This window comes from Nelumbo lutea, chromosome 4 (assembly GCF_056320005.1).
Source record: "Nelumbo lutea isolate HS-2025 chromosome 4, American lotus-T2T, whole genome shotgun sequence".
NCBI classification, from domain to species: domain Eukaryota; kingdom Viridiplantae; phylum Streptophyta; class Magnoliopsida; order Proteales; family Nelumbonaceae; genus Nelumbo; species Nelumbo lutea.
The window spans coordinates 82,398,194-82,542,372 of record NC_142687.1 but is presented as its reverse complement, the minus strand read 5'-3'; the positions used below and the strand labels follow the sequence as shown (position 1 = coordinate 82,542,372).

General features: G+C 37.5%; 4 protein-coding genes, 1 non-coding gene and 1 pseudogene across 8 annotated transcripts; 1 reads left to right on the top strand and 5 right to left on the bottom strand.

Annotated features, from left to right (window-relative positions):
* Nucleotides 1–13,664: 13,664 nt before the first annotated feature.
* On the bottom strand, nt 13,665–15,671 carry MYB11 (myb domain protein 11). The gene is made up of 3 exons (XM_088941081.1): nt 15,466–15,671; nt 15,192–15,321; nt 13,665–14,826 (listed from the first exon to the last, which is right to left on the bottom strand). The coding sequence occupies exons 1-3, from the start codon at nt 15,596–15,598 to the stop codon at nt 13,839–13,841; spliced, it is 1,251 nt and encodes a 416-aa protein (XP_088797207.1). The 5' UTR covers nt 15,599–15,671; the 3' UTR covers nt 13,665–13,838.
* A 31,869-nt stretch (nt 15,672–47,540) lies between these two features.
* On the bottom strand, nt 47,541–95,840 carry LOC148861353 (AMSH-like ubiquitin thioesterase 3). 3 transcript variants are annotated; one of them, XR_016113299.1, is made up of 15 exons: nt 95,535–95,811; nt 93,376–93,440; nt 93,220–93,295; nt 92,926–93,114; nt 92,580–92,686; nt 90,768–90,873; nt 90,635–90,681; nt 90,107–90,440; nt 89,905–89,994; nt 89,765–89,827; nt 89,002–89,065; nt 68,399–68,473; nt 65,650–65,712; nt 59,384–59,436; nt 47,541–48,080 (listed from the first exon to the last, which is right to left on the bottom strand). XR_016113299.1 is itself a non-coding variant. In XM_088986360.1 (14 exons), the coding sequence occupies exons 1-14, from the start codon at nt 95,646–95,648 to the stop codon at nt 47,906–47,908; spliced, it is 1,557 nt and encodes a 518-aa protein (XP_088842486.1). In that variant the 5' UTR covers nt 95,649–95,840; the 3' UTR covers nt 47,541–47,905. The 3 variants fall into 3 exon arrangements, 2 of the variants coding, with proteins under 2 accessions (XP_088842486.1, XP_088842487.1); XM_088986360.1 differs by lacking the exon at nt 89,002–89,065 and having other exon boundaries at nt 95,535–95,840; XM_088986361.1 differs by lacking the exons at nt 47,541–48,080; nt 89,002–89,065 and adding an exon at nt 50,998–51,796 and having other exon boundaries at nt 95,535–95,840.
* A 9,105-nt stretch (nt 95,841–104,945) lies between these two features.
* On the top strand, nt 104,946–113,560 carry ATERDJ3B (DNAJ heat shock family protein). The gene is made up of 10 exons (XM_088983806.1): nt 104,946–105,453; nt 105,564–105,712; nt 105,817–105,943; nt 107,225–107,336; nt 108,450–108,566; nt 111,772–111,858; nt 112,174–112,233; nt 112,316–112,393; nt 112,936–113,007; nt 113,098–113,560. The coding sequence occupies exons 1-10, from the start codon at nt 105,383–105,385 to the stop codon at nt 113,254–113,256; spliced, it is 1,032 nt and encodes a 343-aa protein (XP_088839932.1). The 5' UTR covers nt 104,946–105,382; the 3' UTR covers nt 113,257–113,560.
* A 2,301-nt stretch (nt 113,561–115,861) lies between these two features.
* Nucleotides 115,862–115,980, bottom strand: LOC148861351 (5S ribosomal RNA; annotated as a pseudogene).
* Nucleotides 115,981–132,475: 16,495 nt separating this feature from the next.
* Nucleotides 132,476–132,547, bottom strand: TRNAP-CGG (transfer RNA proline (anticodon CGG)). Its single transcript has one exon. It is a non-coding gene; the product is annotated as a tRNA-Pro (tRNA).
* Nucleotides 132,548–134,387: 1,840 nt separating this feature from the next.
* Nucleotides 134,388–139,337, bottom strand: LOC148861349 (transcription initiation factor TFIID subunit 13-like). Of its 2 annotated transcripts, none has more exons than XM_088984195.1 (6): nt 139,004–139,337; nt 138,349–138,480; nt 138,192–138,229; nt 135,356–135,415; nt 135,176–135,250; nt 134,388–134,830 (listed from the first exon to the last, which is right to left on the bottom strand). In XM_088984195.1, the coding sequence occupies exons 2-6, from the start codon at nt 138,455–138,457 to the stop codon at nt 134,720–134,722; spliced, it is 393 nt and encodes a 130-aa protein (XP_088840321.1). In that variant the 5' UTR covers nt 138,458–138,480; nt 139,004–139,337; the 3' UTR covers nt 134,388–134,719. The 2 variants fall into 2 exon arrangements, with proteins under 2 accessions (XP_088840321.1, XP_088840322.1); XM_088984196.1 differs by having other exon boundaries at nt 138,349–138,484; nt 139,004–139,228.
* Between the last annotated feature and the right edge of the window lie 4,842 nt (nt 139,338–144,179).

Below are 144,179 nucleotides of genomic sequence, written 5' to 3'. Positions count from 1 at the left end.
CTCTCTCTCTCTCTCTCTCTCTCTCTCTCTCTCTCTCTCTCTCTCTCTCTCTTTTTTATTCAGCCACTTCAGCAATAGTAACCATATGGGCTAAATTTCAGGTTTGGGCCCAAGCCCGGGCTTCGAGCTTTTTATGTGGGTCGGGCTTAGGCCCAAGTTGTAGTCCCGATGATCAGGCCGGGCTCGGGCCTTAAAAAAATCTATTAATACAGAGTGAGCTCGGCCCGAGCCCAGCCCATGAATAGGTAAAAAAAAAGGTCTTTTCTCTATGAATGAGAACCTTTTATAGATGTGGATTGAGGGAGTCTTAGTCTCAACCTTTTTTTGGGGAAAGCTTATCTATTGGGGCATCAACCAGTAACCTTTAACTTTGGGAGTTTAGGGATTCCTTTATTGGGTCCCACTTGAGTCCACTGAATCCAAACTTTGTTTTATAGAGCTAGGCTTGGCCAAGGCCCACTTAATTTGGACTTGTGATTCTTATAAATTTGGGCTTCTGTATTGGATCTCCAAATTTAGCCTATTTGTAATGGTGACACATGGCACAAAAATTTTACCTGCCTACACATCCACTTATACCATTAATTTGTTTTGATTAATCAACCTGATAATTTGCTTGGAGTACCATTAGCCATGAGTTATTCTGCAAAGTGCAAACGAAACAAGCAGATCGAATTAATGAGGTCTAGGTTTGATCCAATTTCACATTTCATATCCTTTCTCTTTTTTTTTTTTAACAACAACTAAAATGGACCCAAAAAGATCATTAAAATTAGAGCTCACAATAAAAACCACATTTTGCCACATGTCCATTAGTGGGTCCATCTATCTAAGAATTAGAGAGGAACCCAGATTTCCTACTCTCTTTGGTGTGGAATGTGGTACACTTCCAATGAAATTCAACCACGTCACACTCCACATGCTCCCCATCATGCTCCCATCTCACATATGTGGATTAAGTTAAGGTTTGGCCATTTGGGGAATTATGCATTCAAATTCAATTTTTAAAACCTAAAAAAAAAAAAAGAAAAAGGTAGAAAAAAGGAAACTTGGGCCATGTTTGGTTTAATTCTCATTCTTTTTCATTCTTATCCAAGATGAAATTCTAAAATGGACAAGAATGGGTAAAAATAGGTAGAATGACAAAATATTGCTATGAACCAAACACTTTTTTCCTAAAAATAAATTATTTTCATATTGACAATTGTCATATGTTGCTCATTTTCATTCTTAAAAAGATGTACCGATATTCATAAACTGCTTGCCTAGGTCTCCAAAATTGTTGGCATAGATGTTTACCAATGGATGGCCGGCGGTCAATGTTTACCAGTTGGCGAAAATGTTTCATAAAAGTACTTTTATAAAAGTGCTTTCGTCCAAGTGTTTTCGTAAAAAGTACTTCCATAAACGTACTTTTATAATAGTACTTTCGTAAAAGTATTATTGTAAAAGTGCTTTTATAAAAGTACTTTCATAAAAGTGATTTAGTAAAAGTACTTTTATAAAAGTGCTTTCGTAAAAGTATTTTTATTAAAGTGCTTTCATAAAAGACTTTAAGTGATTTCATAAAAGTGCTTTAATGTAAAAGTACTTTTATAAAAATATTTTCATAAAAGTATTTTTATAAAAATGTTTTCATAAAAGTACTTTCATAAAAGTGCTTTCATATGAAAGTATTTTTATAAAAGTGCTTTTATAAAAGTTCTTTCATAAAAGTAAAAGTCTATATTATCAATTTTGTAGGTAGAGTTTCCACAAAGAATGAAAATGAGCAAGATGGGGCATGATTATTTTTTATGCTACAGGCTACTAAATTTTTGTGTTATGGGGCTGATTTTTCATTCTAAAATGAATGTGACACGTGAAGTTTTGTAACCAAACACTCTAATGTTATTCATTCTTGCCCATTCTTGCCTAGAGTGAGCAAGAATTAAAAGAATGAGGCTTAGAACAATAAACCAAATGTGTTTTTGATTGTTGATTTACAGGTGGGAGAGGCTAAACAATGAAGAAGAAGAATAAAACCGAAGAGTGAAGAAGAAACATTATTTCGTGCAAAATGATTTCCATCCTTGTTCTTGTTCCAGGGTATAGTTTCTTGTAAAATGATTTCCTACAAATTGGTTGTAATGGTGTATGCTCATCTAGGGTTTGGCAAACAAGCCCTGGATTGAGTTTCCCATTTTTTTGTTTAGCCTCTCCCATCAATCAACTGGACAGTCAAGTTTCCTTTTTACCACATGTTTTCTATTCTTTTTTATGTTTCAAAATTTGGAGACATAACGCCTCAAATCTTTCATTTAACTTAATGCACACATGCGAGATGGGGAAGCATGTACAGTGTGTGTGTTGAATTTCATTGGAAGTGTACCACATACCACAGAGAAGAGAGTCTAGGAAAACCGGATTAATTAGAGAGGTGTTGAGATTGAAGTGTTTATGTTGAGATAGTTAGAGTCATGTAATGTGCTCAAGTTAAGTCAATTAATTGGGTCCACTGTGGGTAGCTATGTAGAGTGTGGGTGCATTGAGGTGGAACACATATCATGGTGGGACCAGATCCGAACTCAAACGCATTGTGGAGTCCGGATTTGGTACCAAAACAAAGGATGTACGGCTGCAGTGGCTGTTGGGATATGATCCGATCTCTGCATTGTGAACCATGCATGTCGGACCAAAAGTGATGGGTGAGTTCGGATTCAGAATCCACCTCACTCTCACTTCACAGAATACTCGTATTGTATGTTGTATCTATTTCCATTGCAGGGTTGTTGGGACCTTCATTGATTGGATGACCCTCATCTTTGTTATGTGGTCCGCACTTGTACTCCAATTCTGTATGTGGTCCTCACATAGGGCGCCCCACACCAATTTCATATGCACATCTATCATTGGGAACATTTTTCGTATTTATAAGTTATTATTTATCGGGGATATTTTCAATGTACAGTGAATGTGCCTGTGATGCGCCCACGTGTGGGGAGCAGATCCTGTTCGGTCTGCCATAGCTTATTCAATAGAGACCAACAAAAAACAGTTGCACGCTCTAAATATTTTGTAGTCCCTTTTCAAAATCTGCAATTTGTTCATAGAAAGATAAGGGATAACTTTGGCTGTTGGGGTCAATAGTCTATGCTGTTGTGAATGTTTTTGACCTCCACACGTTAATCCACTTACAACATGTTTATGTTTTTCGTAAAAAAATATATATATATATAGAGCAATTATTATTTTACCCCATTCTCAAATTCGGATTACCCGAATGCTTTAACTGTTCAAGGGGTTATGAAATCAATGATGAGATTTTACGCCAGTAATAAATTCATGAGCCCCACTGTAAAAATGTGAGCCTATATATTTAAATACTAGCATAGAAACTTATTATTGGTATAATTACTCTTTTACCCCACATCTAGGTAACATGGCAAGCCCAAAAATGTTTCCAACAAACAAAGATTTCTCATTTAAATTTTCTCTTAAAATGAGGCAATGTGCAGAAGTTGTGGGTATAGATTCCGGCTATGATTCTTCCATATGCAGTACATGTATAACTAGCCTTTTTCTAGAGCTGTCAATGAATCGGATCTAATTCTAACATTGTGGGACAATCACAAAGGCTACGTTTGATTGCGGTGGAAAAATTCTCCTTGTAAAAGTCACTCCATCGATTTAAAATTTTAATGGATCATTGAGAGATTTTTTATTTGAGAATCGATGTCTCATTTGCATTGATTTACAATGAAAAAGTGAACTTACATTGAGAGATTCTGGGTGTGAAGTTTTACATCGGTCCACTTTGAAAAAAAAAACAAGCGAATTGACAATAGAGTTTTACATCAATTCGCATTTACACCGCAATCAAACACAGCCAAACCAATTATTAATTGAATCTTGAAGTAGGCATACTTGGTAGGACTCAGATCGTGCCATGTGGCACCGGTCAGATGTAATCTTGGCCACACATCTTTAACTGCCTCTAATCACTCCAAGGCAAAGGGGGTTTTTATCCCAAGGTAAAGACACTTTTCGCTCTCTCTTGCATTTAGAATCTCAAGAAATCTCTCTTTAGCTATTAAGGACTAAGCTCTGAACCCTCGTCTCAAGCCTGATCTGACTCCTCTTTAGTACTTGGCTAACTTGACCATTGGAGTCTCCGCCCTTGAATAACACCCATCGGTCTCGAACACCAGCAAAATTCCCTTGCGGCTCTTGGCCCCAACTTTGGCAGCAACAGATCTATAAGATATCCCAAAACCAAACCAATTATCTTAGACCCAAATATACTCATAGGGATATTTAGGTCTGAATAAATTAGACCCTAATATACTTATATCTATAATTACCTATACTAACAATTTAGAATATTACTTTTGATAATATTAATAAAAAGGACAGTACAACTATCTTATATAATGCCTATGAAATTTATCCTTTTAGGTATAACAAAAATCACAAGAAAAACACCCTCTATATACTGTTAATTATATAATTGGTTTGAAACAAAAAGAACTAGTTCAAACCCAATTATTTAATTGAGAAAGAAACCATAAGCCAATTACCAAAACTGATATAATCAGTTTGATCGATTTGATTGTACCCAATAAGCCTGACAAATTGACAATTCTATCTTTTTCATTACCTTAGAGCAACAAACAACATGGTCAATCATTTATTGGCACGGGATTTAAAAAGCTCTTTACACTGTTGTAGTTTGACTAGGTAACAAATAAAAAGATATAAAAGAGTTGGGAATTAGGCAAGTCAGACTGCTCCCAAAGGCACTACAAGAAAAAGAGTGTCTTGAGATATGCCCTTAAGAGAGAACACTGATACTAATACTAATTCAGCAAGTGAGCAAGAGGTCGCTAGACCAAGCTGATAGCAAGGAGAGAGTTAAGTTATGCATTCCACATTTAGTTATCTATAGAGATGTCGTGCTCATTGAGGAGTTGTAATTCTCTTAGGCTGAGTTTGGAAGGAGTACAAATATAAATACTTAGAGTGCAAAACCTTATATTTTGTATTATTTTATATCTATTTACATTGTACATATTTGCATTTGTACTCTTTCCAAGCTGAGTCTTAGGAGATGGCTGTTGGGCCCTGCCCGAGTTTCTCAGTGTTATCCTTATCAAGATCTAAGCATGCTGGAGGCATCTAGATGAATCTATTGGTCGTGTTAGTTGGCTGGGTTGATTTGAGTCATCGACGAGTTTGTCAGGTATTCCATTTAGGGACACGTGACTGATTTGAGAATGGACCATGCGATGACTCTGGATCTCCTGCCCATGTTTATCCACAATACACCACTCCCCGTGAATTGGGAACATATCCCCCTGCATAATACTCTGCAGAGGATGAGATGTTCTCCATGTGTGGTTAAGATAAATGTGGGCAGGGTTCTCATTGGCAGGAGATCCGGGCTCCCATGCAATTGGGCCACATCAAACCTCATTGGTTCATGTTTGTAGGGATTGTGGAGAGTTGGATCTTCTACCCACAAGATGCTACTACACCTCGCAAATGCTAGAAGAATGAATTACAGGCCTAATCACTATGCTGCCAGAAAGACAGGATACTGAAAGAGATTTGACCAATCAAAACCCCCTGAGTTTGAATAAATATCAACTGATTTCTTACAATTTTTATGATACCAACTGATTGGTTATAAGTTTTTCTAGTATTAGTATCATACTTGAGCCAAAAAGGATAATGATCCAAACCACTGTATTTATGCAAGCATAGTTTAGAAATCGGAACTTGATGGTGGCTTACGCATCTGCCATTGTAAATCTAATGAGAATAAATAAAAAATATGGGTAAATTGTTGAAACCTCCCTCGAAGTTTTTTGTTGTTGATGAAACCTTCTCTAAAGTTTAATAATTGCAATCACTTATCCTGAACTTTGTGACTGAGTTCTAAGTAGGCCCCCTTTGTTAAAATCCTCTAAAAAGAATATGAAAATGTCTAAAATACCCATGCAGTTTCCATCAAAATGTTTATTTTTCAAATTTTTTCTTCATATTAATTATTATCCCAAATCCTCCCAATCTCTTTCCTGAAATTGATTTATTTTCTAAATTTTTCCTTCATATCAATCGGGATGGTGCAACTTTAAATTTTCTTTTTTTTATTCTTCTAGAAACCAATATTAATAATAATTGTATGAATATTTTGGACCTTTTCGTGCCTCTTGTTAATTGAATTTACTAGAAGGGACTTAATTGCAACTGTGTTAAAAAGATTACGGGAGATGATGCGCATTTCGGCAGCTCTCGGCTAGTAGGTGACTCAGATGCCTAGCTGAATAATCCCTACCTAAAATGTGGTATGGATGCCTAGTTGAATGATTCCTACATGGAAGGTGGCTTGGACACCTAATTGAATGGTGACGAGCTGGAAAGGTGGCTATGATGCCTAGCTAAATGATGACGAGCTGGAGAGGTGGCTCTGATGCCTAACTGAATGGTTACGAGTTGGAGAGGTGGCTCTGATGCTTAGCTAAATGGTGACAAGCTGGAGAGGTAGTTTTGATGTCTAGCGGAGTGGTGATGAGCTGGAGAGGTGGCTCTGATGCCTAGCTAAATGATGACGAGATGTAGAGGTGGCTCTGATGCCTAGCTAAATGGTGACAAGCTGGAGAGGTGGCTCTGATGTCTACCTGATTGGTGACGAGCTGGAGAGGTGACTTTGTTGCCTAGCTGAGTGGTGACGAGCTGGAGAAGTGGCTCCGATGCCTAACTGAATGGTGACAAGCTGGAGAGATGGCTCTGATGTCTAGCTGAGTGGTGACGAGCTGGAGAGGTGGCTCTGATGCCTAGCTAAATGGTGACGAGCTGGAGAGGTGGCTCTGATGTCTACCTGAGTGGTGACGAGCTGGAGAAGTGGCTCTGATGTTTAGCTGAATGGTGATGAGCCGAAGAGGTGGCTCTGATGCCTATCTAAATGGTGATGAGTTGGAAAAGGTGGCTTTGATGCCTAGCTAAATGGTGATGAGCTGGAGAGGTGGCTCTGATGTCTACCTAAGTGGTGACGAGTTGGAGAAGTGGCTCTGATGTCTACCTGAGTGGTGACGAGTTGGAAAAGTGGCTCTAATGTTTAGCTGAATGGCGATGAGCCGGAGAGGTGGCTCTGATTCCTATCTAAATGGTGATGAGTTGGAGAGGTGGCTTTGATGCCTAGCTAAATGGTGACGAGCTGGAGAGGTGGCTCTGATGTCTACCTAAGTGGTGACAAGTTGGAAAAGTGACTCTGATGTCTAGCTGAATGGTGACGAGCCAGAGAGGTGGATCTGATGCTTAGCTAAATGGTGACGAGCTTGAGAGGTGGCTCTGATGTCTAACTGAGTGGTGACGAGCTAGAGAGGTGGCTCTGATGCCTAGCTAAATGGTGACGAGCTGGAGAGGCGGCTCTAATGCCTAACTGAATGGTGACAAGCTAGAGAGATGGCTATATTGCCTAGCTGAATGGTGACGAGCTGGAGAGGTGGCTTTGTTGCCTAACTGAGTGGTGACGAGATGGAGGGGTGGCTCTAATGCGACCTGCAAGGAAACAATGTCAGAGTGCCTGTGTTGCTTTACTCGGGGTGGGAACTCTGATGCTTATGTTAGTGAATAAGAGATTTAAAGATAGCCAAATGTGAGAAATCTGGAGAGATGCAAGAACTAAATTGCGCATCTCCCCCATGGAGTTGAAGGTAAGGCCTTTATATAGTCATTGTTTGGCATGAGCATCACACAACACGTCCGGGATCTCCGGGAAGATGTGCCTAACTGCTCCGAAGTCCTCGGTGGTAGTCGTGCACATAGGCCAATCTTTGCGCCTTACTCAGTTTCTCCCAAAACATTAAGTGTGAGAGTTGACTTTCGAGAGACCTGGGAGTGATGGGATGCATGCAAAAATCGACGGCGAACACTTCTCGTCAGTTGCCACCTGGACCACAATCAGGTTGGCAAGCCCTCGAGGGAGGTCGCTCCCCACGTCGAGGTCGCTTCAGCCGATACTGACGAGGTACTAGATGTCGGCCCTGGACGAGGTGCTGCTAGTCACCCTAAGTCGTGGATGAGGTCGCTGGCTAGGTTTCTACCAAGTCGGCGGTGGAGGCATGTCGCCAGGTTGGCAACAGGGGCAGGTTGCTAGGTCAACGCTAGAGGCAAGTTGCCAAATCGACGACAGTGCCAGGTCGCTAGCTGGGACTCCATCATTTTGGCTAAGGCAAGTTGGCGCCTAGGTGGTTCTGGGTGTCACCCAATTGTTCCGAGATGCCATGTGTCATGATGTTAGTGGAGGGCCAAATCTACCCTCATCAGGAAATAATTGCAATTATCAAACTTGATGAATAAGGTTTTAACAATGGTCAAAATTTACCCTATATATATATATATATATATATATATATATATATATATATATATATATATTATGCATAGTTCTTGATAATGCACGATCTGGATGCTCCTAGCTGGAAGATGACCTAGACCCTAGTCGCATGGCGAGTCGGACCAAGTTGCAAGATAAAGGATCAGAGAACCCGGGGTGGCTAACCCGACGAGGTCGCTTCGATGCTTAAGTCAGTGTTGTATTATGGATGCGAGCTGAATACTTAAGTAGTAGTGCTAGTGAGCAAATAACCGTGTGTACCCTGTGTTATTGGGGTTGGTGCCTTTATAGGCATTGTTTGGCATAGGCTTCACACACCGCATCCAAGATTTTCGAGAGGTCGTGCCTTATTGGCCCGAAAGTAACCGCTATGCACGTTGACCATCCTACGGAACATTCGGTACATGGGCCAACTCCCGAGAAACCTGGGAGTGTTGGGGTATGCATGCCGAATTTGTTGGTGAGTACATCTCGTAGGTCACCGCCTAGTCCTTAGTTAGGTCGGCAAGCCCTCGAGAGAGGTCGCGCCTCGCGTCAAAGTCACTTTGGCCGGTGATGAGGTGCTACAGGTCAGCCTTGGACGAGGTGCTGCAAGCCGACCTAAGTTGTGGTCGAGGTCACCAGGTTGGCGGTAAAGGCAAGTTGCCAAGTCGGCCGTAAAGGCAAATCGCCAAATCGGGATGAAAATAAACTACGATCTGGGACTCCAAATCATCGCTTAAGTGACGTCTAAGTATCATCAAGCTGTTTCGAAATGCCATTGTCATGAGGCTTTTGGAGGGTGAAATCCGCCGTCATCCGTTCTCAATTTTCATAGGTTAAGCTCATTAGAAATTTGAAGCGTGTCAAATTTTCATTTTAAGTTTATTCTTCATTTTCATTATTCCTTCAACTCGTCATTGGTAGAGCTGCTGCCATCGCTACACCCGGCAAATCGGGGTAAAAATAAGCTACGATCATAACTCTAAATTGTGGCGTCTAAGTATCATCAAACTGTTTCAAGATGCAGCGTGTCAAATTTTCATAGGTTAAGTTCATTAGAAATTTGCAGCGTGTCAAATTTTCTTTTTAAGTTTATTTTTCTTTTTCATTATTCCTTCAACTCGTCATTGGCAGAGCTGCTGCCGTCGCTACACCCGGCAAAATGTGGGGAAAAGTTCTGACAAATGAAACATTGACTAAGACAGAAAAAGGCCGTTAACCAACGCCTGTCCCGTCTATCAATATCCAGTTACTTTTGTACCACAGGGATACTTTGTGGCATGCCAATATTTTGACACTTGTCAGCTCACTTTCAAATGAAAAGTTTGTATTAACCAACTCATCCTTTAATATAGGGAAATTCTATAAAACTTCTCAGGATTTGACCATTTTTCTTAAATTTACCGTAACTTTTGAAAACGTCGAATAACCCATGTCAGCCATTTTTTTATTTTTTAAATTCACCATCTTTTACACCACCTTAATATTCATTAATAAAAAATATTTTTTTACTAAATTATCCTAAATGGCATGTCAGCCTCATTAAACATATTTTTGTGTCAATTTAACTTTTATTCAATAATACGCCTTTGTTCTAATTTACATCTCATAAACGTTGAATTCTACAAAGCCATATGTTTTCTTTTTGGACACAGATCTTTTCTTGATCTTGATTCTTCTTAAATTTGAAGTTCCCTTTTTTACTTAAATATATAAAATGGGCAAAATATTTTTTAGACTGAAATAGTTGAGATATATTTTTGTTATTTGTTATCAAAGTTTTGCTTTATTTTCCATTTAAAACAGAAAAAAGGGTAAAATAGTAATATACCCAAATCCGTTAGTCCATTTAATATATTGAAGCGAAATTCTTTGACAAGACTCAAGAGGCTTCTCCTTTTCAAATACATAAAAAGTCTCTTCCACATAGGCCTGTAAACGGTATTCGAAAATCCAAATTTGAATTCGAGATTAGACATAATCGAATCGAATTCGAATAATTCGAGTCGGATATTCAGTCGAATTCAAATACCATTTTTTTACCGAGTAAATTATCAGATCAAATTCGGATATGCATTGATCCGATCCAATAAATATCCAAGCTGATTATATATATAGTTAATTCAAATACCATTTTTTCATTTAATTTTGATTTATATAAAATAATTATAGTTAATTTAATATGAACAAATATTTTTTAATAAATTTCATTTTATTAGCCATTTGTAGTATATTTAATAACTATTATTGTTTTCATTATTTTTAAATGAAATTTTTATTAACTTTAAATAAATAAAATAATTTCAAAAACTAACATTTTTATTAATTTCACTAATAATTAACAATTATAAAGGAATGCCATGGGGCGGGTTTGAGGCGGGACACCCCATCCCTATCCTCGCCCTATAGTTAAGACACTATACCACATCCCTAGTGTCAAGTTAGTATCATCCACATGGTAAATTTCTAAAAGTACACTAATTTATCTTTAACTTTAAAAATGTAATTTTATTGAAATTTTGGATAATTAGTACATTTTTGCAATTTTGAAAATTTATTCAAATTTATTTTTAAATTGTTATTAAATAACTTATTTTCTTTTTAAATGGTTTACTTACATAATTACATAATTTATCTTATATTTTCTAATATAAAGTAATCAATATTTATTTCTAAAATATTATAATAATTTAGAATAATTATTTAATGCATTTTAGGTAAACTTTCAAAAAATTCCCAAGAGTAAAATATTATATCTTTTAATTTCCAAAATGTTATTTCACAAAAATGTAGCCTCATAATTTTTTTGAAAAAAAGTATTTCATTTGTTATGGAAATTTATTGAAAATTATTGAAAATTGTTATTAAATGTCTATTTTTATTAAGTAGTTTACTAAAAAAATTACACTAATTTAATTTTTATTTTCCAATATAAATTAACTAATAATTTCATTTTCCAAAATCATAATATTTTATTCCTCCATCCGCAGTCGGTTGTTAACTATAATAACAACAATAACTAAAATTTTATACTTTTTGATAATTGTTAAATATAATTCTCAATTTTATAGAAATTAATTAAAGAGTTTTCAATTTTTATAAAGTGTTGTTAATTAACATGAATATAACAGTATTTACCCAAAATACTTTAAAAATTCGTTATGAGTTAATTAATAACATTTATTAATTTTTTGTAATTTGCAAACTGTACTAATAAGAATATTTAATTTTAGTAATTTACTAACTGTATTTATTAACTTTTGTTAATAACACTATTTAATATTCATTGAATATGGATTGGATTAAATATTAATCGTATTTAATTATTTATTAATTAATATAAATATTTTAAATGAGATAGAGTGGATATAGATTGGGGAGGGGGGGGGATTTTAGGAATTGATTAATGAGTGGGGTAACATGATACCTTCCTAATGGCTTAGATGAAATATCTTAGGAAAGTGATTCTAGGAATATTTTTAGGTGGTTGGGTTGGGAATGGTGGATGACATGGTTTAATGGGAGTGGTGAGAAGGGGAGAGGAGAGAGAATCAAGTAGAATGTAGGGTGGGAGTAGTGGAGCAAGGAGAGGCATGCTAACATGGATGAATGGATTCATGTTGAATCCAGTCCCTACCAAACCGGTCTTGGATTACTAAGGATAAAACCATGCAAAGAAAGGGAGGAATTTGAGACTTCCATTGTGTGTCCCAAGTTTGCTAGTCAGGTAATTGTTTATTTGCCTCTCTGAACTAGTCCGGATTGGTTGGAGACAAAATCATGTGCACTAGGCTGGGCTACCTATCACGAGTGAATACGCCACTCTTGGCTCCATCAATACTGAACACTGGCATATTCACTCGTGATAGATAGCCCAGCCCGGTGTGTATAATTCTGTCTCCAGCTCATCCGGACTGTTTCGAAACACATGCTCAAAGGTGACAATGAGATCATGATAATAATACTTGAGGCCCTTTCTAATATAAAATTATGGATAACTACTTTGTACCTGAGACCCAATTTTAGCAGTTGTGCATCATGAAAACATCTCCGTATTTGTATGTTTTTTATTCATGGCGAGACATTCCCAATGCATATCTGCAAGTGGCTGTAAATGCTGTATGAGCACATTTTTGTGAGAACTGAATATGATTTTTTTTGTACTTTGGGGATGGTGACACGTAAACATCATGGAAACATCTCCACATTTGTATGTTTTTTTATTCATGGGGAGATATTCCCAATGCACAGTGCAAGTGGCTGTAAACACTGTATGAGCACAATTTTGTGAGAACTGAATCTGATTTCTTTGTACTTTGGTTCAGGAGAATAGGGGTCTAGAATCGGAATCAGAATGGGGTATTCCCTATTCCATTTCAACTATTTGGTTGGGCGGAATCTGAATTTCATTTTCATTCCTGTTGGAATGGCATTCCCCCATTTGAAGGAATAGCCATTCCCTGCCGCTTCCTTGAAAATGAAATACTATTTATGCTGATTCCAATTCCGATTCTCATTTCTGTCTGACCAAACAGATTATGCGAATGGACCAATCCAATTCTGACTGCAAACCAAACGACCCATAAGCCCATTCGTTAGCATTCGGTTAGTTAAGAGTAGTGAAAAGATTCACAAGTGATTTCGTGTGCATATTTAAATATTTTAAAGCCGCAAAATGATCTTTGCATAATTTTTTAGACTGTTTAAACCTTGATTTCTTCCTTAGCATTGGCGATTTTCTACAACTGACTCTTTTCGAATGATATAAAAAAACTGAGGGTCTGTTTGGTTCCAGACCCCTACTCCTGCTAACCAAACGAGTTCTTAATTCTCTCCGGCAACGGCCACAGGAAGATACTACTGCTTTTTCTCTGTCGGCAGCAGCCTTCAAGTGCTTCTTCTCTACTGGGAGCAACCTCTTTGCCTTCTCCTTAGGGATTTTAATCTCTTCTAGAGCTTGGAATGCACATATAGTAACATCCCAATAACGTAACCCTACTTAATAATGTCCATTATATCAGTAAATTAAACGAACTTGGATTTCAGTGTTAGAATGTGAAAGTACAGGGTTGCTCATTGTCTCAAGTGAAATTATACTCTTTCCAAAGTGAGTCAAAACCTTTCTGTCAAGCCTTTTAGAAAATGAAGAATAATGAACATGGATGGTACAAATTTTGTTCAGGTATCATAGCAATTGCCCATTAACAAAGTCAAAAACAAGAACATTGTAAAACACCCACCATATTAAAAAAAAAAAAAAAAAAGAATATTCATGAATTGAGTTGCTTTCTACCAAAAAAAAAAAACAAACAAAAGAGTTGCTTTCATAATATTAAACACATGGAACACTGGACAAAAAGTACATAGAGAGAGAGACAAAAGAAAGAAAAAACGAAAAAGAGATGATTCACATCGTTTTGTAACAAACACAAACACAAACTTTTTTTTACTTTTTGGTCCTCTTTACAGGAGGAAATCAAGAAAGGAGCCAAGCAGACAGAGACTCCTGCTTGGAACTCCCTTGGATCATGTCTTCTCCCGCCACCTGATGAAACTCCCCTCCACAATTTTCACCCTCCCACAACCAAGAAAGCGTCTCTTCACCATCCTCCCAGAGCTTATGATGACCTTCGACTACGTCCTTCCAGTCCCAATCAACCCATTCCTCCTCAAAGCACGAAGTGATCGAAGAAGAAGAAGAAGAGTTCCACTCGCCATTCTCTCGATTATATGAGCTAATCACACCACTCTCTCCATCGTCACTTGTTGTCCCCTTGTTGGAGCCCACCATCTCACTTTCTCTCTCCTCACTAAATCCCATGACCACCCCATCTTCTCTCTCCTCACTAACTGCCAAAACATTATCAGGAACCAGTGTGGCACCAGCCATAACGTCGTCGTCCGAGCACAGCATCCACGTATCTAATTCCTCGTAGGGTACCACCACCTCAGCTTCTCTATCCTCGCGAGGTCTCGGCACTACACTCTCTGTTTCTCCCTCTCCGCTGGAGCGAAATCCACCGCCGGAGCTCTCTTCAGTTGGACCCAAGATTTCGCTTCCGCTCTCCTGATAAGACCCTGCAGGCCTAACTGCTGGAGTACTGCCATTCTCTTCTCCATTAATCCCTATGGTTGCGCTCGGCAGGCTCACCTTCTCGAGGGTCGTCGGTGTAAGTAGTGACCCACCTTCACCACAGCCAGCTTTCTCGGGTTTCTTCGTCGAGACGTCGCCCTTGGAGGGATTAATGTTGAACCCGCTATTGATCTTTTTCATGGCTGATCTACTTGTTCGACCACCTTTACGTTTGCGCCCACCACCCATCTTGACCAAGTCCATGACGATGGGTAGAGCGTCGCTGTTGGGCCTTCTGAAGCTGTGAATTCGCCTGCTCAAATGAGAGTTCCAGTAATTCTTGATCTCGTTGTCTGTTCTTCCTGGCAGGTGCCCAGCAATTAAGGACCACCTAAACAATCAAATTAAATCCCAACAAGTGACTAATTTTTTATTAATTAACATAATTAACTATTTTTTGTTTTCTTAAACAAGTAACATTTCTCAGGAGATGCAAAGTCTTTGCTTAAACTAAAGTTTCAAAGTTGCTTACGGAGGTAATTAAAGTGGACGGGAAAAAGTCTCCAAAAAGTTGGAAAATAACCCATATCGATTGCAAAGCAACTAACCCCACTTTCACACTTTTAGACTTCAACAAACAGTCTCACACACAAGCAGACAGACAGAGGAGAGAGAGAGAGAGAGAGTGTGGTGCATCTGTATCATGTGCATCACTTCATTGTAGAAAGAGAAAAGATAAGAGTCAAGTTCAGTCACCTATTTCCCAAAGCACTGTGCAGCTTGATGATTAAATCCTCCTCCTCGGGGGTGATGTTGCCTCTCTTCAAGTCAGATCTCAAGTAATTAATCCATCTCAGCCTGCAACTCTTCCCACATCTTAACAAACCTTCAAGCCACCAAGAAAGAGAAAGAAGATTAATTAATCAACAACGCTAGCTATACTATATACTAATCTCATTTTGAAAACGAAACAATAACTCATATTTAACGACTAAGAACCGATCAAAACACATTTGGGTCGTAAAGGTACCTGCATTCTTGGGTAATGACCGCCACGAACCCTCACCATTTGCCTGAATGTACTTCACTAAGATCTCATCTTCTTCAGCTGTCCATCTCCCTTTCTTCAATCCCACTTTCTCGCAACACGGCGCCCTTCCCATCTCCAGACACAGAGAAAGAGATGTCTGTCGTGACTCGTAATGAGATAAGCCTGCGAGATTATGTATGTGTCTGTGTATATTGAAGTGAGGGGTAAAATAATAATAAAAGCAAAGGGGATGAGAGAGAGAGAGGCGGGGCCACTGATGTAGATTGTATAAGCATTTGCGGTGGCCAGATGCGCCACGAATGTCAAATTTGTTCGCCGTTGTCGTGGCTCGTCCACTGTCGAGAGCCTTGTCACGGGCTCCAATCTCCCACGTTGATGCCTCCGTGTACGACCTTTTGTCCCTCTTTCCCTTTACCATCCTTCATTAATTTCTCACCGCATCCCTCCTTTAATTTTTCCATCTACCTATAGCTACACAAACCTCTGTCTTGAGCATGACTTCTACTGTGAAATCTCAATTACTACGATGATACCTTACGTATTATTATATGACATTTTTAATTAAACAATATAAATTAAAGCAACCCACACTCCACAGGCTGGAGGAAAAAAACCAGCTTAATTATCAACAGGGAAATTAATGAAACATCAAACGTTAAACCCATCAATCTGTTTGTTTCATTCATTATGAACTTGCTCTGTTAGCTTTAAAAAAAATATGCTTTGTGAGAGAGAGAGAGAGAATTCTCTGCACTCAACACTGATAGGTGCCCACCGTGACTGATATGATGGATCCTAAATTCATACCTGCAATTGGATGAACATTTTTCTCCCGTTGCAAGCAATTCTGTCATGACTCATGACTAATTGCTCAGCGCCATTTGCAATAGGATACAAAGCTTATGATTGGGTCGCGCCCGGGGTTGAGTGACCTGTGCATTTGCATGCATGGGTGCAAATGAGTTGAACCAGAGCTCGATTACGCTTTTCTGATTTGTGCTTCCATGCATCTGTATTTGTGCAAAAGAGATTGCACTATTGCAAATAATTGAAGACTAAATGTATAAAAAAAATGGTAATTACTAGGGGTGGCAATGAGCCGAGATTTTTACGAGTTGTTCGAGTTTGGCTTGTGAAAAGCTTGGATCGGCTCGGTTTCAGCCGAGTTCGAGCTCAATTCAGTGACTCGATTTATAAACGAGCCGAGCTCGAGTCTACTAGAGCTCGGCTCGTGAGACTCGCGAGTCGACTCGAATATATATAACAGATATATATAATAAAATTATAGAAAATAATATATATATAATAAAAATATTATAATTATTAATTATTATAATTCTTAATTTTTAAATATAAAATAATTTTTTTATATATAATTTTTATTTTTATAAAATATAAAATGAGCCAAGTCTCGAGCCAAACTCGAACCTAATACTATTGGACTCGGTTCGGTTCGAATCCACCCCTAGAGCTCGGCTCGTGAGACTCGCGAGTCGACTCGAATATATATAACAGATATATATAATAAAATTATAGAAAATAATATATATATATATATAATAAAAATATTATAATTATTAATTATTATAATTCTTAATTTTTAAATATAAAATAATTTTTTTATATATAATTTTTATTTTTATAAAATATAAAATGAGCCAAGTCTCGAGCCAAACTCGAACCTAATACTATTGGACTCGGTTCGGTTTGAATCCACTCCTAGTAATTAGGCAAGAACAAATACAGTCATACGTACAAATACAGACACAAAATTTGGCTTTTTTTTTTTTTTGTCCAAGTAGACGTCGTTGTTCTAACAGTCGAACCCCGTTCTCATACTTGTCGGGTGTATAAAGCATGATGTCAATTCCCCCTTCATTTCTATGACAGTGTAAACGTTGCCCATTAAATTACGGCTCAACCAGAAATTGCCACGTCATTCAGAACTTAATAAATTTTATGTTTCAGCAAATTTCAATGGACAGAAATTGTTGAATGGCGCACATATATAGCTGGCTAACAGAAGTTTCATGTCAACATGCTAAGTCTGATCTGCTACTTTTCAATCCTGTCGCTATCGGCTTGGCCACATTGAACCACCGTAACGCACACTAAACTAGAGGGGCAACTCCCAGCGTCAGCCTGACTTAGCACTGTTCCAATGAAAATTTTGAAATTGCTGTTTTTTCTTTTGATTTGAATTCTCTCTCGGTTGCTTTTTGCTTTTGACTACAAAATAACAATTTCAAAAGTCATCAGCTAACCCAGAACTCTGAACTCATCTCAGTCTATTCAACTCAAATGCTCAATGGAAGATTTTATTGATTCCAGCTGGCTTTTGTGGCTTTAATGATATTAATTTGGCTTTTACCAAAAGAAAAGAGAGTTAATGTCAATGGAATTTTGGGTCGGACGATCAGACAAATATGAATAAAATACGTATTTGGCCATATAGATGAAGTTTTAAGCAAGGCTTTTAAAACTGAACCGGATAATAAATCGATCAGGGATCTGGTTTTTGGGATAAACGGTTCGATCATTCGAACCAAATGGATGGCCTATTCTGATAAAAAATTAAAAAAAAATAAAAAAACAATAAAATGATTGAACAGTTTGAATGATTCAAACGATACAATTCAACCACTCGGGTCAGCGGTTTGCTGACTAAATTAATGGTTTTTAAGAAAATAACAATTTCGAAGTAAAACAAAACAGGTCACCTGACCGGTTTCCAGTTTTTCCAATCCAATCATCCAGTACGGTTCGGTTTTAAAAACCATGAGCTGGTTTTGGAAATTTTGTCAATTATATATTAGAAATGTCTTCCACCATTAAACTCAATTAATGTAAAATCACATGGCTTTACGGCATTATTACTGTTCTCCCTGATCCCAATATTGGATTATAAATGGCCACGTGGCAAGTTGACGCTTTTAATAAAGCATGAAATTACATGCCAAGGGCTTTTCTGGCAATTGGAAAAAGCTACAAAAGCTCACTTTATGTCAAGTATCAGCTATATCAATATTGAAAAAGTTTTTTATGCCATTTTTGGTCGTGACTTGTGGTGGTGAGTCCCTGTGACAGTCGTATGTTCTTTTCCTGTATAAAATTATTTCAAAAGTATTTGTTCATAAATAGCGGAAAATTTTTCCTGTCTCTAGTGTTTTGATTATTATTTTCCTTCATAAATAATCAGTAAATAAATACTATGATAATTAACCATTTTTATGAATGTTGAAAGAGCTAGAAGAACTAGGGTTAGATGATGATCATGATCATGATGGATGATAATGATAAGCAGTTTTGTGAATCAAGGAGTCTTCTAATATTTCAAATTGGTTGTTTATATGGTGTGATATGTATACTTCTAATATCTAATAATATAATATATATGTATGAATATATAATTCTATTAAAATATGCAATTAATCATGTCATAAGATATTAATTAGCTAGGTATCAGCCCTTGAACCTAGATAAGCTCCCAAAATATTATTTGATGTTAAGGATTTCTTCTCAAGAAAATGAAATATCAATAAGCAGGTCTTCTTGTACTTCAGTTTATATTTATTTGATACATTTAGTAAATTAACAGAAAGGATTAAATTTTGTGACTTCGATCTTTTATTTTGCCAATTATTTTTTTATTTATTTTGTTAAGTTTATTCAGTTAAAATTCCTTGTTGGATTGAGAACATGTGTGTCCCACTTTAATTAATTTTTCATCTATGTAGATTTATCTAAGATAAATGATATTTATTCAGCTATATGGTGGAGGCATTTAATATTGAAACTACCTGTTTGTACAATCCTATGATTACAACTTGGAGAAATTAACGTGGTGGGTTCCTTTCTACAAACCACCGACAGCACTTTCTCTATTTCACCGAGCTCTAACAGCGTGGAATCAACCAGCGACAAGTCTAAACCGGAAGTTGGGTTGGGACCTCCACGAGCTCTAACCCAATTGCATCCTTGTTGGAATCAATCTACGTGATGGACAACCCACTCACAACCATACCCAATATAAACTCAAACCTCATGGGGCGTGCTCAAGGGCTCTATGCCATGTCTTCACAGAAAAATGAGTTTAGCCTTCTAATGACTCTCACCTATGCATTTGTTAGCTGACCACCATAGTTCCTTGGGCGTGGGTATTGTTTGGCAAAGACATACTCCATGGCGGGATTTGATATAATAATCGGTCGGATATAATGCGACCTTAATACATTAATTAATGGAGTTCTTATTTTTGTATTCACTTTCATTATCGATGGAGTAAGTAATTTAGATGGGTTCTCTCTCTCTGAATCGGGAAACAACAATATAGTTGCCTTCCCTGTGTAAGTTAAAATTTTGAAGTATATGACCATGTCAACGTTTCCATATTGTATTAAGATGTTCTTGCAACTCTAGCTCAAAGTTCCAACATACAGATTACACTGGGGCAGGAGTGGAAGCCTTGTCAGTTGTGAAGATGCTAGAATCAAATGACCCACATCTTGGTAAGAACAAGGTCTGGTTTATGGATCTTCACATTGTCTTAGATTGACCAAAAGCATGAAATGTTCAGTCTATCTGGAAAAACAAGTATTCCCATCCATCAATAGCTTGTTCTCTCTGTTTTTTATCAAACCTTTTATGGTGTTAAGGAAATACAGTTGAGACAAAAATTGTAAGATTTTCAATGTTAGAACTTGGAACAATTAAGACCCCCAACTCAACTGCCGATTTACACTTGTCACCAGCTGGTTCCATGTTGTCGGAGCATGATGAAACAGAGAAACTGCCACTGGTGGTCTGTAGAAATGAAGAATATCAGATTTGAGATTGAGAGGAGCATGTCTTGGATTTTAATCTCATAAGAGATTAAATCCAAATTGGTCAATTATATGAGAAATTGCACCTACACACTTGGTTGAAAAATCAATTTTTCTCTTACAAAAACTCAGTTTTGAACTTGTCCCACATTGGAAAATTATAAGTTTTGTTTTCAGTTTTTCAATAGGATCTGATTTACATTCCTTAGAATTAGTAGAGGAGAGTATGGGGATTTGATACCGCCCGCACGTGTGTACGGCGCAATCAGGCGCTTTAGAGGAGCACTTTGTACGCACCCGCGTGACTCGCGATGGACGGCGCTGGTTTTGATGCGTTGATCACTGTTGATGAGATCAATGGTCACGATTCGATCCGATGTAATCAAGAGGCACAATTCAAAGTCAACTGTTAACTACTTTTTTAAACAGTCACAATGTTTGAAATTGTGATTGTTCAAGGTGCCTTCTCTAAACCAGCACCCACCTTTTCCTCATACCTCTTCACAAATTATTTAAGGAGCATGAATCAGACTCCAAAACACAATTTTGAAATTTACTCTCTCTCTCTCTCTCTCTCTCAGTCTGATCTGCTGTAGTCTCACAGAAGGTTTCTTTGGAGACTCTTCAACTTTGCTGGTTGTACATTCTCGCCCAACGCTTTGTTGTATCCTGGGAACGAATTTGCCTGTAACCCAACAGCAAACTCGGTAAAACTGAGTGAGGGCAAATAACATTCTAAAGACAGTTTCTTCAAACGCGCCTCAGAACTTCTCCTCCAAAATTACAGTGACCTCATTTTCCCCAACAACATGTTTGGAAGGAAAATGAGGAAAATGGATGCTTACTACCAGTTCATTCTTATCACCAATTGACTCGATGCCATCGGACTCATTGAAATCGCCACCGGTGAGGGTGGCCTCTTGTTCTTGAGCAAGGGCTCAGGTGAAAAAGATACTAGGAAAAGAGCTCAAATAAATGAGGGGAAAAAATAGGGCACGGGTTTTGTTTTTACCTAACTAGTTGAATTGGACCAACAACCTTAACAGACTCATTACATTAATATAGAATATTAAGCCCCGAAAAGGATGACATGCATGTCTCCTATTAGAGGGTTCATGCACCCCGTGAGTCAAAGGGTCCAACGACTCCGAATCTCTTGCCCATACCTATCCACAATACACCATCCCTCATGAATTGGGAATATCTCCCCCTGCATAAACGTAGGCAAGGTTTTTGTGGGCAAAAGATCTAGACTCACTCTCAACAGAAAGCCTTACCCACCAACCGGCTGGCACCTTTGATATCATTATTAATTTTTATTCTTAGCTTTTAAACCCTCTAATTAAGTAAGAAATCATGGCTTCGACCCTATGTTTAATGTTGCCAAAACATGCAACATATATAGTTGAAACAAGCATAGGGGAGCCACGTAATAAGGTGGGGTCCTTGCCCCTAAACTTTTGTTAACTGCCGTTACTTAATGGGGGTACAAGGGTGGCAACCATGGGTGTCCTTACCCCCATTGGGCCCCAATTGTTTTTAATTCTGTACTTTTGTTAGAAATAGATGTATGACAGGCCGTCGACAATTGCTTAATGACTCGTACAAGCTACATACTTGACATGTGCCCTCACCATTAAAATAATGGGTTTTTATTTTTCAATCCACCTCAAAAATTTGAGTCACGTGGGATGCGATTTATAAGAAGACTAGGAGGAAAAGAGGCTGTACTAATAGACTAAGAGGGCAAGTAATTTCAGATTTCTGACGTGAATTGCAGTCTATTTATCCTTAAAATAAATAATGTTAAAAGTATCACTCACTTATCCCAAATGTTGTACTCCGTAATTAAAGAGTAAGGATTCAAAAATGTTCTAATATTTTTTGATGCAGGGCAAATTGTGGCAAAAATCCAAAGTAAAGAATACAGTAGCAACTTGATTGAAACAATGCTTTTAGATCATTTATACACTCTACTAAGATCTTTTGACGAGGTTGAGATAGAACATGCACTATAGTTCATTTTTTTGCTTATTAGTCTTGTATATATAATATTAATATTAGCTACATATGTAATAGATTGACGGTCCTCCCTTCATATAAATATATTTGTCACCACTGCTGACCTTCTATTGGCAAAACAAAAAAGAAAAAAAAAAAAAAAAAAAAACATCTCACTCTCTTAACACCTATGGACTTAAAGTCTCAAAATTAAAAATTATTTGTTTATTTTTCATTTAAAAAAAAAAACTTTTGTAATCAACCGAGACCTCCCTTCCCTCATTCTCTCCCCTTCTATTTTTTTCCCTACCTCCTCTACTCCTTATCTCCTTATTCTTGCCAAAGACACCCCATAGAAAAACAAAACCACCCCTGTAAAGCAAAACCCCCCTCCCCACCCCCTTTTGATTTTGTTTTCTATAACTCAACTCTCCAAGAAAAAATTCTTAGCTCCACTAAATGATAAGATAAAGTTCGAATGATGATGATATTAATGTACTAGTTGACTTGTCAATCAATCTCATTTTCAGAGTTCACATATGTGCCTCACATGGATGCCTTACATGCACATCTCAACATGCACTGGGAATATCTCCTCAAGTTGTCATAGGGAGATGCTCACAATACACAGTTGGAATATTCTGCAAGACGCTGATATGAATTACCATTTTCAAGTCTTCAATCCGACCTTGACTTTTTGTCAATGTTTAAAATTTCGATACGATACGCCCAATACCGGGCATATCGTATCGTATCTTTGAAAAATAGATATAGGATACAGATGAAAATCGAATGTTTCATCTTTTTTCATGAGTATCAAACCCGAAATAATCCTTATTTCACCCCAAATGACTCTAAAACTCTAAACTTCATTCCTATAGTGCTAGATTTGCAAAATTTTGCAAGAAACAAGTGTGAATAGTTAATTTTTTTTAAGATTTTTTTAATTTTGAAAAATATGGCAAAAATATGTAAATTGTTTTCAATTTTTCATAATATCTTGTGATTTTTGTTTTTCTTGAATGTTTAAATTTATGTTGATTTACATTTATTACATTCAAAATCACAATTTTTTTTGTGTTATCAATACATTTATGAAAATTTCATAAAGATATTTGGGAAAAATATAAATTAACAAAAAATTTGAAAATGTAATTTTTCTCTATCTATAAAGACTAAATATGTTTTAGATCTATGGGTTTATCTATCATATCCATAGAACAATTGAAATTTCTTCTTTAATATATATTTTTAGAATTAAAAATAATTAATTATATTTTATCATTTGATCACAGTGGTTGAATATATTATAATTCTATGGATGATCTATCATATCCACAAAGTAATGAAAACTTCTTCTTTAATAACTATTTTTGAATATATTATATGATTTTTATTTATTTTTTATAATTTTTGAAAATGAACAATAAATAATTATTAATTATATTTTCACATAGAAAATGTGCCAATGCATGTTTTATGGTTGGATAGGAGAGTTGGGTTTTTCCCATCCCATAAAACATTAAAACATAAGAATTATAATTTATAAATTATAGTTAACCATAGGATTTTTAATGAAATTATAATTAACTATAATATATTTCTTCATAAAACCATTAAAATATGCTAGTTTAATGTATATACACTTCTTTGAGGTATTATATTTAGTGTTGTTGATGCATTTTTATGATTTATTAAAGCATTTATAGTGTTTCCAAGTGTATTTATGTGTATCTTAATTTTTCTCCGATACGCATGCGTATCCAAGGTGTATCCCAATATGTATGTCTCTTAAAATTGTCTTTTCGATACACCTGGCATTTCCAATACTTTGAACCTTACTTCTTGTAGTCAGGGATGGAATATTGGCCTTGCCTATTTCATTTAACTAGAGATGATAGTGAGACAGTTAACTATTAATTCGTGTATAACAGGGTTTCCAAACAAGTTTTGCACCTGGTTATTCACATGGATTATTGTCCTAGCACCAATGAAAACTTCTTGTTGGCTATCAAGAATTGGAAGCCAGCAACGAAGTGAAGTAAAAGTAGGTATCACTTATTAGGATAAGTGATATCCATCTTCCATGTAGGTAAGTAAATTTTCCACTTTGAAGAATTTGACAACACTTTCATTTATTAAGATGGAAAGTTGTCAAATTGAGAAAATTGGAAAAGTTGAAGACACTTGGATGAGATAAAATTGTCCATTTTAATAATGATTTCTTTATGATTAAAATAATAATGTATTATTTACCCGAATAAATACATTTACCCGGATAAATAACTTTCCAAAAATCGAAGAAAGCTTTAAGATATTTATATTTAGATTTACACTTTAAAAACCTTACGCTGCACGTACAACAAAATCAAAGCTCTTAATTTATTAATATGGCGACATTGAATTAAATAAAATAATCTCTTGGAGTCTTGGTTGGGCCACAGCAATAAATCTAAGTCCTTGGTTTTCGATTTTAGCGCTGCACTACGAACTATATCCCATTTAATCTTAAAAAAAAAAAAAGAAAACAGCATAAATGCTTCAGGGGATGCTCAGGTAAGCAAGGGATTCAACCTTGTCCATGCTACTTCTATTCTATACACCACTCCTTTGTAATTGGTATTTTTTGGTAAGCCCACTGTTTTAGTAATTGTCCATTAAGTAAGTAAACAGCTAATAAATGCATCTGTTAAACATTTTTTTTCCCATCATTTTTAATTGTTGTTTGTTGAATAAAATAGGGCAAATTTTTTAAATTATTCCTAAAGTTTAGTAAATTGACTAATTCTATTCTTATTATTTTAGTATTGTCTTAAACGACAATCACCACCATTAAAATCATAATAGAGATGCATGAAAAGTCATTTTTGCCCTTATATTAAGAAAGGGTACCAACTAATAAATTACTATTTTGACCCTTAACATACATAAGGGTGTTTTTGAATTGTTCTAATGGGGAATGACAAGCTCCTCTCTGATTGTCATTAGAAAGACATTTCTTTGCTTCTTCTTCTCTGTGAAGTTCATACATTTCTTTGCTTTAGAAAAACAAAAGTAGGAGAAATTTTAGATAATTATCAGAGACAATAGGAATATTTAAAATAATACGTTAGAGTTGATCAATTTCTTAAACCTTACGCATAGTTTAATAAATTTGCCCTAAAAGACTCAACTTGGAAGGACTGGAAATACAAAACCTTGCGATTTATATATCTTTTCAAACTAAGTTAAAATAAACCCAACCTTTTTCTGTCAACGGAAAGAGCCTATTTAAAGCATGTTGCAGAATTATTTTACCGAGTTGAAACTTTGTCCATAACGACCTGACTACGTGCAGGTGTTCATTTTGAACCGACCCCAACGCAGAAGTGGCAGAAGATTCCTGCACTCACTGAACACCTGAATGATGGGAAGAGTGACAGGTGTAATGGCAGAAATTTGATATATTGAGTCCAGATTTGTTTTTTATAGAGCTCTTTTCATACACTCTCATACTCACAGCTTGGGAACATCTCCTCTTCCAATTGTGATAGATTTCTCCACTTAGTTACTGTTTTAGGTGGAAAAATCAATAAAAACCCTAAATCCGAGGCAAATATCTATTCTATATAGTACAACTCTGTGATATACAATATAAGATATGCTTATTAACCCAATGTTGTCAGATTTGCTTTGGACCTGTATAAGACGGGAAACTTACTCTCATAATGTTTTTTCTTTTTTATTTTTTTCCAGTTCTTAGAAATATTGGCATGATAAGCTTATCTCACTACATGCTTTAATGTATGTTATATCCTCCAATATTTATTGTTATAAACTTACTTTTTATATACAATATATGGCTTTAAAAGATAACCTAGACTTATGTTCAATTAACATGACCAATTTTGAAAAAAAATATAGAAAATACAAAGGAAAAACGAAATTACATCTACGTTTGCAATGCGAAGGCTATTTTATGCATGGAAATTTACAAAGTTTTTGGCAATTAGGTAATATTCATCAAAATTCACGTGGACTTTAATTGGTCAAAGTTTTTTGATATCATTAGGGATGCTTGAGCTTATTTTTGCAAAGCAATTCGTTCATTTTAGAAGTAATTTTCTTTTTATTGGAACATGTTGACTTTTTTAACATTGACCATAGTCAATTCTTTTCTTTTCTTTTTTTATTCAAATCTTAACAAAAATTTGATCTTTGAAGGCTTGATATATCAAATGACAAATTTATTTAAACAAAAACCTTTGAATTATATAATTCATGTGTTATGTTGTCGAATGCATGAAAGGGCATATAAACAACACCATAGGCGGTGTTTGGTATGGTTTCTGTTTATTTGATAAATGGTGTTATGTTATTTTTATGTGGGCATTTGTCCCATCATGCTATTTTATATATCTATTTATCTTATAAATATTTATTTTGATTTACGTGTAAGTCAATTCTTGGAGAAGTTTCATTTTAACGTTTTCTCCAAAACAAAGGAGTTTATTTACTATTCCGCTTATGTTGCACCTAGTGGCATCTAACTCTCAACAAATACCAAAAAAATGTTTATCAACCACTTTTTCTTGGTCCTGAAGACAAATCAAATATAAATGTTTATTTAATAAACGGAAGCTATACCAAATATATACATGGTGTGTGCGTTTATCGCTCTATTTAATAAATGAAAGTTATACTAAACGTTTATTTAATACAAATGTTTATTTTGACTCAGATGGTTAGATCATTCGGCCTAGGAACCTTCTAGGCAATTGGTTCCATTTTACCCCAAACCTGGTCCTTGGTCAAAAACCGTTGAATCATTCAACGACCTGTTAATTCAGGTGGTTGATCTGTCAACCTATTAAACGGTTTTGGTTGTTTTTATTTTAATTTTTTAATTTTTTTGGCAGAATGAATTGTTCGTTTGAATAAGATGGTCAAATCATCAATCCAAAAACCAATGGTCAGAATAATTCCAATTCTAGGTCATTTTTTAAAACATTGGATAAACGTTTATGCCACTTAGGCATAAACACAACAACAGGCTGTTTGGAAGTGTTGTTTAACCGGTGTTTTGCAGGTAATGCGCATCTACTAGGTTTGATGCTTAACGGTGGGGTTCTAACCCAAGATACTCACCTGACACGTGTATCCTACTTGGAGCAGTGGCAGTGACGAGTAACAGTGGGAGACAATGAGCAGCGGCGAGCACGGATGTCTCAGTGAAGGAACATCAAGCAAAAGAAAAACCTAACTCTTGTACACCAACAAGTGTACAGCATGATCTACTAAATAATTTCAACATTTAAACATGTCAACGGACACATGAGATTCCACATTGGATCCACGCTGATGAGCCGTTGGAGGAGAGTCCACATCACCTGCTGATGAAGGAAGATTTGGCCCGACCTCACAGTTATGTGACACGTGGCAAAAGCAACAGCTCGGCACAAGAGCAAGCCTAAGGCGCGAACACCAAGGGGAGAAATCAGCGGACCAAACTCCCTACTAGGGGCCCAAACTCACCCTTGGCCCCAAAGTACCCGAGGGTGCCGCACCTAACTGACTTGAAATCTGACGCTTGACGGCCACACTCTAAACGGCCACCTGCCACCGCCATCTCCAGTTAGAGAGACGGTTAGGCAGTGACGGTTCTTTCCCAGCAGAAAGGACGATGGCCGAATTGACAGACACAAGGGTAATCATACCCGACCTGACAAGGGCCTCAGAGCGAGTGCGCGAAGTGATTATAAGAGCCCCCTGCCCCCAACAAACAAGGTATGTGAACTTTGCGCTATCTGGTCTACACTTTGCCTTTGAGAGATTACTGACTTGAGCTTCGGAGTTATAACACCGGGTTCCCCCTGGAGTTCTCTTATCTTTCCCGTTTCAGGCCCCCCGACGCTCCAGCTCAGATGCGAGTTCGTTGACAACTAAGACCGGCCGGATTGCGCTCCATCACCTGCCAATGGAGTACATTTCAACGCCCTACCCACATGATTTGACACCGCACATCTCATATACGGCGGGTCTTAATTTTATAGTGGATCCCAGCACATCTCTATTACGTTGCAAGAAATAGGAGTACATTGGCCATCAGAAGGCACTTCAAAAAAAAAAAGAGAGAGAGATTATCTTTACATGCCCGGAGCTGCTTCTTCGCCATCAGAAGGCACTTCAACAACACCCGAAGGCCCTACCTCTCCTTCAGAGTCTGGCTCGCCATCGGCAGCATTGGCCATCTCCTGAGTTATACGCGAAGTGGATATGGCACTAACATCGAGCTCGGGGTACATGTTCTGGATCATCCACCGGATCAGCTAGAACCCCCTTCTGTAAGAATCCACCATCAGATCATCAAAACGTGGAGAGGCAATATAGTCTTCAACGGCCTTCTTCTTGGCGTCCTCAATGCCTTGGGAAAAAAATCTGTGTTTTCTCCCTGATGTCCTCCTGAAGATATTCGACTTGATGCTGCAAGTCTAACTTCAAGTCCGCCATGTGCTTGACGACTACCCCCATGGCCTCGACATCACGCTGAGAGCTCGCCTGCCTGGCCATGGCGACGCGAGCAGCCTCTTCGGTAGCATAAGCGGCCACCTCAGCAGCTCGGGTATTCGCCTCTGCGGCACGGAAAACCTCTTCAGCAGCATGGGCGGCAGCCTCAGCAGCTCGCGCCTGCCGCGAGCTCCTCTCCACTTGGGCTGCTAAGGCGTGAATTGAAGAATTCACCTACCAAAAGAAACAAGTGAGCAATAATAGCAAAAGCGATAGAAAATGAAAAAGGCAGACGAAATCTGACTTACCACCATAGCATGCGTTACGGCGCGGCAGGCGACCTGGTTCAAAGGAAGATCGGTCCACACCGCGATCTCCACGGGGAAAGTAGCCTCCCTACTCTTCTGAAGAGCGTAGTTCAGCGTCAACACGCTCCTGAACTCCACTTGAGCTCCCGAACCCGAGGGCCCAGCCCACGTATGAGCGGACCCAGAGTGAGTAGGAGCAATGGAGTATGTAGGAGCGCCTGTATAAGTGGTCTCAGCGTAAGGCGCCCAGGAAGCTTCATGCATTGGTGGAGTCACCTCGGGCTCCCGGGGCAGATCCTCCGGCGTGTGGCCTGGAACTTGAGGCTCCTCATCCAGGGGCAGCTCGGTACGAGTTCGCTTGGAGACCCGCTTCCTCCTCTTCATGACTTGGAACAGACGCCCCCCACGAGTTCTCTCCACGTCCATCAGACCTGCAGAAACGAGTTTGACATCAGAAAAAATGAAGGAACAAAGCAAGCAGGAAACCGCAGAACTAGAAACCTACCCGAACTCAGGGCGGCTGCAATAAGCTTGGCCTCCGTTAAGTACTGATGGCACTTTAAACCTTGTCGTGCCCACTGTTGGAGGCCCTTCATCGTCTCTTTATCGAGAGTAACACCTGAATCAGGAGCGGCCTCACCCCACCCGGTCTGAAAGGGCCATCCTTGTGCACTTCGCACACCGAAGTAGTCCCGCTTCCACGCCGCGACCTTATTAGGAAGATCGTGCAGAAGCTTAAAGCCCGGGCAAGGAGAAAGGTAATACGCCCGTCTTCCCCCAGGAAGAGAACCCGCTTGTCTCTTGAGCATCAAGATGGAGGAGAATATCTCCAAGTCTAAAGGGAAATTCTGCTCGCAAAAAAGGGAAACTGTCCCCACCAGGTTCCGAATAGAGTTCGGATGAAGCTGGCCAATAGTGACACCAAAGTGGTTTATGACTTCGACAAGAAGGGGGTGGAAAGGAAGTCGCAACCCCGCAGCGAGCTACTCTCGAAAAATCACAATCTCATCAGGACCGTGTTCCCAAGGAAAGCTACCCGAAGGAATGAAATATGTATACCCCCCACGCAGATTGTAAGACATAAGTATAGATTGAAGCCCCTCGGGCGTCATGGTCGAGGGACCAAACCTATCTAGCATCCGACCTCGGCGAGAGGTAGACGCCAAACTGCCCGAAGCAGCTCGGCCTACGGGTTCATAGTCGTCCTCGAGTTCCACCTCAGGATCACTAAGGCAGTCGGGGGATACGGCTCGATTTGTAGAACCTACACCAGTCCTACTTGAAGAGTCGTCTGAGCTATCAAAGCTAGACATTAAGGAAAAGAGGTGGATTCAGGAAGGTACTCACCGAAAGAAAATTTTGAAGGCTCCGGAGATGGGAACAAGTCAAAAAACCTTGGAGGCTATGTAACCAACCTAGACACGAGATGAAAAAACTTGGACGCGAGCTGAAAAGTTGGGCACGAGCTCAATAGGCAAATCGCAGAAATGACAAATCGACTAGGGTCCCCCACTATTTATAGCTACAGTAACCAAGAACCGACCGTGCAGATCAAAGACGATCCGACGGCCCACATTCGTGCTGACCGCACGTCCCCTGAGGTCGAGACGTGATTGGCGCACGTCTTTCCGAAAAGAGCGAAACATCAGCGCACGTCTTTTTGAAACCAGCATCACGCCGACACACGTCTTTCTGAAACTGACTGCGCCGCACGTCTCCCTAACAACAGCCAATGCACGTCCGTTAGTGGCGCGCTTTTTTCAAATTTAAATGGCCCACTGTCACATCCCAGCGGCGCGAAGGCACATGACAAAAGCAACAGCTCGGCACAAGAGCAAGCCTAAGGCGCGAACACCAAGGGGAGAAATCAGCGGACCGAACTCCCTACTAGGGGCCCGAACTCACCCTTGGCCCCAAACCAGAAAGTAATCCGAACTGGCCTGCCTTGCAATAGTTCGGGACGCACCTCGCCGAACTGGCCTGCCTTGTAACAGTTCGGGATATACCTCGCCGAACTGGCCAGCCTTGTAACAGCTCGGGATACCCCTCGCCGAACTGACCTGCCCTATACATACCTCCGAACTCAAGACTTCGCCTCGCTCACCACTCTACATCACCTTCAGGGCACCAAAACCAAACAAACCGTACTATGCCTGACACTGAGGAAGTTCGTACCCGAGGGCGCCACACCTGACTGACTTGGAATCTGACGCTTGACGGCCGCACTCTAAAAGGCCACCTGCCACCGCCACCTGACACCACCATCTCCAATTAGAGAGACGGTTAGGCAGTGACGGTTCTATCCCAGAAGAAAGGACGACGACCAAATTGATTGACGCAAGGGTAATCATACCCGACCTGACAAGGGCCTCGGAGCGAGTGCGCGAAGTGATTATAAGAGCCCCCTGCCCCCAACAAACAAGGTATGTGAACTTTGCGCTATCTGGTCTACACTTTGCCTTTGAGAGATTACTGACTTGAGCTTCGGAGTTATAACACCGGGTTCCCCCGGAGTTCTCTCATCTTTCCCATTTCAGGCCCCCCGACGCTCCAGCTCAGAGGCGAGTTCGTTGACAGCTAAGACCGACCGGATTGCGCTCCATCACCTGCCAATGGAATACATTTCAACGCCCTACCCACATGATTTGACACGCACATCTCATATACGGCGGGTCTTAATTTTATAGTGGATCCCAGTATCATCATGAGATGTGCAGTGTTAGATGAAGTTGTAAGGGGTTGGAATGTTTTGTTAGCAGGAGATCGCAACTCGTTGGAGTATGATTTTTAAAATTGGACTGGATTGGACAATCGGACTAGAAAAATCGGGAACCATCAGGTGATCGGTTCCGTTTTATCTTAAAATCATTTTCCCCAAAAACCGTTGATTTGAGCAATCAAATTGTTTAATGATTTGGCCGGTTTTTATTTTTTAATTTTTTATATTTTTTTGTCAGAACAAGCCATCCATTCGATTCAAATAGTCAAACCGGTCAACTCGGAAATTGAACCCCTAACCGGTTCATTGTCCGATTCGATTTTAAAAACCTTGCGTTGGAGGAAGCTCCAATTTTACCATTTCCCCCCAACAGTAGCATTCATGAAAATCGAGATGTGGACATCTATAGTTATTAATGCTTTTTCATTAAACGCCCCAGCCAAACAACACAAATCATCCTAACAAAGAGCAAAGACTCCAACCTACGTGGCCATCTGTGCTAGAGATTGTGATGGTAATTTTGACGTGAAGCCAAGACAAAGTCTGGGCATTATATAATAAAGGTATATATATATATATATAACACTAATCTTGGATTTTTTATTTTTTTAATTTCACATCAAGTTTGAAATAATCAATGAGATGCACTTTCCCAATAACATAAATAATCTCTTATCTTAAAATTACTCCTAAACTACCTCCCCCACTTTTTCCAAAATTATCTTTAATTCCTATTTTATCTCCAAAATTATCTCTAATTTAGTAGAGAGTTTCTCTCTATAATTATCTCTAATCCCTATTTATCCTCTCCCATACTTTTTATCTATACCTATCTAAAGAATGTTTGGATTAAAAAATTTAAGATTTATTTAAATATTATAACAAAATTATTAAATAACTTCAAAATATTTATTAATAAAACAAAAAGTAATTTTATATTTTTATAAAATATATCACGAAATTATAAACTAACAATTTAAATTATTTTTTCTAGATTATCAATTTAAATTTTTTAAATATTTAATAATATGTAATAGCTTTAAATAAATAAGAATCAAATAACAAAAATTGTAAATATTTTATAGATTATTTAAATATTTAAATAATTAAATAATTAAATAATTAAATATTTATCATAACTATATTTTAAATAGTTAAAATAACGAAATTATGTAATAAATTTAAAAAATTTCTTCAAAGTAGAAAAATAATTATAACATATTATTTAAATTAATAAAAATGTATCATGTTACAAATTTAATAATGAAATTATGTAATCATAGTATAAAATATGATTTTATGGAAAACTAAATTCAATAAATAATTAATATTTTAAAATTTAAATATTTTATATATTATTTAAGTATTTAAATAACTAAATATTTTAAATAAAAAAATATTTAACATAACTAGAATTTAAATAGTTAAAATAAATAAATTATGTAATAAATTTTAAAAAATTCTAAAAAGCGGAAAATAATTATAACGTAATATTGAAATTAATAATAATTTAATGTTTTTACATAATATTGTAAATAATTAATTTCACTTATATCAAGTAATAATTCGAGAAAATAACTTTCAAAAAAATAATATTTATTAATAATAATTTTAAACTCTTAATCTATATTTATTATATAATTATATATACTAAAGTTAATATTTATTGTCTTTTGTGATAAATGTATTTTCAATAAGTATGTATAAATTTATTTTGTTAAGTTATTTAATAGAAAACTTTCAATAATTATTGTACAATTATTGAAATTTTTTAATTTAATTTGTTTTAGTTATTGTATTTATTGTGTTTTTGTTATAACTTATTGATTAATATTTAGTAGAGATTAAACTATTATTTGAGAACATACTATTAATTGACTAAGTTAATATATTTTTAGTACTTATTGTATTTTTGTAATTTCCATAATTATTGCAGTTTTCATTATCAATATATTTTCAATAATTGTGTATTTTTTCTATAAATTTTCAATAATTATGGGAGATTAAACTATTGTTATTAATTAGAGATAAGACTATTAATTTAGATAAAATTATGATTGTTAATGAGTTGGTTCAGTGCGGTCGTAGGCTATTTGGCCAACCAAATTGAAGAGAGTTGGTCAACTGAAACCGACTAACCTTTTGTGAAAATCAACCCACTCAAGTTGTATTGGTTTTAGTCAATTTTTTGGTTTGGTCAGTTTGTTCAAAAGATTTAAACTTAAAATTTTATTTTAATTTTAATAATTATAGTGTGATTATTAAATAATATATTTAAAATTTATATTTATGATAAAAAATTTTAGATAAGAAATATGAGAAAATTCTCACTTTTTCATATTAAAAATCTTATTTAAATATAAAATATTAATATATGTCCATGGTTAGGTCGTTCGATTTTGGTCAGTTTACAAATGACCAAAGGGGAAATGATCCAACTTGGTCGAATTGGAAAATTTTTTAACCAAAGCCAACCTAAAATACTAGAAAACTGACCAACTCGAGTCGAATTAATTGGATTGGTTGGTTTCATCAGTTTGATAAATAAACCTAACTGAAATTAATTATTGTTATTTTTATATTATAATAATTTTATTAAAAATAGTATATAAAATATGAATAATTATTAATTATTTAAAAAGTTAAAAATATAAAACAATTGTATACTCTTATGTGTCTCTATTAGGGTCATTTATTAGAACACACTTTTAGGGATAGCAATTTTCCTCATCCTCGATGGGGACCTAACTTCCCCGACCCAATGAGGCTGAGGATGGTGATTGTTTTGGCAGGGCGGGGGCAAGGATGAGGATTAATAGGAATCCCCAATCGAGATCGGGGTCAGGGATGGGGATTGAGGTCCCCACCCCACCTCGACCCCGATTATATATATATATTAAATGTTATTTATACTAAATATATTATTATATTATTTATATTATTTATATTATTTATATCAAAATATATTTAAAACATTATTTATAATTTTAAATAAATTTGTTTTGAAAAATACTATTATTTGAAAACATTTTGGGGATTTGGGTTCCTATGGAAAACCCATCCCCGTCAGGGATTGGGGATGGGGGTTAATTTCAAAATCAAGGTCGGGGCCTTAGGCCCACGATTTCATTAAGGAGTGTTTGTTTTGCCCTTAGGCCCATGATTTTTTATTCAAAAAATACGCCTAACACTTTTTTTTGTATAAAAAAACAAAATTGAACAAATGTAGCCAATAGAGTGGTTGCCCAAGTCTTATTAAGGGCAAAAATGGTATTTTTATTTTTATATTCTTTTGATTAAATTTATTTAAATAAACATTAAAGTCAACACTGTCATTTTCCACTATCATCTAATGGAAGATTGATTAAATTCATTGCAAATTATAAGTAGTGTTTTAGTAAAATGCTAACTATAAGGTAGATTTTAGTAAATCCATGAAACTATAAGGAGTATTTTAGTGTATGACCCTTTTATTATTTAGCTTTCTCTTAATAAATCCCGTGCATCGCATGGGTCCCCGCTAGTATATATAGCAAGATGGTCCACGTTACCTTATTTATCCTTGCTCCATTACTCCAAACCTACATTCTCCTCAATTCTCTCTCCTCTCCCCCTTCCCACCACTGCCAATTTGCCATCTCAGCACCCTCTCTCTTCATTCCTTTCCCTTCCCTTTGGATTCTCTCTCTCCCCCCACAAATCACACATCTCCTCACTTTCTATAACAACTTAGTGTCTCTCCTTAATTAGCTCAATATATATTTTATTATCTCCTTCACTTCTATCTCTAATTCTCCTCTATTCTCTCCACATTTCTATAAAAATAAGGTCATAATTTATTAAGATTTGGTTTTCCAAATCAAACAATATTTATATCTATAGACGTGATCTCAAACAAAGAAAGGGGAATAAGGGGAATTCAATGTTTCTTATAAATTCATGGCATCTTCCATTATTGTTAACTAATCTTTAGTTAAATAATCCATTGGTTATGAAAATTATTAAAAATTTCTGAAAAATATTCTACCAAAGATTAATAAACAATCCATTATATAATATTTTTTTGTTATTAATAAATTTTCAAAATTTCACCATTTAGCGTAATTTAAATTAATCATTATAATTTAATAAATTTTCATTACATTTTTACAATAATTATTTATTGATAAAAGATATTACTAATGACCATAATTTACAAATTTCTGTTAAATCAATAATTATAGTTAAAATTTATCAACTAATTTAGGGATACTCTTTAACTAATAATCCATAGTTATTTTTTAAATAAGTAATTAAAAATTAAGAAATTAATATATAAAATATATTCTCTAAAACTATTTAAATAATAATCTGTTATTATTATTATTATTATTATTATTATTATTATTATTATTATTATTATTATTATTATTATTATTATTATTCAACTAAATAATTATTAAAAATTTTAGGAAATTAATCTTGTGAAATTTTTTTCATAATATTTAAACAACAATCCATTATTATTATTTCAATAAATAATTATTAATTAATTTAGGAAAAGTATAAAGTCTATCCACAACAATCTAGACCACTTGGTTAACTTCAATCATACTTGGCTTTACATTAATTAACAACAAACGGTTTACTTTTAATTAAAATTAATTAATTTACTATAATTGCATTTACTTTGATTAATAGTAAATAATTTAGGCTTAAAAAGTAAATAATTTACATTGATTTATTATTATTGTAAATGATTAATTTACTCTACATTACTACTAAACAATAGTAATTTTAATAATTTTTTGGAAATTATCATAAAATATTGTAATTTAACGTTAGTTAATTAGTTATAGAAAACTATTAAATTTGTAGGGATGGCAATTGTCCCTATCAAATCTTAAATGGGGATGGGGCAGAGACGGGTGGAGAGAGGGAAAATATTTTTTGCCCCAAATTAGGGATGGAGTTTGTATATAATTCATCGAACTCAATGGTAAATTAATAAAATATCCATAGATTTGATATTGATTTTTAAAATATCTCTAAGTTTTTCTCATATTTTTATAATCCTAAAATCCCATAATTTCATTTATAAAATACCCCCAAATTTTCATTATCCAATTCCTAAAATACCCCCAAATTCCCAAAATCCTATTTGTAAAATATCCATAAATTAGATTTTTTTAGGTGGTTGCCTCACCCCAAACTGGCCCCACCACTAAGGTCGGGCAGGGATAGAGTAGAGTCTCTTCACTTATGAGGGCAAGGGATGGAGCCTTGATTTTGGTGGACTGGATTATGATTTGTCAACATAGGGAATAGGGATGTCAGTTGGACTGGATTTGGTCCAATCCCATGAATACTTCAAACCATTCTGGCTCAGTCCAATTCAATGTCTAGATTGTCCAATTTGTTTGAATCCAAACCTAATCCATTGACACCTATATTTTTATTTTCTATCAATGGATTGGATATCGGTGCAATCTGACCCAATCCAATATAAATATATAATGAATGGACCAATTTCAATCCAATCAAATAAATAATTTGGGCCATTAAGTATGGACTGGTCCAATTCAATATGCCTTATTGGTCCATCCAATCAATCCAAATTGATGCTGATTTTAATTTTGGTTTGGATGAAGTCCAACCCAAAACCAATCCAATGACACCCGTGGTTGGGATTGTGACGCGCTGATTAAGAATTAAAAACAATGAGTTTGGTGGGCTTTCAAAAGGTTTTAATTTGAGAAGAGAGCGACTTGACATGATGTGGGAATACAGCCAACCACCGGCAATCTTTAGATTCAACAGTGGGTCGCTAGTACATTCTTGGAAAGATCTCCCCATGGTGCACTGGAGTGATGTGTGACGTTGTGGGGGGCTGATTTGAACTCTGCCTATGTATTTTAGCTGCATTTGGAAACCATGCGAACAGTGTAAATCCCAGTTCGGGTAAATTTGCATTCTAGTTCATTTTTGCATGTATTTGGCAATATTATATTTATGTATTTATAAATGATAGATTAATGCATATTTACATTGATAATAAGATGTAAAAGTAAATCAACAAAAAAGAAGTAAATTTGCATTCAAGTGGATTTTTGATAAAAAAAAAATAAAAGAAAACATATATTTTTTATGTGGGGTGACCCAGCCCAGCCCATTTGAGGCTGGGAGGTTACTCTGCCCCCCTTCGTGTAAAGCCAACGACGGAGTGCCCACGCATCCCTGGAGGGCTCTCTAACTGCTCTCGTACGGCTCCCATCTCAGGCGCTCATTTCCACCTACCTTCAAGCAGTTCATGTATAAATAGGGGTGCCCCCTTCCAGGTAAGGGGAATCAAATACAATCAGCATCCGGGATTAGAACTGATTTTAAGAGTTACATTCTAACTCCCCTCTTCGTACCCCGTAATAACTTGACCGTCAGAGACTCTGCCTCGAGTTCCCACCCTGAGGCCTTTGATGTGTTCTACCTTGCAGTACCTCAGCCATCTGCCTTCGGTTTATATAGTATTCAAAGCCCTCTCTGTCTCAGTCTGTATACTTCGACTTTGGCAACAAGCTCCCTGAATCCTTCGCCAAACCGATCTCAACTTGGGAATAGGAGGCAATTGATGAGGGATAATTTGGCCCTTATCAATTTTTTTTTTTTCATTTACATTGCCTAATACCGTAATAAATCATTGATTAATTGGGCTCTAACAAATAAATTAGGGAGCTATTATATCAATTTCTTTAATGTTCATATGGCTGCATTTGTTTACGGTATAAAATTGGACTGGTGTTACACTTCGGTCCGGTTTTGTAGACGCTTGAATGAAGTGTAAATAACCATCGAAAATCAATATAAAAGTCCATGCAGAGCAAGTTTTGCATTGATAACCGAGGAAAATTTATATCTCATAAAAAGATGTAAAACTTTATATCAATAATCGCCGGTTCCTACCACTTTTATAAACCAATCAGTGCAGAACTCCACCGGTCCGGTATTTATACCGCTTTTAAAAGCAGCCTATATTTCAAATCTCAATATGTGGTTGATAGAAAGTATATATATGTGGGGAACCTTGCATGCTGTAAGAGATTCTCAAGCTCATCCCCTTTACAAAATTCTGCCCTTTATTATGATGTGGATGATTTGGAAAGAGAGATGTACGTATCATTAGATTTGAAGTAGAGATGCTGGTTGGTAAGGTCTCGTATGTGTCGTAATGGAGACTTGGGATTAAATCCTGTCTGTTGCACCTTCAACTCTTAGTTGAAAAGCTAATAAATGGTTGATAGAATTAAGCTTGGCAGGGACCAACTTGACACATTTTGAAAGTTTAAATGCTTTATTGACACTTTATAAGTTCAAGTGTATCTTAATTGCCTTAAAAGTTTAAATGATTGCCTTAAAAAGGGCCCAAATCATTTATAAGGAAATTAGCTACTAGTGGTAAATATGTATCTTAATTGGTGATTCATTATATATCTGATCCACCCACCATTGATTAAATCAAAAGGCTCTGAGGTTTGATCTATTTCAAGGATAAATAGGTTTAAGACCTATCCCACCTATTTTTGAAAAAAAAAAAAAAAAGAAAAGGGAAATTTTCTAAAATTCATCATGAATTTTCAGCATTTCTCTTAAATATACCACAATTTTTCAAAATGTCTAAAACTCACCATTTCATTAATTTGATGATAAACAAACTAACAGGAATTGAAAATAAATCAAATATTAAACAGATTAATATATTACCATTTTACCTTTTATAAAATATTATAAAATATATACCTATATATTTTAATATTTTAACTACAAAAAACATGAATAGAAAAGGAAAATGTTAAAAAAAATCAAATATAAAATACATAAAAACACAAATTACAAAAAAAAATATAAAAAAAAACTATAGAAATTGAAAAACAAAATCAAAAATTAAAAATTGTAGAAGAACACCTAAAATAATAGAAAAACACAAAAAAAATTGCAATTAAATCAAAAAAAAATACAGAAAATATTATAAATTGTAGAAAATATAAAAATGTAAAAAAAAATTATAGAAAACTATAACAAAACACTAAAAATGAAAAAAAAACAAGAAAATTGAAAACTGAGAAAGACAAAAAAACTCAAAAAATACAAAGATAGGATACAAACAAAATTGCAAATATACATAAAATGATAAAAATTCAAAAATTATGTATTATAGAAAAAAGTAAAAAATTGTAAAAAAACACAAGAAAGTGAAAATTTTCAAAGAGATAATAAAAACCTACACAAAAGTACATAAAATGATAAATTTTAAAAATATCAACTAAAAGGCAAAAATTAAAAAATGATATTTTTAAATTATATATTTTAGAAAAAAATCAAAAATTACAAACAAACTAATAAAATAATATTTTTTCAAAAATAAAAAAATAGACATTGAATCCAAAGATTTTTGCAACAATATTTCAAAAAATATTTCAGGCAATCAGATAAAAATTTACAAAAATATTTTCTTTCATAAATTTGTAGAATCCTCAATGGGGGTTTACATTCCAAATCCGAAAGAATACATTGCAAATGTTTCAAAACATCAAAAATCTTTGAAATTTTTTATCGTCTTCTTTCAAATCTTCAAACCAGTAGATCTGTGCAGCAACAACCTTCAAATGAGAGAGAGAGAGAGAGAGAGAGAGAGAGGATGGTGTAGTGGCTATCTTCAAGATCTGAGCAAGAGAGAAGGTGCTACGATGGCGACAAGATCCAAGATCCGAAGAGGGTGATATGGCAGCGGCAAGATCCGAGCAAGAGAGAGGGTGGTGCGGAGACTACCTTCAAGATCTAAGTGAGAGAGAAGGTGGTGCAGCAACAAGATCTGAAAAGGTTGGTGTGGTGGCAAGATCTGAGCAAGAGAGAGGGTGGTGCAACGGCAAGATTTGAGAAAGAGAGAGGGTGGTGCAACGACTACCTTCAAGATCTAAGCAAGAGAGAAGGTGGTCAGCAACAAGATCTAAAAAGGGTGGTGTGGCGGAAAGATCTGAGAAAGAGAGAGGGTGATGCAGCGACTACCTTCAAGATCTAAGTGAGAGAAGGTGGTGTGGCAGCCAGATCTGAGCGAGAGAGAGAGAATTCCGGTCTAACCCTAACCTAAATGACCCTTTTCCCCTAACTTGCCATTCAAGGGTAATTTGGTCATGAAAATTGTTATTTATTCTGACATGGCCATTTATGTTAAGAAACATTAACAATGCACTAACAAAACAAAACTCACTGACATGGGGTTCACTGGACGTTTTGAAAAGTTGTGATGAGTTTAAGAGAAATTCTGAAAACTCATGGTGAGTTTTAGACAATTCCCTTTGAAATTGGATTTCCCTCGACAACTATAAAAAGAAAAAAAGAATGATTGTGAGGTTCAAAGTATTGATTCACCCTTTACCCATGCAAATTGGACTTCCTGCCCATTACTCTCTACTCGCCTTGAATTGTGTGGCCACAAATGCAACATGAGCTGAAAAAATAGAAGTTTGAAATTTGTTTGTTGCTTGAAGCTTCTAATCAATGTTTCAATAATATCTCTTACTTGATCTGCTGCTATCGTCATTGATTATGTAATCAATTATAAATGAACATGCCAGTGTTTCGTAAATAAGGTGGATCACTTCATTGACTAAAAAGCAACAAAGAAATTTCAATAACCACTCACCATCAGAAACAATTAAAATGCTGATCAATTAGTCACGGTCAATTTTATGTAATCAATTAGAAATGAACATGCCAGTGTTTCCCTTATTTTTAAATAAAACTTATGAGGGCAATTCGGCCCTCTAGTCCCCTGGCACAAGTAGCATTCGCCGTCGCCGTATGACATTTCAGTGCCACGCACATAGTAATGAATCTCGCCGAGTTAAGGAGGTATTACTCCGGAATCAGTCCGAGCACCTCGTATATAGTTTAGGCACTTCGGAAGAGTGAGCGTCGATTTGTTGTACCTCATCAGTACTAGCTCAAAGGACTTCAGCGTGAGAAACAACTTTCCCCGAGGACTTGCCGACCTAATTGAGATCAAGGTGGCGACTTGGATAACGTGTCCACCAACCTCCTCTACGTGCACCTTATCACTCTCGAGTCCTCCAAAAGTTAGCTTCTGCACTGTCTGCTCCGGAGGCAACTGGATAAGGCCTTATCACTTTAGGTGACAAATGGGTGGGTTGGGTTGGGTAAAGATTGAATATCAATCCACCCATATTGACCCACCAACCCACAATAACCCATCGTCAATTCTCGTTAAAGGGTCATAACCCACCCATATAAACCCACTTGACCCATCAATATTGACCCTTAACCACCCTCACCCATACTAACCCACCTACCCTTACTTATAAATACAAAAATGGGTCGAGACGACCCATATACCCAAAATAATAATTTTTAAGAGGAACATCTCTCTAATGGTTGTCATGTGGCATAAATAGGCCGGGTTGACCCGCATACCCAAAAATAACAATTTTTTAGAAGAACATCTCTCAAGACTACCCTGTGGCAGAAATGGGTCGGGGCAACCCGTATACCCGAAAATAACAATTTTTTAGAGAATAATCCCTCTCAAGGTTGTGATGTGAAAAAACCCGGCCAGGTCAACCCGTATACCCAAAAAAACATTTTTTAGAAAATCATCTCTCTTAAGACTGACACATGACAAAAACGGGTTGGGTTAACCCGTACATCCAAAAAAAGCATTTTTGAGAGAATCATCTCTCTCAAGACTGTCACGTAACAAAAACGGATCAGGTCAAACCGTATACCCAAAAATGCAAAAATTATAGATAAATGCAAACAGTAGTAGAAAAATTGTAGAAAATGCAAAAAAAAATACAAAAAAAAATTGCAAAAATTTTGGATAAATATAAAAGATTACAAAAAAATGCAAACTGATGAAGACGGATTTGGCCCTCCAGTCACGTCGTGACACATGGCATCTCAGAATGACTAGATAACACCTATACACCACCTAAGTGATGATTTGGAGTTCCAGATCGCAACTTGTCTTTACCCTGACCTGGCGACCTCCCTTTACCACTGACCTGGCGACTTCGACCACAACTTAGATCGGCTTGCAGCACCTTGTCCAGGGTCAGCCTATAGCACCTCGCCACCGGCCAAAGTGACCTCGGCGCGAGGAGCGACCTCCCTCGAGGGCTTGCCAACCTGACTGGGGACTAGGCGATGACCTGCGAGATGTGCCCGCTGACAAATTCAACATGCATATCCTGATGCTCCCAGGTTTCTCGAAAGTTGGCCCACGTACTAAATGTTCTGGAGGATGGTCAGCATGCATGGCAGTTACCTCCGAGGATCTCGGACTGGTTAGGCACAACTTCCCAAAAATCCTGGGTGCAGTGCGTGAGGCCCACACCAAACAATGTTTATATAAAGGCATCAACCCGAATGACATAGGAGAAGCGAGTAAGCACATTCTAGCTTTCATACCTTGCGATTTTTTAGCTCACGATCTACTACGAGAGTACTAACTTAATCATCAGAGCGACCTCGCCAGGTTAGCCACCCCAGGTCTTTTAACATTGATTCCTTGCAGGTTTCTCTGAAGAGCTACCTAGCTCAACAATCAACCCATCTCGGCACCCAATCTACCCCCAGCTCGGCCTAGCCAACTCGGCATCCAAGTCCTCATCCAGCAAAAATCCTCCACTTCAGCCTCTGAGTCATCAGCCACCCAATCTATTAGGAACAACTATTATTACAATAAGTATAATTGTTTTAAAAAGAATGGAAGTGTAGGATAAATGCAACAAATCCCAACTTGGTAGCTCATATGCCTCACAGTCCAAATCAAGTCAGGATTGCCTATCATAGACTGAATGGAATTGCAGAATATCCCGGCTCATTCTAGGGATTTACATCTGTGCCCCACAAGTCATATCTCAGCATGCATTGGGAACATTTTCCGTAATTGGCATTATGAAATATTATTAATACGCAGTTGGGATGTGTTGTGGGGCGTACATGCAAATTCTCACTCCAGCCTCTACTATTTTACTATAATTACTTGCAAACAGAACAGTCTTCCATTCAAATTAACCGTAAACCCCCTCCAACACCCTGGTGGCAACGAGATTTAATCCCATGTCTCTGCTACAATGAGTCAGAGATCCTGCCGTGAACCACCGTCGATCAGTACTTAGTAAAGGCAATCGTGCAACTATCTGGAAATACCAGACTTTGTCCCGAATCCTTGTAGATCAATCACACACCAGCTACATACATGTGAGTTCCACCTAAGGGTGTTCATTGTTTGGTTCAAACTGCAAAACCGAACCAAATCAAACTAAATTTGTGGTTTGGTTCAGTCTATATAGGAAAGAGGTTTGGTTCAGCTTCATATTTTACTAAATTGCAGTTTGTGGTTTTGATTTGGTTTTTTGAACTTATAAACCAAACCATAAATTGTAAACCGAAACTATATATATTTATATAAAATATAAATTTATAAATATACAATATAATTATATAAATAAATGATGTATATTATATATATAATATGATAAGATATATATAAACCAAATATAAAATAATATAAATATATAATATTTTATTTCATTTTATAATAAAATAATAAAACAAAAGTTTTTAAGTTTTAATTTTAGTGTTCTATTTGGGATTTCTGATTGGGTTAAGCCCAATGAAGTCAAAGAATATATGGTCCAAAGTTCCCCAAGTTGTATTAGAAATTGCACCAAACGGTAATAAAACTGTTTGATTTGATTTAAGAATTTTTCAAACCATAATTTATTAGTTTGGTCTGAGATCTTTAAACCGCACCTTACCAGACTGTGAACACCTCTAGTTCCACCCACATGTGAAGCTTACATGGTTTATAATGATCGACCCAATAACTTTGTAACTCACAAAGGGGATTCAAAGGACTCCTGAATTTACTAGCACAGTACATCATATATGGCATGGATTATTAGCTTTATACATTGAACTGTCAATGGACTCCCAAAACCCGATACCCAATTTAACTTAAATCCGATTATCCTGGATTTGAATGTTAGAAATTGTATTTGATTAATATTGGGATGGGGATGCGGAATTAACCACACCAAATCCCATTAAAATTAGAGTTCAACAAAAAAATTACTATTATATATATATATATATGTAGTATAATTAAGTCTATATATAACTAAATGGAATAATTTATAATTGATAAATTTAATATTTCATATTTATATGCATTTTTATACATTAACAAGTTAAATATGATTGGTTTTTTAAAAGTTTTATGTTTTTTTCACAATTTTAAACACAATAAGTTAGGTTAAATCCAAATTCGATCTAAGTCTTATTAGGGTTGTCTTATTTCTCAATCTCTGGATTATTTTTAATCTAACAGTTAGTGTGATTCCTCTTTAGGTTAAAGAGGGTTTTACATATAAAATATTTCTTTTGTATGTAGGGTTGGGTTTGTGTGTGTGTGTGTGTGTGTGTGTGAGAGAGAGAGAGAGAGAGAGTGAGATGTTTACTCTTTTTCTTGTTGGAGAAGAAAAAAGAGAGGTAGAGAGAAAGAGAGTACTATTGGTGTAAGAGGAGTTTTCTCTTATTTTTGTTTTTCAGGTTGAGAGAGGGAGAAATGGTGTACAAGGGTTAAGGATTGGTTTCGACTGTAAATCCCAAGGTGCCTATACTGTTTCTCATTTTATTTCATAGTGGATAACAGTTTTTCATCTCTCCCATGGATGTAGGTAGTAAAGCTGAACCATGTAAATTCTTTGTGTTCTTGGTGGTGCCTATTTTATTTGTCTTCTTGGATTTCACTATTTTTGGTGCTATTGGATTTTTCTTGATTGCTATTTCAAATGCTTTGTGGTTTTATTCTGTGAGTGATTGTTGTGAGGCCCCAACAAAATGGTATTAGAGTTCCCAAGTTGGTGTTTACAAGGTGATTGCAAAATTGCTTAAGAGATGTTAAATATTTACCAAACGGTAGTGTGGAATGATTGAAAGCCCAATTGGTTTCTAAGGGTTACTCTCAGTTATATGGGGTGGATTATATAGTAACATTCTCCCTTGTAGTTAAGATTGGTTCAATTCGTGTCTTCATTTTCTCAACAGTTATGTATGATTGGCCTTTGTTTCTTCCTCCATAGAGATCTTTTAGAGAAAGTCTATATGGAGCAACCACTAGGGTTTGTTGCTCAGGAGGAGGATGGTAAGGTATGTAAGCTCAAGAAGACAACTTATGAACTGAAACAGTCACATCGTGCTTGGTTTGGGAAATTTAGTTATGTGGTAAAATATTTTAGAATGAAACAATGTCAAGTCGACCACTCAGTGTTCAATTATGTTTCTGAAAGCAGAAAGATTTTATTAGTGGTTTATGTGGATGATATAGTCATAACTAGTAGTAATAGACTAGGGATTAACAAGCTAAAGGCCTTTCTGCATAACCATTTCCAAACAAAAGATCTTGGAAAATTGAAGTATTTCTTAGGTATAGAAATTGCCAAGTCGAAACAATGTATAAATTTATGCCAAAGAAAATATGCTCTTGATCTATTAAAAAAAACATGACTATTAGGTGTTAAACCAACTAAAACACCTGTGGAACCAAATGCTAAGTTGAATAGTGATGTAGGTGAAATGTTTGATGATCCTAAAATATATAAATGGTTAGTGGGGAAATTGAACTACATAACCAGATATCTCCTTTATCGTCAGTGTGGTGAGCCAATTTATGCAAAACCCATGAATACCTTGCTATGATGTAGTTCTTAGAATTGTGCAATAATTGAAATGAGCTCCAGGTCACATGTCATTGTACAAGTTAGGAGGAAGTCTTGAGATAGTTGGGTTTACAGATGTAGATTGAACAAACTCGATGTCTAACATGATATCCACTATAGGTTATTACACATTTCTTTGAGAAAATCTAATGGCATGGAAGAATAAGAAGCAAACTATTGTGGCAAGAAGTAATATTGAAGTTGAATACAAGGCCATGGCACACGGCCACACATCACATGTGAATTAATGTGGTTAAAAAATCTTTAATAGTAAGTTAGATTCTCAATGAACAAACCTATGAGATTGTACTGACAATTAAGCAACAACCCACATTTCATTTAATCTAGTTTTTCATAAGAGAAAAAAACATAGAGGTTAATTACTATTTTGCAAGGGAAAAAGTCCTTACTAGAAAGATGAGCACAAAGCACGTGAGTTCAAATGATCAATGGGCAGACTCGTTTACAAAAAGTTTAAGTTCAAGGAGAATGAACTATATATGTAACAAACTAGGATTATATGACATATTCTCTAGCTTGAGGGGAAGTGTTAGAATCGATTGAGTACAGATTACTTAGTCTTTTCATTATACTTTAAGTAGTGACTTGTCAATTTTGTTTTAAGTTATTTGTCCCATACTTAAGTAGGGGCATATTAGACTTTGTATCCTTAATTGATATAATAAATTGTTATGGTCGATTGGGAGAGGATTATACTCTCTGGCTCGACAGAATTTTCTTCTTCTTCCTCTCTCTCTGAACAGACTTTATCTGAGCCATCAAAACATCCACTAACAACCATACTGCACAAAACTATCAGAACAGATAAAATACAAGGGTATCCAAAGTATAAGGTTCCGACTTCCCTCCAGCAATTATACCAATTGCCACAGAGAACGCTCATATTGTATAAAGAAAATTTGTTAAGGATCACCAAGGGTAATTGAACAGTTAGAACACATCATTACATATATGATATTTATATTTACCAAAGTAAATACATATATGACATTAAAAAAAGGTTGCTGGTATACATTTCTACAGTCTACAAACGGGGAGGGAATCACAAGACCATAAAATTTTCGCAAAAGCACAATATAGAAAACCTTCGGCTCTTCTAAAATAGATGATTCCAGGACTTGGAAACTGTCATTCTTTTCAATCAGGTTCCAACTTTGGGAACCCGGTTGAATTTCACATCCGTGAGGAGCTCAACAGGTATCCACCATAGATATTTACCATTCCTCCTTTACAATATGTATAATTGTATATACACACAAAACCAGCACAAACTGAATGAATAGTAGCTCACCGAAGATCAACAACATCAAACTTCAAATTGGGGTTCATATAGACATGGGAACAGTGTTCATAGATTGGGCTGCCATCCTCAGGTTCTTCATGAGGATGAAACCCTCGCTGTTGACAATTACGGATCACGGATACACCACTTGGGTCAGATAGATGAAATATGCCATATTGCCTGCAGTATCATAGCAAATATCATACTACTAAAATATAGTGTTCATACATGAATGTATCTGGATAAGATTCATATGGCCAACAACTCATGGTTTTTAATTCTTGGGTGGGTTTAAACAAAGGAAATTTCTACTATATACTTCTCTATAACAACGTTTTCTACAACCAAGATATTAAAAATAAAAAATGTCCTATCCAGATTACCCACTCAACAGAAGATCCCCTAGAGGCCTAGATTGGCCACGTATCTAAAGCTGTAGTATGTGAATTTATTACAGGCTCCTATCTACAGAATGTATTCTGATCAACAGCCCGTGTATTAAAATTTCTTTTTAATAAAAGCGTATTAAAGAACACAGATATTGATCTGAAATTTGAGACGTAATACTGGGCCAGTTACACCAGATCAATTTTGACTCTATGGGTCCTGCATCATACATCATATAGGGACAATCTGAAGAATCAAGTGTGTGGCAATAACAGTCCTTGGGTGCCAACTGTTGTCAGTTGTCATCATCCTCACAAGGGACTTAAATGAAGTGGTGGGTACTGATTGCCACACTTGATTCTTCAGATTGTCCCCAGATGATCCAGGCTCCAAAGAGTCATAATTGCCACACACTTGATTCTTCAGATTGTCCCCAGATGATTCAGGATCCAAAGAGTCATAATTGGAATTTTTTTATTTTTTATATATTTTATATCTTAAATAGTAGATAAAAAATAACTCAATTTGACCTTTTTCCAGTACTTTGGTTTGACAATTCATAACAAGAGAGAGATCAAGGAGGATATCATCCATAGATAGAGCAATAGGTCAGGCCTATCTGACGGAACCAAACCAACCGAACCGATTATATCAGTTCCTATTGTGTATGTCTCCCTGTTAATAATTGAGTTGGGACTGGTTCTTGCTGTTTTGAACCGATTATGCAGTTAATAGTATATAAAGTTTCCTGGTTTACTTGCAATTTTTGTTATATTTTATCAGAAAAAGGCTAAATTTCATAGACAGTATACAAGATAATTTTGGCTAAAAACACTTGTTTCATCACCATATAAACAGTTTGTTATTTTACTGTCATTTTTATTAAGGTTATATTATCAAAAATGGAGTTCTAACTTCTAAGTTATTATCATATAGGTAATTTTAGATTTCAAGTATAATCGAATCTAATCGGGGCAGACCAATTATACTGATTAAAATTTGGTTTGGTTCTGGGTCTATCTTATGAAACCAATTAATAATCAGTTTTGGGACTGAGCACTCTGTCCCAAACCAGACCCATTGACAGATCTACATATAGAATTAGAGCTGGATGGAGCGCCAGCACTCAAGCCGACATGTCCAAAAAATGAGTTTAGCAGAAATGGATATGCTAACATGGATGAGTGAAAAAACTAGAAAGAATAGGGTTAGAAATAAAGTCATTTAAAGGAACCTAGGAGTAACTCCAATAGGTAATAAAATGAGAGAAAGTAGACTAAGATGGTTTGATCACATGCATAGAAGACCACGGACAGCACCCTTAAGAAGAATTGATCTATTGCAACTTGCAAGTTGAAGGAGCTAGAAGGGCTAGGGATAGACCAAAAAAAGACATGGGTCAAGTAGTAAGAAATGATTCAAGTGATTCTCAAAGCCCTAGAGTGATTCCTAGTATTAATTTGACAACAAATATGGCATTAAACAAAACAGAATGGTGAAACAGGAGGTTGATGACCCCAAACAATCTATTTTCTTGAGTGATTCCCAAATCCCTAGAGTGATTCCTAGGTTTTTCTTGTCTTTTCTTCTATGCTTTCTTAGTTCGTCCACGAACAGCCATCAAGACCTGAGAAAAAGCAATAAAAATCCTTCATTTAGCATCAAACTAAACTGATCCTGGATAAGCTTCTCTCAATTTCCTAAATTTTCAACATTGGAACACCCCTAAAGAAACTTCCCTCTGAAGAATCCTTACCAAACCTAAGTGAAAATCAAGTAGCTACCCTCCATATTTCAAGTTTCTTTTCATCTCATTGGAACAGTTTCAAAAAAAAATCTCACTAAAATCCCTAGCTTTCTAAGGTTTCTAATTTTAGGAACCATCCAAACCTTTTCAGAACCCCTCCAAATTCAATCCCCTTCTTTAGTTTACCATCCTAAACACTCATCTAAAATAGTTGGAAGAAATTACATTCCAATCAAAAGATATTAAATTGCTTTTGTTCTCTCTAGAAATTTGAGCATATTAGAGACCCAAAAAAAATCTTCATACTATTCCAAATTAGTTTCTTTAATCAAATCAAAGAGTGTTCAAAAAAGATCTCACTAAAATCCCTAGCTTTCTAAGGTTTCTAATTTTAGGAGCCATCCAAACCTTTTCAGAACCCCTCCAAATTCAATCCCCTTCTTTAGTTTACCATCCTAAACACTCATCTAAAATAGTTGGAAGAAATTAAATTCAAATCAAAAGATATTAAATTGCTTTTGTTCTCTCTAGAAATTTTAGCATATTACAGACCCAAAAAAAAATCTTCATACTATTCCAAATTAGTTTCTTTAATCAAATCAAAGAGTGTTATAGCCTTTAGTAAACCTCCATCCACTTTTTCTAGACCTCCCCCTCACCCTACAAACCCAAACATTAACCTTAGGCTCAAACTCTAGAAAGCATCATTTCTTATTCACTTATTCACTTCTTCAATAAATTTGTTACTAGTCCAGCCTTGGATCATATCGGTCCTACATTACTATGTCAAAGCAACCCTTGCATTGGTTACAAAAAAGATGTGCATTGCATAGAGAAGCAAACCTATAGTACAGAGGAAAGGATTTTATTCTTGAATATTCACAATGTCCCACATGATAAATGAGAATCCATGTAATATTGATTACTGTCCAAGTTTTTTAAGGCTATTTTTCTGGCTATAGCTTTTTTTTATCAATAACTGAATTTCATTAGATTTATAAAAAATAATTACAGGATTGGGAGAGGTAAAGTGTTTTACCTCTCCACAACAATTATGCAATTACAATTCTTCCCACCCCTTGTTTAGCTAAAACATCAGCAAAAGCATTTGCAGTCCTTTTAATCCAACTGAAATGCACTTCCATATCTTTAGTGAGCCATTTAAATCTCTTTTTCTCATTATTGGTGAGCCATTTAAATCTTTTTTCTCATTGTTGAAAATCCAGAAACCCTCGTCTTCCTTTTGCATCCATTCCACTACTGACTTAGAGTCACCTTCGGTGATCAACTTCCAAACATCCAGTTCCTTTGCCTATTACACTCCTTCCATGACAGCCATGACCTCAGCCCTTAGAGAGTCACCTACTCCAATTGGGCCCGAATATAATCCAATAACTCTGCCTTCACCATCTCTAAAAACCCCTCCAATACCAGAAGGACCTGGGTTTCCAGCACTACTATCAAAGTTCAGTTTGATGTAATTAAACATTGGAGACCAAACAGGACTTATATTGGGTCTATGAGACTGACAATCAGAAGTGGCCACTTCCATGAGTTCAAGATATCACCTGTTGAGAAGTTGGCAAACATATCCATAGATTTAACCAATGAACCAGTCTCACCATAATGGTTTCTATGATAGCTTCTCTACTTTCCTTGTCTGAAAACAATCTTGCATTTTTCTGGATATAGCTTTAAATACATCAAATTAAGATAATCCTGGATAGGGCAGAATAGAGCACTAGGACTCCTGTAGTCAACCCTGCATAACAGCACGAGTCCATGATGATGATGAGAGACAAGGAACAAAAGTTTTGCGGGACAATAATCGATAATTGCATGTGATTTCCAGTTATAATTGGGCAGGGTTAGGTAGTGAAAGCTAGCCTAACGTGGCATCCATGTGTTAGGTAAAAGCTAAAACATGAGTGACGGTACAAATGGAGTTAGATTTCAGTACAACCTCTGCCAACAAGTCTGTGACACCTTGTCATTTCCTTAACAAGAGAATCTACTAGATTATTCACCTCCAATATCCAAGAGAAGGAGATATACATGAAGTCTCAATTTCATTAGCAGTGGGACAAGGACTACCCTTTGGTACAAGAGTTGAAAAATGGCCAACCTGTATAATTTCTACAGTTTGTTTTATCCTATCCCCTACATGCCATTTATAAGAATTGGGAAGAAGGATTCCTGAGATAGCAGGGTAATCTGAACAATAAAAATTTAGCCTGCTAGTGCTAGGCAATCCAAGCAGAAACATATCTGAATTTTCCTTTAAAAAACATTGTTCACTATTTATTAGCATTCACATTAATATCCAGTCGATCCAAAATCAATATTCTTCCATCATGGGATTTTGGGACATAGACAACCTAAGAAGGGTTTAGGTATCTAGATTTTTTTATCAAAAGAAAGTTGAAGAACCCAGGAAATCTGGACTCCTAAACTCCAAAGGGTGAAGTTGACTTTTGACAGGATCACAGGAGCTTTTTAAACAAATTGGTTAGCAAGAGAGATAGGTGTCTCTTGCAATTGAGTTCAAAGGTCAGCTAATGGGCTAGCTGATATGTTGGCAAAGGGAGAACTTGTTTTGGGCTAAGACTGTTTTTGGGGTCAACAGCCTTGTGTTTGGGTGGTTGGCAGTTGTACAATTTTTGTTAAATTAATTTCAATGAAAATCACCGTTTCCTATCAAAAAAATAATAATAAGTTGAAAGAATACAACTTGCAGAACCTAAACATCAAGTAGATGTGCAACTTTGCAGAAGGTGAATGATTTGGATTGTAGAGAACACTGATGTGGGCCCCACTGTGTTCGTAGGGTAGAGGATGTTCTAGTCTGCCTAGGGTTAGCTATTGGTCATTTAGTTGTTTTAGTTATTATTTATTTCAGTCTTATTTTTTGCTCTATTTGTTATGTAAAGACTAAGGGCAGATCTGTCCTTTCCATGTAATGAGCATAACCTATAAATATTAATTAAAGTGGTGGCGGCAGAACATTATGCTTCTGCTCCTCCTTTCAACCCTTGTGCTCTACTACTCCTCCTCCCTCTTCCTCTTCTTTCTTCTTACCTTTCTTCTTATCTTCGATCCTGAAATCCATTAGGGTTCAAGACTGATAACAGTCCTGAACTTCTACTTGGTATCAGAGCTAGGGCTTCTCATGTGAGTCTAGTCCAGCCAACCACATGAGAATCATCTAAGGCTGGAAGCTGAGAAAGCAGAGTTCGTTGACTGGTTCTTGGAGATCTCCAGAGGATTAGCAGCTGTTTGAAGAAGTGCCACAATTGCAGCGAGTTGGTGATCAGGAAGAATCAGAGGAGGCTAGGGTTCGGGTAACCTTGGTAGGCAGCGAACTGCATCCTATTGTAAGTCTTTAATTTTCTGAGAGAAGTAACATTAGAGAAGATAGGTTGGACCTATCCAGAAAGGGTGGCCGAACCACTCTAGGGTTTTATCTCTCTATTCTCTAGGGTTTTGTCTTAGCCTTGCAGCAAACCCTAGTATTGGACTGAACCTTGTGATCTTATCCCTGCGGCAAATCCTAATAGTTCAGTTTTAGGGTTTCAGCATATCAGATTGATCAGTTTAAGGTTTCATATTAACCCTAATACAAACCTTATCCGTACGGTACTTTCTGGAGTGTACAGTTTTTAGGACTGATTAAAACCTCAAATTGGCTTCAGCATATCAGATTGTTCTTCAAACTGATTTTCAGTCTTCTTTTGGGGTTTCGAACACTTCTAAAGGGGTGAAAACAGTTCGGACTGTTGCTGTTGTGTGTGGTTGTTGATTTCAGATCAGTTTTATACATATTTCATGCACATCTACTGTGAGTACAGATTGGTTCTATACTGATTTTGTGATTGTGGTTGGTAGTCCTAGTGCTGGTTTTGACTATAGTAACCCAAATTTTGAGACTTCTGGTTCTTGACGGAAATGGAGTTTAAGAATTAGGCAGAAGGCAGTTTTGGGAACAGCAGTTATGGTGGTGGTTCTGAGACAGGTTTTCAGATTACAACCGTAAAGTTTGATGGATCAAACTATTTGGAATGGGCCCAATCAGCCATGATGGCTATTGGGGGAAGGGGCAAAGTAGGGTATCTCTTGGGAGATGTGGCAGAACCTTCCAAGGGAGACCCTACGTATACCAAGTGGGTCCAAGAAAACTACTTGGTTATGACATGGCTCTGTAATTCTATGCAGCCCCATATCAGCCAAAATTACTTATGGGCAAAGACAGCCAAGGAGATATGGAATGTGATGAAAGAGACTTACTCCCAACCCCTTAATGTTGCCAAAGCATGAGTTGAAATGTGAGGTGAATTCCCTTAAACAAGGAGAGAAACCGGTGTCGGTCTACTTCTCTACCTTGAAGTCCCTGTGGCATGAGATTGATCACTTAGAGACTCTTGAGTGGGAGAGTCCCAAAGATGCTCAGATACATAGAAATCACACCGAGACAAACAGAGTGTTTGAGTTCCTGGTAGGACTGAATTCAGAATATGATATTGTGAGACAACTGATTTTGACCAGAGATAGTGTGACCCTCTCTCAGGCATACTCCTTAGTGCACAGTGAAGAGACCAAGAGGAAAGTCATGATGCAACCTCAGCCGCTTAAACCTGCCTTGGTAGCTGTCAAACCCAAAACAGAGGGTGATTCAGAGAGGGACAGAAAGAAGGAAAAGGGATGTGGTGTGTGAGCATTGCAAGAAACCTAAACACACAAAAGAAACATGTTGGAAGCTGCATCCACATTTGGTCCCGGCTAAGTTGAGAAATAAAAGGGGTGATGCTCATGTGGCTATGACTACTGATTCAGCATCCTCATCGGGCACGAGAGGCACACCATTAGAGACCTTAGCTGCAGTTCGGGCTGCTCTAATACAATTGGAGAAGGAAGTTGGCAGTTCAGCTCAGTTACCGCAGTCATCATCAGCTCCGACCACATCGGCCTTCGCACACTCAGGTACTCGAGCCTCAGCCTACCATGCATCCGCTCCAAGTACTACTGAACTGTGTTGGGTAATAGATTCAGGTGCATCCGACCATATGACTAGCTTGCCCTATTTGTTTACTACTTATTACTTATCTTCTGGTAGGGATAAAGTATCTATAGTTGATGGCTCTCTTGTCCCTATTTCTGGCAAGGGTGACATCAAACTGTCGAATACTATATCCTTGTCCTCTGTCTTGCATGTTCCTAAACTGGATACTAACCTCCTTTCCGTTAGTAGTATTACCAAACATTTGAACTGCTCAGTAACTTTCTTTCCTGACTGCTGTGTTTTTCAAGACCTGGAGACGAAGAAGGTGATTGGGACTGGTTGTGAGATGAATGGGATCTATCTGCTCGGGGAGAGTTCTCGTCGGGAAGAGTCAGCGGATAAGAAGTTACTTGTTTCTCAGGTTGTGAGTCCGGTTATGCTTTGGCATGACCGATTGGGTCATTTATCTTTTCGGTCCTTGAAGAGTCTGTTTCCTACTTTGTTTGAGTCTGTTGAGTCATCTCAGTTGAAATGTGAAAGTTGTGAGTTTGCTAAACATTGTAGAAACTCTTATTCATTGAGTAATAAAAGGAGTAATAGTTCTTTTGATATTGTGCATACTGATGTTTGGGGGCCATATCACATTCCTTCTATGGGTGGGTACAGGTATTTTTTTGTTATTTGTTGATGACCACACCCGGTTTTCTTGGGTTTATCTTATGCGATCACGAGATGAGGTGCCTGCCCTGACCCAAAACTTCCACCAAATGATCCTAACCCAGTTTGATGCCAGGATCAAAGTGCTTAGATCTAATAATGCAAAGGAATACTTTGCTAAGCCATTGGCATCGTACCTCCTTAATCATGGGGTTATCCACCAGAGCACTTGCCCTCATACACCTCAGCAGAATGGGATTGCAGAGAGGAAGAATAGGCACATCTTGGAGGTGGCTAGAAGTATTATGTTTACCTCCAATGTCCCTATTCGCTTCTGGGGTGATGCTATCCTTATGGCGGTATATCTTATTAATCAGATTCCTTCTCGGGTTCTTGATATGAAACCTCCTTTTTCCCTTCTATACCCCAATGAGGAGTTGTTCACTATTCCCCTCAAGACATTTGGTTGTACCTGTTTTGTTCAGCTTCTCGGTCCCCATCACTCCAAGTTTGAACCCAAGGCCTCCAAATGCATCTTTCTTGGTTATGCACAAACTCAAAAGGGTTATTGTTGTTATGATCCTGTCTTAGGGAAGAAGTTTGTATCCATGGATGTCACTTTCTTTGAGGAGACACCCTACTATTCTCGGGTCTCTCCTCAGGGGGAGAGTAGTGAGGGTGGAGATTTGGGTCCTTTTCTTCAGGGGGAGTGCAGTGAGGACAGGGTTAATACCTTTGGGGCTGTTCCCTTACCTATCCCAGTTGGTGATGAGAGCTGTAGTAGCGAGGGTGGTCAGAGGGATCGGGAGTTGAGAGTCTATCACAGGCGATGCAGGCAGGTTGATCCCGATCATCAGCAGTCCCAGCCAGCTCCAATCTCTTCTATGGCTCCAAGTCCAGATATTACAGTCCTAGGGCCCACAGAGACTCCTTCCATTGTTGCTACCTCAGCCTCTGCAGATGACCTTGACCTTCCCATTGCCCTCCGCAAAGGAAAAACGGCATTGCACCACATCTACAGCCCACTGCATCTCCCAGTTTTTGTCCTATGATCGCCTATCTCCCTCCTACAGGTCCTATCTCACCTCCGTTGCTGATGTCCCTATTCCGAGAACAGTGCAAGAAGCCCTATCAGTCCCGGAGTGGAGAGGTGCAATGCAAGTTGAAATGGATGCCCTGTTGAAAAATAATACCTGGGAACTAGTTGACTTGCCCAAAGGAAAGAAACCAGTTGGATGCAGGTGGGTATTTTCTGTGAAGCACAATGCGGATGGTTCCATTGAGAGGTACAAAGCTCGGCTAGTTGCAAAAGGGTTCACTCAGACTTATGGTATAGATTACTTGGAGACATTTGCCCCAGTAGCCAAGATGACCACCATTCGGGTTCTATTATCTCTTGCAGCAAACTACACTTGGCCTTTGTACCAAATGGATGTTAAGAATGCCTTCCTGAATGGGGACTTGCAGGAAGAGGTTTACATGCAGTTGCCTCCTGGATTCTATGATACAGAGGCAGGTAAGAAGGTCTGCCGGCTCAATAAGGCATTGTATGGTTTGAAGCAGTCACCTAGAGCTTGGTTCAACAGATTCAGACTAGCCCTTGGGAAGTTCGGTTATGTACAAGCCCAGTCAGATCATACACTGTTCATCAAGAGGGTGGAGTCGTCACTGACACTACTTGCAGTATATGTTGATGATATTGTGGTGACAGGAAATGACAACCATGAGATTGAGTCCCTCAAACAGCTCCTTCATCAAGAGTTTGAGGTGAAAGATCTGGGTACATTACGGTATTTTTTGGGTATTGAGGTTGCTAGATCTAAACAGGGGATCTTTGTCTCTCAGAGGAAATATGTTTTAGATCTCTTGGTTGAAACTGGAAAGATAGGTGTCAAACCTGCAGATACACCCATTGAACAGAACCACAAGATTAGTGCAGAGAGTGGGGAGCTGCTTGAAGACAAAGTTATGTTCCAGCAGTTAGTGGGAAAGCTCCTATATCTATGCCTCACCCGACCAGATATCAGTTATGCCGTTAGTGTTGTCAGTCAGTACATGCATTCTCCTAGAACCATGCACCTTCTAGCAGCAGAAAGAATACTAGCATACTTGAAGAGATGCCCGGGTAGAGGTATATTGTTCAAGAACAATGACCACATGAAAGTGGAAGTCTATACGGATGCCGATTGGGCTGGGAATGTTGATGACAGAAGGTCTACCTCTGGATATTGTGCTCTTGTGGAAGGTAACCTGGTTTCTTGGAGGAGTAAGAAACAGAGTGTTGTCTCCCGATCCAGTGCTGAAGCTGAGTACAGGTCAATGGCTAATGGAGTGGCAGAAAGTCTTTGGCTGAGATCACTACTTGAGTTGGTATTGAGTATGAGAAGCCCCTGATGCTGTATTGTGATAATCAAGCGGCTATTAATATAGCAAACAACCCAATGCAGCATGACAGGACTAAACATATTGAAGTTGATCGACACTTTGTACGAGAGAAGGTCTCATCACAAGAAGTGTGTCTCCCATACATCACCTCCAATATGCAACTGGCAGATATCCTCACCAAAGCTGTACCACGAAAGAAGCTAGAGGCAGATCTATCCAAGTTGGGAATGATAAACATTTATTCCCAACTTGAGGGGGAGTATAGAGAACACTGATGTGGGCCCCATAGCTACGGCCCCACTGTGTTCGTAGGGTAGAAGATGTTCTAGTCTGCCTAGGATTAGCTATTGGTCATTTAGTTGTTTCAGTTGTTATTTATTTCAGTCTTATTTTTTGCTCTATTTGTTATGTAAAGACTAAGGGCAGATCTGTCCTTTCCATGTAATGAGCATAACCTATAAATATTAATTAAAGTGGTGGCGGCAGAACATTATGCTTCTGCTCCTCCTTTCAACCCTTGTGTTCTACTGTTTCTCCTCCCTCTTCCTCTTCTTTCTTCTTATCTTCGATCCTGAAATCCATTAGGGTTCAAGACTGATAACAGTCCTGAACTTCTACTTGGATGAATATAGTTTACTTGTTACTTGGGAACATAACCAATGGTTAACAAATTTTGATTGCTCACTCAAAGTGGGAGCAGGTGACCAAATTAAATTCAAGGAAGACAATTGGAGTTCAGTTTACAGGCTTTACTTGTACTTGAATGTTTATGAGGTGGGGGATCAGGTGAAATGGAACCCTTGTTTTCAAAGACCCCTGATGGACTGAGAACTTGAGGAGTGTTCAAGGTTTCTGTTCTGATATTCAACAAGGAACTCATTGAACTAGATATACAAGACTAAAGAAGCCATTTTGTGGAGGATTACTCCATTTGTCACACCACAGGGTGTCTGGAAGGAAGGGGAAAAAAGGATAATGCTTGAGAACGAGCCAAGACAACTTTACGGAATCTGCAAGGATATTAGCTCTTTTGTTATAGAATGAGCTCTTGGTACGGAAAGGCTTCAAAGAAATGAGCAGAATTGATTTTGAAGAAAATGGGAGGCTCTAATATGACATTAATGAGAATGTCTGTATTTTTCTGTTTTCTTTAGCAACTTTTCTCATTTAAAAGATCCCAATATCATCTTTTTGCATACTTACATAAAACAAAGTCCAGGTTTATCAAAAAGTTATTTCAGATGCAACTATTTTTTGAGTCATATACCTGCAAATATGATTTGACACAAAAGCATTTAAAGAGATAAGTACCTGGATGTATCTGTTGGGGCCATAACAATTGCAATTGCTTCTGGTAGCATTATCTGATAAACAAACCACACAAAAACCCCTCAATAAAGGACTACAATAGAAACAGAAACCAAATAGAATTCAATAAATCTATGTCATTCAAAGATGTAAGGTTATAACTTAATGAAGAAAAATATTATCATTGACTGGAAAATTATAATGATTATTGGAGGAAAATAGTTAATAAGACAAAAAGGTCCTCTATCATCAATTTGTTTATGATACCAGATAGGAGGAAAAGCAGTGCTCTTAAAACTAGGCAGATGGTTTTGGGCATTTTGGCCTTTATCATGCCCCAAATTTAGCATTATTACTACCTTATTCTGTGAAGCACAAATTCCCTGAATGGAAAACAGTAAGAATTGACCACTAAAAGCCAAATATTCTTGTAAGAGGAAGCAGGGTCAACTGAGCCTGCCACCAACTTGAAGAAAAAGATTTGATAGAGAATTAACCATTAGAAGATGGCCACCAAATTCTCTTGTCAGGGACTAGGGTAGTAGGAAAGACAAAGGAGAGAGCTCTATGAAAACTGAAAGTAAAAGAAAGACCATGATCTCCTCTAGAAACAACCAAGGAGATGGTGGCCTCCTTATTCAAGGTAAGCCTAAAAAGCAGGGGATGAGAGGAACAAAGAGATTGTTGTCCAAGCCAGAGATCAATCCAGAATTTAATTCGGTTGCCATTACCTAGACCATAGAGCAAGAAGGGGGAGAAGAATTCAAAATAAGAAAACAAGACCTTTCCAAGAACTGAAGGAAGAAGCTCCAGAAGGAGACAAGTTTCTATCACACCCATTCCTATTTCTTCCACATTTGCTCCAAACAACTAAGGCCCAAAAACAGTTTTGCTCCAAGAGGAATCTCAACAACCACTTATCCAAGAAAGCAATGTTTCTCTTCAAAAGACGACCCAACCCTAGACCCCTCCTCTGGTTTAGGTTTACACACCACCTTCCAGTTAACCAAATGATCTCTCCTTTCACCTCCACCATCCCACAGAAAATCTCTCTGCATTCTTTCAATTTGATTTCTCACCCAAGTTGGAATCTTAAAAACTGATAAGTAAGGCATTTAAGTTGGAGTGAGTTGCCTTAATGAGAGTGAGCCTGCCTCATTTAGAAAGATCATTTCTCTTCCAAGTATCAAGTCTTCTTTTGTAGCATTCAATGACTGGATTCCAAAAATTGGTTGTTCCAGGGTTACCTCCTAGAGGCAATCCCAAGTAATTTAAAGGCCAGTTCCCAACTTTGCAGTCAAACCCCCCCCCTCCTTAACTCCTCTAAGCATTTCAAAATCCTTCTCAAACTTTCAAGGTAACCATTGTTGGACTCAAGGAAGATGATTGTGTCATCTGCATATTGTAAATGGGATACATGGATTTCCTCTCTTCCAAATTTAACGCCCTGAATAAGGTGATTGTTAATCGCTTTCTCCATGAAAGCATCCAAAATGTCTGCTACCATAGTGAAAAGCAAAGAGAGGGGGCACCCTTGTCTAATTCCTGCAAATGCCTTCAAAAAACCATGGAAAACCCCATTGTTGAGGACAAAAACCAAGCCGATTGAATGCAACCTTGAATCCAAGGTTCAAATTCCGAAACAGCACAGGGCTGTATCGATACTTCAACCTTGTGGCCACCTATGTTTTTTAGTTTTTTTTTTTTCAAAAATTAGATCAGGGGAGTAGGTCTTGGGCCTGTCTAGCCCCTGAAATAGGTCAAAACCCCAACACATAAGTATATTGTGTATCAGTGACCCAACAATACGACATGCATCAGCCAATACGACCTGATACATGACTAAATTTTGAACCTTGCATCATTTTATAATACTACTATTTATTGAATTTGCCATAAATATTGTTGTTATGTTATTATTTTATTAGTGTTTGTATTTGTATTAGCATTAGCATTTGCATTTGCATATCTGTATCTGTGTTTGTATTTCATAATTTCTCCTCATTATTTTATTACTTTATTAATATTATTATTTTATTATTTTCTTACTAGTATCTTATTATTATTACTACTTTGATACTATTTTATTATTATTGTATTATAAAATGTTAATAAAGTATAATAAGAGTGTTGCTAATAATAAAGCATGAACAAAGTTTTCCCACCTTTGCATGGTGAAATGTCCATTGATATCAAAATTGCTAACCATGACTAGGATCCCAATCTTGGTTGTGAGGAGAATAGAGAAAATAATGAGAGATCTTCCTTGGAGAACCTAGGGAGTCCAAAAATATTCATGTTATCAATTGGGGCATGGTGTATGATAGCGAAGAAGGGTGGATTAGTGATTGGTAGGTTGATGCAAACATATCGTGTCTGCTAGGTAAATAGCTTTGGAGATTCCAATTTGATTACGACAATCTAATAGCACAAAGTAATTGGCAGTATTGTTGAGCTTCTAATAGGATGCTACGGTAGCTACTAGATCAACTCATGCCTCTCCTTGGAAAGCCAGTTCATCTTTGCTTATTTTCATTAAATATATTTGATATGGTGTTTGTTTTGGTAAGAAAATCAAATTTTGGTAAGAACTTTGGTGGAGAGACAGACCTCTGAATGATCAATACCCCTTCATTTACTCCACTTCGTTGTATAAGAACAAACCTATCTCCCAGTTGGTTTCTTTTTTGACACATGTCTATTGTAGGATCTAGAGTTAAGGAGAGGCCTAAGGAATTTTGAATAAACACACTTTTTAGACCTCGTTAATCTTTTAGAATGGAGTTTTCCTTGATACCTCAAAGATAGATTCTTGTATTTGGACTCTTTCCATTTTGGGTTCATTCTCTTGTGCCTCCTCTTTGAAGTCCTTGAACATTCATTTTAGTCTTTAATGGCTTTTCTGATTAGATCTATTTGGTCTAATCACAGTAACTATTCTCTCCTAAAACAAGTCTAATCAACATTATGCTACCCTCTGTTCTCTCAAGATATAGAATTTCATTCTTTTATTTCTCTATCTACTAATATCCCTGCCCCGGTTATATCAATGGTTTCTCTTGAGAGGCGTCATTTACACCCATCAACTGCCTTTTCTTGTTCTGCCATTTCATCTAATCCCTAATAAGCACTATTCTGTTGACTGTCATTCTTCATTAATTTTTTTACCAATAACAATGAACTTCTATTAATAAGGAATTAGATAATCAGAGTTACAAAGGAGGGAGATAAATAGTCTTAACTCCCAACTACCCAAGGTACACTCTGACCATGAAGCAATTACAATTACAATTACAAAACAGCCCAGAACATAGTATTCCTGTTTACCCCTTGTTTAGCTAAACCACCTGCCAATGCATTTGCAATTCTCTTTGTCCATGTACAATGTATTTCCATGTCCTTGGTGAGCCACTTGAATTTCCTCTTTTCATTGCTGTATCTCCAGAGCATAGAACTGTCCTCTGTTAGCCAATTCACCACAATTTCAGAATCACCTTCTATAATCAGCTTTTTAATATTCAGTTCTTTGGCCCTTTGTATCCCTTCAATAGCTCCTAGAATCTCAGCCCTCAAAGAGTCTCCTACCCCAATCGGACCAGAGTACATAGCCATCAAATTTCCTGCTTCATCCCTTATTACTCCCCCTATTCCAGAAGGCCCTGGATTGCCTATGCTTCTACCATCGAAATTCAGTTTGGTGAACCCATGAGGTGGAGGTGTCCAGCAAAAGTTAATGTTCTTCCTGCTTGAGCCTGTTTCTGCAATCTCCTTCCAGCTCTTTATCATCCCATCAACTGAGAACACTTTAAACAATTCCAATGTTCTCAGCCAAAGTATCATCCTGAGATGGATTGTCTCAAGGATTTCATCCATACTTCTCTCCTTATCAGAGAATATCCTTGAGTTTCTCTCCTCCCAAACAGTCCAACATATCGCAGCCCTACCACATCTCCACATGATCTTGGCCCTTTTGGTTGGCCAGTTGGGCATGGAAGTAAATAAGCTTTGCACATACAAAGGAGGAGTCCACCTGCACCCAAACAAAGAAGTAAACCATTCCCAAAAAACCTTAACAAACTGACAAGAAATTAGTAAATGGTATCTAGACTCACCATCAGATTTACAGAAAACACACCAGTGAGGAGACAAACAACTGTTGAGTCTTTTTCTTTGGAGTAGATCCCCTGTATTAACTCTTTCCAAAAAGGCTTCCCAATAGAAGCTCCCAACCTTTGGAGGTATAGGTCGACATCCTACATTTTTTATAGGAAAAGACAATCCAACCAGAGGAGAGGGTAACAGTGCTCTAAAGAAGGAGGCACAAGTGTAAGAACCCGAGGGAGTGACTGTCCATATTCTGCTATCTAGCTTTACTGGCTCAATGAAAACCCCTTCAAGAATGGAAAGTAAGGCTAAAGTACAGGCTAACTCTGTGTCCCTGACATCTCTTCTCAAACTCAAATTCCATCCAAACCCAGAAGGTGAATTAGAAAGAACAAGAAAAGAGGAAACTGGTTCATTTTTAAAGGTAGAGATAGCATAAAGGCTTGGAAATTGATCTTTCAATGAGGAGTTCTCAACCCAAACATGTTCCGAAAATTTAATGAGGCTACCTGAGTGCAAATCATTCCTGATCCATGGAGAAAACAAGGGAAAAATGGCTTGAATAGCTTTCCAAGGAGAAGCTGTTGTGGCCCTAGCTAGAATCCCAAAATCCCATCCATTGTCTGCCAGCCCATGTATACTTCCCACTATCTTAACCCACAATTTTTCTTTCTCCACCGAGAACATCCACAACCATTTCCCTAGTAATGTTAAGTTCCTAGTTCTAATGTTCCCAATCCCCAAACTTCCCTCCTTTTTGTCCCTACATACTATCTCCCACCTAACCCTATGATCCTTCTTCTCCTCCCCCGGCTCCCAAAGAAAGTCTCTCATTAGTTTTTCCAGTCTACTAGCCACCTTAGCCAAAATCTTAAAAACTGACAAAAAATAAACAGGGAGGTTAGCTAGAGTAGACCTTATAAAAGTGATTCTCCCTCCAAGAGACAAATAGTTTTTCTTCCAGTTAGTGAGTCTCTTTTCAAATCTCTCCACAACAGGAGCCCAAAAATCATCCTTCTGAGGATTATCCCCCAAAGGTAGACCAAGGTAATTTAATGGCCAATTAGAGACTACACATCCCAGCATGTCTACATACCAATCTCCCCTTCCCCCAGATTGACTCCAACTATATAATTTTTCTCAAAGTTCACCCTCAGGTTTGACACCTACTCAAAAAGTTGTATAGTGAGCTTCAAGTTCCTAATCCAATTGATATCCCCTCCTTCACAAAACAAAATTGTGTCATCTGCAAATTATAGGTGTGTAAGCGGTATACCATCTCTTCCAACTCTCCACCCTCTTATTATGTCACCACTAACTTCATACTCTTATCTCTCATCATTCCAGGTCTCTGGACAAATCCTTGCCTCTTGTGCTAATTTAAGAAAGAAAAAAAAAAGTCTCTTGGACTAATATCTCATTTCTCTACCCATGCTAATCCAAAAGGATGCTATGGCTCCAATGAATATGGAATTCTATGGAACTGGATGGGCTGGAGACAATCATGCACGCTGAGTTGGACGACCTATCGCGAGTGAATATGCCAGTATTCCATACACATGGGGCCCACACCTTATGCGTAGGAACACTGGTGTGTCCAACTCATGATAGGTTTCCCATCCCGCTTTGCATGATTTTGTCTCCAGCCAATCCAGACTCAAATTATATTGCCTTCACTCTTTTATCACATATTTAAATGAAATTTAAGCCAAAAAAATTATATGGAAGATCATATAGTAAGGATTTGTATGTGCGCTTTCTTGTACCCAAATCTAAAGCACAAACACAGGTCAATAAAAGAAGTAAAAAACATGTACTTTAATGTTAATTGTTCCTATCAAATCACATTTAAGCATAGAATAGATTTGCTAAGATCTTATAAAAAACTGGGTATGTCCTCATTGAAAAGACAGAAGGCACCCCTGTTTATAACCTAGAAGTCAATCTTTTGTTTAATGTGTACATCTTGACCAATAATTAGGAGCACTTCAATCACTCCCCCCTTCCTGAAAAAGAAAAAGAAACCTCCAGAACTTATTAAAAAACAGGCAGACAACTCGTTTGATCAGAGAAAAACTGGAGTGGTTAATACAGACAAGCAAAATAGATAGACTAGAAGTTAACAGTTAACTACATGCAGGAGTTCTTAGAGTTTTACTTTTTACCTGATATGAGTAATGTGTGTGAAGATCAATTGATGACATGAAGCAAGTTTGTGATGGATGTGTCTGAAAATCAAAGGCAGAATCTAATCAGGAATGGAGTCCAAGGATATCTTAGCTGCCTTGAGTAAAATACCACAAAAATGTAAGACATCATAAAAAGTAGCATGGTTTCCATCAAATTTGCAGATCCAAACTGAACTTGCAGTTCAGGTATGAACCTTAAAGAACAAAAGCCTCATTTCTGAGCTAATTTTCCCTGTAGTATTCTTTGTTAAGAAGGTTACTACAAATCCAACAATTAAAGGGCCTCAGTATACTTTACAAGCTTTATAGGTACACCTAATTTAAAATTTTAAAGCATGTAGTATAAATGCTGCTAACGCCTGACTAAACATTGTAGGATTATCATCTAAAGGAAACTAGAATGTGAGATTAACCACATACTTCTTTAGCTTAAAATGCTTGTATGTCATTTGTTCATTTGATGATGAAAAATATGGCAAACTCAATTGTTGTGAAATATCCCCTAAAGTGGAACGTAAGAGTCTTTTAGGACAAATCCAAATTATGCAAAGCCCTGTGAAGAAGCTATTAAATCATATATAGAAGTTTGATGTATTGTCTCTAAGAGAATTTCTGATGAAGACAGGGATTTATTGGAGCTAAAATTAGAGAAAGCAGGCATCATAAACAGTATAAAGTTGAAAATGGCACATTGAGTAAAAACATTAGACGCTTTTAAAGCCTTCTAAAATAGATGATATCATGACATCATGGGAAGCAGTGACAAAGTCCACAATTGTGAAAGACATAGTTGTGTTGAAGTGGAAACCCATCTCACAAGATGAAACTAAATTTTGATGGAAGCTCTTTAGGAAATCCTGGACCCTCAGGAACTGGGGGAGTATTTAGAAATGAAGGTGTGGTGGTAGCAATATATTCAGGACTGATGGGGACCCTTTGAAAGCTGAGGTTCTTTCTCTCTTACAAGAGCTGAAATTAGCTAAACAGCTTGGGATGAAGCAGGTGGAGGTTGAGGGGTACTCAAAACTAGTTATCTCTCAGATGATCTGCAACAATCCGGGTGCTTGGATATTCAGACACTTTTAGGGAGATGAGAAGGTTGGCTATAGAGGTGGAAGCATCTTTCAGATGGGTGAAAAGAATGGCAAATGGATTAACTGATGTCCTAGAAAAGCAAGGGATTTATAGGGAACAGTTTTTGGGGCAGAATTGTAAAGGGTTGGATATAAATTAATATGTTTCTGAATTAATGTCCAAGCATCATATGTAATGATTTAAATTCACATTTAATGAAAATTTCTGTTGCTGATCAAAAAAAAATTGAGGAAGCATAGGTGCTATAGGCTCTCGAAGAATTGAAGGGAGACAAGGCTCCAGGTCCGGACAGATTTCCCTTGGCCCTCTACAATAAAGTGTTGGCACTTCCTTAAGAATGATTTCATGATGATGCCACAGGAGTTCCATGACCAGTCCGAGATAGCTGTGGAAGAAAAGTCCATTTTCATTTCTCTAATCATGAAGCTTCAAGGGGCTGTGGCACTAAAGGATTACAGGCTAATAGGTTCAATTGAAAGCTCTTACAAGCTATTAGCCAAGCTATCAGCTAACAGGCTAAAGAGAGGTGCTAGGAAAGATAATTTCTCTGTTGCAATGAGCATTCATTACTGCACATCAGATTTTGGATGGCTCCTTGCTAGAAAATGAGCTTATTGATTCTAGAAGGAAACAAGGTGAGCCAGGAGTAATTTGTAAGTTGGACATGGAAAAAGATTATGACCATGCCAATGGAGCTTCTATGACCATGTGTTGCAAAAGAATGGGTTCTGGCATTAGGTGGAGATGGATTCAAGCACGTATCTCAGCAGCTAGATTTTCAGTGTTAGTGAATGACAACTCTAGAGGGTTCTTTGAAGGAGGGAGGGAGCTTCAGCGAGGTGACCCCCTCTCACCTTGCAAGGAGCTTTTCGTGCTTGAGGCACAAGGTGCAAGGAAAGGTGTTCATTTTTGAAACAAGGCACAAAATTTTGTTAATTTTTCAAAAATGCAAAAAAAAACAAAAAAAAATAAAAAGAATATTAATTAAAAACGCTCAATTAAATTTTGAACTAAATGTTCTTAGCTCAAATTAAAATCTATAAACATAACATATAAATCATACTTTAGCACTCAACAATTCAAGCATGTGAAGCTTTTGATTTTTTTTATTTATTTCTCAATCGCATTACTTCAAATAGCTAATGTGATGTTAGACATCTTGCATTCCTAATTCTATGAGCCACCTTTGTACCGAACCCCTTGCAAGTTGCGACAAACCTAAACAAGCCCATGCTAGGGTCTTAAGTACTTAATCCGTGCAAAAAAGATTGGTTTTGCAATCTTAATATAGTCCCTTATCTTTTAAAAAAATGCCTTGCATTAAGAAGGATAGCGAATAACATAGAAGAAAGGGGATCATACTCCACTCTGGCTTGCTCACTTTGCTTGCTCAGCAGTGCTCCAACAACCCCTTTTTTAAACACATTTTTAAAAGGACATTTTTTGGTAAGTATCATTTAGAATCCTAATACAAGCTGCATCAGGTATTAAAAGAGAGGAATCTGATTCACCAAGTATAAGATCACAGTATTCATCAAAAAAAAAGTATAAGATCACAGTATCTAAGTATAAAAATAAAACAAAATAATTGAATAGGTGGTAATAGTAATCAAAAGGAACTTGAACTTACATGAATCCACCCAAGAGGGAAAAGGGAGAGTTTGTCTTGAATATCAAAAATTTCTTCTTCATTCACTGTCTGGCACTGAACAATAGCAATGTGCTAAAAGCAGTAAGTGCCTAATAGTATAAGCATACTGCTAACAGAGTAGCAATACATGTAAATGTTGATCAAGTGAAATCATAAGATTACAGTCAAACCAAAAAACCAAATGCTGGTCATTCCCATTTATGAAGTAAGATATATAAAGTGGAAACTGTATTTCAGTTCAAACTGGGATTTTTTACTAGTAACAGAAACATTAATATTTTATGAAAAAAATGGTTGCACAGGATGTTCCATGCACCCCTCTTAATAATTTAAGCTAGCAACTTTTACATAACCCTTGCACAAGCATTCCTTCTTACACAACTCTCCAGGAGAATGACCTCCTAGTTCCCCTCTAGTAACCCGCTATCTAGCTAGAGCATCCACTAAATCATTAGCTGATCTTCTACCCAAAAAAGTTGCTCTCAACTCCTCTAATTAATTGCCAAATTTCTCTAACTTTATGCCTGTAAACCCATGAGCCCCTGTTTTTGTTTGAACCAGCTCATCATTCTCCTGAATCCCCTTTCTTTTTACATGGTTGGAAAACCAGGATATTGAAGGATGTGGGACAAGTAGGCCGATCTATGAAGAACATAGGATGTATGACAATACTGATCCAGAAACCATATTCTGCATGGCTAGAAAGGTCAATGCACCACTTGGTGACTAACTTTAATATAATACAACCCCACATATAGACTTTTCAAATGCTGAATTCACAGACTTAAAAGACGGAAGTTGCATGATGGAAGACGAGAGGTTCGCGGAGGCAGCAAAGTGGAAGTGAGCATTGAAGGTGGAAGCAAAAGAATTCCTGTTTGAAGAAATCCGAATCAGAAGGCCGATGATTTTGAAGATTAGAGAAGCAAAGAAGGCTGCGGTACTGATTGAAGTACTTAAAGCTGTTGAATGGGTTAGAGACTTTGTGTTTAAAGCGAGCTCAAAAGGCAAGCAATCCAACTGGAAAGAGCTCAGTACGGAAGGAGGGAGAAATCATGGTTTCAAATGTCGCTAATGTCACCCAACATATGTTGATGTCGAGGCTCACTGACATAAAAGTGGATGGTAATATAAAAATTACATTATTTCGGAAATGTCGACCAAATCGGTCCAAATAACCAAAATAATACAGTTTTTCATGTCAACTAATGTACATTAAAAATATAATATATTAGTATATTATATTAATACAATACAGTATATTAATATAGATTATTCCATTAGTAATTTCTATTTAGTATTTCAAATAAAATACTTATAAAAAGAATTAATAAAATATAAAAACAAAAGAATAAATTAATTACTTTATAATATAATACATAAAATATTTTTCAAGTAATAAAATATTAACTAGTTAGTATTTTTTAAAATATTTATTAAAATCAGAAAATGTTTATTAAATTTTATAATAAACCATATTCTACATTTAATATTAAAAAATCAGAATAAATTTAATAAATTTTATACTGAATCATAATTTATTATAAATTTAGTATTAAAAATCATAATAAATTCATTAAGTTTTAATAAGAAATCAGAATTTATCATAATCTTAATACTACAAAAAGAAGAATCAGTTTATTAAATTTATAATAAAACATAATGTATTATAACTTTAATATTTAAAAATCAGAATAAATGTATTTCTATTTACTAGTGTGAAATAAATATATTAGAATTTATAATAAATCAGAATTAAAAATAAGAAAAGAAAATATCAAATAACCTTGTAAAAACATCAAAATGCATATAAATCAGTAAATCGTCATTTACTAATTTGTTATTGATCTTGGTTTCTGTAGAGAAGATGGGCCGAATGGCCCATAGGTTGTTTATTCTTTCTTGTTATTTATGTTTCTTTTCTGTAATGGGCCTTATTCTGGGCCCATCCTGTCAATATTAAGTTCTTTGTAAACTCTTGCCCAACTAAGGGCCTCCTTGTAATTATTCAAATCTATCTAATAAAACAGTGTTAGGGTGCTGAGAGAGAGTATGTTCGAAACCCTCTTCTCAGACCCCCGTTGCCAAACTCTCAGCTCTCTTCTCTTCAGTTTTCTTCATGGCATCAGAGCATACCTGAACTTCAATATCCTAGGGCTAGAAGCTTAACTCGTGTTGCCTAATTCTTGGAGGTCATTGGAAATGCCCAAGACTCTAATCTCTTGGAGAAGTGGTTCGGTGGCCAGGAAGAATCAGAGAAAAGAAAAAGGGGAAGAGGAACAGCTTGGTTTTGTTTAAAGCTCGAAACTGTAAGTTGTGCTCAGATTTCTGGGTTCAGTTTTCTTCTGGTTGTTCTGTATTGCTTTCGAATGTGTTTGGACTGTTGAAGTGTCCGAAAAACTTTGGTTGTTCTATACTACCTTCGGCTGCCATTGAATCTAGTTTAACCCAGAAATTTCTGTGCTGTTTTTCACTCCTTATTGGATTGTCAAACTGCCGAAACATCCTTGTAACAAGGCTGTGGATTGTTACTTATACTTGGCTGTTTTTGGGGGGCTATACAAACTGTTCTTGAGGCCTTTTTTTTCTTTTTGACAGTGGGGTTGTCTCCATTGCCCACACTGTGTTTGTAAAAAGGGCTATTTCAGCAATACCAAGTGGCATTTACTTTGAAGTCCAGATTTGAAAAGGGTACTTCGGCTGAGTGCCTAGAAGTTTCTATTTACTTCTTGAAGGCTGAACTCAGTGTATTGCCCTCTTGTGGTCGGCTGAACTCTATTATTGCTTGCCCTTATTCAATATACTTGTAGAAATCATCTGAAATCATATTTGGAGTGTTTACATGTACTCCTCAAACTTTGAAAACAAAAGTGGTGCTGAATATGGACTGGTTCAAGGGACTCCAATTGATTCCTTGTAGACTGTGACCACACTTAAACTAGATGAAACTAATTATCTGGCATGGTCACAATCAGTAAAGATTCATGTATGTAGTAGAGGAAAGTGGGGGTTCATTTCCGGGAGTAAGAAATCTCCCCCAGAAGATGATCCATCCTACGAGAAGTGGATGCAAGAAAATTACACCGTCATTGGGTAGCTTGTGAACTCAATGCAGCCACAAATCAGTCAACACTACCTATAGATGAATTCAGCAAAAGAAATTTGGGAGAGTGTTGCAGAAACCTATTCCCAAAAACTCAATGTGGCCCGGGCATATAAATTGAGAAGTGATGTAAAGAATTTAAGGCAAGGAGAAAAACCTCTTGTTGTATATTTCTCAACCCTGAAGTCCCTATGGCAAGAGATTGACCTAATAGAAGTTGTAACGTGGGACACCACCAATGATGCAGAGACCTACAAAAAATTGGTTGAAAGGAACAGGGTTTTTGAGTTCTTAACTGGACTAAACCCAGAATATGATATCACAAAACAGAATATTCTTTCCAAGGAGTGTGTCTCTTTGTCACAAGCTTATTCATTGGTGAGTAGTGAAGAGAGCAGAAGGGCTGTCCAGGTTCAAGGGGTTGATATTAATGATCACTTTGCCAATAATGGGGATTAAACCTAAAGGGAATGCTAAAACTTCTAGTGGGACAGGAAAGAAATAAGTTATATGTGAGTACTGCAAGAAGCCGAAGCACATCAAAGACAAGTGCTGGAAATTACATCCTAATCTTGTTCTCATTCGGTTTCAAAAAAAACATGATAGTAAAAGATTAGAAAGTGCAAATGTAGTTGTTGGGCCAGATAGTGAAGAGATGTCTACTTTTGCACAGTTGGCAGCCATATGAGCAGAATATGAAAAGTTTGGGAAGATGATCAGTCAACTGAGTGATGTGACCTCTCCTTCCAACCCTTCAAGAAATTCTACTGCTTCAGCGTTTGCTCATTCAGGTATAAGGGCTTCTGCCAATCATGCTACCACTTCAAGTAATCTCAAGATCCCTTGGATTATTGACTCAGATGTTTTTGACCATATAACCAATCTTTCTACCTTGTTTGTTTCATATGACTTACTTCCTAGACGTGATAAAATCACTTTAGCTGATGGTTCACTTGCCCCTATCTCTGGTAAGGGAACCATCAAGGCTACGGATTCCTTGTTCTTACCTTCTGCCCTCCATGTACCTAAACTAAATACAAATCTGTTGTCTGTGAGTAATTTAACCAAGTCACTAAACTGTTGTCTAACCTTTTTTCCTTCCTATTGTGTTTTTCAGGATCTGGAGTCTCAGAAGGCGATTGGGAGTGGCCATGAGGCGAACGGAATATACCTGCTTGATACTCCGGGACAATGCACTGATCATCTTGGGAATGTTGCTCTCGGATCTGTCTCTTCAGAGTCTGTTAGTCGGATTATGTTGTGTCGTTGTCGTTTTGGTCATCTGTCTTTTTCTGCCTTGAGTCATCTTTTCCCTGAACTATTTAAGGGAATTAGTTTGTCCAGTCTTCATTGTGAGTCTTGTGAATTGTCAAAGCATTGTAGAAACAATTATCCTTTGAGCAATAAAAGATCTTCGGTTCCTTTTAATATTGTGCATTCTTATGTGTAGGGACCTTACCACTTACCCTCCATGGGTGGCTACAAATATTTTATCCTGTTTATTGATGACTTTTCTCGGTTCACTTGGATATTCCTGATGAAATCCCGTGATGAAGTTCCAAGACTTGTAAAACAATTCCATGAATTTGTTCTAACCCAATTTGATACCAGGATTAAAATCTTTAGATCGGACAATGCAAAAGAATACTTTGAGAAAAACCTATCCTGCTATCTTTCTGACATGGGGGTTATTCATCAAAGCTCATGTGCTAGGACCCCAGAACAGAATGGGGGTTGCTGAGAGGAAAAACAGGCATATTGTTGAAATTGCAAGAAGTATCTTATTTGCCTCACATGTTCCTACCAGGTTTTGGGGTGACGCTGTTCTTACTGCTTCCTACCTAATAAACCGCATGCCATCCAGGGTTTTGGGGTTTAAGTCTCCCTTCACTCTTCTTCATCCGGACAAGGACCTTTTTCCTGTTCCTATTCGTGTCTTTGGATGCACCTGTTACGTACATGTTCCAAGTGTCCAAAGGCATAAATTTGAACCCAAAGTTCAAAAGTGTATCTTCCTTGGTTATTCCCCCACACAAAAGGGTTATTGTTGTTTTGATCCAAAGTCTGGCAATCAATATGTCTCAATGGATGTCACCTTTGATGAGCTTTCCCCCTTTTATGGTTCCTCTCCAGAAGGACATTGTCCACAGGGGGAGGATTTGTCACAGGTATTTGCTCTTCCTCTTCCTGTCCCTGTTGAGTCTCTTGATGTGTCTGCCTCTCCTTCAAATGTATCAAGGGTGGACCAGTCGTTCCATTCTCCTTGTCCCAGTACTCTACCTCCTCGTCCTATCCTCAATCCCAAGGTGTATCAAAGGCAAAGATCCAGAAATGTGCAGGTTGTTTCTCCTACAACACATGAGCCTCATACACTTCCAATCACAGAAGAGACAACAGGTACTGTTTCAGCACTTTTGGATTCATCCTTCCCTGACCTTAATATTCCCATTGTTGTTAGAAAATGAAAACGGAAGTGCAGTGCACACTGCATTTCCAAGCACCTTTCTTACAGTTTGGTTTCACCTTCATACTTTGCCTATCTCTCTTCTATTGCTTCTCATCCTATTCCCAGGTCTGTGTCAGAAGCTCTTAAGATTCCAGAATGGAGGGATGCTATGAGATCTGAAATCGATGCCCTACACAAGAATGACACATGGGAAGTGGTGGATTTGCCTTAAGGGAAGGATCCTGTTGGTTGCAAGTGGGTCTTTACTATCAAATACCGAGTTGATGGCACCATTGAAAGGTACAAGGCCAGGCTAGTTGCAAAAGGCTATACACAGACATATGGGATTGATTATTAGAGACTTTTGCACCTGTTGCCAAGATGACATCTGTGAGGGTTCTTCTATCTTTAGCTGCTCACTTTGACTGGCCCCTTTATCAATTGGATGTGAAGAATGCATTTCTGAATGGTGAATTGCATGAGGAGGTTTACATGTCTCTTCCTCCAGGGATGTATGGAACTGATATGAAAGGGAAGGTATGCAGGCTAAAGAAATCTCTTTATGGACTAAAACAGTCCCCTAGAGCATGGTTTGAGAGATTTAGAACAGCACTTGTTAATTTTGGTTATGTGCAGACAAAGTCCGATCATACTCTTTTTGTGAAGAGGAGTGGACCTCTAGTAGTATACCTCATTGTATATGTAGATGATATTGTAGTGACTGGTAATGATGCTTCGGGAATTCATGATCTAAAATCTTTTCTCCATACAGAGTTTGAGATTAAAGATTTTGGGGAATTGAGATACTTTCTTGGCATAGAAGTGGCTCGATCCAAGGGTGGGATTCTTATCCCCCAAAGGAAGTATGTTCTTGACTTGCTCTCTGAAACTGGAAAGATGGGTGCTAGACCAGTTGCTACTCCTATTGATATGAGTCATAAACTCTCGGCCTCAGAAGGGACATTGTTAGAAGACAAAGGAATCTTTCAGAGACTTCTTGGGAAACTTTTGTACCTATGCATGACTCGGCCAGATATTGCATATGCAGTCAGTTGCATTAGCTAATTCATGCATGCTCCCCGAGACACTCATATGGCAGTTGTAGAGAGAATCCTATGTTATTTGAAGGGTTCCCCAGGAAAGGGTATTCTGTTTGCCAAGCATGGTCATATGAAACTTGAAGCCTACACCGATGCTGACTGGGCCGGGAACATTGATGATAGAAGATCTACCTCTGGGTATTGCAGCTTGGTAGCTGGTAATGTTGTTTCTTGGAGAAGCAAGAAACAATCAGTTGTTGCTCGGTCTTCTGCTGAAGCAGAATACAGGGCCATGGCACATGGGGTTTCTGAATTATTATGGCTAAAATCTTTGATGGAAGAACTTGGAGTTGAATATAACAAGCCAATGATGTTGTATTGTGATAATCAGGCTGCCATCAACATTGCTCACAACCTAGTGCAACATGATAGAACCAAGCATATTGAAGTCGATCGACACTTCAATAGGGAAAGGGTCTCTTCGGGTGAAGTGTGTCTTCCTTTCATCACATCTGAAGGACAGTTGGCAGATTTTCTCACCAAAGGCATTCCCAAGGCAAAACTTCAGCATGATACCAACAAGCTTGGCATGATTGACATCTATGCTCAGCTTGAGGGGGAGTGTAGAGAAGATGGGCCGAATGGCCCATAGGTTGTTTATTCTTTCTTGTTATTTATGTCTATTTTCTGTAATGGGCCTTATTCTGGGCCCATCCTGTCAATATTAAGTTCTTTGTAAACTCTTGCCCAACTAAGGGCCTCCTTGTAATTATTCAAATATATCTAATAAAACAGTGTTAGGGTGCTGAGAGACAGTATGTTCGAAACCCTCTTCTCAGACCCTCATTGCCGAACTCTCAGCTCTCTTCTCTTCAGTTTTCTTCAGTTTCTTAGCTTTATATAATGGTTGGGAATAAGATAATAGTCTAGAAATATGTATTAATGCTTCTTTTATCATTTTACAAAATATCTTGGAATATTTCCACAATGTCTCTAATTTTTACAATATTTTCCCTCAACATTTCCGACATATGTCCTATATTTTGGTAAGCGACATTTCCATTGACATCGACATTTTAAACCTTGGGAGAAAGTGCATGATAGAATGTACAAAGAATACGAAAGGATCCTTTATCACACTTTATGAACACTTTGGGCAAGGAAAGAAGCAGCTGGTGTGCTTCCCGCAAGGTAGGAAGGGCAAAGGATGGCAAGAGGTTGCAAGACTACTTGGTGAATTTTTGGCTCAAGTAAAAGAAGTCCAGACTGAGAACCTAGCAGAGCTGAAAGGTTGCATTGAGAGGGAGTCTATTGAACAGGAGTTTCTAATAGATGCAAAGGCATCTGAAAAGAGCACGCTGATAACCTCTGGTGGCAGAGAGGACTGGGGGAGAAAGCATATGGTCAAGACCTCTTCTCCACCAACTAACTGGAGAAAAGTTGCAGAAATAATTCTACAGAAACTGAATTTGAAGGACCAGGTCATTATCATTCCTTTAGAAAAACAGAAGGTATTATTGGAGATGAATGTAAACGAAGACGTTGTGAACGCTTTGAACTTTTAGTTAAATGAAGTTGTTGTTACAGTTTTGAAGTGGTGTCCGCTATCAAACTCAATTAATCTTGAAGTCAAGGATAATGTTGTCATTAGATGTTTGGTTCTTCCCCTTCATCTATGGAAGGAAACCCTGTTTCAGTCAATCACCTCCATCTGTAACGCCTGGTTAGATGAGTTCTTTGGGTTCGATCTCCATTCAGTAGCATTGAAGCTTAGTGGGGTAAAACCTGACGAGATTCCAAGAAAGGTGGAGGTAGTAATCGAAGGTTACTCCTATCCAGTATGGTTGCAACATCCATCGAAGTGCAGTTATGGAAGCAGGGGAGAAGGGAGGAAGACAAAGAGACAGAAATAGCATCTTTACGTGGGGTGCAAGAGAAGGAAGTTTACACATTTTCGGCTATGCAATGGCCTCAGACTCAAAAGGCAATAGAGTCAAATGGCCAATAAGGTTTCAGAGACTTCCATTCATCTGCCATTGTTAACAAGGGCCTTAACTCTACCTTTCTCTGTCTCATCCCTAAGAAAGGGGAAGTTTTAGAAAGTTAAAGACTTTAGACCTATAAGTTTGGTTGGGAGCATTTACAAAAATTGGCGAAGGTTCTAGCCTACAGACTTAAAGAAGTCCTTGAAGATCTAATTTCCCCAAATCAGTTTGCTTTTGTAAAAGGAAGACAAATTGTAGACAGCATTCTTATTGCAAATGAGTGTGTGGAAGACAGAAAATCCTCTGGGATCCCAGGGGTCCTTGTGAAACTTGATCTTGAAAAGGTGTATGACAAAGTGGATTGGGACTGCATTCTTGACTGCTTAAGGCTAAGAGGTTTTGGGAGAAACTGGATCAGGTGGATTAAAGGTTGTATTGGCTCTCCTTGGTTTTTAATATTGATAAATTGTGATGCGAAAAGTTATTTCAAGGCTAGCAGGGGCCTAAGACAAGGTTGCCCTCTTTCCCCATTACTTCTCACTTTGGTGATGGATATATTTAATTATCTCTTTGACAAGTCAATTCTTCTCAACTTGGTGAAAGGTTTTGAAGTGGGTAGGGATAAACTTCACATCTCTCGCTTACAGTTCGCCGATGACATAATCCTATTCTTGGATGCCTCCATAACCAACATCACAAACACTAAAATGGTAATCAAATGTTTCGAGATTCTCACTAGTCTGAAAGTTAATTTCTGCAAAAGTAGTATTGTGGCTATCAACTCAGTGGAAGTGGAACTTCTAGAAAATTGCAAATCTTTATTGGGGTGCAAAGTGGAGAATCCCCCCATTACCTACGTTGGGATGCCTCTGGGAGGGAATCCAAAATCCCTCAACTTTTGGAGTCCTATGATGGAGAAATGCGAGAAGAAATTATCGACTTGGAAAAAGTGTTATCTGTCGATCTACTTTCTCTCTGTCTTCCAGATTCCGACCAAAGTCAGAAATCAGATTGAGAAGCTTCAAAGGAATTTTCTTTGGGAAGGAGATGGAGTTAAGAGAAACCATTTAGTCAGCTATAAACAAGTATGCAAACCAAAAGAAGAAGGCGGGTTGGGTATTGGACAACTTAAAGAGAAAATTTGTTCTCTCCTAGGCAAATGGCTCTAGAGATTTCCGAAAGAACCTAATGCTCTTTGGACTGCTGTCATCTCAAGTAAATATGGACGAAATACAAACAGGTGGGATTGCAATCTCCATTTGAACAGGATAAAGGCCACCAACCCTTGGAAAGGTATATGTTCCATTCATACTTCTTTCTTTCCTTTCATAAGGTATAAAGTGGGAAATGGGTTTAGAATTAAATTCTGGAAAGATCTTTGGTGGGGGGAAATCCACCTTGGAAGCCTCTATCCCTAGGCTGTTTAACCCCACCCTTGACCAAGAAGCCTTTATTTCTTCTTGCCTCCCAAACCAGTCCACCGAGAATTCTTTAAACCTCCACCTCAGAAAACCCCTAAGGGACTCGGAGATTTCTGATTTAATAGCCTTAATCCAAACCCTCAAAGATGCCTACATATCCCCCTCTCATTCAGACAACCAAATATGGACCCTCCACCCAAATGGCGAATTCTCTTCTATGTTCAGGGCTTTGACTGCTGAAGATCAGCATCCCTCTTTTCCTTACAAGAAATTGGTGCAGCCACATCCCCTCAAGAATTTGCTTCTTTGTATGGGAAGCCTGTCTCCAGAAATTTAATACTTGTGATCTCCTACAGAAAAAACTTTTGGGAAGATGCTCCATTTCTCCTCATGTTTGTATTTTATGTCTCAGTGTGGGTGAATCAGCAGATCATATTCTCCTTCATTGCAGCTTCACTCAAAGGATATGGTCCCACTTCTTGAATATGGCAGGGTACAGCTGGGTTTTTCCAAATCACATTATGGACAACTTGAATCAATGGCAAGGAATAGGGCTTAGCAAAAGGGGTAAAGTCTTTTGGCAATTAGTGCCTCATGCAGTAATGTGGGGCGCTTGGGAAGAAAGAAACATCCATATCTTTGACAATAAAAGCAGAACCTTGGAGGAGTTAATCACAGATATTACCTATCGTTGCATCCTTTGGGTGGTGAATTCAGCTCTGTTTAAAGGACTTTCAGTCAATGATATTACCAAAGATATTCACCCCTTTCTGTTTCTGCCTCATCCCCAGCAAACTCCCTTGAGGCATCCCGTTTCAGTGATGGTGTGATAACCCTTAATTTTGACGGTTGTGCCTTAAGCAATCCAGGCTTTGCAGGTTGGTGGTACAGTAAGGGATGAAAGGGACAATCTCTGCCGGACTTTTAGTGATCCAATCAGTTGGGCTGACTCCACAAAGGCTGAAGTGATGGCTGCTCTCACCGGAATCAGGATAATAAAGAATTTGGGAATTCAAAATTTGATCATTGCTGGTGATTCAGCAAATACGATAAAATGGTTGAGACAAAAAAGGGGGCCATTGGAGACAAAAAAGGGGGCCCTTGCTGGTGATTCAGCAAATACTGTCATCCAGTTTGCAAATGGATGAGGAGAGCTTCCATACGGAGCTCCTGTTTGTGGAAAGATTTTACATACACCAAAGAAGGTCCAGTCGAAGCCAGTACTACAGAGAGGGTGACAGTATCTATTGTTGAAGTAGGAAAGCCTGCTTCTCCCAATGCTAAGCTGAAATCCAACAAGGTCAGGGACCCAGTAAAGAGGCTTCAACTTCATACTCTGGAAGGAACTTGTTGGGTTACTGCCCAAATCAGGAGCTTCTTCGAGGGAATCCCTACCTCCTCAGAAAAGAAAGAAGAAGACGAATTAGGGTAACTTGACTTGATATTTCTCAGGGTCATATGAACTGAATATATACATGCACTCCTCATGTAAACATCACTATCATAGCATAACTGAAGAAAAGCAAATAGCACAACCGAATCAGCTCTAAGCTATAGTTGCCTTAGCTGACCTACATCTGATGTGGCCTGCGAGTGAATACTTGCTGGGCTGGGCGAGATGGATCTTCTGGGCCTGCCGATGTGGGTTGGGCTCTATCAGTCCCCCCCCCCTTCTCAAGATGGACCTTGTCCACAAGGTCAACATGATGAAACTGATTTTGAAGGGTTTAGTATGGCTCCCAAGTGGCATCTTTTGTAGGCAGGTTAGTCCATATGACTTTGGCTTCTTGTATGATTTTGTGTCCAGCTCTGACCCAATGAAAGTCAATGATTTTTAGGGGCTCTACCAGGAGGTGCCCATCAGTGAATCTTGGCAAGGAAGGACAGATCACATCACCATCTCCCAGACACTTCTTGAGCAGGAAAACATGAAAAACAGGGTGGAGTCTAGCAGTAGGAGGAAGTTCTAATTTGTAAGCAACAGAGCCAATCTTCTCCAGCATAGTGCAGGGTTCAAAATACCTCGGAGACAGCTTCTGCCAGGCTCATTTGGTGAGGGATGTCTAGCAATAAGGGTGTAGCTTAAGGTAGACCTTATCTCCAACATTAAAGGTGACAAGTGGTGCTTCTTATCATAGTATTTCTTCATCTGGTCTTGTGCCTTCTACAAGTTGAACCTCAAAGTTTGGATGACTTCATCACGTGAAAGGAGGTGGTCTTCAACAGCAGCCACAGCCGAAGCTCCCTTCTCATAAGGAAGGAGAGGTGGGGGTCCCTCCCGTAGAGTGCCTTTAATGGGGTCATTCCCGTGGATGAGTGAAAAGTAATGGTGTACCAATATTCCACCCATGGCAACCATTTAGTCCATTGTTTGGGCCGATCCCCTGAAAAACATCACATATATGTCTCTAGACCCTGATTAACCACCTCCGTCTGTCCATCAGTCTGGGGGTGATAACTAGTAGAAGTGTGCAGTTGTGTGCCCTGTAAGCGAAAGCATTCCCACCAAAAAATTGCTCATGAAGGTAAGATCCCGGTCTGACACAATTAATTTGGGAGTTCCATGTAATTTGGCAACATCCTGGATGAAGACTTCTGCTCCCAGTGCTGCTGTATAGGGATGGAAAAGGGCAGAGAAATGCCCATATTTGGATAGCCGATCAATTACCATTATAACCGACTTGCCATTGAAACTGGGTAAACCTGTAATAAAGTCCATGCTAATTTCTTCCCATACCTGGATGAAGACTTGCCATTGAAGCAGGGGCCATTGCTTAAGGGGCCAGCCTCTAATTCTTGACACAACTCAGCCAACTCTGGGTCTGATTGGGCTTCTATCTTGAACCAGTCGACCAGAAGGTAGGTGGGTTAGGCTGTGCTCATGGAGGAAAATTCAACAGCCCTAGATAGGGCGTCAGCTGCCTTGTTTATGGGCCCAGGCTTGTACAGAATTTCATAATCAAAGCCCAGAAGTTTAGCCAACCACTTTTTCTGTTCTAGGTTGAGGTTGGTCTGATCCAGGAGATGCTTTAAGCTCTGGTGGTCAGTTCGGATTGTGAACCGGCGACCCAGAAGGTATGGCCTCCACTTTTGGACCGCAAGAACAATTGCCATCAGATCCTTCTCATACATGGAATTGGACTGGGCCGAGCAGACAAAGCCTTGCTAAAGTAGGCTATTGGGTGGTTATCTTGCATAAGGACAGCACCGGTCCACCCCCGATGATGCATCACATTGAAGTCAGGCAGGGTCAAGGCAGGAGAAGTGACAGCCCGTTTCAGATCTTCAAATGCTTGTTGGTCTTGGAGGTCCATTCAAAGGTATCTTTATTCAATAATTTGGTGAGAGGGGAAGCTACAGAACCATAACCCCATACGAACCACCTATAGTAGCCTGTCAGTCCAAGAAAACCCATAAGACCCTTGACAGAATGGGCCTAGGAATCTCACTATAATTTCTACCTTCTCTAGGTCAACCCGTACCTGCCCACTCCCCACAATATGGCCAAGGTAATGGACCTGGGTTTGGCCGAAAATGCATTTGCTGCCCTTAGCATAGAGCTGGTGTCGACGAAGGAGTTCTAGGGTGGTGGCGAGGTGCTCTAGATGTTGGGCCCAATCTGGGCTGTATATTAGGATATCATCAAAGAAGACAAGTAGGAACTTCCTCACATAAACATCACTATCATAGCATAACTGAAGAAAAGCAAAAAGCAAAACCGAGTCGGTTCTAGGCTCTAGCTGCCTTAGCTGGCCTACATCTGACGTGCCAGCGAGTGAATACTTGCTGGGTTGGGCAAGCTAGGTCTTCTGGGCCTGCCAAGGTGGGTTGGACTCTATCAGAACTCGAATTCACCAAACATAGAAGAGCATGGAGAAGGTCCATCCTCTCACAGTCTGCTTCCTGGTTCTACCATCCAACAAAAGGCTCTAATTCCAGAAACCCTTGCCGTGCATAGTCTTGCTCCAGAAATCCACCTTGATCCTCCCAACTTAGGTATTTGTGTCAATTCTGTTTTGGTACTGATAGTTTCCCTGAGCTTGGTATAGATACAGCGGCTCCTTCACTATTTCCCAACCAGACGCTGAAAGCTTGAAGAGGACTCTTGAGGCGGGCTTGGAGGAAGAGGGGATTAGAAAGAAGAACGATGGAAAAGGAGACTGAAAGAATCTGGAAACTGATTTGGGGTGAATTCGAGACTTTAAAGAACAAGGAAATGGAAAAAGAAGAAAGGGGTAAGTCGAATCTATTTGGATAGAGGGGAAAAAAAAGGAAATATGGGTCCAAGGTGGTGAAGACTTAGAGCCAGGGATCATCCAGGAAGAAGATGGGCTGGATAAGGTAAGGGTCTATTATAGGAAAAATGAAGAGAAAAGAAAAAGAGAAGGAAGAAGAAGTCAGAAGTGGAAAGATTGAGGTCGGGATGTTGAAGGTGATATTGAGTTCAATGGAAGGGGTGAAAGGAGGAGAAAACCAAACTAGGGGAAAAAAAAGTTAACGGGATTGATTTTTGAGCAAAATTTTATGAAGATAATTAGTTGGAATGTAAGAGGGCTTGGGAGTGCGAGGAAAAGGAGAGCTATCAAAGATTTACTTAGAAGGGAAAAGCCGGACACTGTGATGATTCAAGAAACAAACTGATTGGGATGGATGGGAAATGGATAAGAAGCATTTGGGGTTCAAGGGGTGTTGGATGGTCTTTCAATCCTTCTTGCGAGGCCTCAGGGGGAATGTTGACAATGTGGAAGGACAATGTGGTTGAGTCAATGAAGGAATTGATAGGGAGACTCTCGATATCAATGAAAAAACATCAAGGGTGGTTTTATATGGGTACTCACCAAGGTTTATGGTCTAAATAGATATTGGGAAAGAAATGAAATGTGGGATGAATTCTATGCTATTAGGGGTTTATGGAATGGGTCGTGGTGTGTGGCAGAGGATTTTAATGTTGTGAGATTCTCAAATGAAACAAACAACCCCAACCAACGGGTCACCACTAGCAAAAGGAGATTCAATGATTTTATAGAGACTTGTGAGCTGAAAGAAATCCCCCTATTGCAAGCCCGACTTACTTGGTCGAATTTTTAGGAAGTACCCCAATGCTCAAAATTAGACAGATTCCTCTTTAATGAACTTTGGGAATCCCATGTAGGAAATCTGGTGTTGAGAGCTTTACCTAGAGTCACCTCGGATCACTGCCCTATTAAGTTAGGCTCAGAAACCTTTGCAAATGGCCCTACCCCATTTAGGTTTAAAAACATGTGGCTTACACATCCAGACATTGTGAGAAATGTGGAGGCTTGGTGGAAGGAGGAGTTCAGAGGAGTGGAATGGAAAGGGGTGTGATTTCACAAAAAATAATAATAAATAAATAAAGATATTGAGAGAGAGGGAGAATTAAGAAATGGAATAGAGAGCTCTTCAGAAGAGTAGATGAAACAAAAGATCACTCTCTTGTCTAAATTAGAGGAGCTAGATGAGAAAGAAGCCCAAGGGATTCTAGTTGCAAAGGAAAGAGCTTTAAGATGTAGGGTTAAGAAACAGATGGAAGAAGTGTTTTTAAGGGAAAAGATTTGTTGGAGACAAAAATCCAGATGCAAGTGGATTAAAGAAGGGGATGGTAATACAAAATTCTTTCATGCCCTAACGAATGGGAAGAGGGAAAATTATGTGGCCATCTTAGAGATAGAAGGGTAGGAGATAACCAATCAGGAGGAAATTGCTAAGATTTTTTGTGGACCATTTCAAATCAATCTTTATGAGGCCTTTGAATGAGAGAAAGAGTGTGGAGGGAATTGAATGGCCTTGTGTGGAGACTAGGTCAGCAAATTGGTTGGAAAGGGATTTTGAAGACGAGGAAATTCGGAAGGCAATCTTCTTAATGGACAAATCTAAAGCCCCCGGACTAGATGGGTTTACAATGACTTTTTACCAAGATTGTTGGGATATTGTGAAAGATGACATAGTCAAGGTCTTCAATGAATTTGCAAAAAAGCATAGAATTAGCCCAGGGGTGAATGCAGCCTTTCTAGCTCTTATACCAAAGAGAACCGATGCTAGTCATCCAAAGGACTTAAAACCAATCAGCCTAGTAACCAACATTTACAAGATCTTAGCCAAGGTTCTCTTGTTGAGATTAAAATTAGTTCTCCTAGTTGTAATCACTCAAAATCAAGGGGCTTTCATTCAAGGGAGGCAGATAGTTTATCAGATTCTAGTTGCTAGTAAATGTGTCGAGGATCTGAAAAGATCAAAAAGAAAAGGTTTTGTGTGCAAGCTAGACCTAGAGAAAGCTTATGATTTGGTAGACTGGACTTTCCTTATTGAGGTGATAAAAAACTATGGGTTCGGGGAGATGGTGCAAATGGATTTTAGGTTGTGTTAAATCTTGCCACTATTCCATTTTGGTTAATGGGATTGTTAGAGACTTCTTTCCATCTTGTCGGGGTTTGAAGCAAGGTGATCCTCTCTCACCCTTTCTTTTCACCTAGTAGTGGATGTATTTAGTAGAATGATCTTAAAGGCCAATAGGGAGACTATAATAAAAGTTTAGAAAATTGGAAGAGAGAGGGTCCCGATCACCCATCTATAGTTTGTTGATGATATTATAAATTTATAATTTTCTATGAGGGCGGAGAGCAAAATTTTGTAAGGAATTTGAAGGATCTAGTTACGAGAAGTTTGAGCTTACCTCTAATCTAAAAATCAAACTTGATAAGAGTTGCATAGCAAGAATCAATATGGAGGAAGAGGAGCTAAACTTTGTTGCAAATATTTTAGAGTGTCCCATTGCTAGTTGGCCTCTAACCTACCTAGGACTTCCTCTAGGAGCAAACCCTAAGGAGTGCAGATTATGGAACCCCACAGGGGAGAGATGTGCAAAGAAACTAGCAGCTTGGAAGAGGAATTACATATCTTTGGGAGGAAGGATTACTTTGATTAAATCCACGCTTGTCAATCTTCCAATCTATTTCCTATCAGTTTTTAGAATCCACCAAAAAGAAATAAAGAAAATTGAGGAGATTATGAGGGATTTTTTGTGGGAGCCGGGAGATGGAAGGATCATCTGGTTAAGTAGGAGGTTGTATGTAGGAATCTTCAACAAGGAGGATTAGGTATTGGTAGTGTGGATAAAAAGAATAGGGCTTTGCTAGGGAAATGGCTTTAGAGGTGGCCGATGGAAAGGGATAGATTGTGGCATGAAGTAATAGCTAGCATACATGGAAGGTTGGGAAATGGTTGGGAAGCAAGTTTATCTACCAGAGCTACTCTAGAATCGGCTTGGAAAGCAGGTCATAGAATTCTACCTCACTTTCTTTGTTTCGCCAGGTATGATGTTTGCTCTGGGACTTCTGTTAAATTCTAGGAGGATACTTGGGTTGGATCTTGTCCATTAGTGGAGCTCTTCCCCTCATACTCAGTTTGTTTGTACAAAAATGAGTGTGTCAAGATTTGTTCCTCCCCCATTACATCCCGTGGGCCTTAACTGGGACTTTGGTTTCTGTAGAGAGCTTAGGGATAACGAACTTTCTGCTTGTACGGTGACTCCTCAGCTTCTTCCTTTCCCTTTAAAGAGTTGTGGGATAGATGTTTGCTCTGGGACTTCTATTAAATTCTAGGAGGATACTTGGATTGGTTCTTGTCCATTAGTGGAGCTCTTCTCCTCATACTCAGTTTGTTTGTACAAATATGAGTGTGTCAAGATTTGTTGCTCCCCCATTACATCCCATGGGCCTTAACTGGGACTTTGGTTTCTGTAGAGGGCTTAGGGATAACGAACTTTCTGCTTGTACGGTGACTCCTCAGCTTCTCCCTTTCCCTTTAAAGAGTTGCGGGGTAGACCCATCCCACCCAGAGTAAGAGCCTTTTGTTGGGATCAGTAATTCACGGGAAGATAAATACTATCGACTTGCTACAAAAGAGGAGACCTAAGTCATGTCTTTTCCCTAATTGGTGTGACTTATGCAAATCCAATGATGAGAGTTGTCTTCATTTACTGATTTCTTGCCCCTTTGTTGCAGATATTTGGCTTTGGTTTTTTTCTTTGTTCGGATGCAGGTGAACTTTACCAACAGAGGTTAATATGTTATTTGATCCCTCCTTGTTTACTCAGCCAAAGAAGAGAGGGAGGATAATGTGGACATGTGTCAAAGCAGCCTTGATTTGGACCATCTGGGAAGAGAGGAACGCAAGAATATTCTCGAAGGAGAGAAGCAAGTAAGAAATCAGGACTTGTATGATGGTTAGGGTGATCCATTGGATCAAGACTCTAAAGGTGTTTTCCCAGTTTTCTTTTGATGATATTTGGAGGAATTAGGAAGCAGTTACTAAAGCTCCAAGATAAAGGGCAGAGTGGAGATTGTCTGGGTACCACCATTTGAAAGTTTTGTTAAACTGAACTTTGATGGGATCAGTCGAGGTAATCCAGGCCCTTCTAGAATAGGAGGGGTTTGGAGAGATGGAGAAGGTAAAATTACAGCACTTTTTTCTGGCCCGGCAGGTATGGGTGACTCCCTCAAAGTGGAACTGCTTGCTGCAATTCAAGGGGTACAGATCGTGAGCTAAACTTAACAAATGTAGTGATTGAAGGGGATTCGAAAGTGGTGGTAGAATGGGTAAAGAATCCAGAGTCTATAATCTGGTGCTACTGGAATGAAATGAAAAATTCAAATGACTAGCTAGGAATATGAATTCGAGGATTCAATGGGCGAGGAGATCAGCAAATGGGATGGTGAATGCTTTGGCTAAGCAAGGGGCGAATAGGTCTATTTTATTCAGGGTACACTTGTAATGTTTTTCTTTTTGTATGAGAGCTAGCAGCTCGTGCCTCTCTATGGGATGCTTGTAAAGATATGACATAAAGTTTATTAATAAAATTCAAGTTATTTATCAAATATATATATATATATATATATATATATATATATTATTGAATCAAATCACTTAACCTTTAAATGTGACTCAGCTGAGCCAACCAGCAATTCAAGGCAAGTCTAGATTAAAAAAAAAACTAAGAAACAATTTGCATAAAGGTTTAATGAATAATTATCAAGATAATATGTGAAATCTCAAGACCTGATAATGATTTCTATCAATACTTGAAAAAGAAGTTTTAGCATTCTGCATGAACTCAAACCTAGTAACAACTAAAGTGTAACATTATCTAACTTATAATAAGATACAATACTATAAAGCAATTTAATATCAAACTCAGGAATGCTGCTAAACTCAGTAACTAAAAAAGTAGAAGTTGGCCTCTAGATATAAGGCTATGATCAGTGATTTAAAAGGTGCGCCTAGACGCACAGGCGAGGCGCATTTTGGGGTATGCGCCTCGCCCAGGTCCTAGGTGCACCTCTTTCAAAAGGTGCGCGCCTGGTGCACCTAGGCATGCGCCTTTTTAAAATTTTGCACTTTTTGCTTTTTTCCCCGAACCCCCGACCACACCCCTCGAGGCAAGCCCGAACAAGTCTATGTTAGGGTCTGAAATTCTTGTTTCTCACATAAAAAATAATGATTTTACAACTTTCATTGCCTTTTAAGAAGATATTTTATTGCAATGAATGAATGAACAACATAAGCAAATAGGGGGTTCTCGAAGCTTCGGTGAGTGAACGAAGCGAGCGGACCGGAGCGAAGAGAACCCCCTATTTGCTTATGGTGTCCATTCATTCATTGCAATAAAATATCTTCTTAAAAGGCAATGAAAGTTGTAAAATCATTATTTTTTATGTGAGAAATAAGAATTTCAGACCCTAACATAGACTTGTTCGGGCTTGCCTCGAGGGGCGTGCTACAAAGGCAACTCATTGAATCAAGAATGCAATATGTTTTACATCACATTAACTATTTGAAGCAATGCAATTAAGGAAAAAAAGAGATTGTGGGTTTTACATGCTTGAAAATGCTTTATATGTTTGCTTTTATTTTTAAATTTTCATTCGAATACACTTTACATGTTATGCTTATGTATTTTAATTTTAGATAATAGGTTTTTTAAATCATTTATTTTAAAATTTAAATTTATATTTTATTAACATTATGTTTAATATTTTTTAAATTTTTGGCATTTTTTTGGAATTTTCTGACTTTTTTTATTTTTTAGCTTTTTTTTTGTAATTTTGAGCCTTTCTTAAAAGGATGCACGCCTCGCCTTGTGCTTCAGGCGCAAATTGGCCCTTGCGCTTTTTTGCGCCTTGCGCTTTTAAAACACTAGCTATGATGCAATTAAATGTCAACTCTCACGGCTTGTAAGTTGCAACTTTTGTGAGCACGACAAGGAACTAAAATTTCTACATTCCATTGTCTTATTTTATAATTATTACATTTTGGACCAAAACAATTGTTGTCCATTAACTCCCAACTTGGCCAACATATCCACCATACCATTTGCTCACCTTTTAATCCACTGGTAATATAGACTTCCCTTCCCTCATCAACCATCCATTGTCTTTTGTTTTCTCTATCTGCTTTAAAGTTTGTGGGACAGTGAAAAGCACAAACGCAGAAAAAGGATTTGAAGAGATATTTGCATTGATTAGGTAAAGAGAAACAATCAAACAACAACAAAAAGCTTTTCTGTCTCACCTAAGTTTGACTTAACTCTACCAGACTTCCAGTTGACAACACCCATAAGATGAGACAGGAAACACTGCATCAGGTAACAATAGATGGTTGATGGTGACATTAACGGAGAACAAAGAAGGAGCAACAATTCATAAACATTTGAACCAGTGACAAAGTTTTACTAAATGACCTCTATGCCCTTCTCTAACATGGTGAACTTTACCGACTTATTTATGAATTGACAATTCAAAGAAAATTTGTTATGATTTAGTCTTAGTCATGTTTTTTATGCTGGATGGGTTTTCACTCTTGGCCAGATTATGCATACAACTTTGAATCAACCCAGGGATTTGCTCAGTCAAAACTTGTTTTTCAACATTGTTTTTTTCTGCCAGTAAAGCAAGAAAGAATGGGTCACCAAAACCTGGTATCAGAGGAAGCCATTTCCTTTTAGCAGCATCGTAAAGCCACCAAGTTACTTTCCAAGAAGACAGAAGGCACCAACATATGCACGGCCTCAGTTCACTAAGGCATCCATTTAGCACTACCAAAAATGCTTGCAGATAATGTCTCCAACCTCTTTCTCAATTTGGATTCAGTCTGATTTAAACATCTTCAGTTTTATTAATTTAAAACTGGTTTTGCATGAATTCAGCAAACTTGAGAGGATAGGAAATTCAAAATAAATTTCAGACAGAGCCAAACTGAACTTAGTTCTGAAACAGGAGACAGACAACTCTGAATGGGTTAGTTTTACCTCTAAAGAAATGGAACAAGCTCTTACCGAATCTGAAGTTGACTCTTGCTTTGGAATTATTAGTGTTGTAATGTGGAAAACCCTGTTTTTCTGCAATTAGTTGAAATTAGGCATAAGAATCCAAATGCATAAAATTTCAGATCCTTTCAAAACAAAATAGAACTTACTAGAGAACCCGCAAGAATTCCACATGTCTCTAGATTTTTTGTTGTATTTGTCTGTGCCAATCTCAAGAAGTCCTCCATCATTTTTACTGGCTGAATGTAATTCCACGCAGAATAAAAGACCTCAACAGTAATTTACAGAAACTGGGAAAATTTTTTGCATGATCTAAATAAAGGAAGAGCAGTAAGAGGGAGGAATGCTTACAATATGTAAATGCTGGTAAGAATTAGAGTTGGACATCTCATCCTGTAAAGGTTTTGCTGGCCCAGGTCTTGGATCAGCAACCATTGAAGGAGGGATTGGAAGAAAACCCTGCTGCACATGAGCAAGAACAAGAGGAGGAGAGGGTTGCTGCCTGATATTATTTAACTGGTAATGATCTTTCATCATGTCATCATTCAATGAAGAACAAGGCTCCTCAGGGAGCTGTGACCATCTACCATCATCCAAAGAGAGTACTTCTTCCATTGTAGATCTAGGGCCTCCTGAATCACTATCTGTTGCTACCACAATATCATATTGTCCTGACTGATTCAGGCTATTACCATAGCACAAGATACAAAATGTTAGAAATGGCCACATTGCAGGAGAAAGATTCAGACAAATGCGAATTGATGCAGTCCTTTAGAACGCCAGAGAGAAAATATAGACTAAACATGAAAGCAGACAAGGTTATAGAAGCTTAACAACTAGGGATTCAACAAGCACCAGTAAGTTTAGTTAAAACCTGACCCTGAATTTTCAGCTGGAGTCAAGTCAGCATTGCTTGGATATTGAACCTGTGCAACATAAGTATTTAACAGATAAATAAGTGATAAATGGTAGCAGAAGCTTAGCACAATGAGAAATTTCAACAATATTTTACCTTTATCCCTTTGCTAGGTCCAAGCCACTGACCCCTGAGACCGTTTGGACCTAAAATTGAATGTCTGGACAATGTTTCCTCCTTTGGAAGAGGCAGGCTCAGAGATCTACATATTTATTGGCCACATAAAAAGTAACAATGTTACAATAAATACTCAACAAAATAAAAATAAAATAAAATAAACATATAATATTGAGTATTAACAATTATTAACACATTCAATTGAATATTCTAAAATAATAGAGTGAGCATATCAGAACTAGTAGCAACCTTTTTTTTCAGATTAGCAAAACCATATAAGCTTTTCAAAAAAAATGCTGTGCTGAAGATGAATTAAGAATAACAACCAAGTAAATTGGAACAAGGAGTTAAATGGAAAATGAAGGGGATAAACAAATAGAGAATCTGTCACAACTGGCAGCAGATACATTGAATTTTACTCTCCAAGTTGTTCATACCCAACTTAACTCCACCAAATAAAAGAGCAATGATAAAAAAACAAAATAAAACAAAGCTCAAGTATGTAATTCTTGATAAGTCCTCTATAAACTGGGGATTGCATACATCCATAAAACCCAGATATTTTCTTTTTTTCCCAGATATATCATGGCTGCTGGCTGCTGCTGATTGCATCACCTCACCAGGAACATCCGTGTCCAGTTGCATCTCCCTCTTTTGCAAGTGATGGGCACATGAATCCTGTATATATGGAGTCAGCTACATGAATCATGTTTCTCCATTCCATTCTATTTAATGTCATATCCTGTTTATCCATTCCATTCTATTTAATGCCATATCCATTGTTAAATTATGGGCACTTAGGTCATTTCTTACTACTTTGACCCAAGTCTTTTTTTGGTCTAATCCTAGCCCTTCTAGCCCCTTCAACTTGCAACAGATCATTTCTTCTTACAGGTGCTGTTGATGGTTTTCTATGCACATGAGAAACCATCTTAATCTACTTTTTCTCATTTTTTACACCTATTGGAGCTACTCCTAGGTTTTTTCCAATAACTCCACTTCTGACCCTATCCTTTTTAGTTTTTCCACTCATCCAGCTTAGCATTTGCATTTCTTCCCCACTCATTTTTTGGATATGCTGCTTCTTGACTGCCCCACATTCTGCTCCATACAACATAGCTGGCCTTGTAACAGTTTTATAAGCTGAGATTGGTCCAGTGAATTTTTTTGGATAGTCATGGTGATCAGAGAGAAAGGTAAATTTTTCATTTAGCTCCCTCTTTGTCTCCTGGTTTCATGGATGTTGGAGGTGACACACTAACACCTAGATAAAATTCCATTTATACTTGGGAAAATTTTGAGCATTCTGTTCTTGAATTCTATACTGTTCCCTATATGTATAAAGTTACAAAAAGTTGCTAAACCTAGCTTTCATGAAAGTTTCATGCAACAGCAACCACCAAGACTCAGTATTGACCACAGCAGACAGATCTGGGGACAACTTCATTTCCACAAATAATTGTTACTTGTTATTTCACTGAAGACAGCCTGACTACCTTCCATATAAATGCAAACTTTCTTTTTCTCATTGAAGTGGACTGATCCAGCATGCTGACAGGAGGCCATCTCAATCAAGAGTAAGAACTTTTCATCAGAAAAATATCTCAAGGAAAAGCATGATGTTGTATAATTGTTCTCTTACTCCAATTCATGTTTCTACAGTCAGAAATCTCTTAACATTCTAAATTTTCAATAAGCATAATAATCCAGACTCCATCCAGAATTTGGGCATACTTAGGTATAACAAAATAATACATATATCTCTAAAATATGATTGAAAAATATACTTACAGCTTCTGAAACTGCTTGTCAATTTGCAAGGGTTTCAATGGTGCAATTTGAGTGAGCTCACTGTTATGTTTCTGTGAAGACTGAGGTGAATTTCTGCCTGTTTGCAGCTAAATCAAAAGGAATTAAAGAAATTCTGAAATTAGAAGGTCATAAAAAAATTGAATCCAGACTACAATACGACAAGTTTGTCAATACAGTACAATCAATGGAAGTGTCCCTTTTCCTTTTTTCAGGAAAAAAAATAATAACAATGACAAGTTCTGGTCGAACAATAAGAAACTTATTATTTTATACATAAGCACATGTGATAAAGGAACGCAGTCACTTGGTGAAAAACAAACCTAACCTGTTTAGTATTAAAATTCAAGGGTACTGGCTTCTTAGTGGAGGACCATTCTGCAGAAGCAGTTAAGCTACATGAGTTACATTCTGAGTCATCAAGTTGAGCTACAGTATGAACTTTATTCAATTCATCCAGTTGGCGCTTGACCTCAGGTTTCAGAGATTCCAACTCTTCCAAAATACCCAGGAGTTTCTAGAGTGACATAGATTATCAAAGTAATAGCATTTCAGGATATTAAACAATAAAACAAATACACACAAACAATGCTAATAGTAAATATGATCACATTTCACTCACCTTCCTGTAAATGTTTCTTTCTTTTGGAAGCAAGAGCTGGTAATCTCGATGGAATGGTATAGTTTCAGATACCAAGCTGGGAAATGAAAAATGGTTGATAATTCAGAATATTCCATTTAAGATAAAGAAAGGCCATCCCTATTATGCATTCCTTACCTTGAAAATCTGACAAGTATAATGTACAAATCTATTATATTCTTTTCCTCCCGATAGATACTGGCCTGAAAATAGAAAGCAGGCATTTTAATATTCATAACAAATAACAGATAAGTCATAAAATCATGTATAGATAGATAAAATACAAGGACACAGGAAAGTTATAAAAAGAGTTCGTCCTGATCAAGATACTTTTGGAATTATATTTCCGGGTCTGTTAAATAAACACCATGTAAAATGTAATGTGAACAGAAAAGGCACCCAAATTTGTTTTCATATAGTTGCTATGTTTTGATTTAAGAATGAGTTCCACTTCCATTGATTGTACAAGCAAGAAAGTTCTTGTTTCTGCTACCTTAGTAAGAACATAAGTTTAACAGCAACTGTGGTGTTTTAAATTATGAAATTTATTTTTATTAGAATTTCATATCCTATAGAAAGCTGGAAACAGATGAAGAATGTTTAATATTGAAACTCTTCTACCTCTTATAACATTTGCTTGAATAAGTGAAAACTCTGCTAAGAAAAAAAAATCAAAAGATACCATAAAACCCTTACAATGCTAGCATATAACATCAGTCTAGGTCCACAAATTTATCTGTTAAAAGCAAAAGGATGAAAGATGTATAGGACACTGGCCTGACATAGAAGGAATAGGGAATTTCTGACCCTCCACAAGATCATAGAAACTAGATATGGTTTCACATTTCAGTGAGTAATAAAATGGTAAACTGTTTCTAGGTTCCCTTCCAAGCCTTCCCTCACTGTGTCATCGAGAGTTTGGCAGAAGAAGGATCACATTTCTACATCCTTGTAGCAGTCTACATCCCTACCTCCCAGACTTATTCTAGTTAGGAGAATTCATTACATGGGATAGCACCACTGCACCAGTGATGCAGCCCAGGGGACTCATAGTGAGACCAAAGACACCAAAGGCATTGCAAGACCAGGAAGAAGGCACCCTGAAGCTGCAAAGTTAGAAGGAACCCATGGCATACCTCAACAGGATCAGACTCACAAATGACCAAGGAATTGCCATATGCTGTAAACATGGCACCAACCACCTCTGGGCACAATCTTCCAATAGCATATATCACGTTGATCGCATGTGCCTGGAACAGACAGCTGACACTGACGGGCTGCCCTGCCGAACTGCCATTTTTGACAGTTTCTTCTTTTAGTTAAATTGTTCCTGTTTTTGTTCACCTAGCACTTTTGCATTCTACATTTGTACAATGTTTTAGGTGCCAAAGAGCGTGAACCTTTTCATTTTGCCAGAGTATAAATACTGGCCTTTGCTCTTTGTAAGGAGACTTTTTTGGAACTCAAGTTTGAACAAACATAGTCCATTATTGAATGGAAATCTTTACCAACAAAAGTCCAAAAACAACAAATCTACGTGCAAAAGCTTCCTAGCAACACTATAAGGACTGTCAAAGGTGGATAAATCTGGATACTTGGGCTTTAAAACACATAGTTGCACATCTTCACCATGTGGGTGAATCTGCCAGTCCTTCAATTGGATTTTATGTGGTAATTTACCAGGCACACGGAGAACATTGTCCAAATTTTCTGAACTAAGAAAACTATGCTCTTTTAGACAGCAGTGTCTTTGTACGGTTAACATATTCCCCTAGAGATAACTTCTTCTCTTACCAAAATTGTTGTGACTATGCTTAACACCCATTGTCGCTCATTAAAGAACAGAATATATCAATCCTCAATTGTCCTACACGTGCCGCGCATATATGATATGGTTATAAGTCAATGCATCCAAGGTTCAGTCCTCGGACAAAACAATTGAGACATAAAAGCTACACTGCATGAAAACGAAAGCACGAACTATAATTACGAATTTTTGGGGAATAAAATTTGAGCAATTTACCCAGAAGTAGCTGGTCAAGACACCGCACTTTCTGTTTATTAAACAAATTCAACAACTATGTGAACATTCTCAGCCCAATTGCCCTAATTTTGATTCTTCTAAAGCTACGATTTAACAATGAATTACTGCAAATGGTGCATTGAAACTAAATTACTTTCGATCAATTCCTTGCAAGGTTATAGAAACCAAGTGAAAGCAGTATAAGTAAATGAGTAAACCGTCATATCGATTAAAAAAGGAGAAGTTCTCGTCTACAAACTACAGATAAACGGACCTGCTTGAGAAGATTGTCTGCGATCCGATAGTAATAGGCAAGGGAAAGCCGTTGATCGACGTCAACCTTCCGAGTCATAGCATTGATATTGATGGGCCTCCCGAGAGACCTCATCGTTTCCGGCGAGAATTACCGGTTCCCAGCAACTTCAGATCAGTTAGAAAGGAAAAAGTGTAAAATAGTTTCACGATGTCGCTTCCATCGGTCGGAAAGCCGCAATGCCGGGGGCTTAATAAAAGGCTAGGTGAGTAGTGCTGAATTTTTGCCGCGTAAACACGCGTGCATTGGGGTTGGGGGTAACCGGGTAAGGACCACCGTTTTTTCTCTCTCTCTTTAATGGGCTACACAACCAACCAGGGGATTAGACCGTTAGGCGAGTAGCCCGTCCCACTGATTTAAGACTTGGACCGGGCACAAAACCAGAAAGTTTTTCTGGTCACGAACCAAATGGTTCGGTCGATGGGTCAAATGGTTTGATCGTGAATCGAAAAAAAAAAACATCAAATATAATTTTTTTTTTCCTTTTATTGAATTTTTTACTTTTTTTAATCCACGTTTTTATGAATTTAACCAATTAAATTCTTACACTTGAACCATTTTTTGCCACATCAAATGGCTTTCAAAGAGCCATGTTTTGTCACAATTCTATGAAGGTTTATCATGTCTGATACCTCTCCTAGATCATGTCCAATTGAAACACAACCAACCAATCTAAAACTTTCTTCTTCTTCTTCTACTATTTTTCAAGTCAGTTTTTTTTTTAATTCTTTTTCTTTCATTTTGTTCTCACAATCAACACCTATATCTCTTTTTTTTCCTTTTTGTTTTGTTTTTTTTTCACGCCATACCTTTCACAGTGGTGGAAGTAATTTTGTTTTTGAGAGAGAAAAACTAGGGCAAAATAACACTAAAGAGGTAAATCGCTTCACCATCTCCTTTCTTCCTTCTCTATTCCAAACCCATTTAAGTTTCAAAGAAGTGAAGACAATCCCAATGCATATTTTTGATTTCCACTATAGAGCTATAAACATTCAAAACGTCAAAAACCCCCACTCTACACACCAATGCCTACCCGTGAATTGGCATCAATTCCTAGCTGGCACCCACCCCAACTGTACTTTGGACCTAAAAATTATGACCCTGGGTTGAACCATCATTCTCCCTTTAAGTTTTGTTGTTTTTTTCTCACGAAAAACAAGGGTGAGAAGTAGGAGTGGATTCGAGCCAAGCCGAGCCGAATAGTACAAGGCTCGAGTCAAAAACTTGTAAGCCTGAGCTCGATTTAAGAAAAAGTTTTATAAAAATAAAAAATTATATATATAAAATATTTTTTTATTTGATATTTAAAAAATTAGAACTATAATAATTAGTTATTATTATATTTATAAATAAAAATATTATATATATAATATTAAGAATTATATTATTTTTATTATATATATTATTTTCTATTATATATTTATTTATTTATTCGAGCTCGGCTCGCGAGCCTCACAAGCCAAGCTCGGCTCGAAGCTTGGTTAAAACCGAACTGAGTTGAGCTTTTCACGAAGCCGAGCTAACTTGTGGCCACCCCTAGTGAGAAGACAATACACTATTTTCGATGAAAACTACTCTGCTTTTTTGACAAAAGAACAAGGGCAGAACTACTCTGGTTTTGCCAAAAAAACATTGATTTGGTCAGCAAAATGCTAACTCGAACTGTTGAACCACTCGAAGTGTTCAACGGTTTTGACCTTTTTTCATTTTTTAATTTTTTGTTAGAACAGGCATTTGTTCGATTCAAACGACTGGATCATTCGACTTGGGAACCAAACCCTTGATCAGTTCGTTGTTCGATTCGGTTTTAAAAACTGTCGTGAAAACACTATATGGTTGATTAATAAGATAAAACATTAAGAAGAAAACTAAGAGGGGGACGTTGTAAAATAACCCGTTTTCTATAATCGTGTGAAGATGACAATCTAAAACGGGTCATTGCCAACCCATTTTTGATAAATTGTGTAACGGGTCAACGACAACTCATTTTTCTATCCAGATTGGCCATGTATGACACGGTCAATCTGGATAGAAAAATCGTGTATGACACGGTCATTTACCATGTCATACACGATTGTTAGATTGACCGTGTATGACACGGTTACATAATAATATATTTTTTAACTATTTTATTATTTGTTTAATAATAATAATTTAATTATTATAATAACGATAATATTAATTACATTAATAATGATTAACATTATCTTATTAATATTAACATTAGTAATTTAATGTCATTAAATTATATAAACTAAATTATTAACTATTATAACGATAATGGTTAATACTAATAATTACTAATATAAATGATTAATATAGGGCGTAAGTTAATAATTACTAATATTAACTTATCATAAACTGTCATAAATAAAAATTTACCAATATATATCTATCTAAAGAAATGTTAAATTAAAAAAAAAGAATTATTTAAATATTCTCACAAAATTATACAATAACTTGAAAATATTTATTAAAACACACAAAAAAATTCTAATAGACTTAATAATATTCACATTAATAATATTTTTATACAAATTATGACTTTCCAGATTATTCAATTTAAATGTTATTCAAATAATAAAAATTTAACATTCAAAAAATAAAATATTATTTAAATATTTTAATAACTAAATATCATAAATAACAAAATACCACAAATGGCTAAATACTTATATACCAAAATATTTAATATTATCTAATAGTTTAAAAATAAATAAAATTCAAATAACAAAAGCGTTAAATATTTTACATACTATTTAAATATTTAAATAACTAAATCTTTTAACTAATGAAATATTTAACATAACTATATTTTAAATAGTAAAAATAACAAAATTATGTAATAAATTTAAACAATTTCTTAAAAGTAGAAAAATAATTATAACATAATACTGAAATTATGTAATAATAGTATAAATTATAATTTTATGAATTATCAAATTCAATAAATAATTAATATTTTAAAATTTAAATAATGGTATTATTTAAATAATTAAGTAATAATGTAAACAACTAATTTCACTTATATCAATTACAAATTTGAGAAAATAACTTTCAAATAAAAATAATTTTTATCAATAATAATTTTAAACTCTTAATCTATATTTATTATATAATTATATATAGTAAATTTTTTTTAGATTTTCAATAATTATTTACTATTTTTTGCAATAAATATATTTTCAATAATTATGCATCTTCGCTATAAATTTTCAATAATTATTGGAGACTAAACTATTGTTATTTATTGGAGATTAAACTATTAATTTAGCTAAAATTATGAGTGCTCACTTCGCAGGTTGGTTCGGTTCGGCTGGAGGTTGTTTGGCCAACCAAATCGACTTTGTCAGGTTGGGGAGTTGGTCACCCAAAACCGACTGATCATTTCTGAAAACTGATCCACTCGGGTTGTATCAGTTTGGGTCAATTTTTTGTTTGGTTAAACGGTTCAAAAGATTTAAACTTAAAAAGTTATAGTATCATTATTAAAAAATAAATTTATGATATAACATATTTTAGACTTTGAAATATGGGAATTTTCTCAATTTTCTATATTAAAAATGATTCAAAATATAAAATATTAATATATATCTATAGTTAAGTCATTTGATTTTGGTTGGTTTACAAATAGCCAAAGCAAAACTAATCTAACTTGGTCGACTTGGGAAATTATTGAACCAAAGTTGTTCGGAAATGCTAGAAAATTGACCAACCCAGGTCGAGTTGATTGGTTTCATCAGTTTGATGAACAACCCTAGATGAAATTAATTATTGTTATTTTGTATTATAAAAAATATTTAAAGTAGAATATAAAATATAAATAATTATTAATTAGAAATATAGAACAATTATATACTTTATATGTTTCTAGTATATTTTTAAATTTATACCTTAAATGTTAATAGTATGAGGTTGTTTTTAGCATAAATGATATAGGTTCAAATCTCTTTAGTTGTATTTATTAAAAAATATACATATTTAATCAATATAAATACATAAATAAGCACAAAATGAATGATAATTTGATGTTAACACATATAACTATAAGATCTCATGTTTAAGTCTTTCCATTTGCATTTAAAAGCATATGTGCATTCAGCGACTTGGATCATTTTGTTGAAATTGGTTGGGTCATTAAAACCTGCTCAGTTTTCAACGATTCCATCGGGTTTTGGCTGATTGTTCCAATTTTTTCAAAAAACAAAAAACAATCAAATTCCCTTTCAGTTATTGGGTTGAACCGTTGAACAATCTATCCCTCCAAGGCCCCAATTCCCATCTATACCTATTCATGGGTTGGGTTCGGGTTTGGCTTTTGCCAAAATTTGAATGAACGTGGCCCAAAAGCTCAAGCCCGACATAATGTAAAGTCAGAACCGAAGCCCAACCCATAAATAGGTCTATTCCCATCTCTCATACCCATAACCATAATTAGGTGCATGTTGGGGAGGGCTGAACTGAACATTCAACTTAGCCAATTTGGCTCTTTGAATTCTTCACTAAATATACCTGAAGGATGTTTTGTGTAGGGTCCCATTTTGGAAAGCCATAAGTTGCTATGCTTATGACTATATTTGTTTTGAAGAAAAAGATAGGGGAAGGAAGGGAAAAGTAGGGAAATCATTACAAAACCTTTCCCTTCCTTTGTTTATATATTTTCTTTAAACCAAACACAACCTAAAAGGAAGAAACACCTCTTAAAAGCAAAAACCCTATACATGTCAAAGAGAGCATGGCATCCAACCATATGTAGGGAACATCTCCCACCTATATGCGGTTGGATGTCGTGCACTTAGGGTGTGTGTATGATTTTTGTTTTCAAGAGATTTGTGTTTACAGTAACACTGTATTTGATTTAAAGGAAAAAAAAAAGGAAAATATTTAAAAATTTGTATAAATTTACTTACCTTTTTCTTCAAACCAAACATAGCGTAAAGATGACCGCTTTCAACCTGACTAGAAAATTTGGTTTTGGGCCAAAGTTTTGTATTCAAGCTCAGGCCAAGCAACACTTGTGTGTGTTTAATATGTTATGTTTTTGTTATATATATATAACATTATAGCATGGCATTTTATAACATAGGCCCACATTTATTTATAATATTTTACATTGTATAATGTATAAAATAAAATTTATACACATATTATCTGATACACAATATAAAGTGTTATGTATTTAATATTGTATACATAAAAGTCACGAACTATGGAGCCTGGCTTGGCCCATCTAGGGCTTGGGTTATAGCCCACGTCACATGTGTTAAGCCCAGTTTTATTTTGTTTTATTTTTTAAGTAGTTGAAGGGTGCAATTATTTTGAGTGGAAGGGTATTGCTATGCATGTATGCTAGTAAGAAAAGGCAAAAAATGAAAAATGCATTTAATTATTTACTCGTTTAAATGCTTTAGTTCATTGTTTGGATTTAAATTAAAAGGATTTGATCATGAATCTATGATACGTGAAATACGTGATATTAGAGAAGACTTATAATCAATCGACTATTTATCATAAAAACGGTAAGTTTTAAAGACCCATCTTTACTATAGGGTCAATGATAAATATCCCCTGAACTTTTATTTGCAACAAAGACTCTTTCTAAACTTTTACTTTATGACAAATACCCCCTCCATTAGATTTCCGTCAGTTAACATCGAAAAATAGTCATTCAGCTTTTTTTTTTTTTTTTAATCCCCAAACTACCATTTTTTTAATTTATTTTAATGATTTATGATTCAATTAGTTATTTAAATATAACATCGAAATCCTCTTGGTTGCTCCAATAGATCCTTACAGATTTTTGGTTGGATTCAATATTCAAATGAAATGTTAGACATTTCTTTCTAATAGATATAGATTTATTGTTACATTTGTTTTTTCTTGAATTATTGGAGGAAGGAGTGAAAAATTTTTACATTTCAAGATTAAGAGAGGCTTTCATGTGAGTGAAATGAATTGTGAATTTAAAAAAGAAAATAAAGCTTTATTTTCTATGTCAATGAAACGATTTTTGTTATTTTGGATGGTTTCATTTGAAGAAAATGAAGGTATTTTTTTGTCAATTAAGGTTTAAGAGAAAAGAGCAAGAAAAATAAATAAGGAAAGTTTAGGTGAATATTTTGGTAATTTAATGTATTTTGTTGCAATGTAAAAGTTTAAGGGGCCTTTGTTGCAAATAAAAAGTTTAAGGAGTATTTGTCACTAACCTCGTAGTACAAGGGGGTCTTTGTAATTTATGTACCCTGAAAAATGATAAGCAATTAGATACAATTCATCAAAATTCACAATGAGGTTTGATTGGTCAATGACCTTATAGTATCAAACTACCTCACACACTCTTCATAATAAAATATTTAGATGGCATCAGTTGCAAATACTAACAATAGGGAAGAACTTTGACCAATCAAAGCCGGCCTATGAGTTTTGATAAATACCATTTGATTGGTTAACACATTTATGATATCAGTTGAATGGTCATAAGATTTTCAGATATGATGTTATGAGTATTTGGTTTATTTGATTAAAAACCAAACTAAATTTTGGAAGCCAAACTTGTAATTGAAAAACCGAACCAAAACCGGTTTAAGCTAAAGCTGAAATAGTTGAACTGAAAATCTGAGTTCAGTTTTTGGTTAAGACATAATTTTTTTAGTTAAATGAAGTTTTAAATCTGAAAACGGAGGCTTAGAGAAATAGAAAAAAAAAACATAAATAATTTAACCAATTTAATCAAAACCAAACAACTAAAATTACATAAATAGAGGGAGTATTATAGGCATATGTAAGCTTGAATATTGACTGAACTTGGGGCATGAAACTCCCTGTTTATATAGTTATAGAAACACTTATCTTCTTTTCTTGATACAAATATATAGACACATTTATCTTCGACTTCCGTTTTCATCTACAACCAAATACAAGTCTAGACCACCTGCAAACAAAATACATTCCAACACCCTACCAACAACATCTGACACTGCATATCTCATACATGGTAGGTTCTACTTTTATAGTGGGCCCCAATTTTATAGCCAAATGTGTGAAATCAAATCAAGTTGGCAGGGTGTTGGAATTTGTTTTGTTGGTAGGTGATCCCAACTCATCAAATACAAGAAAAACAACATTTTAGTGGGAACTTGGCAAAATGGGATGATATAGTGAAATAACATGGCTAGCTTGTATAAAATTAAGAGTAAATTGTAGATTAGTATCATGTATTGTGGGCCTAGGCTTACTTTGGTACCCAATTTTCAAAACATGACAATCCGATACTTGAAATCCCAACAAGTCCTAGTTTACTCCAAAATTGTTAACTATCGTTAAGTGGCATGTGAAAGGATGCAAAAACCCATAGGGTGTCATTTTTTTTTACCGACCATCCAAATGCCCAAATCTCTTAAAAGTGGATAGAGAAAAGGCAATTTGTTCACCATTGCTTTGGTTCAATTTTGATTTTTGAGGAAAAAGATGATGAACAATGTCTTATTTTGAAAAATAATTTTGATATTTCAAAAGTTTTATGTTGCATATGTCATCATGTGATAGAGATAACTAACGGCCTGGTAACATTAGGTATTAAATTGGTAGTTTTTGGAAGTTCAGGTATACATTGGCACATTTTGAAATTCGGGTACTAAAGTGAGACTAGGCTCAATGTATATAGGGTACTAATATTCAATTTACCCTAAAATCAAATGTTTTTCTTACAAACTTGAAAGGCATAAGTAATCAAGTGTCAACATAGCCATAAAAAAGTGTTGAAATGGCATAACAAAGAAGATAATGGCAAGGATATTGATGAAGTGTGTGTTTAAATAGAGAATAAACTAATAAACTACTAGATAGGAATAGAGGTGTAAATCGAATTGTGCCGCCCGCGGCCTGGCACGACAGTTTGCGGGCCGTGCTGGGCTTGGGGATTTAGGTTCACGCATGGCCTGCAGCACGGGCCATATATATTATTTATGTATATTTCATATATTTATATATTATATATATTTATATAATATTATATAAATTGCAATTATATAATAACATATAGTATACAATATATTAATAAAACTAATATATATTTTTTAATTTTATTATACTAATTTATTTAATTATTGTATATATAAGCAATTGTATACATCAAAATTGATGTAAAATTAAAATTTTTAACTTTTTTTGTCAATTTTTTTTAAATAAATAGCTTTGGCCCGATGCACAGCCCGACTTGGCCCAAGGCTTGACCCATGGGCCAGCCTAATCCGCGGAATGGCATAGCACGGGTCGGGGCCGTGGGCCGTGTCAGGCTGACCCCCCAAGTTATTCAAAGGGAGGGCAGCACGACTTTTTTTACACCTCTAGGTAGGAATATGATAAATTACTAGACCATCGATGAAGTTTATATTTTCATGTTTAACAAGATGTATTTACCATCATAGTCAATCTATCATGTCTTTTATTGCATGGTGTGGTGCAACGGATGCACCATAGATTTTGCCTATAAAAATTAATAATTTCATGAAATAACCATATTGCGACATATATTCAAACATACAGTTTTGGACCTGAATGGTTTGATTATTGCAAGTGTACATGTCTGAATTAATAATAGAGTTCAGATCTGCTATCAACAAAATGCTTCCAACAGGTCCCTTCAGCCGTACATCTGGAATATCTTCATTGTCATTCATGGGAAGATGTTCTCAATGCACACTTGCAGTAGCCTAGTGGGACAGCATCTGAAGCATGTTGTTGTGTCTAATGAGTTATGTATAGCTAAAATTGGGTAAGGCAAAGCTAACCACAAGCAGGGAGTGCCAACCTTTTTGTTAGGGTTGCAAATGATATTCAATTATTTGAATTTTATTCTAATAAGGGTGATCTGAATTAGATCAAATATGGATCTACCCCCATTTGATATAGCTTGATTCAATTCCATTTAAATATATATGCTCATATATATTTAGAATTTATATCATACCTATCATTCAAGTTGGTCCGAATGTCACACATTCATTCAGGTTTTATGCAAGTTTGTTCATAAAATTTAATATCAAATTCATTATTTTTAATTCATTTTGTTCATAATATATAATATCATGATAGTTTTCTCTAATTTATTTATACCATTTAATATCTGATTATAATCCGAATTCTATTCGAATCCGATGAATTATCCAATTCGAATTCGAATCAAATTTTGATCCGCCTATATCCGGTTCGATCCGATCCATTTGCAGCTCGAAGGCCATACCCAGGCCTGGCAAGTGGCAAATAGCCCAATCCCAATAGATATCAAAAGGCCCAAAGCGACCTAATGCCCACAAGCCCAACTGCCCAACCTCAGCGTAAAGCATAAAATCAAGTCAAGGAATAAATATAAGTGGCAAAGGCGGGAGGGGGAATAAAGTGTCGATTGTTGTTGTCCAGGTGTCGTTCGGTAATTGGTACAAATAACTGTTGTTTTTCTCTTATTGGCCAGTTTTGAAAGATACACGTTGCAACGAGAAGTCAGTCAGTCCCCGCGACGACTTGTGTGTAGAATTAAAACCGATCCGTGCCGGTTTTCAGGAGTGTCGTTAAGCTTACGGAGAAATGAGAAAGGGACCAGGGGGGAGAAACCTGGAACTGCTCGGGCTCAGGTTATAGATCCTATCTCAGGAAAGGCAACAGCAACACCCTCAAAACTCCACAGATTAGTTCACAAAACTATTAGCAGTAGATCTGACAGCAAACCCTAGATTTCATTTTTTCCCTTTTTTACTCGCGTAGGAGAAATCAAATAAATTTCTTCAGATCTCTGTCGCCGACTCCGAGTTTCCATGGCCTGTAAAGGAACGGGATTGATCTTCTTAGTGTTCGCTCTCTCGTATGCGTTATCCACCTTCGCAGGGTAAGAGTTGAATCTTATAGTTTTCTTCATTGCTTGCATTGATCTGGCATTTGTTGTTTTTATCATTTAATTCGTGTTTGTGATTAAGTGATCGAAATGTTTATTTATAGGAAGAGCTATTACGATATTTTGCAAGTTCAAAAAGGCGCTTCGGATGAGCAGATCAAACGAGCTTACCGGAAGCTCGCACTGAAGTACCATCCAGATAAAAACCAGGGAAATGAAGAGGCCAATAAGAAATTTGCGGAAATTAACAACGGTATAATGATATCCCCTTCTTTTTTTTTTTTACTTCTTAAATCGTTTGATTTTAATATTCAGCGTTAGCGTTCACTAAATTTGTTTGGATTGACCGGTTGTCAGCTTACGAAGTCTTATCGGATCGTGAGAAGAGGAATATTTACGATAGGTATGGTGAAGAGGGTCTGAAGCAGCATGCGGCCAGTGGCGGCAGAGGCGGAGGAATGAACATCCAGGACATATTTAGCACGTAAGTTCACATTCTTGAGCTTTAATTAGAAATATGTAGTGGAGCAATGAGATACTAGTCAGTTTTTGTGTAAACAACTCACTTGTATCTTCTTGTCCATTCTGCTCAAATGCTCTTTCCTTATTGTTCTTTTATTCTTCTTTTTGGCCTCTTTCTTTTCTTTTTTCTAAGTTCTGTATTTTTGCAATTAAGACGAAGCACCATTTTTTACAATTCAGCTAGAAAAGCGAATGGGCGGTGAAGCGACTTTAATAGTGAGCAAAATACGACCCATATAGGAACGAATGTTAAAATGTACAAGTATTCTTATATAGTACAGAACCATATCTATATTCTCCTTGAATGGTAACCACGTATATCTGTGCAACCTTGCAACTTCAAACAACGGCCAGTAGCCATTGAGAAACCTTGTTTTTAATGTCGGTGCGTTTGCTCAACTTCAGATATAAAGGATGACATTTGGATTGACGAGATTAAAAGCTCTTTTCATATTTAGATGATACAGTATCTCGGCACATATGGTGGTTTAGTTAAACTATGTAGATTGTGGAAAATGTTTAACCAAGATTAGCATCATCCAGCGATGGAGCCAGCAGAACTGATGGGAACATGGCTCCTCAGTCCTTCGGCATATATGGGGAATGATAATTAATGGTTCCCCAAGTGATGAATCCTGGCTCTGTCTCTGGCATCATTCACTGGCTTCTACTTTTCCTTGGACAAATTTACATTTACACTGTTGGATTGCAAAGAAAATGGGGAAAAAGAAAAGATAATAGAAAGATTTTTTTTTGGGAGAGAGCATGACTAGTCTTGCTTCCTCTCACTCCATTGTTTTCCTCAGTTTTCTCTACCTTTTAGGAGGGAAAATGAAATTGATAAAAAAGAAATTTGCGTTCGTATTTTTAACATTCTTTTATATTGTAGTTTCCTTTGTGGACTAAACCGATGATAGTTATTTTGTTTCCCTTTCTCCTTTTTTCTTCACAACCAAAGACAACACTAATTTTGTGGAGGTATTGGTAGACATGTTTTCTCCTTTTGTAATTCAATTTACCGAGTTAGATGGTCATCAATTACATCTTTAACTAACAACAATGTTTAATGCATCTATTTATTTATATCAAAATTGTTATGTATCTGCATTTTTATGTTAGTATATGTGTTATTCTTATCAATTTGTGAAGCATAGGCCAACATTTTTTGTCATTGCAAACATTTTTTTTTAAAAGAAAAGAAGGAAAGTTTTCTCAATGTTGACAAGGTGATGTTTCATTTTAGCTTCTTTGGTGGAGGTCCAGCTGAGGAGGAAGAGAAGATTGTGAAAGGTGACGATGTAATTGTTGATTTGGATGCTACATTGGAAGATTTGTACATGGGAGGTACATTGAAGGTAGGTTGTAATATTATTGCTGGACCTATCACCCATTCTCTTTCATCTTGATTATAAGGATTGATCAAAAAAAAAAAAAAAAGGATTACAGTAATTCTATGTTACATGGCACTTCAAAATGGATGCTGTATCCATATAAGATGTGTGAACACTGACACCAACACACTTGAGGGGACTCTTCTCTTTGTCTCACCTGTCGTATATGACTTAAAATTAAAGTATAGCAGCCAAGTCACCATAATCAAACTAGAAAGAATCAAAGAAACCCAATGAAACGAGTAGCGGATACTACATTCTTTCACTGCTTTCTGTACCTAGGACAGAGATCATCTTGCAATATCTTTGTAACTTCCTCTATTGGACAGAGTAGAATGGTGGAACAGGATTCATGTAGCTGACCCCATATGGTTGGGACAAGGCTTAGTTTAGTTTAGTTGAGCAGGATTATAGTCGGATTGATATAATTGTACACTGATAGAGGGCAAAAAAAAAAAAAAGATTGAACAGACTGCTATACTATTTAAACCCTCCATAAAATCCTTAAAGGTGCAATCATGGGGATCTGAGATCACAAATCTCCAGCCTTTGTAAACCTGCAACTAATATTGACTTATTAGACATATAATTTTTTTTTTTAATATGGTACAAATCTTTTTGATCAATAACTGAAAATTCCAATATGGTACAAATACTTCAAGTACTCAAGAATCTAGAATGGTTCTTAAACCCTGAAATCCTATACCCCAAATAAATTATGGTGAATGAGGTATGTATGCTGGGAAATAGGGTTATTTTAAACCTTGAAGGATATTTAAGAAACTGTAATGCAATCCCCTCAGTTGAATTCATGCTGCTAGCCCGCTAAATTCTTTATGTATTGTTGATTAACTCCATTATGTGCTTCTTCTTTTGCTCCAGTTGAATTTATGCTAGTGAATCCATCTACCATTTAGATTTTGCATTTGGTTGCTATCAAAGAAATCTTTATTTATTTTTGATAATTGTGGTTGCTATCAAAGATTAAAACCCTTCTGATCAGTTAAATAATATTTATTTTTATGGTAATCTGACAATATTTTAGTTCAATCATATGATATTCTGTAATATCTTTAGGTTTGGAGAGAGAAGAACATTTTAAAGCCAGCTCCTGGTAAGAGGCGCTGCAACTGTCGAAATGAGGTCTATCACAAGCAGATTGGTCCAGGAATGTTTCAGCAGATGACTGAGCAGGTGAACCCAAGATTTGTAGCCTTTTTTTTTGAATTTTTATATGTTGTTATAAACTTATAATAATATTGCTTTTGGTATATAAACTAAAATTTCACCAATTTCAAGTAAAGAGACAAACTTTACTGATTATAGTATGTAGGAACTTGTATGAAATACATATTTTCCCTTCTGAAGATACCTGCTTTATAAATTATAAATATAGAATTGGTATCAAGGTTCAAAATAGTAAAAATATTTAATGGATCCCAAGTAAAAAGAGGCTCATATGTATGTCTTCCTCACTGAATAAACTTTTATGTGGGTTACTTCTAGCATATTCATCAAAAATAAATATTATTATCAAGTGGATTCTAATCTTTTTTAACACCTTGCACTTTTATATAAAAATTATAAACTATAATGTTCTTCATGGTTTAACTACTAGTATAACAGTACACTTTGTGTATACTTGAATTTAGTGTGAAGCACTTCCTACATACAAAAAGATCCTTATCTTATTGAGAAATGGGGGTTTAACCTTTCAAGGAGCATTACAGCTTTTGTTTGCTGCAATTGCTTCATGAATCAGATCCACAGGAAAAACATAAGATGATAAGGATGATTCTGACAATCTCTAATTCACAGATCAAGCCAGGTTACCAACAAGTATCCATGTAGCTCGGATCTGCTACCCACAAACATGTAGCTGCACAGTGGGAATGTCTCCTGTACTTGTATGTTACCATTCATGTGGAGATGTTCCCAATGTGTGGTGGTGGTGTCCTGTGGGTAAATGTAGGTAGCGTGATAGCGTCTTTGTAGGTATCAGATCCGGACTGGAATCCATCAAAGTTTAGCTGAACAATGTAAAATATTCTTTTCCTAACAAGTGATTGAATTTCGTGGTACACTAATATCACATAGCCATTTTTTCCTCTCAAATCCATGGTTTCTTTTCATATTTATTGATATAATCTGAAAACAATACATACTTTTTTATAGTTCAAGTACTAGTAGAAAACCTTAAGCAAATAAAGTTTGAAAATCCATGCGAATGTTATAAAGTAGAATCTTTTTATTTTAATGACAGTAAAAGAAAATTTTTGTTAAAAAGAAAAGGGGATTACAAGAACTGGTGAGAAGAAATCATTAAAGAAGAAAAACAGTGTACCACCTAGTAAGGGCAAGATATTTCCCTTAATAACTAATACATTAAAATGATAAAAATAAATAAAACATTCAACCCACATCACCCACAACCCCCCACTTTTTTTTTCTTTTTGTTTTGATAAATCCCACAATCCCCCACTTCCACAAGGAGCACTTTGCACTCTAATCCTAACCATTTGACTAGCACCTAACAAAGAAACTGTTATTTTTTTTTTTACTTTTTTTTTCCGAAGGGCAAAAAGGAAATTTCATTAAAACTGAAAAATGTAATACATCTCAGAAAGATGGTTGTCTAGTTGACAAGCCACTACTTATCATAAATTACACTGTAAACGACTCAAAATTACAAGGATTTAGATACAACTCTAACAACTACCCCCTATTACCATCTTAATGGCCCCCTTCCTGCATATTTCTTTAGATATTTCTCTTTTTTCTAATTCCAAAATTATTTTTCTTGCCTGCTTTTCACCTCCTAGAAAGAACAGTCAAACTTTTCCCCACTTGAACTTCTCCTTCAACTACCTTCACAATCTCTATTTTTATCTACATGCACAACTTTATTTGATGAGCATAACTAGTCATGTCATGATTTTTAAGTCTGGCTCTATCTCCCCTTTTGACTCCAAATTGTTCTATAGGTTCATAAGCAATTCTCCACAATAAGCATTGATTATAAAGTTCTTGATCTGCATTTTGTCACCCTTGGTCATATTCTTACAGTTTTTTCTCAATATAAGAAGAATATCTTTACCTTTCAGACATAAAATTTTCTTTTTCTTGATTGTTGTGCTCCACATTCACTACCACTCTTCTAAAATCTTAAATGGTAAAAGTTGCAAAAAGCAACAAATTGCACATTCTAAACGAGAAGGGTGAAATCTTATACACACTAGGCTTGATTCTTTTGTTTCAATGATCTGACATGAGGCAGCTGAGTTGGCGGCCTAAGGGATACATCTGTCCCAAACCATGGCCTCCCTTGCCATGTGGCAAATGATTATACTTTTTTGCTTTTTTTTTGTTAAAAAAAGAAGAATACTGTTGGCTATCATTGGAAGGGGAAGTGCATTATGTGGGGCCATATGGCTGATGCAGATATTAACCAGAGGATCAGGATCAGCCATACGGTAATGTTCTGGATCTGATGTCATCCCTCCACGTGGAGAAGACTTCTGCTACTACATTCTTCAGAGATTGCACCAACATAAAAACTAACCTTTTCAGGATTTAAGCTTAAAAAGAGATTTCTTTTGCTACTAAAAACCTAAACAATAACCAAACTATATAGTATTAAAAAATTATTAAAATTTTGTTTTATTTTATTTTTACAACATTACTATCATTTTTTGTCTTATCCCATCTGCGTTCCATTCTATGTAGGGCTATTGTTTTCTTGCTGAAGGATGAACTAACAAATACTTTCTCACTACCCAGACCCATGGGGTTTTTGCCTTTCCCTTTGTCTAAAACCTTCAATATCCATCATCTGCTACAAAATATCAAAAACTGCTTTTCCCCCTTTTGTAAATGATATTGCCAATAAACAGGAATTGCTAAACTTTTCCTTGTCATGGTTTTTAATGGACTGAAATTTGTGGCTTTGGTCTCCCTGGTGAAATCTGTAAAATTTATTTATTTCAAAAGAAATTCAATGAACAGGCTATATTGGCCAAAGTCCCAAAACATTAAAATCTTCAATTTTTTTTTTGGCGAAGTCCCAAAGAAATAAATTTAAGTGAAACATCTTTGATTTGCAGTCATGACAAAAAGCATCCTGGAATGTCATGAAATTTAGACAAACTTAAAATTTGTGGTCCCATAACTATGATTGCACGATAGTACTTTTATTTGAAAAATTTTTTGATTGCAAATTCAGAACTTTTCTTGTACAGTTGGCATATTGGAGATAAAATATTGACCAGCCATGTTTACATATAAATATATTTATAAGTATGTAATAATATGTAAATTCTAGCCTATAGTTTCATTTTATTTTTCTGTTCCTTGCAGTTCTGCTGCTATCTTGCTAACATTTTTCGTTCTGCCCTGTAAGGTCTGTGAACAATGCCCAAATGTAAAATACGAAAGAGAGGGTTATTTCGTAACTGTTGATATCGAGAAAGGGATGCAAGATGGACAAGTAAGCTTTATTACAATGTGATACTACAATGTTATATACATGCCTGCCACTTATTTCTCTATCTTGGTTTAAAAGATGGATAAAAGGCCATTACCCAATGTTGGTCATAGCTATCTGGGTCTTGGGAGTGATATGGACCTAACCTTTGGCTTTTTTTTTTTTTTGCATGTTTCCCCTTCACCCCCTTCGTGTGTGTGTGTGTGTGTGGGGGGGGGGGGGGAGGGTGGGTTCTACTCTGTTAGACTATCCAATGTGAAATCTAGCTATTGTCTGGTAACAGATCTTTCTCTTGACCTAAATTTCCCCACCTTACAGGAAGTGGTGTTCTACGAGGATGGTGAACCTATAATAGATGGAGAATCTGGAGATCTAAAGGTTTAAATCTTCCCTTTTGTTTGTGTTCATATCATATGGAAATAGACTATGTACTTACAGTATGGTTACTGTCTACTGACAGTTCCGCATCCGTACTGCACCACATGAGCGATTCAGAAGGGAAGGCAATGATCTGCACACAACTGTTACAATAACACTGGTAAACAATTTTGCTTTTTATTTTTATTTATTTTTTTTTTAATTTTTTCGTTGACTTCATTCTGAATCCATTCCGTATGGGTATTACTGGTTAAGATATTTGCAGGGAGATTAACATGATTATCATTTCCCTTTTTCAATTTTGTAGATTTTTTACATTTTACTTGTAATGATGCTTTGTTGAGTGAGACTCTTTGCTGGTAGGCAGCATCATCTTAATGCCTATGGTTGTCCTGCTGACATGACTCATCAGATAGACATTCTCTATCTATGTTTTTCTTTTCATGTTTTTCCTTTCTCATGTCATCATAGTTTTAAAAACTGACCCAGAAATGGAACTGTTTTGGCCACCGGTTCTTGGGTCAAATGGTCTGACCATCCAGTCTGAAGCCCGGTTGAAAAGTTTTGCAACCCAAAATGGACCCGGATCCATGACTGATTCCCAGGTCAAGCAGTCCAACCGTCTGATCCAGTCTGGTTTTCAAAATAATGTATGTCATAATAATTCTCTGTTGCTGAGTTTATACCTATGCTTCACTTCAGGTACAAGCTCTTGTTGGGTTTGAAAAGACTATCAAACACCTCGATGAGCATCAAGTGGACATTGGCTCCAAGGTGATCATAGATTTACTCTGCTTTGTTTCTTATATGTGCTTCAAATATTATTTTAAGGAGGTGAACTGAATTGGTAATTTTGACCTTCAGGGAATTACTAAACCCAAGGAAGTGAGGAAATTCAAAGGGGAAGGAATGCCTTTGCATCTTAGCACAAAGAAAGGAGATCTATATGTGACCTTCCAGGTTCTGTTCCCTAGTTCCTTGACAGAAGACCAGAAAACGAAGATCAAGGCGGCCCTTGGTTAAGTTTGGGAATCCTTTCTTTTTTGTTCCAATACGTCCTGATTGTACCATGATGAGATCAAATGAAGGTGCAGGCTGATGTAGGGGATAAAAGTGCCCATTATATAATTCCTTGAAGTTGTTCCTGATACCAATAGAGCAGTTTTCCCTCATTGTTTTCCTTCACAAGAAATATAATTCATTTTTGCTCTAGTTTAATATTCTAACATGGAAATACATTATTGAAAGTAAACTTTAGATTTTCTAGGATAGGACTGTACCTTCTACTTGTGCTTCGCATTGAGAATGAACATGATTTCACTGTAAAGTTGCTCTAAATGTCTCCTACTAATGACTCAAAACGAATATTAAGTAGGACTAATGTTGAAATAATCAGTTCCTCTACCCTCCCTTAGGAATGCAACGGATCGGATATTTAGGATTCGAGATGATCTGATAGGATTCGGTTTGGATTTGAATCTGATTTTTGGATTTGATTGAATTTGATTTGTTTTTTTAAAAGATAATAAAGTATTAAAAAATAAAATATACTGTTTAAGTAAAGTAAAATTAAAAATACAAGAGTTGGGCCACCATCATTGTGGACTGCAGAAGCTATTTATCTCGTCTGGATTCAGTCTCAATCATTCATATCAATCGTCAAGAAAACCGTCCTAGGCACTGTCTTGTGAAACATGCTCTTGACCAGCTTCGTTTTCAAAAAAACCCTCCCTCCTTTGAACATACCGTTAACCGTAATTCTATGTCTGATTCTGATTCACATTCTTAATGCAATGTTTTTTCATTTTCAAAAAAAAGTGAGTCTAATGACGTGTGGTTTCAAAATTGATGAACCAATAAGGCAATAATTTCATATATTCAAGATTCAACTTTCATAGGTTGGATAAATGAACAGGGAATTTTTAATTTGAAGAATTGAAGGAAGTCATAGAACATTAAATTTGACAAAAACGGAAATACCCTTTAGGGTCAGTTCTTTTTTTGGATTTTGAGAGGGGAAAGTTGGTAAATGGGATTTTGGTTTCTATTGATCAAGATACCTATGTTTTATTTTTTCAGATTTATGTGGGGTTCATGAAATATTTATTTTTCCTCGGCATCACTTACCCGTTTCCTAAGTGGGTGATGTAGGGGTATCCAGCCTACCTACGGATCTTGATACGTGGCATTGGCCGGATGCATCCTGACCATCCATCATCAACCACTTCCAACTGTTGCCACCTACTCTCAACTACCCCTCTTCTAAGGCAACTCTGGCTATAAAAGGGGCTCCCACATTGGGGTAAGGACACAAACTTAAGCTCCAAGTTTCCTCTTTTGTTTGGTCCAACCCCTCACAGCCCTTGACTAACTTGATCGTCAGAGTCTTTGCCCCTGGGATAACTCCTAGGGCCTCTAATGTCCTCTTTCTCTCAACAAGACTGGACCCGTTGGCATCAGACACTAGAAATTATATTGTTGCCTTTGGCTCCATATTTAGTAGCAACAATTGGCGTCGTTTATGGGATGCCTTCAAAACTTTCCGCTAAGAAAAACAAATTTGAACTAATCAACTACTGTCTCCTAAATGCATGACGAGCAAGATCCCATTCCTAACATTCAGAACTTAGTTACGATCGACCAATTCTATCTGATGTTGAACAGACTGGACAACCTAGCCCACCGATTGGACAATATAGGATGTTCGGTAGGAGGCCACCCATAAGGTGGCTGCCTCGTCGGAATTCACTGACAACACAGCGGGCGATCCACCCATACCTCGCTAAGGCAATGCTTGGGGGGCCTAAAAGGGGCCGACCCCTCGGAGTCCGATAGCAGTAGCCGATGGGCTAGAAAGCCCCGTTTCAAGAACCACAACCATTGACACCATTTCGCTCCAACCAACCGGGATGACAACGGGTGCACCTCTCCCCTCTAGTTTCTAACCTCCACGACCTCCTCAATGATCATCGTGCTCATAAGGCTCAGGACATGCAACATCTAAGCACTCTGAGAATAGGGCCGGCTTGTCCCACATGAGAGAGAATCAGGACCAGATCGAAGCGAAAATGCTTTACATCGACCAATGCCTAGGAGATATTCAGGCGCAAATTGACAACATTCAGGATCAACTATGACAAGTAAAGGAGGGTCAATGTGACACCTCTAGCAGTTGCCATGCCTCATTCACCTAGATGGAGGCCTTTGTGGATTCCATCATCTTTGAGCCCCTTCCACTGAATTTGAAGGCCCCAACACTAGAGACCTATGATGGGAATATAGACCCTGAGGACCACCTAGAAAACTTCCGGGCCCTCATGCTTCTAAACAGATACTTTGACGCTCTCATGTGCCGAGCCTTTCAAGCCATATTCAAGGGAGTAGCACGCTGATGGTTCTCGACATTGCCTCCACACTCCATTGGCTCTTGGGAACAGTTTGTGGAGCTCTTCCTAGGTCACTTTGTGGGTAGTCGATGGTGTTAGAAAACCATCATCTCTTTAATGCATGTCAAGCGCGGGGAGAGCCTTCGTGCATATATGAAGAGGTTCAACAAAGAAGAGATCAAGGACCTCAACCCCTCGGTCTCTATGCATGTCGACATCCGTAATAAAAGGCTAATAAAATTGGGGTGCAACATGAGAACTTCCCAAGAGGTCACCCATCCTAGTACTACTCTCGCCCAAGCATGCTTAACTTTAGAGTTTTAATGGGATCCAATGCATTAGTGCTAATATGATCGCACCCATTTTCTTCTTGCTCATTTAAATCTTTATACACTATCTTGCTCCCCCCCATTAATTCTTTTAAACTTGAAAAAATGGTGTATGCAGCCTTCCGACCTAGACCCCTCAACTGGTCCATTTCCATGATTTCGCCCAAGACTAAAGCCAAATTCTTGAAGAAAGTTCAGAAATACATCACTGTCGAGGAGGCCGAAGCCCACAAATGCCTCCAAGATTCAAAAGCAATGCCTAATGACAAGAAAAGAAGGAAAGGGATGGTTGCAATGACGACACCACTAACAAGTGCAGTGAGAAGCCGTCGACCCGTTCCTTCAGCAAGTATACGTCACTCAATTCCTCCTGAACACACATAACTGATGCAAATAGGGAATGAGGAATTCATGAAGTGGCCGGCCAAGTTGAAGAGAAACCCGAGAAGGGGCAACCCCAAGAAGTACTAGAAGTACCACTGGGACACCGACCATGACACCGAGGACTGTTATGAGCTCAAGAACGAGATTAAGTCCCTCATCCATCATGGGCACCTAAAAGATTATGTTGAAGGAAACGCCCCATCGCCGTCCTTGCAATAGCCATAGGTTGAGCCCCACACCATCACCCCTTGGCCGGAGTCATTGAAGTCATAGTTGGGGGCTCAATCTCAGGGGGAGCATCCACCTTGTCTCGGAAGGCATATACCAGACAATGTAACATTTAGAGCGCAACACCAAAGAGGCCGAGGTCGGAGGACCTAATCTCCTTCGTGGATGACAACTTATAGGGGGTTTTTCTTCCCCACGACACATTGATGGTGTCAAAGATCATCACCAACTACATGGTGAAAAGGATTCTCATAGACAATGGCTCATCGACCGACATTCTGTTGTATGAGACATTCAAGAAGATGTGACTGACACTAGACCAACTACAACCCATTGACATGCCACTCATTGGGTTTTCCAGAATAACTGTTAGACGACTTGAGGGAAAGATAACCCTCCTGGTCACTGTAGGGATCGAACCTCGACACATCTCTCAGATGACTGAGCTCTTAGTTGTGAAGATAGGCTCATCTTATAATGCCATCATAGGGAGACTAACCCTTCACGCACTCAAGGTGGTCATCTTATCTTACCACCTTGCTATGAAGTTTTCCATAGAGCGTGGTGTAGGAGTAGTTAGGGTAAACCAGTAGGCTGCCAAATAGTGTTACGTTGCGACGCTAAAAGACAAGAACAAGGAAGCTCTGCCACTAGAGGGGCTCGACCTCAGGAGTGAACCATCAGGCCGAGGGCAGCCGGCTGAGGACCTCATCTTGGTTCCCCTAAACGAGGCCGAGCCTGAGAAAATGGTACGAGTAAGGTCTCGCTTCCCTTAGGACACACTTTCCGAATTGGTAAACTTCCTCAAAGCTGATACCAACGTGTTTGCTTGGTCCACTACTGATATGACAAGAATTGATCCTCTAATCATTACTCATAGGCTAAGTGTGGATTGGAGTTGTAGGTTAGTTCGGCAAAAGAAGAGGAACTTTGCACTAGAGCGCTGGAAAGCCATCGGAGAGGAGGTGGACAAGTTACTCAGCACTAGCTTCATAAGAGAGGTACACTAGCCTAAATGGATATCTAATGTGATCATGGTTAAGAAAACTAATGGGAAATAACGCATATGCATTGGCTTTACAAATCTCAACAAGGCCTGCCCCAAAGACAACTTTCCTTTGCCAAGGATTAATCACCTTGCCGATACCACCATGGGGTATGAACTATTAAGCTTCATGGATGCCTTCTCTGGCTACAACCAAATAAAAATGCACCCGACCAACGAGAAGACCTCATTCATCACCGAGCACAACACTTACTACTACAAGGTGATGCCTTTTGGACTGAAGAACGTTGGGCCACTTACCAAAGACTAGTGAACAAGATTTTCAAAGAGTAGATGGGGAGGAATATTGAGGCCTACATTGATGACATGGTTGTGAAGAGACTTAGGGCTAGCCAACACTTCTCAGACCTCGATGGGGCATTTGGGGTACTAAGAAAATACAACATGAATCTAAACCCCACCAAATGCACCTTCAGGGTCACCTTGGAAAAATTCCTGGGTTTTGTGGTCACCCAATGAGGCATAGAGTCCAACCTTGAGAAGATACAAGCCATACTGGACATGGAGCCCTCTTGGTGAATTAAAGAAACCTAGAGGCTCACCGGTCGAGTCACAACCCTCAATCGATTCATGTCCAAGTCGGCTGACTGGTGCATACCCTTCTTTCGGGACATCAAGAAGTTGAAGGATTTCCAATAGACAAAAGATTGCCAGTAATTCATCGAAGAGTTAAATTCCTACCTCGCGTTGCCACCATTACTTGCACGGCCCATCCTAGGAGAAATCTTATTCTTGTATCTCTCAGTTGGGGATTAGGTAGTCAGTTCGGTGCTGGTTCGAGAAGGCAAGGGAATTAAAAGTCTGATCTATTATGTTAGCAAGGTCCTCTGTGAGGCTGAGCCCAGATATTAAGAAGTGGAGAAAATAGCCTTTGCATTGGTGGTCTCGATCAGGAAGCTGAGGCCTTACTTTCAAGTCCACAACATCTCGGTGTTAACCAACTAGCCCCTCAAGTCGATGTTCGCGAAGCCTGATACCTCGGGTTGACTAACCAAGTGGGCTATCGAGCTGCTCGTTCGACTTACACTATCATCTGAGACCTACAATAAATGCGCAAGCATTGGAAGACTTCTTGGTTGAATGCACCTTAAGCCACAACCAATCACTCGAGAATAAGGAGCTTCAGTTGACCTGAATCTTGTTCATAGATAGATTCTCTAATGCCAAAGGAAGTGGAATTGGCCTCATACTTTTCACCCCGAATGATAAGGAGTTGGAGTATGCATTGTAGTTTGATTTCCCTACCTCCAACAACAAATCTGAGTATGAGGCCTTGCTCGCTGGCCTCTAACTTGCAAAAGACCTCATAGCCCAACACATTGAGGTCTTCAGCGACTCGCAATTGGTGGTGAACCAAGTGAATGGAGAGTATGAGGCAAGGAGCCAAATATAGCCAAATACTTGGGTAAAGTTTGAAAGTTAACTAGTCACGTCCATCACTTCGCTTTGCACCAGGTCCTACGGGTTGAGAATGCGCGAGCCGATGCCCTGCCAAAACTTGCAAGTTATTCGAGATCAGCCCTCAGTGGCACTATGCACATTGAGAAGTTAACACACCCCAACATTAAATAAAGGAAAATGTATCCCATCTAGGTTGAACCTTGTTGGATGGATCCCATTCTAGCATACTTGAAACATGAACAACTGCCATCCGATAAGAATGAGGTAAGGAGAGTCCGACGACAATCAACACGATACACTATACTTGAAGGTAATTTTTACAGAAGATCATTCACTCTACTTTATCTCAGATGCCTCAATTGAGAGGAGAGCAAGTATGAGCTAAGAGAAATTCACGAAGACATATGCTATAATCATCTAGGGGCAGGGCCTTGGCATAGAGGGTACTCAGACAAGGATATTTCTGGCCGACCATCCACAAGGATGCTATTTAGTTGGTACAGAAGTGCGACCGATGCCAAAGGTACTCCAACATCCTTCATCAGCCTACGATTAGCCTCTCAGCGCTCAAAAGCCCTTGGCCCTTTGCAAAATGGGGAATGAACCTCCTTGGGCCTTTTCCTTCAGCCATGGGGAACAAGAGACACTTCGTCGTGATGGTAGACTACTTTACCAAGTGGGTCAAAGCCAAGGTCTTGGTAACCATTACAACTAAAATGATTCAGAACTTCTTCCAGAAAAACATAATTTGTCAGTTTGACATCCCATACATGCTTGTCACCAACAACAACCAATACTTCAATGATGCCAAGTTTAGAGAATGGTGTGGAAGCCTAGGAATAAGGCAACAATACACCTCAGTCGGATACCCTCAAACTAATGGACTAGTCAAGGTTACTAATAGAATGATGTTAGATATACTAAAGGTAAGATTAGACAAGACCAAAGGGCTTTGGGCGAACGAGCTGTACAACATTCTATAGGCATACTGAATGATACCTTGGATTGCTATAGATGAAATTCCCTTCAACTTGACATACGGGACAAAGGCTATCATCCCAACAGAGATCGACCAATTGACACTTCAAACCGAGGCATACTGGGAAGCTGAGAGCAATGAAGAGTTAAGGAACAATTTTGACCTACTGGAGGGTGTCCAGGAGCAAGCCCAAATTAGGGTCGTGGTCTACTAGCAAAGAGTTGCAAGATATTATAACACCCGAGACAGAGAGTGTTATTTCAAGGAAGGTGACATCATCCTCAAAAAGGTCATGGTTCTTGAGCCCGACGTCTGAAAATTTGGCCCAAACTGGGGGCCCTACAGGATATCAAGCAAGTAGTAGGACTTAACACATTTTGGCTAAAATACATGAGAGGAAGACCAGTGCCTCATACATGGAACTCTAAAAATATCTAAATGTACTATCAAAGAAGTGTAAATATCTTAGTGGAAAATTGTAAATAAAAAGTGCAAGTTTCTCTTACTTTGGATTTTTTTTTTGTGTAAACATTCTCATTCCCCCATCTATAGGATCCCTCAACTGATTGGCCAAAGCATACAACCTTTCATAAGGTTATATGGTCGAACTAGGCATCGACCCAAGGCATACGACACTTTGTGAGTCATACGCCTAGTTGTCTTTTGACCTTCTTTGACCAGGGAAAAAGCTTTTAGGACCTTAGCAACTGTTGATAAGTGGCCTACGACCCCAACCTCGGCCTCAAAGACCCTTAAAGAAGCAAGTCTTTGTGAGGGCCAAAGAGCCAATGTTGGTCAATTACTTAATAAAAACACGACGAACGACACACTAAATAAACAACACTTCTCCACTAAGGCAAACACTCGTCACCTCAGCCTTGGCCATAATACCCCTACAGAATGATGTACTAAGAAAAGGGGATTTTTCACTAAGGCAAAATTTCCGAGTGACTTGTGACATCGACCTCGGCCTAAAAGACTTTAATACAGAACGTCATCACGAAAGGCTAAGTGAAAGACACTTTAGCAAAAAAAGAGTTGCTTTATTAAGAATGACAATTTTTTTTACAAAAATGCCTCTTCGTGAGGAGGCATCAACCCTTACACAAAATTAGAAAACGAAGAAAGAGAAGAGCATTTTTTGACAAGAAACTCAAGTGCCCTTACAAAAAAAGAAGATAAAAGAAATATATATACATGTGTCGACACAAATTTTGTGCTAAATTTAGAGCACAAAAAGAATGAAGACAAAATCAAAAGAGATTTTGTTAAGGAACACCCTCTGATTCTCTTGTCTTGGACAAAATCCGAAGTCGCTACAATAACTCGTGATTATGAGAAGCAAGTAACAACTGGAAAATTTTTTTCTCACGACCAATCACCTATTAGAACGAGAATGGAATACCTTTACTTGTAATAGACTTTTTTTCTTTTGGATGTGGCAACTTGATGGGAGTTTTCTTGTCTGTAAGAATTTGACAAAAGGTTTTGATTTTTGTAGTAAATTGACAGATGACTTTTGTTTGTGAGAATTTGAAGATCGAAGTCCAGTCCCCAATTGATGTAGCACGGAGTTGTAATAGCTTTGAGTCCTCAGTGGTTGAAGAGATAAAGTTTTGGTTCTTCCTTCTTTGATCTAGATCCAAAGAACTTACTCTCCTTTTCCAAGGGGATCCGTTCCTCTCATTCCTTCCCCCTTTTATAATGAGTTGGGTTCATTTGAAGAGTCTGCCCAACTCCATTCAAATGCATTTAAAGTCATATATGAAAGGAAAACCAATTCTTGATAGTGGTGACCTCCTTTCATTTGCATTTAATTTAGAAGGGGGACCCACAAGATTTAACTTGAGATGCCCAATCCAATTCTATTAACATGATCATCTCCACCAAATTTGGGTCAATCTAATCAACATTGATTGGTGGGCCTTGATAAAGAGGTCACTTGGCAAGGGGTTGATCCCACATATATAATGACTTTCACTAATCAGATTAGGCTAGTCCTTCCTACATCCATTAGCCAACTATGTTTTCTTTTTCTATAGACTATCACTTAATGTGTGAATGCCATTCAATTGTGATCCATTTGAGTAAATCCCTTTAATTGATTTGCACGAACCCTCAAATTTGGCATGATTTGAGAGAAAATCTTTTTCATTGCCAACTTTACATATTTTGGTATTTTCTTCTTATTATGGGTGAGATAATTGGGTGTTTTCATTTCTACCTTTTTTTTTTCTCATTTCATATCGGGTTTCAATTTCCTGGACACCCCTATATTGTATACCACAAAAAAAAATTTTCATTTTAATGGACCACTTTTTTATTATTATTCTTTTTCTTAATGGTCCAAACAACTTTCTTAATAGGCCCAATAGGTCCTTTTTGTTCAATTTCATATTGGGCATTATTGAATTCATTTCCTAGGCCAATATCTCTAATAAGTTGAAATTTACATACCAACAAATGCCCCCTAAGTTGGTGGTTGTTATTGTAATTGGCAATGCAACCACCGACTTGCAAAGTTTTACTCTTGCAAGCATGAACAAGAATTTCTTGAATCATTGGCCAATTCATACTTATGTAGATAGGATTTTTTTTGCCATTCATAATTTATAATCGTGTGGGCAAGGAGTAATACATAAATGCTTTTTTTATTTGATTTAGTCATTCATAATTTATACTCGTGCGGCTAGGAGTAATAATTTATTTTGTGACTACACCTTTTTAGGTTGCCTACATACCCTTAAAGGGATCAAGTCATGATGTAGTTAATGAAGTGATTTATACTTGTGATTTGGAGCTTTGTAGATAGTTTAGGCTCTTATCTAGGAGTGCTTAATGGATAGTTTAGGCTTGTGTCTGAGTGCATATTTTGAGTTATTTTGGAAATTGAATAGTTTATACTCATACTTGAGGAGTCTTGTAAATAGCTCGTATTTGGGAGCAAACATTGAGTTGTTTAAGAAGTTGAGTAGTTTATACTCATATTCAGAAGTCTCGTATATAGTTTGTGCTCGTATCCAATAGCAAACTCTGTGTAAAGCAGTTTATATTCATGCCCTAGAGTCTTGTAGATAGTTTAAGCTCGTATTTAGGAGCATAGATAGTTTAGGCTCATATCTAGGAGCGAATTGAGAGTTTTTTTTTGTTTTCTAATAGATAGTTTAAGCTCGTATTTGGGAGCATAGATAGTTTATGCTCATATCTAGGAGCATAAATAGTTTAGGCTCATATCCAGGAGTGAATTTTGATTAATTTGACTCATTTTCTTTTCGCATAACATGTGATTGTATATACAACTACACATCCTCTAGAAAAGAATTCCTTTTGTATGTACTCTTGTAGAGTAATTGGGAGTCGGGGGACTTGTTTCAAAATTTCATTAGTTTCCCCTCGTAGTGTTTAGGTAGCAGTGTACTTGCCTTGTCTCTTATTGTTTTCAAGAGGTTTTTGTGACCGAAACCTCCTTTTAATTGCTCACAAATTAGAGGGGACTGGCGTGTCACATGACATTCTCGTCATGTAATGATGGTCCAATCACCTTTTTAGAGTGATGTGGTGGACTAGGGTAAAGGAATTTCCTTGGGACTTAAGGCTTGTTCTTGTGTTCAATTTAGTATTGCCCTTAGTGTATGGAAACAAGTAGAAGGGTCATTGGGGATTTGTGTTTGATATAGTGATGGCCCCGGTGTAAGTTCATAGATGATAGAACTGTGAGGGCATTGGAGAGCTTTAGGTTCAAGGGATCCAAATGTAACAATTGTCATGTTGGTGGCCGCTATATCCTCACTTGGATCTAGTTCGATCACTCTTGACTCAGCCAATTGCATTATCTTATCTTAACAAGACATTTTTTGATTGGGTGGCTAATTACCCGATAGTAACGACAATACTTTGGATGATCAATTTTCCCTTTTTCTGTGCATTTAATATTAGGAAGCTCTATAAGCTTTTCGGTTAGAAGGGCATCCAACATTTATGGGACATATGAGTCAGGGAATGGATACACCTTCGCTTCCAATTCCTTAAAAGTGAGCTTTGGATTTTTTTTCTCTTGCTGAATATTTGATTTCATTTATTTCTTGCTTTTTTTTCTTTCCAATAACCTTGAGAAGGACTATTGATGTTGTTAGAACTTGCATCAGCCTAGACAATTTTCTCATTTTCACCATCTTTCTTTTCCTTTTGGAAATCATCCAGGTGATGTTCTTCAAAGATAGCCAAGCTAAGTTCCATATCATGGGTGTGGTTGGCCAATTCCTCAAATGTTCAAGGTTTTATTCCCTTGAGGATGTAATGCAAACCCCAACATATGCCTTGAATTTAAGTATCAATGGCTGAAAACTTTGAGAGCTTGTCTCAACATTTAAGATAGAGATTTTTCCACCTATCGATATAGTCAACAATTGATTCATTTTTTCTTTGTTTTGTGGTAGTGTGTTTGCACATGCTTATAGTGCATCGAGTACTGTTGAAGCAATCCAAGAACTCTTTTTCTAATTGATTCCAACTATCGATTGATCCAGAAGGGAGGTTGGTGTACTAGTCAAAAGCATTTCCTCATAGAGATCATATGAATTGCTTTACCATCAAATCAACGAAAGTTCTGGCATTGTTGCATCTCTCTATGAAGTGTGTAATATGTTGCCTAAGGTTACCTTTCCTATCAAATTGTTGAAGCTTCAGGGGTTGGTGCCCTAATGGCATAAGCATATGATCAATGTGCTAAGTATATGGCTTAGTATACACCGAGGATGATTGTGAGACACCTCTATACTGAGCACGTATCATGTCAGTTATCATGTTTTGGAGTTGTTGTATTGAGAGGGAGGCAACCGAAGCATGTTGGGCGTCCTGTATGTTAGTACATTCTGACAACTCCTTTCGGGGAGGGTCTACTTGCGGGGTGAACCCTGGTTGGTGTGAAGGCCCTTAGCTAGATGCCATTGTTTGCATTTGTTCCATTTGGTTAATGAGAGAAGCAATTTGAAGGTCCTCTTCCACCGTCTTTGTTAACTTAGCGATGGCCGCAGCCATCTCAACAATTTGTTCTTCCACTGTAATAGCTACTGCCATCAAGATAGGTGCTACTAAAGTGTAGGAGCGAGTTTGCATGTAATCATACCCTCCGGTCTTATGAGAGTTGGGATAGGAGTTGGACCTTGAGCCGGTGCTCAATTTCGCATCCGACATGGGCATTCCTCCACTTGGATGTTCAAGTGGATTTGTTATGACGATCGTTGGGGCTACCCCTTTCGTATTAGCGTCCTTTGCTGAAGGTCCCCTTTTAGCATTTCAGACTTTTGAAGGGACCCTATGAGTTCCATAGAAAGCGAGAGGTGCAACCAGTTGTGAATCCCCATACCTTGTCATAAGGCAGGTTGTTGGCCTTTTGTAGTTGGAGGCTAAAAATGCACTTGAGCTGGATGAGCTTGAGCTATATGTGGCATTTTTCTTGTTCCCGGTGATGCTTGAAATGGTTTTCTTTGTAGTTATGTGTCCAAATCGTTAGCAAAAAATTGAAGTGCTGATTTGAGAGATGAGAGGTCTCACTAGGTGTGCCATAAATTTGTTGACACAAATTTCGTGCTAAATTTGGAGCACAAAAAGAATGAAGACAAAATTAAAGAGATTTAATTCATTTTTTTTAAATGTAAGTGGGATTACAACTTTTTTTTTCTTCTTTTGTTGACAAACACCCTCTGATTCTTTTGTCTTGGACAAAATCCAAACTCACCACAATAAATTGTGATTATGAGAAACAAGTAACAACCAACAAAATTTTTCTCACGATCAATTAGCTATTAGAATGAGAACGGAATACCTTTACATGTAACATTTTTTTTTTTCTTTTGGATGTGGCAACTTGATGGGAGATTCCTTGGTTGCAAGAATTTGACAAAAGATTTTGATTTTTGTGGTAAATTGACAAACGATTTTTGTCTGATAATTTGAAGATCGAAATCCAGTCCCCAATTGGTGTAGCAAGGAGTTGTAGTAGCTTTTAGTCTTCGATGGATGAAAAGATGAAGTTCTAGTTCTTCCTTCCTTCATCTGGATGCAGCCATCCCTTCCCTTTTCTTGTCAAAAGAAACAGAGCTAATGGAGTAGAATTGAGGAGCCGAAGGGGGGAAGCCGAAGAGAGAACTGGAGATGGAGATAATGATCTCAGTTTAGCATGCCTCTTGACATGCACGTGGCTAACAACATTTAACTTGAAACTTTAACAACAATGCGAGAGCTAGACTTCTTTCAAATCCTTCTATCTTCTCCTTTCCTTTTCTTATTTTTTATCTTTTTTTTTCTTGTAAAAGAACTTGCTCTCTTCTTCCAAGGGGATCTGTTCCTCTCATCCCATCCCCCCTTTTATAATGAGTTGGGTTCACTTGAAGAGTCCACATCAACCTCCTATGGGTTCTCGCTGAAGGGATGCAACTGATTAACATTGAAGGTTGGGAAGAACTTTGACACATGAACTCTACAATCCTCATACCCCTCCAATAGACTCTGGAGGCGAACTTCACTAAGTCCTTGTGCTCCACCGAGGCCTTATACTCCTCCACAGTCTGAGAAGACACCTCTTGAAGCTTTGGCTCCATGGACTCCAACATGGACTTTATAGACCTTAACTGATCCCTCTTCACCGTCACCTTGGCCTCAAGTTTCTTTCAACACTTATACTCCTCATGAGCCTTCCCATTGGTAGCCTCTTGGGCAGCCTGCACCTTGTCCAGCTGATGCCTTAGATGCTTGGTTTCCTTTTGCGATTGGCACAACTATTATACCAAGACCTCCACTTTGTCGCAGAGGCCCATTCCGCAAGAAGACACCTGCAAAAGAAGAATTACTTCGCATTAGGTGGAAAGTTTTAACTAAGGGAGAAAGTAGCATTACCAAGGAAACAAAATCTCTTCCTACCTTGGCTATCTTGTCCAATAGTGTGTCCTGTATGGCTTGGGTGGAATGTTGGGTCTTGGATTGGCGATCCCAAATGGAATCATGCCGACCACCAGATGATGGTTGACTTCTACATTGCTTAGGTTGTCCCCCTCCCTGACGTTCCAGATCGGGCATAACATCCGATGCTGTAATAACGACTCATCCTCTAAGGGGCTCGAAGAATGAGTAACCATCGTCTGTGATCCTCTAGAAATGCCATTGGCCCGACGATCCTTTATAGAGACATTCTTTGAAGCCCATTGATCGTAGACACCTTCGGCTGACTACTTTCATCCTTCTGGCCTCAGCACCAACCCGCGACCGATTGCTTTCATCCTTCAGGCATCGGTGTCACCCCTCGATCGAGGTGGGTTCTCCTTGTTCTACCTCTGCAGCGTCCCTTCGATCAATTCCTTTCAGGACTTTGTGGCCGTCTTTGCTAGCAACATAGCTTTCATGTTGTTCTCCATTTCTACCAACAAGAGAAACAAACAAGTTAGAAAAACAACAATGAGATTCAAGTAATGTCACAATTGGTAAACAATGGGAGTGTCCATATCGAGGGGGGTAGGACTAAGGCTGGTCATCACCAAGGCCTCCTCTTTCACCAATGGTCCGACATGAATCATCCCGCCCAGATGAAGCCAATTCATCATGACCTTCTCCTCATCACTATTGCATGGCATAATCCTTTTGGTCAGTGTATCTAGGCTCCTCCAATCAAACCGAAAGGACCAGCCTTGGGGGCAACTAACAAAGAAGAATTTCTTCTTCCAATTGTGAATAGATGACGGGTTGTCCACCACATTCCCTCGTCAACCTTGGAAATACCACAAGCCTTCCCTATTGGAATGCTTCCTCAATGTGAACAAACTCCGAAATATGTTTAGAGTGACAGATACATTTTGGAGATGGGCCATCACCAACATTGCCACTATAATCCTAATGGCATTGGGAGCGAGCTAGTTGAAGGTGAGCTTATAGTGGTTTAAGATCTCAAAAGTTAGGGGGTGTATGGGAAACCTCAATCCAAAGTGAAGGTAATGCTTGTGGATACACACCTCCCCTTTAGGGGCGTGCCACAACTTGTCACCAATGTAGGGGACTCTAATCCTATATGTGAGCTTTGGGAACCTCATGGCCGGTTCAAAGAGTTGGAGTCACTACCCATTTAGTGACTCCGTTTTCCATGGGAAAGGCATACGACCAAGAGATTTTAGCTTCTAAGGATTGCGAGAGGGAAGGTATTAGGCACCCCTCTCTCCAATCTATTGTAGTAGCCTAATACAGGAGTTGTCCAGGTTTAATTTCTTTTGGGGAAAAGCAGAAATGGTTGCAAGAATTTCTCAAATCCGGAGGAACATGCTTTCAATTTCTCCTAAGACCGATTTTGAGGTGATGTTATTGGGACTTAGGTATTGATTTCCCTACGACCTTTGCCTCTTTGCCTCTATTCTCAGTTAAGAAGAATATGTAAGCAATAGTTCTCCAACATTTCAGAACCTCAAGCAACACAGAAAAACTAAAAAAGACTTACCTTTCATGTGCACATTGTCAAAAGTTTTCCAGTAGTTTGGAGGACTTCAAATGGAACTTGAGTAAGGCAGGAGCCAGGCTGAATGTTTATGGTATTAAGTTTGGAAGATAGGGGATGGGACTTAAGCTTGGCTTCTAGGATTTCAGGACTTAAGCCAGACTGAATGTTTATAGAAGTTGGAAATTTGTCCCCCTTCAGTCTCTTTCTTTCTCTAGGGACACCTCTCAGCTTTCATTCCTTCTGTCCCCCTCCCTTGAGCTCAAATTAGATGAGTATTTATAGAGAATGGGAGGGGGTCAAGTCTGAATTCACTTAGCTATAGTGGTTAGGATTCCATAGAGATTTTTCCCATAAATAGGCAAAGAAATAGGTGCCCAGTCAAGTTTTCTTGTTTGGTGAGGCATTTTCTTTGATTTGGGGGTGGTTTTCATAAGTTTTGTGTGACCAATGAGAGCTTGGGACGTGCAAGACATTGTAGCCCCGTATTTGGGGCTGATAGTAGAAAAAATGTAAATTTGATGAATTTTTAAAAGTTATTTTGTCTTTTCTTGGTCTTGAGTAAGGGTATGTTTGGCATTTCGTGCTTTTTGGGTCTATTAGGCTCTGTTTGATTCGTACAAGTGTTTCAATGGGGTTAAGTAAGGAGCTGATGTCACTCCCTACCCTCTTAAGGTTCTAGGTTGGACAGCTGATGTGGTGGTTCAATCAAGTGCATCAAAATGGTATATCTCTAGTTTAATGGTCAAACAGATGAATCTGGTCATGAAATTTGGTGTGTTGGGGTTTTTCAGGTCCTTGAACACGACGGTGAAGTCTGATTGAGATCTATGGTTGACAAGTTTGGGTCAATGAGATTTGCTGAAATAGAACCATTGTTTGATGAAGGTTCAATCGGGGGAATTTTGGGATGAACTTTGGTGGGTTGACATTTTTAAACGTCCTAAATCTAATGGAAGTGATGAATATTTGATTAGAGGTGTAGATTGATTGTTTTAGTGCAGCTCATGGTCTTAGCTTCCGATTTTCCAATTAATGAAAGGGTTCGAAATGGAATCTTACTTTTTCAATGGTCAAATGGAGGTGTTTGGTTGTGAAATTTGTCGTGCTGGGTTTTTTGGGTCTCCGAACACAGTGGTAAGGTCTGATTAGTCTTACAAATTTGGAATGGCGGATGGTAAGCTCTAATTAATAGGATTTGTTGAAATAGGATCTAGGCTTGATGATGGGTCAAATGGGGAATTTTGAGCTACAATTTAATAGATAGGCATGGATTAGGGTGATGAGTCAAGTGGATGGTTCTGATCTAAGAGAGATATGGTTAATCTTGGTAATCATTCAGGGCCATCAAAATGTGATCTTAATGTTTTTGTGGTTGGATATCATAGATTTGTGTTGGGATTTACTAGTTGATTGTTTCCTAATGATCTTGAGGTGATGAGTGTGTTGGATTTGATTTTGGGGAGTTGGAATTTGAATATCACATAGATCGGGGTCGTTAGAAAGGATGTTAGCATGATAAATGATGTATCTTTGCAATTTAGTAATGAAAATTGATGTATAACTAACTTGTAGTTTTCAAAGTCTAGCGATGATGTCTGATCGGATGTTGATATTGATCTCAAGGTTCTTATTTGTCTTATGGATTGTGTGATAGGAGGGTTTTCCGGGTTTTGGGAAGTCTCTAGTTGATCTGGTTGTGTTTCTGAGCTTTTGGGGTCTAAGAGGAGGGTATAAAGAGGTAGGGTGAAGGGACCGAGCAAAAATTGGGTGCTAATACTATAGTCCCCTGGAATGTAGTACTTTTCGGCCAAAGCCCTAACTTACTCCTTGTCGAGAATGTTGTTTATGTCAGAGTGGGGATAACTCCCCAGCGTCATGCCTCGTCACTTAGCCTTGACCTGCTCCTCGACCTCTTCCGCATCCACCACTTCAGGAAGCGCAAGAACACTTCCTATGGTGTTGGCCCTTGGCCGCGTGGAACTGGTACTCTTATTAGCAGAGTTTGCACTCTGCTAGTCGTGCTTGGCCTCGCGACACTCGACCCTCTCTGTAAATACCTAGACGTTGGACGTTTTAGAGGAGCTCTTAGAGTCACTGCTGTCGCTCTGATCGCTATTAGGAGTGTTGTTGGGAGTACTCCAATCATGAAGGTTGTAGGCTTCATAGCCAGAGTCCAATGTCGACATGTTGAAGAGAAAGGTTCTTTACCTAAAGATGTTAACGAAAGGAAGTCTAAGGAGTTGGTTGTGGAAAGCTGAGATGTCCTCAGTAGCTCCAAGACTCAAGGTTTCAAGCAAATGGTGAAGTCTCGCTCAGCCAGCCTCCCTATTTAATGGAAAACATACAACCTAGATTCAATTGATCCAATGGCCACAGATTGATTGACCTTACATCTTGAACCGACGGGTTCCATGTGGCATTGACCTCGGGAGACGGGGCCGGTTCGCCGGTCAACTTCAACTCAAGGATGCGCCAAATTGGACCCCCGTGTCGTCTTGTGCACGACCTCAATCAATCGACCCTGGTGCCCGTCTTATGTACGAACCTATGATGGATGGCGTCAGCATTCATGCGGGGCACAAGTGATGCATGTGGGTAGCCTATACCCGTATGGGCCACTGTCACACACCCTCGACTTGAAGTGATCCTTCATAGGTGTGAAGGATGAACGGAGGAGCAGGTGCTGCAGAGTTGTTGAGAAGAGTTCCGCATTGAGGCAGATGCCTCCACATGAATCTACTATACTATTTGGCTAAAGCCGAGGCCTTGACACAACCCGTCAACTGACCTCGAGAGTGGGGGGCAAGTGATGTAAGGGTATTTGACTGACCTGCGATCTTGACACATGGTGTCGGTAGGATGCATCTTAGCCATCTGTGGATCCTGACACATGGCGTCGGCCGGATGCATCCTAACCATCTATCATCAACCACTACCAACCGCTGCCACCCGCTCCCAACTACCCTTATTTTAAGGGAGCTCCGGTTATAAAAGGGGCTCCTACGTTGAGGTAAAGACATATAGACTTGAGCTCTAAGTTTCCTATCTTACTTGGTCTGAACCCTCACAACCCTCGGCTAATTTGACCATCAGAGTCTTTGCCCAGAAATTACATTGTTGTCCATAACTCCGTATTTAGTAGCAACAATGGAAAATAAAAGAACATGGATAAGTGCATTTACTCGGGTAGTAAGTGTTTCCAAAGAAAAAAAAAACTTACCCACCCGAATAAGTAACTTCCTGAAAAGTGAATGAAGCCTTAAAGGAATGTAAATTATAGTAGCAAGCAACGATGTACATTCAATTAATCTCTAGAAAATTAGGGGTGATTTGATTCCAGCATAGATGCTGATTTGATTCCCTCAACAACCAACTCAGTGGCCTCTACGAGAGATTCAGGCTTATCATTAAGAAGAAGAAGAATTCCCTATTGGGGATTCGGACTTGTTACAAATGCAACTCAACAAGTTCACGTAGAACATTTCTTAAAATTTGAATACGCCTAATCTGAAAACCTGAACATCGTGCTTGAATATTTTTAAGTCAGGCATCCAATTTGCACAGACCACCGTGGAAGGTTTGTTTCAAAATTGCAAGAGTCTAAATTCTTATAAATAACGATAAAACAGTATGGCTGTCAAAGGTCCGGGTTAGGATTGAGGCCTTGGGCAACTTGACCCAAAGGCAAACCCGTATATGGCATTCATGAATGTATATTAGTATATCTATTCATATGTGTCAATTTATCTCAATCACTTAATCTCTAAAGTCTCAGGGTGGTAGTGGGTCACACTTCAATGGTTCTTCATGATTTTGTGAAGTAGTTATTTTAAGATGGGTGTGTAATGACTGAGCTGGGTTCATTCAACTCTACTCCTTTAAATATTACTAAAAAAAGAACTCAACTCCTTAAAAATAAATTGATATCTAACTTTCGGGTTTAATGGAGTATTTTTTTATTATTCAAAAGAAAAAAGTCTAAGAAATTTATTTGGGGTGTTGCGAGAATCGAACTCGCGACCTCTCGCACCCGAAGCGAGAATCATACCACTAGACCAAACACCCATCGCCGTTTGCATTTAATCAGTTTTCCATTAAATCGATTAATATGTAAACTTTCTAATCACTGATTTATAACACTTCACAATTAGCCATAAAATACACGAGTTTTACAACCATCCAACCTCTCAGTGAAATTCACATCTGTGCCCTACAAGCGCCTGACAGCACATCCCAACCATGTATTGGGAACATCTCCCGATAATAAGGACAGAAAATGTTCCCAATGCATGTTGAGATGTGCATATAGGGCACAAATGTGAATTCTTCTATGTATGGGCCCTATGTATTTTATCAATAGTGTGGAGCATTGGCATTGATCCCACGAATTCGGATTAGCTGAATGTTATGGCTGTTCAGCAGGTCGTGGAACCAATGATGGTGATTCTACGTCAATAATAAATTCATGGGCCGCACTGTAAAAAGTGAAGGCCTCATGCATTTAAATTCTGACATAAAACCTTATCATTGGTTCCACAGCCTGCTGAACAGCCACGGCATCTAGCCAAACCTTTCTCTGATCCCACATCCTGCTGGTACACAGGTAAAGGATTCAGCTAATCCAAATTCGTTTTATCAGTAATTCCGTCTTCATGCAGGTAGAGTATATAACTACAAACCAGGAAGCTGAAGTGAAGAAGTAGTCCCAAATCCCAATCATGGAAGATGGAACCCATCTTAACTTCGTTAAAACAATATGAAAAAGCAGTATTCGTTCTGTTTATAAACAGCAGTGGATGAATAGACAGCTAAAGCACCAAATAAGAACAAAGCAAAGTGTAAGACAGGTCGTGTGATTGAAAAAGAGAAGCTATTCTGTACACACAAATAGTTGTTGTAATTGCTTCTACTGCAACCTCCTCCAGTGCTGCCATCAGATGTGATCTAACAGGTGAGACAAAATTGGGCAAGTATTTCATATAAATTAATTCTTGGGAATATCCCATGTCTTAATTCGGGTCATTCAATAGTTGACATTAGCAATTGGCTCACAAAAGTGCGCCAGAACTTGCACTCCTATACTCGCTGCGCCAATGCAAATGAAATTGCACTGCAGTTCTGCAATCATATCTGTCGAGTAAAATGAAACTGGTTGTCTGAACGGTCCTGGATTGTACAGTCCGACCATTCGGGTCAACGGCAGTTCAAAAACACTGATTTGGACTATAAAACCCCGCACAAATAAGATCATATCCATGACCATGAGGTGAAACCTTGACGCTTCTCGATTGAAAGTGAAACTGAGAAGCCATTCGTTTGCACAGACCCACAAACTATGAACTATGTCAAGAATTTTTCTGTTACTTCAGTGGTGTGACAACGGTGTTTATTTAGGGATGGGCCCTGGGGTATATGCAAACATATCGGCCGGGCATCAGCAAGAAAGAATATTATTGGTACATCAATTTTGATTATACCAAGGTTTTAAAAACCGATCCAGAACTGGAACTATTCTAGCCACTGTTTTCTGGGTCAACAGTTCAAGCATACATAACCCATTCCAATGAAAAAAAAACATAAAAAATAATTAAAATAAAAACAGTCAACAACCATTGAACGAGTCAACAATTTGACATGTCACTGACCAACTTAACAGTTTTTGGCCAGGAACCAGATTTGAGATAAAACAGAACCGGTTGCCTGGATAGTTCCCAGACCGAACAACCCAACCAATGTTCAAAGTATCGATACAGGGCATATCGACCTGTATTGATACTTTTTTTTAAGTTTTATTTATTTATTTTTTTCAAAACCAGTTCAGAGGGGTCGGTTTAAAGCCCAATTACCCTCTGAACTATAGTCTGACCCGATACAACCCCTGGAGGGGTGGCATATCAGAAAACCATTGGCACAACATGCATAAGCTGGTATGTATTGAGTCCGACCATCCAGGTCAACGGAGGTTCGAAAACATTGATTTATACAAGTAATGCCCTCAAGCTTCTACGAAATGTCACGTTTATGGCTTATAGCACTGAAGAGATGACTTGAAGTGAATCACCCATTCTATTAGAACACAACTTTCTACCCAAAAAAAAAAAAAAAAGAAAACGTTACTTTAATGTCAAATGAATGGATCGATTTTATAAATGTATTTATAGTGATGCAGTCGCACGTTTAAACCCACATTCTAAGAGTCATATCCTGTTCCTTGTCATTCCAATCTGTTCTCCCGTTTCAATCTACTGTTGCCAACTTCTCTTCATCTACTTCAAAAGCCTTCCTTGCTTGTTTCAGTTCCTCATTCATAGACAATAATTCTGTACAACGGTGAAGTTTTGGAAAATCCTGTGCGGTTGTACAGTTAGATGATGTTAGTTTGCTGTATTACAGAACTCACAAAAAAAGCCGACTTGAACACCGGACCTGAATCAGCCTAAACCCCAACTTGTTTTCAAAGGAATTAAAGTTTTCTAAGGGTACCTGGTACTTCATGCAGTCAAATTGTGTAAAAAAAGGAATTGGATGAGGTCTTATTTTCATATACTCGAGAGGTGGTTATGAGGATCCATAATATTGAACTTGGATGAGACATAATATCCACCATTTACCATACAAGATCTATCCACATATAGTCTCAATTGCACAGGCTACAGAATGGTGTAATGTGAAAGCAGTGTCTGCAGAAGATACCTTGCGAATTAGAAATAGGAAATCCTCTGTCAGAAGCTTCCCCCTCTTAGATGCAATATCTTGGGCTTTATGAACCTACAAAAGTACAGCAGAAGATAATAAGTCATGGATGTTGATCAATCTAATTGTGAGAAGTTCAAAAAAGGCCTGTAAGAAAGAGGAAAGTAGGATAGTGCTTACCAACTCTGTGACATACTCAACAACAATGTCCTCCAGAAGTGTAACAGTTTCAGGAAGTGGCTGTAAAAGTGGCAAAAGCATTTGGTTGCAGAGATGTAACCCAAATAATGTTATTGTCTGAACTGAGCAATGTTACACCCAAAATACAACATAATTATAATGTAACATTTCAAATAGCATGGTTGCATGCAAGTCATGCAGGTTATATTCATGTAGTAGGTTGGAATCTGGTTGATTCCCAACTAAGGATTTTGATTATATTATCATTCTACAATTGAAATAAAAATACAGAGGAAAGCTTGCTCAGAATCTATTATGCATCAGACTAGTTTCCATGCTAGCCAATATTTCCTGTTCTCACATCAATGTTCTGATAAATGAACTCTTTTTCTTTAGATGGTTCATATAAACTTAATAAAGAAAAAGAAATTCATTTATGCTATTCCTTGATTAATCAGCTTATATTATGTCATTGTTTCACAGCTATGAATATTTACGTAATTTTTTTCTTAACATTCTTATGACCAATTTACAAGGTGATTTGAACTTATCCCAACAGAACATACTAGAACAAAGAAAGAAGATCAATGAAGTCCAATGTTTGTAAAGGTGTTTGAGGCATACTCTTGGAGGCATATGTCCAGGCAAGGGACATTCAAAACACCCTGAGCCTTGAGGCATGGATGCCTCTGAGGCATACACATGCACCTCATGCATGAAGGAAGAAAGAAGAAAACAAAAAGAAAAGAAAAGGAGAAGTTCTCTTCCTCCCTCTTATTCCTCCTCTTAAGGAGATTTACGCCTCTTGCGTTCTGAACTATGCCCCATGCCTCTGGGTGGTGGAATGCCTATTGTCATGCCTCCGCATTTTAAAACATTGGTGAAGTCACAGCATTGACTGCACAATGCCTACGGTATCACCTAAATATTTTTGTAATCGCATTGCATATGCAATGCCTGGGCAGGTGATGCACTTAGGGCATCGCATGGGAACAATAAGGTAACATACGGAATGAAGGCCATAGCCCATAATCAGTCTAGGTGATTATAACATGCTTTCTTTTATGTTTACCTTTTATTTTTGTCAACTTGTTATTACACCTTTGAGATACTTATTTACCACATTAAGGTAATTTTATTGAATTGTTCTATACACACACACACACACACACACACACCGAGGGGGAAACAAAAGTTGGGAGTCAAAGCTGAGAAAGAAAGAGAAAAAAAAGGAAAAGAGAAACAAATAGAGTCAAGGGACTAAAGGCTTTTCTATGAAGGAAGAAATAGAGCAGAAGGAAAGAGAACCAGGAGCGACCCCCCCGCCCCCCCGACAAACTGGGACCAAGAACCATGTAAATTACATAATATAGTAAAGTGCTTCGGGACTCCTTTTATGTACTTCATTTGATGCACTAGTAATTAGTACTCCGTTTTTGCATAAACATGAGATTCTAGTTCATTGCCCAAATTCATCCAGTTATTAGGTTTTCTTATCTTTTATGCCAAGTCTTACCTAACCTAGGAAGTCCAAAATGCATATAAATTGCCCACTTTCCTTGGCCACACTGGAAAAATTATAAAGGGGACATTTTGGAAGCCAAAGAAAATATTGAAAGAAGAAAACCTTTCTCTGCAAGGAAATTGGGGCATAAGAGTAATTCGATTCAGAAAGGCCTGATTGTACAGAAACAGAATGGGCTCTTTTGGGTGTTAGTATGGCAAACTCAAACAACAATGAAAAAAAAACTACAACAAAGTGATGAAATTAGCAGTTACCAAACTCCAACTAAAACAAAGCCTCTTGCACTTTTTTTGTTAGCTTAGTGGTTCCTATAAAGTTCTTTGAATGACCCTGAAAATTTTCCCACTTGGGCAAAATATATTCATCGAGTAGTTTTACATAACATGCCTAATTCCTAAATTAAATACGAAGGAAAAGCGAACAAAAATTGGGAAGAAGATAGTGTCCACTTTGAGGGAGATGTCCTAATTTGCCTCTTGGAGGGGCAAAATCCTCTCTCAGAAAGCTGCACACAAATCAAACTTCATTCCTTAATATATTGATCACTTAAAAGATGAATATATAGACCAGTTATGATGCTAACTCAAATGACTGCTTATCTAGACAACTTAGAAGTAATAATCAACTAACCACAAGCTTCATCATCATCATCTAAGATTTGTCCCAACTATATGAGTTGGCTTAAAAGATCCTGTTTCACCATTCTGTTCTGTTCAGTGCCCTATCCATTTTAAGTTATGGGTGCTCAATCATTTCTTATTACTTACACCCAAGTCCTTTTTGGTCTTCCCCTGGCACATCTAGTCCCTTCAACTTGTAACTAACCACAAACCATTAAAGAAATTTGAAATAGAAAAGTAACTACTAGACAGGTGACATTCAACTTTTAGTTCATTGAAAATTTCTTAACTTTGTTGCATTGGAACAAGCTCCAGTTCTCTGCAGAATCTAAAATAGGCTTCAAGTGACAGGCCCAACTCTTGAGATGCCTATGCAAGGCCACAACAAACAGATCTAAGTGAGCCACCTATTAGATCTTCTATTGAACAACACCCATAACAGGGGAGAATTTGGATATGAGGTCACTCAATTGAATGCCATGAAACATCCAGAAGCCATTTGACAAAATGTAAAGATTAAATTGATGAATAAGAGCTTTCTCGAAGACAATTACGGTAAAATGTCCAATAATGTGTAACTTCTAAGCTATTGTAAAACCAATGCCCAAACACCACTACTTAGTACTTGCCATCAGATCAGCAAAGGCTAACTGCAACTAATAAAAAATTTGCAACATAGTAAGGTACGTACATTGGGGTCGTCTCCAAAACCATACATCATGTGTTGCACTGTAACAAAGTCATCAACAGAAAAGGCAGGCATATACCAGTCATAGTCGGTACTTAAAATAACAGCTATTTTACATCTTAAACAAGCATTCGTGCGTATATCAAAAGCAATTGCTTACGATCTTTCTGAAAGACGCCTCGCTTGCGCTTGAACGATGTCTCAGATGGTTGGGAATGGGAGGATCCAACTTTGGTCTTGGAAGCGGGTCCGGCAGAAGAATTATGCATCTCCGATTCGTGACCTTATCAACCTATCTTTTCAAGAATTATAAAACCCATTAACCAAAAAATCGAAGCATGATAGATTCCCACAGGCTATTATCGTAAAAACAACTAGTCGAATGAAATCAAATGAAAGTATAAGGGTTGTTTTATTGCTAAAAGAACAACTTAAGAGTAATTCTTCTCATCTTCCTGCTAAGCATAGAAAAATCTGTTTTTTTTTTTTCGATTACTTTCAATTAAAAAAAAAATTGCTCCTCTAGTCCAATTTAAAACCAAGCCTCTCTACTCGAGAATCCTAAATAGGGAAAAAAGAATGCGAGCAGCCTACATCCACTCTCAGTTTCGAGTCAACTACCGCCAGAGTGAGAGCTGCCAGGAATGAGAGTTGCCGGAGATATAGGCTGCGGACATGTCACGGTTTATGCGGCTTCAGGGCGTAGTGGACTCCCTCCTCAAGAGGATAAGTATAAAAGAAGAGGGAGTGATTGATTCCCCATTCAAAATAGGAAATAAAGGAGGGGGGAGAATAAAGGTATGAAAAATAAACACCTGGAGCTACCGTCGATGTCACCGTCGCTGCCGACTTTGTTGTGATCGCCGGAAACTGCACGCTCCTCCTCCTTTATTCCTACTCCGTTTCTTCTTCTTCTTCAGCGTATTCTTCTCCTTTTCCTTTTCTGATATCTGGAATCCTCCTAAACAATAAGTTTGGGTTTGGGTTTGGGGTCTTAGCGGACAGTGTGCTGCTCAACACCGTCGTTATTGTGTAGACTCAGAAGTACCAATCATCGGTCGTAGTTAAAAAACATTGGGCACGTCATCAGATAGAAAAAAAAAATGTCGGTTTAAATTTCGACAGACATCTGTAAAGTTTTCCCTGCATGACTCGTTAAACTACGTTTGGTTTGTGGGATAAGGATGGAAAAAAGGGGAATATTCTATGATGAGATGGAAAAAGGGTTGGACGCGATCCTAAAATAAGAACGTGGGGTCGCACCTAGCGGTGAGCATTATTTGGTTAAAAGAAAAAAATCAAATAAAAAATTTCGATTTTGATTTATTCAGTTCGATTTTTTTGATTTTTCGTTAAATCAGTTTGGCTAATTCGATTTTTGGCTAATCCGGTTTTCGATTTTAGTTTTTAAAATTAAAAATTCAATTAACCGAATTAACAAAATTTTATAAGATATAGTATATAATATGTAACAAATAATATATTATGTATTATATGTTTATATATTAATATATAATATAATAAAATTTGATTTCATAATATATATTATATGTTATAATATATATATATATATATATATATATATATATATATATATATATATATAAAATAAAGTATATATTATTAAAATTCGATTTTAATCAAAATAATTGAAAACCATTCGATTCAGTTATTTTGATTTTGGTTTCGATTTCGGTTTTTAAAATTTTGATTTATTCGACTCAGTTTTTTACGGAATAAACCGAATGCACACCCCTCCAGAACCAAATCAATGCGACTCCATTGACAAAGGAAAAATCGAAAACGTATTTGAGAAAAATTATTCAGAGAGGAAACTCCTTCATCTTTCCCCGTCTACCTCCAGGCATTCCAAGAGTCATATTCTCCGGCCACTTTTTCGGTGTCTTTGAACGACGATAAGACTGCATTCAAGATCTACTCGTATTAAGGATTCTATCTCTAGCTTTTTTTTTTTTTTTTTCAAGAAAGATATTCACTATCCATATATAAGAATCCTACACACTCTCTCCATTTCCCACTTCAAGCTCTCGTCCTCTTCTCTATCCTGGTTTTTGCTAGTTACCTAAATTCCTCCAAAACGAACTGCATTTTATCGAAGCTCTTCTTCTTCTCTAGCTTTTACTTTTAGGATATATATTTTCCTTTTTATGTATTTTATACTTTGCTTTTCGAGTAATTTATTGGAGTTGAGATGGCTGCCTTGAATGACCTCTCTTTGCCCTTCTAGGCTTTTATATAGACCAAATCGAAGAAGACCTCCCATGCATTCAAGACCAAATCGAAGTAAATTTCCAAGTTTTGTTTTGATTTTTTTTTTTTTTTTTTTTTTTTTTCTGTTCGCCAATCTTGTGAACCATGCATTCAAGATTCTTTCTTCTATGACTAGAGATTTCTTTTAGTGAAGATATAGAACAACTTATTTTTTGTTTTTTTAGGGAGATAGTAGTGGGTCAGTGGGCTTTTAAATGAGAAAAAACAAATTAACACTAACAAATTATCTGCTACTGTTAGTGATTCTGAATTATGCCAGATTCTTTCTTCTCTTTGTTAAATCTAGCTTGTTGTTTCATACACTGTTTTTAAAACCAGGCCAGATCGGACCGGAAAAACCAGAAACCGGTCATTTGATCAGTTCCGTTTTCCTCTAAAACTGCTTTTTCCCCTAAAACCGTTGATTTTGATCAGCAAACTACTGAATCGGCTAGTTAATTGTTCGAACCGTTCGAACGGTTTTGATCATTTTCTAACTTTTTATTCTTTTTTTAATTTTTTGTCAGAACGGATCGGTTGTTCGGGTTGAACGGTTGGACCGTTCGAACCGACAACCAGACCCCTGACTGATTCGGTCACCAGTTCGTTTTTAAAAACCATGGTTTCATACAATCCATTTATAGTTGCTTGTGGTTTTAGATAGGCATTCTCTTGACCATTGTCTTTTTCATTATAGATTTTTGAGAAGAGCCCAACCACGATCAAGAAGTATGCATCCCGGTCATCAAGACAATCACCATTTCGGCTACAAGAGAGTCCACAATGCCAAGATCAAGTTCTCCTTGGTGTTCAAGAAGGACAGGTCTCCAACCAGGAAGCTTAAAACCACATACAAGGCGTCAAGGCCCAACTTGTTTATGTAATTCCTATCCATGATTATATCTTCAGAAATTGAATAGATGAACTGAGTGATCTGGAGATATTTAGATTAGGATGAAATTTTGTTATTGTTGAGAGAGACCTTTCGTTTGTTTCCTTTTTATATCAGTTGTGTTTTATCTCTGATGTTTTGAAGTTGGATGATAGAGAAGCAACTTGTAGGCTTCGACATATTTGAAAATTGCAATTTTGCTTTTGAATTTTTTGATTATTTTAGTTTGAGAGGAGGAACCGCAATCTATTGTGAAGTATATAAACACCACCCCACCGGGTGACACGCACCCAAAACACAAAGCATGGATGGTGTGTATATCTTAATTTTTAAAAAATCAATTTAATTGTTGTTAATATTTATAAATATATAAATTTTAATATTTGTTTTTAACATTTATTATAAAGCATTAACCAATAAAAAGAAAAATTAAAATTTAAAACGAGCCTAATTATAATAATTAATTGAAGCATGGACTTTTGGTAGATTTAATGCCTCAAAACTTGGACCCTTGGTTAGGATCTCCTGGCTCTTATATTTAGTTTCTCTGTATCAAATGTGTGGTGAGTTAATGATATGAGTTTGTAAGAGGAGAAATTAATGGCTTAAATCATCCTACACTATGTTATAGTTACAGTACAGTATCTGGTCGATTGGCTGCAAAAAAGGACTACTACCTGTTGTTGCATGGGGCCATAACTTTGCCATATGAAATTCAAATTACGTGGGCCCATCATTGGTCTGTATCAAATGTGATGGTTACAATCAATATTGTTAAAATAAGATTTTAAAAATATATATAAGTTGGATTATGTCAACTAGTTTGGCTGTTTGACCCTTAATTCGCTTCATTAATTCATGATATGAGCGCAATAACAAAATACATCAGTATAATTGTCATAACTTGGTTAGGGAAAGAAATATGGGAAAATGAAAATTTCCACTATTTTCCCTTGCACAACCAAGCGGTGGAAAATAAAATTTTCACACTTTCCCATCTCATCCTGCCCAAACTTTCCCACAAACCAACAGAGCCTTAGTTAATATGGACTCCATGCAATCAACCATGGGTCCTAGAAATACATGAAAGGAGACAAAAGACAATTCTCTAGAATTTAGGACTTGTTTGGTTTAGAGGAATAGGTGGTCTGTAATAAGAAATTGTTTGTATGGGTAGAATTCATATCCCATTCCTGCTTTCTGTAAGAATGCATCCACATTTGAGGAAATGGTCCCTCTCCTTCCCAATGAAATCCCATTTCAGCTGATTCCATATCTCATTTTGATAAAGCAAAAGAAAAAAATCATTCTCATTTTTGTCTAAACCAACTTGGAATCTGACTCCAATTCCACATATTTTGATTTCAATCCCAATGTCAAAGGTGGTATGTGATCTTCAATCTCTCCTCCAAAGCAATCTTGTGGTAGTAAGAAATTACCATGGTTCAAAGTATTGATACACCTTTTTGTATCGATAGAGGTGAATCGGTACTTTAACTAGTATATATTTTATTTTATTTTATTTTTCAAAACTTAGTTTTAAGTATAATTATATTTATATTAATAAATATAAAAAGGATTTTATAAAAATACTTGTTGTAAACAGGTGTATTGGGGCCCAAAGATCTGATACGATACGCTCGATACACAATGTATCATATCAATACTTTGAACCTTGAAATTCCAAAGTATCACGCATTTCCTCCTTCGACCATTGATGATAAGCATAAAGCATGCTTTGATGCCATTAATTTTCCCTTCCATGTTTCTTGTAACACAACCAGTGAGAGTTTCCCTATTAACTTCTTTGCTTTTTTTTTTTTTTTTCCTAGGGTCATTTATTAACACACCCCTATAGTTTCACGGATTTACTTAAATATATCTTATGGTTTGTGTTTTACTAAAACACCCCTTATAGTTTACATTCAACTTACTTAATCGACGATTCAACCTTCCATTAAATGACAATGGAAAAGGACAGTTTTGACACTAATGTCCATTTGAATAAATTCAATCAAAAGAAAATAAAAATGAAAATACCATTTTTGCTTCAAAAAAACACGAGCAACCACTCTCTTTAGTTCTATTTGCTCATTCTTTTTTTTCTTTCAATAGGAAAAAGTGTTAAGCGGTACTTTTGGAGTAAACAATCATGAGCTCATGCCCTTGAACATTTTCAACTCAGCTTAGGTGATCATGTTACTATTTTCAAATGGCAAAACAAATGCTTCTTAATGAAAGGTCATTAATTAAATAGATTGTAAACTATAAGGGTGTTTTAGTAAAATGAAAACTATAGGATAGGTTTACCTAAATCCATGAAACTATAGTATGATCCTTTTTTCTATCCATCCCACTGGAATCAATACCAATTCCATTCCCATAAACAACTTTGAATGTAAGAAAATCAAATCTTGGTGTATAAAGTTTTTGATCCATTTGCATCAGCAACCCTGCCCCAATAGTTTTATGGGTAAATTTCTTAAACTACCCTTATGGTTTAGCTAATTGACCAAGTGTACCCTTATTGTTTGAAAATTGACTAATGCTAGCTCTATTGTTTCTGACAATTGACTAATACTTCCCTTACCGTTAGCGCCCCTTAATATTCCATTAACAAAAAGACAAAAAAAGCCATTTTACCCTTTATTCTTCTTCAAATTTTCAAAATAAAACAGGGAAAATGGGAGAGAGAGAGAGAGAGAGAGAGAGAGAGTACACGTCCAGATATCGCCTTCTTCAACGAGTTTGATCTTTGATGCTGGTGGATCAACTTCCGGCTGCCATTAAATTCTGGATGGAACTGGCATTGGCATGGAGGGCAGCAA

Bases quoted from the DNA above. Each gene is read 5' to 3' on its own strand.
- MYB11 (XM_088941081.1), bottom strand. From the start codon at position 15,598: ATGGGAAGGGCGCCGTGTTGCGAGAAAGTGGGATTGAAGAAAGGGAGA. The intron at 15,322-15,465 runs GTACCTTTACGA...GGTGGCTTGAAG, and splicing joins GTCATTACCCAAGAATGCAG to GTTTGTTAAGATGTGGGAAG. The intron at 14,827-15,191 runs GTGACTGAACTT...TTGATTGTTTAG, and splicing joins CACAGTGCTTTGGGAAATAG to GTGGTCCTTAATTGCTGGGC.
- LOC148861353 (XM_088986360.1), bottom strand. From the start codon at position 95,648: ATGAGGTCTCTCGGGAGGCCCATCAATATCAATGCTATGACTCGGAAG. The intron at 93,115-93,219 runs GTGAGTGAAATG...ATGTCACTCTAG, and splicing joins AAAGAAACATTTACAGGAAG to AAACTCCTGGGTATTTTGGA. The intron at 65,713-68,398 runs GTAAGTTCAAGT...TTTGATTTTCAG, and splicing joins TCCCTCTTGGGTGGATTCAT to ACACATCCATCACAAACTTG.
- ATERDJ3B (XM_088983806.1), top strand. From the start codon at position 105,383: ATGGCCTGTAAAGGAACGGGATTGATCTTCTTAGTGTTCGCTCTCTCG. The intron at 105,713-105,816 runs GTATAATGATAT...ACCGGTTGTCAG, and splicing joins ATTTGCGGAAATTAACAACG to CTTACGAAGTCTTATCGGAT. The intron at 108,567-111,771 runs GTGAACCCAAGA...CTGCCCTGTAAG, and splicing joins TTCAGCAGATGACTGAGCAG to GTCTGTGAACAATGCCCAAA.
- LOC148861349 (XM_088984195.1), bottom strand. From the start codon at position 138,457: ATGCATAATTCTTCTGCCGGACCCGCTTCCAAGACCAAAGTTGGATCC. The intron at 138,230-138,348 runs GTAAGCAATTGC...ACTTTGTTACAG, and splicing joins AGGCGTCTTTCAGAAAGATC to TGCAACACATGATGTATGGT. The intron at 135,416-138,191 runs GTACGTACCTTA...CCACTTTTACAG, and splicing joins GTTTTGGAGACGACCCCAAT to CCACTTCCTGAAACTGTTAC.